The following is a 144,179-nucleotide window of genomic DNA, read 5'->3' on the forward strand; positions in this document are numbered from 1 at the left end:
CACGGCTATCGGGGCTCCATCTCCCCCCATTCAAAGAGGGCATGAAGTTTCACAGACAGTGAGAATGATGATCAAAATGATCCACAGAGAGACAGGAGTGAGTGGAGCTCCGGCGCCAGTACAGCAACCGAGACCCCCACGCATTATGGCAGCCCCCTACAATACAGCGACTGAGACCCCAACGCGTTATGGCAGCCCCCCTACAGTACAGCAACCGAGACCCCCACGCATTATGGCAGCCCCCTACAGTTAGCCCCCCTACAGTTGGCCCACTTTATCCTCCAAATATTATAACTTTATTCTCCAAATATTAAGACTTTATCCTCCAAATATTACAACTTTTTTCTCAAAATATTACAACTTTATTCTCCCAATATTATGACTTTATTCTCAAAATATTATGACATTTTTCTCAAAATATTACAACTTTATCCTCCAAATATTGATTCTTTTTCTTGAAATATTACACTTTTATTCTCAAAATATTATGACTTGTTTTCTCGAAATATTACAACTTTATCCTCCAAATATTGTCTTTATTCTCCAAATATTACGACTTTATTCTCAAAATATTACAACTTTATCCTCCAAATATTACGACTTTATTCTCGAAATATTATGACTTTTTTCTCGAAATATTACAACTTTATCCTCCAAATATTATGACTTAATTCTCAAAATATTATGACTTTTTCTCCAAATATTATGACTTTATCCTCCAAATATTATGACTTTATATTCTAAATATTATGACTTTTTTCTCAAAAATATTATGACTATATCCTCCAAATATTATGACTTTATCCTCCAAATATTATGACTTTATTCTCGAAATATTATGACTTTATTCTCAAAATATTACGAATATATTCTTGAAATAGTATGACTTTTTCTCTAATTTTATTTCTATGAACAGTGGCCCTAAAATGCTGTCGTAGAACCCTGTGCTTGTGGGTCGGTATGTCCAACAGGTCAAAACCAGCTCAAAACGAAGTGCGCGCTGTGCCCTGATTGGTTTTCTTGCTTCGCGCTGCTTTTGTTTTGACTTTGAAACATGTTACATTTTTATACACACATAAACCCAAAGGAACGACAGATTTCTCATAATGTAGTGGAGTAAAAAGTGAGATATATGACTTTGAAATGTAGTGGAGTGAAAGTAAAAAGTCACCCAAAATGGAAAAAGTACAGATAGATGAAAAAACTACTTAAGTACAGTAACGAATTACATTTACTTTGTTACTGTCGACCACGGTTAGGTGCATCCCTAAAGACATTCCCATTTGTTGTCCTTAAATAGTCACTGAGCATTTCTGCTGCTTGTGGTGTCCACTGATTCACTCGCCTGGTGACCTTTCTGATGATCTTCAGTCTCTGGTGGTATCGTGGGATGAGAAAGATCATATAATAATCAGACTGTCCTAAAGGAGATGCTCTAGAGACAGCGCTGTAGCACTGGTTTGAAATTTTGTCTCCTCTGGTAGAAATACAGCAGGTGAAATAAGTATTGAACAAGTAAATATAGAAATATATTGAATAAGTAAATATATTTCTAAAGGTGCTATTGACATGAAATTTTCACCAGATGTCGGTAACAACCCATCCAATCCACACATGCAAAGAAATCAAACCATAGATGTCCATAAATTATGCGTAATAATGAGAAATGACACAGGGAAAAAGTATTGAACACGCTTACTGAAAATGTTTTAATACTTCTTACAAAAGCCTTTGTTGGTGATGAAGCTTCAAGACGCCTCCTGTATGGAGAAACTAGTCGCATGCATTGCTCAGGTGTGATTTTGGCCCATTCTTCCACACAAACACTCTTCAAATCCTCAAGGTTCTGTGGGCTCCTTCTATGAACTCTGAGCTTCAGTTCCTTCACGTAGATTTTCAATTGGATTTAGGTCAGGTGATTGGCTGGGCCATTCTAGCAGCTTTATCTTCTTTCTCTGAAACCAATTGAGAGTTTCCTTGGCTGTGTGTTTGGGATCATTGTCTTGCTGAAATTACCACCCTCGTTTCATCTTCATCATCCTGGTAGACGGCAGCAGATTTTTATCAAGAATGTCTCGGTTCATTTGTCCATTCATCCTTCCTTCAATTATATGAAGCGTGCCAGTGCCATATGCTGAAAAACAGCCCACACCATGACGTTCCCACCTCCAAACTTCACTGTTGGGATGGTGTTTTTGGGGTGATATGCAGTGCCTTTTGACCTCCAAACATGGTGTGTATTATGGCATCCAAAGAGTTAAATTTTGGTCTCATCTGCCCAGACTATATTCTCCCAGGATTTCACAGGCTTGTCTAAATGTTGTTGAGCAAACTTTAAACACGCTTCAACATGCTTTTTCTTCAGCAATGGAGTCATGCGTGGTGAGCGTGCATACAGGCCATGGTGGTTAAGTGCATTACTTATTGTTTTCTTTGAAACAATTGTACCTGCTGATTCCAGGTCTTTCTGTAGCTCTCCACAAGTGGTCCTTGGCTCTTGGACAACTCTTCTGATAATTTTTTTCACTCTTCTGTCTGAAATCTTGCAGGGAGCACCTGGTCGTGGCCAGTTTATGGTGAAATGATGTTCTTTCCACTTCTAGATTATGGCCCTAACAGTGCTCACTGGAACCTTCAATAGTGTAGAAATTCTTCTGTAACCAATGCCATCAGTATGTTTCGCAACAATAAGATTGCGAAGGTCTTGAGAGAGCTCACTGGTTCTACCCATCATGAGATGTTTCTTGTGTGGCACCTTTTTATAGGCCGTCAGTTGAACCAGCTGATATTAATTTGCACTAAGTGGCAGGATTGCTTTCTAATTACATATAGATTTCAGCTGGTGTCATGACTTTCCATGTCTTTTTGCACCTCTCTTTCTTCATGTGTTCAATACTTTTTCCCTGTGTCATTTTTCATTATTACATATAATTTATGGACATCTGTGGTTTGATTTCTTTGCATGTGTGGATTGGATGGGTTGTTACCGACATCCGGTGAGAATTTCATGTCAATAGCACCTTTAGAAATATATTTACTTAGAAAATTGGCGACGTGTTCAATACTTATTTCACCCACTGTATGAATCTGCTTCTTATATCTTGGTGGTGATTCAATTGAGACTAATATGATTAAATTCTCCAAAAATAAAAACAGATGTGTAAAAGGATTAGAATTCTCCATTTGCATTATGTGTGTGGCCAGATGCTGGGTTGCAAGGAGGGCACTGGCTTGTGATGAAATACAGGCAAAATGACTAACGAAAAATCTCTCGGTAAATAAAGAGACCTACACTTTATGGTATGGGCTTCTAATTCAGCAGAACATATACATGAAAGCTCTTTTGTGTCGGTGCACCACCCATTAAAATAAAAACACAATTCACCACCTGTCTGTGTAAGGGAAGCGAACCGGTGTTTGGGCAGCCTCAGGGGAACCAAAACCCCAGCTCTCTTTCTGTGTTTCCTTGTCCTAATCTGCTGCTCATTATGGCTGTTTGGTCATTCTTGGTTACATTTACATTTACAGCATTTAGCAGACCTTCTTATCCAGAGCGACTTACAAAAATTGCCTTGTCTATCCAGAGAAAGTATCTTTGCTAGTCACAAATAGGTTAGAGAGAAAGACAGTCCTGAGCTCAGATACTGCTAAAAACAAAAGCCCATGTTGATACCCAGAGAAAAGAGACAGAGTTAAACACAGAGCAATACAATACATTTCAATAAGTGCAGTACAGTACATTTCAATCAGTTACATAACTCAGTGCTCACTTAAGTGCTATACAAAGAGACGGTCTTCAGTCTGTGTTTGAAGACCACGAGAGACTCTGCTGTTCGGTCAGCCAGTGGGAGTTTGTTCCATCACCTGGACTCCAGGACAGAGAAAAGTCTTGATGGTTGTCTTCCATGTGTCTTGAAGGATGGCGGGTCAAGCCGAGCTGTATTCGAAGCTTGAAGAGCTCGAGGTACAGTTGGAGTTTTTACCTTTGCCATCAGTGTGGGAGGGGCTGGTCCATTTTTGGCTATGTAGGCATCAGGGCTTTAAATCTGATGCAGCTATAGGAAGCCAGTGAACGGAGCGCAGCAGTGGAGTGACATGGCTGAACTTAGGGAGACTGAAGACGAGCCGAGCTGCTGCATTCTGGATGAGTTGCAGGGGCTTGATGGCCACATAGGAAGATCAGCCAAGAGCGAGTTGCAGGAGTCAAGCCTTGAGGTGACAAGAGACTGCATTAGCACCTGGGTGGCCTCTCGAGTGAGGAAGGGTGGGATCCTCCGGATGTTGTACATGACCGAGTCAGGTTCATGATATGAGCTGAGAACGATAACTGACCATCCAGAATCTCACCAAGACTTCTTGCCTCTAATGATGAAACAATCAGAGAGTTCTCAAATGAGATGGCAAGATCGTGATGAGGACCTGCAGTTGCAGGGATGAATAGCAGCTCAGTCTTGCTAGGATTGAGCTTTGTGAGCTGCCATCAATGAAGAGACATCAGTCAGACATACTGAGATACGACTGGAATCCTGGGTATCAGAAGGTGAGAAAGAAAGCATTAGTTGAGTGTCATCAGCATAGCAGTGATAAGAGAAGCCATGAGAGAATATTACATCACCAAGAGAACGAGTGTAAAGAGAAAAGAGAAGAGGACCCAGCACCGAGCCTTGTGGGACACCAGTGGAGAGCCTGCATGGAGAGGATGTGGACCCTCTCCATGTTACCTGATAAGAGCGACCATCCAGATAGGACTTTGATGCAGAGCCAGTGATTCCAAGGTTGGTGAGGACGTCCAGAAGGACTGTATGGTTGACCATGTCAAAAACTGCTGAGAGGTCAAGAAGAATCAGGACAGATGACAGTTTGGCTGATCTGGCTGACTGGAGCTTCTCAGTCACTGCTATAAGGGCAGTTTCTGTTGAGTGCGCTGGTTTGAAGCCAGACTGGTTGGGATCCTGGAGCTGGTTCTGTGTGAGAAAGAGAGACAGCTGATTACAGACTGCAGGGTCAAGAATTTTTGAAAGTAAAGAAAGGAGTGATACCGGTCTGTAGTTGTTGACATCAGAGCTGTCAAGCATGGGCTTCTTCAGGATGGGAACCACTCTTGCAGTCTTGAAAGTTAATGGAGCTTCACCTGATGACAAGGAGTTGTTTATGAGAAAAGTGATGAAGGGCAGTAGATCCATGGAGATTAGAGGTTCCATGGAGATTAGAGGCTATATGGAGATTGAGGATCCACGGAGATTGGAGGTTAGTCCTCATAACAAAGTCCTCTGATGAAACAAACATGGTAGGTGTCATGACTCCCTCCAGCCCTGACACCTCAATGGACTCCATCTCCCAGAATCCTCTGGGAGATCATGTGACTCATGACCTTCCATCCTGCACCAATCACCGTTCAGCTTCCCCTGAATACTAATCTGTTGCACCTGTTCTTGTCTTTGTTTGCCTAGTTAGAGTAGTATATAGCCTGGGCTTTTAGTTTAAATCATTGTGAGGTATTGCATCTTTTGAGAGCTACTGAGTGTTCACTTTGGTTATTGTTTTTCTGGATGCTGACTACCTTTCTGTGTTTTGGACTTTGCCCTTTGGACTCTGTTTGCCTGGTAATGTTTGTTTGCTTGTATTTTCTGTCTTTTTTGGATTTGACCTATGCCTGTTTTTCGACTATGATTTTGGATCACGATTTTACTAGTAAAGCCTTTTTCTCTTTTTTCATCCGTGAGCGTCTGAATCATTCTGGCACATTACAGAATACCTCACCTATAATGCAGACAGCGGATCTGGAGGCTTTTCAGAAAGCGTTTGCTGAACAGGGTCACCTACTTTGTCGTCATCAGCAGGTTCTGGCAGGTGTGACTCATTCACTTGAGTCTCTGGCTCAACAACAGTCAGAACAACAGGCTCAACTGGTTCAGCTCGTGTAAAGGAATTGACCAGCCAACTCCAGACTCGTAGCACCACTGAAGTAAGTTCCGCTGCTTCATCTCCTCCCCTGCAAGCTACTGGTTCCCTGTTTCCTGTAAGCAAGCCAGACAAGTTTGATGGCAATCCAGATAAGTGTCGTGGCTTTCTATTACAATGCGACATTTTCTTTGCTAATTCCCCTGCTTGTTCCGATCAAGCCAAAATCTCGTTTCTGGTTTCCCGTTTATCGGAGAGGGCTTTAGAATGGACCACTGCCAGCTGGCATCAGATCCACGCTCTTTCATATGACCAGTTTTTAAAGAAATTTCGTACAGTTTTTGATCACCCGTATGAAGGTAAAATCAGTGGTGAACTTTTAATCAAGTTACGTCAAGGCAATCGGTCTGTATCGGACTATGCTCTCGAATTCCGCACATTGGCAGCCAGCAGTGGTTGGAATGAGGCAGCGCTACTGGTGACGTACCGCCAAGGGCTTAATCCTGAAATTGTCACTGAACTGGCTTGTCGAGACAATAACCTGACCCTAGACCAACTAGTAACTCTGTCTATCCGTCTCGATCATCTTATTAATAAACAAGGAAAACCTAAAACTGACCATTTGAAGAAAACTACTTCTCGTAGTCATTCACCACTGGTTCCTGCTGTACACCAAGGAGTAGAGGAACCCACGCAGTGTGATTCATCACGTCTGTCTCTGGACGAAAGACTCCGATGATTAAGAGAGGGCCTATGTTTGTACTGCGGTTGTGCCGGTCATCTCATTCAGAACCGTAGGACCAGACCACCCAAAAAATCAGCGCCGACCCCTGGACAAAACTCCACGTTAACGTGGTGAGTGTTCCCACAAAAGGGTTGGTTTCAAAATCATTCTTATTACCAGTGGTTATTTGCTGTCATTGGGTCTCTCTTGTTGTCTCAGCCCTTATAGATTCCGGTGCAGAGCGGAGTTTCATCCATGCTCACCTGATGGACCAACTACAGATTCCGGTGGAGACCCTGAGAGTTCCATTATGTGTGGCAGCTTTGGATGAAGCCCCGGTTGGAATCGGAACCATTTCATCCATGACCGAACCAGTACAACTAGAAACTAGCGCCATACACAAGGAACTTCTTTCCTTTCCTTTCCTTTTCTTTCTGGTTTTGGAATCCTCTGAATTTGAACTCATATTGGGTCTACCCTGGCTAGAAAAACACAACCCCAATATCTCTTGATCAGAACATGAAATACTAAAATGGTCCGAATACTGTCACCAAACCTGTATTAGCACCCCTATAGTAACTGTTAGATCTACTTCCTTTGAAAGCCCTGATGCCGAAACTTTCACTGACATTCCTCCCGAATATGCAGACCTCAAGGATGTGTTCAGTAAAAATAATGCCACTCAATTGCCACCTCATCGCCCCTATGATTGTGCCATAGACTTGATAGATAATCCTGTCCTTCCCAAATTTAGAATCTACCCCCTAAACTTTATCCTGTAGCATTCTATTCTCACAAAAGAATGGAGACACTGGTTAGAGGGAGTTAATCATCCTTTTGTCATACTAACCGATCATAGAAACCTAGAGTATCTTCGTAACGCTAAAAGGCTGAATGCTCGACAAGCTCGCTGGTCTCTTCTTTTCCAGGTTCCAATTTAACATCAACTGGAAGGTTGTGAGTTCAAATCCCACAACTGACTCTGTAAACCTGGTTGTGCCCTTAGGTGAGGCACTTGACCCTCCACTGCCCCAGCTGGTGCTGTTCTGCTGTTGATGCTGTGCTGCTCCCAGATTGGTTAGGCAGTAAAATGACAAATTTCCCTAGTAGGACCAATAAAGTAAATAACAAGTGTACATCTGTATTTTAGTCTCATTAAAAGCTTCTGTGTAACAGCAAACAGCATATCAGATTGTTTACTGTCTAGATATGTTCAATACTGTGCCTCCATTTCCATAACAACACAGTAGTGCCCACCAGTGGCGCGCAGAGAGAGCTGGTGCTGTGGAATGTGGTGAGAAAAAGTGCAATTCGACACGCGTTATTACACAATGATATCCATCATCCTCGTCTGCCCAATTATCTAGAACACCTTGTGACTTTTGGTTACACAACACCTCCGACAAACTATAAAAGTAACGAACCGGCACAATTTCCATCAATTTCTTCACTCAGAAGCTTTCGTTTTGAAAGAGTGCTGGGCTTGATTGAAATTTCGCAGAAGATTGGCTCGAGATTCAAAGGTAGTGTTTCAAACCTTCCTTCTAATCTCTACTGTATTTTTGAAATGATCTGATATCAACATCAAACAGCGACATTTACTCTGGCAAAAGACTCAAAGGGTTAAACTGTTCTGTATGTTTACACTGTGCATGTAGAATCTCTGATATGTTAAAAATCTATCACTGATCTATTTTGACTGAAATTTCTATGCAGTCTCTGTCGGCATGGCGATCCGGTACTCCTTGCTCCTTTGGGTCATGTGTCTCCTCGCTGTTCACCAAGCAGGTGAGAAAACGTAACCATTTAACTCATATTACAATCACATATTTACTAATGAAAAACAGTGTGTAAAATAGTTTGTGATTCTGAAAGCTCATAGGAATGAGAAACTGTCAACTCCAGCACTCAGATTAGGAGACTGATCTGCGTTGAAAATTATATTTTAGATCAAAAGATGATTGTGAGGATAAAGTGGTAATTCAGCTTTTTTTTATCATGAAATAATGCTGGAACAGTGCGTTTTTGTATCTTAGTCCCCTTTTTAAACTGAGCACAAGTGGATGATTCTACTGAACTGGTTCAAAGTCAGAATTTAAAACACAAACTGATTTTGGACTTTAGACTGAAATCCTTTTGTCTGAGTGACTCTAAACCTTAATTGCGGTTATTATACGAAAACTACTGATTGATCATTTCATTTCATCTCTACCAAAACAATCATAACTCTACCAAACTGTAACAAATGTTTCAGTAGTGTCTGTTTCAGTAGTGACTGTTTCAGTGACAATTTTAGCTCATTTTGAGCTCAGAAACTCAGCAGTCCATGACCAGCAAACACAGCTTTGAACAGCTGTTCACACAGAAAATCCTCTTTTATCAAAACACTAAAAAATTGCAGAAAACGTGACAATTCTTAATGTTACACACTGATTTTATTATAACAGCATAGCAGTTATAATGATATCATAGGATCAGTAGATTATAATGTTACACTCTGCAAACTAAATGAACACACAAAGTCTCAGTCATGTATTTTGTATTCACTACATTTTCAGTACGGGGTTATAAGTATTTAAATAGTGAGTGGGTCCTCATGAGAAATTGCCCCATCAGTTGGTAAGTTGTCACACCATGTGGGGTAAGAAGTCACACCAGATTTTGCAACACATAAATACAATCAGTTGTTTTTTTGTTATTCTTGGATACTTTAAATTTAAAATTAATTGCCACTTCAGAAAAAAAGACGGATTAATTACTGAAATTTATTAATCGTTAATCACGGGTCAGACCTGGTAGACCTCATTAAAACAGTCCCAACCACAACAACTGGAAAATCATTTCAAAGAATCTTTCATTTAAAACATTTTAAGCATTTAAACAAAACTAGAATGCGACCTGTCTTTTATTCCAGTAGGTTCTAGGTTATCTGACCTCAGAGTCGTCATCATTCTGACAGTTCTGGCACATATAAATTTCCTAGCATCATATGTGATAACTTGCCCCAAAATTACTGGGACACCCAAACTGCCCGGTTGGCTTATATTTGCCATATTGTAAAGTTTAGTGCAGGGCATCAGCAAAAGTATTCTCTCCTTTGCTAAGTACAAGTGAGGAATGGTGAAGATTTTAATTAGATAAAAATGTACAGTTCCAATTTTTGAATTTAGGATATAAAAAACAGGAAATGTGCGCTCATGTCAGCATTTCTCAGACAGGATATAACATCAGACCAAGTAGATGCACAAAACTAGTACTGCACTTTAAAGCAGCAGCATCCTCTCGGAAATATTAAGTGTGACTCACCCATGTGACAAGGAGCCCAGTCTCCTGCTCACCATGTGGCCATGAAGGACCAAGAAGCAGTCTTTCCTCCTGCTCTAAAATGCAGGGTGTGGCTAAAATAGGGCTCCTCCCACAGGCTAAAACTTATCGGCTGTTTCAAATAATGTAACACACATTGCTTGCATACTGATTCTGCCCAAGAAGTACTATGCAGTGTGACCACAGGTTTGACCACACAACAAATCCAAAGCTTTATTTGTGGCTTTGGAGATGGATAGAAAACAAAACCCTCTACTGTTATTTTAAAACTCATCAACATGCCTTATATATCCGCATGTGTGGCTAAAGACCTGACCTGAAACAGCTGACAAGTGGCCAGCAACAGCTAATAAGCAATAATTTGAGGGCTAAAGAAAATATAGTGGGTTTTGAGATCAGTATAATTGGCTCCATGCCTGATGTTGGTCATCTATTCAGGCTCCTTTTCTGTAGTACGCAGATTGTGTTGTAAACTACTATGAAGAGCAGTATCAGTACATGGTGGTGCAATTTAGCAGTAGAACACAGAGGGAGTGTGTAATCGCGAAATAACATCACGGCTGTGATTTGGTCGCCGTAGATCATCACAGCCGTGATGTTATTGGCGATAACACACTCCTCGAGTGTTCTATTGCTTTTATACAACAGTTAAATAAATACAGTAATAAATTAATAAACTGGGCCGTGAACGCGGCGTTTAATATGTTTTAATGTTCGCAGTTCCTTCACCAAATTATAGTTCCTTAACGAGCAGCTTGTTGATACGTCAGAGTAACGAGCTCCGCCCACTCGCTGCACAGCCAGCAGTTCGTTCTCCAGCTCCACACAGACCAACTGACCGTTTGGGGAATTTAGTGTCGTCTCATCTTCAGAGTTGACCAAATCGGCTGTCGGTCAAATGTGATCTTAAAAGTGTCCATTTTCTGTTTGTAAGTAAGAAGTAAAAACATTCAAAATGGCTTGAGCGTCTCCTACAGCTGTCAAAGTCGTTGCTTAGCAACGGCGTCTCAGCGGAGTGATACAGTGTTTGTGAAAAAAAACGTGATGTTATGGTGAAATAACAGCACAGTTAGACCGCCTCTCAACCAATGAGCTTGCGTGGCCGGAACTACCTGTTGTATAATATGCAGCATTTAGTATGGTGGTATGCCATTTTGAATAGTGTTTTCGTTGTGACATGAAAACATGGGACAGCATTTTTGAATAAAGTTATTTAACCATTAAATGTGTGATGAATCTAAATTTTTCAACTTCACTTTAAAGGAAACTAAAAAGATCAAGTGCCAAACTGTAATATAGGCACAAGTGGCAATCATCACATCAGAGACTCAAAGATATTGTAAAATTGTACAGTTTGCTGTTTTTGGCCAAATTTGCCATCTTTTTAGATTTTCAAACTTACACAACCTGTTCTTGATGCAGTTGCTGAGGAAAAAAAACATGCTGTTCTCAGTGACACTGATTGGAAACCTTATGGATCTCGCGAGTTCAAATTCTTTGGCATTAAAACTACATGGGACGAGGCTGAGGTATGTTTATTCAATACCGTGTACAGGCTAGACCACCATGTTTTTGTGCAAAATATCCTTGATGTGGACCATTCCACATTACAAGTCTTGATCATTAAACCAGTTTGAGTTAATTTTATGTATTATTGTATGTTTTTAAATGTGTATAATGTTTTAGTTGTAAGAATATAAAGTTATAAAGTTGCTCATTCAGTTCATTGTCCAGTGTGAAATACTGAATAGCAAGTTTTGGAGTAGAAACTCCAACATTCTAAAGTAGACGTCCAAACAGGTTGGATTAAAGTAAATGTCCATCTTGGTTAAACGTGTGTCTCTCTATCAATTCTCCCTGTAGAAAACCTGCGTGCGGAACAACGCACATCTGGCTTCGGTGCATGATGAGAGCGAAGACGATTTCATTAAGCGTCTGATTCACGCTCACGCTAGTCAGGATGTTCCTACGTGGCTCGGAGGCTACAATAGTAAGACTGTAAGTTAGTCAGTGTTCTTCACGTTCACGCTCCTTTCTCGGGGACATGGATCCTCATTTCAGATTGTTGTTCTTCAGGCTCGTGATCGCTGGTACTGGACTGATGGCTCTCATTTTGACTACGCTGACTGGGCCCCAGGTGAGCCGAATGGCTCCGGACGCTGTCTGCAGACCAACTTCCAGGGTAATGAGAAGAGTTCTTCTCTAAATTTTCTCAAAGGTTTCCACATGCTCTGCTGGCAGCTACAAGCTCATTTCACTATGAAATCTTTCTGGCACAGTCGTCTTATTATATTTATGATTTACATTTGTATTTATTATAGCATTATGTTTAAATTGCCACATTTTCAGCACTATGCTGTTATAATCATTGGAATATTGTGTTTTGTCATTATGAGTTTATATTTCACTATTCTTACAGGAGCCTGGGATGATCTGGTTTGCTCTTATAACCGTCATTTTGTCTGTGCTCGAAAGGCCAAAACCGGTGAGTTTTGTTTTTTCTGCGTTGTGTAGCTGGTCATAGAAAGCTGTTGATGTTGTTTTATTATAAAAGAGTACCTGACAGTCTGGTTTTTGTCAGCCACTGTGCATTTTGTAATCTATAAATATTGATCCCGACCTTTGCGTATGGTGTTTGTGTAGTGAAGTGACACAAGCTTGTATGAAATGACTCAAATGAATTAAAGTGATAGTTAATGTCCTCAGCTCTTCATACATTCCACTGAAACAGTTTTAGTTCAGAAGATTTTCTACAGATTTTTCTTCAGATTAGTCAGATAGTAAGAAGTATATCAAATGTACTGTGTTGTACTTGTTCAATATATGATTTGTGTTGAGACAGAGTGTAAGTTTTGTTTATGGTGTACAGATTAGATTTATCTTTCTGACCCCACCCCACCGGGAGGACCATAGAGACTTTATTGGTGGTGATCCATAATAAGATCAATCCCTATAAAGAGAAACACATACTGATTAACACAAAACAACAAATATATCAGAGAGGAAAAAGGACGAAACCAGAAGAAAGAAACAAAGAAAGGATGAAAGAAAGAAAAAAGGCAATAAAGGATGATAATATTGTGGAAGGTGTGTGAGAGGAAATTAATGGGAAAGACAGATAAACGTTATTTATAATGGCAGCTGGTGGAGGAGGTGCTGATGTAAGAGGCTAGTGAGAGTCCAGAGTTCAGCTCTGTAGTCATGTTTTGATAAAGGTAGAGAGATTTTCTACATTTGACTAGTCGGTTCGTGAGTTTTTCCAGTAATGTTTTACCTTAATTTCCATTTCGTAAGAATCTTCTTGGCAGTGGTGAGCTCTATGAAAAGTGTAAAAATTGGGTTTTCTTATTTGTGGATTTGTTTTGTGAATTGTATTTATGTAATTAGTTACTGGTTTGCTCAGTGAGGTTATGAACCATCTTATCCTTTATTTCCTTACTTTTCATTTCTGTATCTTTACTGTGTCTTTTAGTGTAGGGTATCATTTTGCCTCTCTGTTTTCTACTGTTGGTGAAGATTTAAGAGAATCATTCATGTCCAGCAAGAGCCCTTACAATGTATCTGTTAAATTCCGTATCTCTTAATAGGAACACTTTAAAGTGTCACCTGCTGGCTGATTAATGTGGATGATTTACAACCCTATTTCCCAAAAGGTTGGGACACTGTGCAAAATGTAAATAAAAAAAGAATCTTTGTGTCAAACATTTAAACCCTATATTTAAATAAAACGTGTATAAAAACAAACATATCAAATGTTAAAAATTAGAAATTTTATTGTTTTTGAAAAATATATGCCTATTTTCAATTTGATGGCAACAACATGTTTCAAAAAAGATGGAAGAGGGTCAACAAAAGACCTCAAAGTTGTGTAATGTTTTTAAAACCACCTGGTGGAATCCAGAGAAATCTCTGTATGCAAGGGACACGGCTGAAAACCAGTATTGGCTGGCTGTGACCTTGGGGCCCTCAGGCTCAGGCAGCACTTAATTAGAAACACACATGATTCTGTAGTGTCCCAAGTTTTTTGAAACATGATGCTTGGAATCAAATTCAAAATAGGCATATATTTTTCAAAAAATATATGCCCATTTTGAAAAAACAATACGGGTTCTCAGTGACAATATTTGACATGTTGTCTTTGTACTATTTCCTATCAAACATAGGGTTTACATGATTTGCACATCATTGCATTCTGTTTTTGTTTACATTTTGCGCAGTGTCCCAACATTTTCGGAAACGGGAAGTGTGGTCAGTGATAGATAGGGTAATGCTATATATTTAAGATGTTTGCTAAAACTGAATTCCTTATTAAGAGGAAGTCTGTGTGTGAATATGAGCAGTGAACTGCTGAGTAAACAGAATTCTTTGGAAGTTGGGCGTTTAAGACATCAACCACCGCCTGCCCAACATCGGACATGACTAGGAGGTGTAAGGAGGTGTAAAAAGGGACAGGTCATCAGTGTTTGGGTCATAGATGTTGGCATAGATGCAGATGTAAAGATTTATTATAATAAACTGTCCCTCAGGGTGTCATTTGGTGGCATTAAGTGTGAAGGAAATGTTTTTGTTTATTAGGACAGATATTCCTCTTTATTTGGGCAATTCTTAATGTTCCACACTGATTTTCTGACTTTGGGACACATTTACTTCAAAACAATGGGATCTAACTGCTCACCATGTGGCCATGAGGGACAGGGATGTAGCCTCACTTCCTGCTCTAACATGCAAGAGAGTGGCTAAAATAATGCTTTACATTTTTATTTAAAAAATAAATTCATGAGAACTTCACTTTAAATGAAATAAAAACAACAACAACAAAAAAAAATAAAAATACAAAAATAAAAATGTAAGTATTATTTGCAGAAGTGTAAATTTAAGGGTTTGGGACAGACTCCTCCCAAAATAAAGTATCCTATAAATGATGGTTTAGTATATATTTAGCTGTAACTGTGGCAGACGGAACCAGATGCTCACAGCAGAGGCTTGAGTTCAAAACGTTAATATCAAAGGGGCAAAACAAACTCAGTCGGTAAACACAAGCAGAAGGTCAAAAACCAGAGAATCAGAACAGCACAAAAGGGCAACACTAGAATCATAAACAGGAAACAGGTCACACACAGAGCAGAAAACAAGACAGCGGAAGCGCTCAGTATGCGCATGAGTGACGATACTTCACGAAGAAACTAGACTAAAGCCCAGACTTATACACTAAACTAACAAACATATGAAATGAGGAAAAGGTGAGCATAATTAGAAGTCTGGCGAATTGGACCAGGGTTAAGTGGATTTCTGAGAGTCCTGTGTCATGTGCTGCAGCGAGGGGTTCTGGGAAACATAGTCCTGTGCAGCAGGGTTGGCTGTAGGCTCAGCTAGTGCAGAGGAAGGTACAAAGATCAAAGGTTTCACACCTTATACTGTGTAATCAGATCCTAAAGCATAAGACAGAATAACCCAGTGGTGGAATAATGTTGATCAGTCAACAGTCCAGCAGCAAGTTTCTGACCACCTCTGTGACCACAGCTTGGAAAATCCTTTAAAGCACTAGACAGAGCTTCTTTAGGAATAAAACCTGTCAATATGTTGGCCTGGTGTGTAATAGAAGGACCATTAAACAGAACAGTGGAAAGAATTTATAAGAAGTGTTTTAGAATCCAAAGGAAATTCCTCTGTAGTACCAAGTATACAGGCTTGTGGGATGCAAAGCTCAGTGAAATATTTTCTTACGTTCTCTTAGAAACCTTGATCAGAAGTGTTTAATCTCTTTACAGCTCCAACAACAGTGTATATGAGGGTTTCTTTACATTTCGTAACATTACAGTTCATCCTGTGTTTAACAATGGCTGTAATATTAATCAATGCAGAATCTTATTACAGGCTATTATATACACAGCATGCAGGTTCAAGTGCCCGTGGTCTAATCACACGGTTAGTTGATTCACACTTAATTGCTCTGATTTCCTCTGCCTGGAGTGCAGGAAGGCTCTTGGTTCAGAACTACGTTCAGTTTTGCATATCCTCCATCTTTTGTTTTGTATAGAAAATTAAACTACAAATTAATTTAAAAATATATAAAAAAGTAAAATAAGTAAAATAAAAAGGGTGGATATAAATGGTAAAAAAATGGCAGTGTTTATATTTACAGATGCAGTTTAATAATAAATAAACTGCAAATGAATGTAAATGTCTTTAATATCCCTTGAGTATGTTTTGGAAAGGTGCAGGTAGACACTCTATTCCTGTGTTGTTGGTGCCTGGATGGCAGTGTGCAGTGTTCAGTTCTCTGGGGCAGAAGCTGTTCTTAAGTCTGTTTGTCCGTGATGTGATGGACCTGCAGCGTCTGCCTGAGGCTAACATGTCAAACAGATGATGACCAAGATGAGATGGGTCTTTCGGGATGCTAGCTATCCTGCTGCGGCAGCGCGTCCTGAAGACCTCCTCCAAGGGGGGCAGCGAGCAGCTGGTGATTTTGTGGACTGTGCTGACGACTCTCTGAAGGGCTCTACTGTCTGCTGCTGAGCTGCTGGTGTAATATGAGGAGATGCCATATGTAAGCACACTTTCGAGGGAGCAGCTGTTCTAAGACACCAGAAGCTTCTCTTCTGAGGATTCTTAGAAAGGAGAGTCGCTGCTGTGCCTTTTTAACTGATGCCGTTGTGTTGGTGGTCCAGGAGAGGTCTTTAGCAATGTGTGCCCAGGAACCTGAATTCATGTACTCTTTCCACACAGTCCCCACTGATGTATATCAAAAAAATGTGTTGAGTAAAATGTAGTCAAGATCCGTCTCTGACCACCTCCGATTTTTTGAGTGACCTGATTGTAATGTGCTCACAACGCATGCTGGGGAAAGCTTTTGATTGCAATCCCAGTGAGGTGTAAACAGGTCAGTTTAACACTCAGATTTGATCTAATGGATTTTTTGTCTTGTTCTAGGTGATTCAAAGGCCTGATCTGAACTGAACTGCTCCTTCCCTTTTGCGTGTGCCAGAAAGCTCATAGAATGATCAACCCTTCAGCCTTGAGAGGCTCAGATATTAAAGATAGAAGAATGTTATTGTGATCATGTGTTTTCAGTTTCTATTTAATCTAAAAACCAAGATCCAATTACTTTACAGCATTGAAATATGTGTGTGTGTGTGTGCGCGCAAGGGGATGTGATTGATATCAAATAAATTCAGCACTGCATAATTCCTGCTTTTTGATTGACTCATCAACCTTCTGTATTATTAATCTTCTTACTTTTGATTTGGTCACTACATTTCAGGGTCCACACACTGTACAGTAGAATGTAGTCCTTTTTTTTTTTTTCTTGAACGCTCTGATACTCAATTTGATTTTTATTGCATGGCTAAATTATGAGCTTTTATCTAAAATACCCACAGCAGCCTGAAATATTTGAGGAATTTACAGTGACTAAATGTTTAGGCAATGTGTAATCATCTAGTATGCTCTCCTTCTGCTGCCTTACTTTATCATCATTATATATTTATTCATCAGATACAGAGTGATACACAGGTTCATTCATAAAAAAAATACATCAAACGCAATGTTCCTACAGCTCTATAAAGGCAACATGACATGACGTTGAGTGCAATTACACATTTGGGGAGACCAGACACTCTCCAAATCCCCAAATCTCATATACTGTATTTTTAGGAGTAACCAGAGTAATTCAGGGTGGTTTTGTGTGAAACGTTCTGTTCTAGATAAACTTCCAGAGTCAGAACTGTTCACAGTGGTGTTGATAGGAACCAGATATCTAGACAATGTAATGTCTCTAAAAGCTCTCACACAAAAAGCTATAATATGAAATGGTTACAAATACATTGCCTGTTGCCTGAGACACTGTTTTAAGAACTTTATTTTTGACTGAGGCAAAGTTTTGTCCTATAAGGTATTTGTAAAACATTCACACAGCGGGGCTGTAACAGGACAGAGCGGTTCAGACGTGTGTGAATTGTAAAAACAAAAGAGACTTTACTTGAATCAGGGATTTCCAAAGTCGTGGTCAAAAAACAGGCCAAGGTCAGTTCCAACACAGTCCAATACCAGAAGAACACAGTCATAACCAAACCAAGGGGAGAAAGCGAAAGGCAGAGTCGAATCAAATAGGCAAAAGATCAATACACGAGAAGAACAGACCAGAGTGCACAATGAAACACCCGGTAGCTCTGTAAACAGTGGCAATACCTCACGAAGCATACCCAGCTGTCACTGTGTCTCATGATGTCTTGACAGTATTAGACAAGATGGCTTGAGACATTTTCTTATGTCAAGACATCTCAAGAACGTCTTAAGACGCATGAGTGAAGACAATGTTTTGTCTTGAGACATGAAAGTTAAAGTCTTAAGACAAAGAGGTAATATTTTGTGTGTCTTGAAGATGGGGCATGACTTAAGACATCACTTTCTTTGTCTTAAGACACAGAGATGTTTAAGCAGTAGAACACAGAGGGAGTGTAATCGCGAAATAACATCACGGCTGTGATTTGGTCGCCGTAGATCATCACAGCCGTGATGTTATTGGCGATAACACACTCCTCGAGTGTTCTATTGCTTTAATACAACAGTTAAATAAATACAGTAATAAATTAATAAACTGGGCCGTGAACGCGGCGTTTAATATGTTTTAATGTTCGCAGTTCCTTCACCAAATTATAGTTCCTTAACGAGCAGCTTGTTGATACGTCAGAGTAACGAGCTCCGCCCACTCGCTGCACAGCCGGCAGTTCGTTCTCCAGCTCCTCACACTAAATTCCCAAACTGTCATCACCACTGAGCAGCTTTTTTGTTTTTTATCGTGGCAGTTTTATGGCTTTTCTTCTGTCACAGCTGCCGACTGAGAAGCTGCTCAGTGGTGACGACAGTTTGGGAATTTAGTGTCGTCTCATCTTCAGAGTCTGACCAAATCAGCTGTCGGTCAAATGTGATCTTAAAAGTGTCCATTTTCTGTTTGTGGCAAAGTAAGAAGTAAAAACGTTCAGATGGCTTGAGCGTCTCCTACAGCTGGCAAAGTTGTTGCTTAGCAGTGATACAGTGTTTGTGAAAAACCCGTGATGTTATGGTGAAATAACAATAATGTAGAATATAACAAGAATATAACAAACACGTCCTAAATAACCAGACTGCTGGAATATTGTGGTTTTTGTGTGATGTTACCAAAAAAGCATTCACTAAGGTTTTACCTGCTGTACTTTCGTAATCTTTTTTTTTTTGTATGTTTTGTTTTTTGATTATTGCAGAAATGTGTTTACAGTAGCAAAAGAAAAAAAATAAATTCTTAAACCATTTACCTTACCTTAAAATGTTTAAACTCGTTTCCTTATATCATTGAAGTTCACGGTAGAATAACTTTTCATTTATCTCCATTGGTAAATGTTACAATCACAGTCAGCCACAGCCTTTTGCTCATTTGCAGAAAACATGCCATGATTAACACGTTGATCTATTTTCAAATGTACAATTGTAACCAGAGACAACAAGCTAGGAACCAAGATAAAACAACTTTGAACTAATAGGAAGTAAATGTACTTAACAGCTAACCTGGGTACTTTAGAGATCTCATACCACCAAAACTTAATGCAGAAAAAGCCCTTGGTTCCCTCTCTTCAACATCTACACTTCTATTTATTTTCTTAAGTAGATCAGGGCTGCCCAAAGTTAGACAATTAGGACTTTTAATTTGGCCCAACAGAAAGAGAACAAACTTTTTTATATACTGTGTATAACTTTCAAAATTATTATCTCCAGGTATTTGGAAAACACAAACAAAAATAAACAAGTGTATCTGAGTAGTGATATATAGACCTACATTGTTTCACCATGTAAAATTACATAATAGATTTTTGTTTAAATGTCCAACTTTATACTTTGACTTTATTATATTAAGACAGACTCTTCAGTGATGCTTTGTAAAATAATCCTGTACAGCTGTCTCATGTATTTCAAGAGTTTGCACTTTTCTTCTCTGCCCTCATAGCAAGAAGATAGTGGACCTCTGTCGGCCTGCTGATGGCAGAGCGGGTGGTCCACTGGCATTTTGCTCTGCATTTTCTGGGCAGCCCACTGATGGTTAAGCAGAGTAATAGGCAAAACTACAAACAACATTTTCTATAAAATCATTTTATATCAGGCCTAGTCATTATTTTTCTCTCTCAGTTGTTTGTAATATTTGTCTATGATTTTATTTTCTAAAATAAAAGTCTCTGTGCATTGAAAATCTGTTTAAGGAGATTAAAATCTAGGTACAGCTTGTATAGAGGACAGTAATCTGGGTGGTCCGAGGGGGGACCAGCAGTGGCGAACAATCAGTGGGGTGCCAACCTTTTCAAACCAGCGGACCGATATATACTCACTATCTGGGTGTGTCTAGATTAAACAAACAAACAAACAAAACAGCACAATTCATTCAGTACAGCAGAGAGGCGCGAACCAGAAAAATAAAGATCCGTAGTCCACTGTAGTCCTGAGTCATTCTGTAGTCGTCTGAGCTCCATTTCTCTATGGCCAGAATGAATAGGGTTTTCGAAAAATTGCCTCTATCGCCCCCTGTGTTAAATAAAAATGTTCAGAACCCGATACGTTTTGTTCTGTGTACATTTTTCTCTCAAATACCACTGGATCCTCCGAATTACGAGGTCGTTAAAGAGCTATAATACTAATATTGCTACGTGCTAAAGCTACTGCGCATCAGTTTGATGTCACTAAGCTACACTAAACTAAGGCGGGCTGTGGCGCTGCTCTGACGAGCTGTACTACCTTATTGAAATCTTCTACAGTAGCGCAGAATTACAGATATACCTGTAAATAAAACCTCTGGGTGGGATATTTTGATAAAGGCTAAAACTCCTAAAATATTACCCGTGTTTAAACTATGAGGCTGAATTCAGCTTCTTTTTTTGCAGCTTCTTGTTTGAATGTTCCCGTTCCACCTTAAATGGCGCAGCAGCTGTGACTATACAAACATTAGCAAACGAGACAAAATCCTGACCTGTCACTTCTGTGAAACAGCAAAAATAAGTTAATGTTAATAAACCTCCTGATTTTGTTCTGTACAGAATGACGACACGACTACAGTGGACTATGGGAGAACAAACAAATGACTGGCGGGACTTTCAGACCAATTAGAGCGCGGGACTCCGCCTCGTGGGCGCTCGGTTTTGCCGCTGTTCTCCTCTTTTCTCCCTTTCAAAGCAAAACCGTTACAGCCGTTTACAGTAAGTGAACTGAACTCACTCACGACGTTAACGCGGACAGCGAGTGTTAAATCTCGTCCAGACAGTCTCTTACATTCCTTACGAAGACAGCGCCGTGTTCTGCACATGCCCAATATTATTATCCTCGGAGAGGAGTGCATTAAGATTCTATGGCTGCGAAGAGGGGTATGCTCCTGTCTCGAGACCGTAGCGGCTGCGGTGACTGTAAGGGGAATGGCGCTCCCTACAGCACAAGCGTCTGCTTTAAGAAAACCAATCATTTCGCTCCTGCTCCATTCTCGCTTCCATTTCTCTCCAATCGGCTCACAGCGCCCTCTCCATTTCTCACCAATGAAACCTTCTCTTCGGTTTACCGTCCATTTCTCACCAATGAAATGCTTCTGCGCCTCTCCATTTCTTGCCAATCAAATCGCAGCTCTCCCCGTTGCCATAGAAACGGCTAACGGCTCCGCGCTCGAAGCTCGTTCCATTTCTAACCAATGAAATGCTCTCCGCGGGCCGCCGTGCGTTGCTGACCAATAAAAATCTCCGACGCCTCTCCTTTTCTTGCCAGTCGCGTCGCGCCAGCGGTCGTTGCCATAGCACCGCTGTCTAGGCGTCACAAGTTAAAGTCGAAGCGGGTTTTTTTGCTTGGAAGAGCTGCCTGTACATGGATGTCACCGCGAAGTAACGGCGTAACTCGGCTGTCTTCGCTCTTGACAAGATATGTTAACTACTTTTCAAAATGTTTGTGTTGCTTATGCTTCTAACTAACTTAGCTAGCTATGGTAATATTACAGATTACTATATTTAGCCAAGAACAGTCTCTGAATATGTTCTTGCTAGTTAGCGTAAGAGTTTGAGTGCGTTTGTAAGCGTAGCAACAATAAAATGATTTAACGGCAGGTAACTCCACTCTGCCTGTGACTATGAAATGTTTTTATTAACGTTGCATCTTTGATAATACTACAGATCACTGTATTTAGCCACGAACGGTCTCTGATCATGTGCTTGCTAGCGTATCTGAGTGCGTTTATAAGTGTAGCGATCATAATTAATGGCAGATAACAGTTTTTTCAAGCAAATTATTAACGTTGCATCTTTGGTTTCGAAGATGCCATCTAAAAAAAAGCATCATGCCATGGGAGACGAAGAGTGGGTTGCCAGACTGAAGAAGTTTGCTGATACAGGCGTTTGGCCCTCTGAGGCAGGGAACAGGCCAGCCCCGAGGCAGAAAAGGTGGCATGACTTCTATCAAAAGGCAAGCATTTGGTTTTATTTTGCTTTATTCGTGCCAATTAATACCAATTACATAAGTATTATTACTTAAACAATTTAGGCATTGAACAATTCTTGTGAATCAATGTGTTCTTTGAAGGAGAATTCCACCGATTTTCAAAAAAATCTCTATAATTTAGTGACTGAGGTGCAAACAAAGTCATTCAGAGTGGTTTAATATGGAAAGGTTGATTGTAGAGATTTCTTTACAGTAGTTAGATAGATATACAGATAGATACTTTATTGATCCCCAAGGAAATTTAGCAGCCAGTATCAGTCACACAACACAGGACAGTAATAATAATAAGGGTGAAACAATGTAAAAAGAAAAATAAATACAAAAACCCCATTTACAGGCATATATACAAATAGAAATGTACAAAAATCTGCAACAAAATCTATAACCTGAGATGAAAAAGGCAGTGCAATAACAACATAATGACAATACTGAATAAATATGTGCATATAGTAGTACTGAAATAAAGTGTCTAGGTGTGGAGTGTCTAGATGTGCAAGATGTGTGGTAGGGGTTACAGAAAGTGCAATATGTTCAGTAAGGTGTCCACATGTGCAGATGGATAGAATAACACCTATGCTTTGGTATGAGATAAACCTATGATTTAGCATGATATTCAGATTCAGTCCTTATCTATCCTCTTCCTTCTTCTCTCTTCTCTTCTTCTTCTGGCCCCACTGGGAAGAGTTGAAGAGTCTAAAGTGGTGGTAATAGGAACCAGGGGTCACGCACAAATATAGTCATCACTATCCAAAACCACCAGTGAACCTACATGTGTCTTCTGAGTTTTCATATGTATAGTTGATAATGGTAAAACAGTGGTCAGTCAGAAAAGTTTTATTTGGGAACTATTTTGCCTTACAGTGCCCTCCGTTATGAATGGATTAAAAATAAAAATTACTTTTTAGGTCAACACCTTATGTCATAACTACTGTAAATCAATGTCTCAGACAGTGCATTTATAACCATCTGATGTAAGCTTTCTGTGAGGGAGCTTCTAGAGGAATGACATTTTCAGATATCTGGTTCCAATCACTACAATTCTGACTGTAAATTTCTCTAGAATGGAGCATTTTACATTAAAACCCCTCTGAATGACTTTGTTTACATCTTAACCATTTGATTACATTCTAAAGAATTCCTCTGCAAGAGTGAGCTATGGTTGCATAAAGGTTAAAATTATTCCATGAGCTCTGCCATGGCTTTTAGCCTGTCACACAGTACAGAATTAACGTGCGGTTATACACCAACTTCATTAACTACGCCTCCTTGTTCATTTACTCTTTGTTCATTTCATCTGGTCCACTTATCATATCAGAGCACTTTGCATTTCTACAATTACTGACTGTGGTCCATCTGTTTCACTGCATACTTTATTAGCCCTCTTTCACCCTGTTCTCCAAAGGTCAGAACCCCCACAGTGGTGGTCCTAACTCACAATAAAGTGGTCGTTCAGTATGTATGTGTACTGAATGTTGCCTCACAAAGCCCCAACTTCTCTTAGCCAATAAGATTTTGAGCCAGAGTTTTTCGTTTTCTAATAATTTATTTTATTGCTAAATTACAGCACATAAACATTTTTGGTAGATACAGTACTGTCCTGTTTTGAAATTTACTGTTTATTTTAGTGCTGCATTACAGGCTATACACATTTTCTGAATTTCTTGCAGATAGAGAAGTGCCCAGCTCTGCTCAAGAGACAGATGTCACTTTTTGGGGGTCTGCAGAGCTGTGTGTGTGGGTTCCACTCTGCTAAGGTGTGGAATGAGTAAATATAACAAGCAGATAGGCGGACAAACTTATATATTTAGGTAATTTGTAGTGGTTGGGCATGCTTTATTTTTTTGTTTATTTCTTCAGCCCACCAGTGAACCAACATCAATTGCTACCCCTGTTGCTGTACCAGGCACATCGAGTAAAGCTGGTGTTTCTTCCACCCCCTCTACTCCCAGCTGCCCAGCACCATTGCGACAGACATTAAACATTGGAATGGTGAGTGTAGTATTCTAAACTCACTTCTTTCCCTTAGTGAGGAAAAGGGCTGGAGAACGCTTAAGGTACTTTGGATTTTGTTACTATACCATACTATTATACTTCTTTGGAAGATTTGTACTGGAAGTATTATTGAAGAATATTCCTTACTCAAAATCGTTTTTTACTGCATGCGTTTTCATTTAGAGCTTCAAAACACTTGTTACACATTACAAAAGCCAGAGACTCCAAAGTTATTTTCTCTTGTTTTATTTTTCTCTTCCCATTCAGTCAAATTTCTGTGCACTCTAACAGTGTTTTTATTACAACACCCAATCAAATCCCTATCAGTGTAAAATAAAACATCCAGGGCAATTTATATGATTAAATATACGTACTCTTTGACATTTACTTCCATGTTTAATTGAATAGAATTTTGATACAATACTGCTTGAGTATAGTGTTTCTTGTGTTTCTAGTGTGGCACTTTTTCCTCCCTTGCTAAGGAGCTGCTCTAATTTTTTCTTTGTCTTCCTCTAGTTTACAGCACTCCGTTTTGGCGGAAAACATGCTGCTGCTGCAAAGCCAACCCTTAATTTGGCAAGGAGGCCTCCTGCTCAGGTATGATGAATTGGATGTAAATGCTTGTTATATCATATCATTTGACCTATCAGTCTCTTTTACTATGGATGGCTGTTATTGAATGACACAGAATTTTTGTTCTCTAGCATCACTCCACCATCACTACCACAGAAAGCCCACCTGGTTTCACCAGCCCCGTCACTGCCAGGACCACCTCTGCCACACCCCAGCCATTGTCCAGTCCTGCAAAGACATACGTCCAAACCACATCCCCTTTTTCCATGCTTCCCTCTTCAGCTTCCCCTGTGAAGATGAAGAGTTCTTCCTTCTTGATGCCACATCCACCAGTTTTTCTTCAGTGTTCAAATTAGGATGTGATATATGTTTCATTCTCTTATTATACAAGAGTTAGTTCCGGCCACACAAGCTGATCGGTTGAGAAGCGTTCTAACTGTGCTGATATTTTGCCATTACAGCACAGATTTTTCACAAACACTGTATCACTCCGCCGAGACACCGTTAAGCAACGACTTTGACAGTTGTAGGAGATGCTCAAGCCATTTGAACATTTTTACTTCTTGCTTTGCTTTGCCCACTGTTACGTTGCCCACAAACAGAAAATTGATACTTTGAAGATTACATACATCAGACTACAGCCAATTTTGTCAGACTCTGAAGATGAGACTACACTAAATACACAATTTAAACAGCTGGAGAACGAACTGCCGGCTGAGCAGTGAGTGAGCGGAGTTCATTACTGTGACGAAGCAACAAGCTGCTCGTTAAGGAACTATAATTTGGTGAAGGAACTGCGAACATTAAAACATATTAAACGCCGCGTTCACGGCCCAGTTTATTAATTTATTACTGTATTTATTTGACTGTTGTATAACAGCAATAGAACACTCGAGATTGTGATGTTATTTCCCGATAACACACTTGTGTTCTATTGCTTAGATACATTTTTAATCTGTATTTTGTTTGTGTGTTTGTGTGAATCAGAGTGAATCTGTTACCACTGGTTGTGCATCAGATGACTGAGCCAGCGTGGAACCCACTGTGACCAATTCCCCCTCAGTCATGCCTGCTGACCCAACTGTCCCTCCAGCTTCTTCTCAGTCTCTTGCCCTGTCTTCTTTTGGCTGTAATGATTTCTGGTTGCCAGTGGAGATGAAGAGAACCATCCAAGACCAGAAATGGATATTCTGCAATAGTGGTTGATCTTATGTCACAGGTATGCATGTGATATACAGGTCATCCGCATGATGAAAGAGAGGACATTAGGGAACAGCTCCCATTGTCTCTTAAAGCAGCTCAAGGAAAATCATAGTGAGGAGTGGTTGATTCGCCTGGCCAGATGTTTTGGGGAGTGTAAACCATTTGTGGAGCATCCCAGCCTCTTTCCTTTTTCCAGGAGCCCCAACAGCCTGTTGCATTCCCAACAAACAAATGGCTTCTTACAGTCTACGGGAATGACATAATGAGTCGAGTCGACCACATTAAGGCCTCCATTACTCACCATTACTTGGCTTACTTTCAAAGCCACTCAGAATGGTTTGGTGTGAAATGCTCCATTCTAGAGAAACTTGCTCAGAATTGTTCACATTGGTATCAATGTCTGAATCATTTAATGCCTGTAAAAGGTACATCATAGAGAGTTGTTGTTTACAGTGGTGGTGATAGGAACCAGACGTATGAAATGTTTTTTCTTCTAAAAGCTACCTTACAGAACGTAATATAAAATGGTTACCTGAAACCTGAGACAAAAAAATCCAGGGAATAAATAGTCTAACAAAATTACTAGTTGTTTTTATATAGAGCACTGTATATTCAGTTGTACAGGTTTGTGTTGTATAGTGTTGCATTGTGTATTTTGTTTATATTGTGTATTTTTCAGACAAAATTATAATTTTCTCTCAGCCTAATTTTCTCATTTGCCAAGGCTGTTTTATTCTTTATTCATTTATTTATTACATTAAGAATTTATTGTAAATATTACATTGTTACATTAAGAAAACCTTGTAGGAGTAACAGGAACAGCTCTTTCCTGTTTCAGGTCCTACCTCTCTGATCGCTATCAGTTTGTTAATATAAATGGTGAATCATCTGTTCTCACAAAAGTAAAGTATGGTGTTCCACAAGGCTCTGTTTTAGGACCTGTATTATTCACTTTATATATGCTACCACTGGGCACCATTATCAGTAAACACAGCATAAACTTCCACTGCTATGCCGATAACACTCAGTTATATTTAGCAAGTGAACCGGATGATAAAGTTAAACTTAGCAAGATTGAGGACTGTATAAAAGACATAAAGGACTGGATGTCGAGTAACTTTCTCCTTCTAAACTCAGATAAAACAGAGGTTCTGCTTCTTGGTCCAAAAGCTGCCAGAAACAAACTGTCTGATTTTACACTTAAACTTAACAATTTCTCAGTTGCATCAAGCTCATCTGTAAAAAGCCTTGGTGTCATTATAGACCCTGATCTGTCCTTCGACACACATATAACTAATATTACTAGAACAGCCTTCCTGCATCTCCGCAATATTGCTAAATTGAGAAATGCATTCTCTCTACAGGATGCAGAAAACTTAGATCACAAGGTGCTGCTCATTATTAGTACCTAGAATTAATAAAGTTACGTCAGGGGGGAGAGCTTTCTCATACAAAGCCCCCCAGCTTTGGAATAGTCTTCCTGTTAATGTTCGGGACTCAGACACAGCCTCAGTGTTTAAGTCTAGGCTAAAAACTTACTTGTATAGTCGAGCCTTTGGTAGTTTTGATTAGTTTTAGTTTGATTAGTTTTCCCTGTAAGTTCTATACCTGCCAGAGTCTCTGCTGCTCTGCTAACACTGTAATCTGTGATCAGTCACCCATTACAGAACTGACACCCATTACAGAACTGACACCCATTACAGAACTGACTCTCAGTTCTGTCAGTCACTCATTACAGAACTGACTCTCTGTGTGTGTTTTCCTTTCTTTCCTTTGCCGAGTTGAACAGCTGTCCATCCTGTGCGTCTGATGCTGCTGCCTCTTCTGCCGTGATCAGGTGCCACTGCTCGCTGTGCAAACCTCACCCTCACAACCTGATCCCACTGATGCTGCTGCTGCTGCATGAACTATATAAATAAACTTTACTTACTTACTTTCATTAAGAATTCTGATTCATACAGATTTGTAAAATACCTCTGTTCTTAGAATGTCAGTAAAGTTAGATATATTGTTTAGAGGAATACTGTTAGAAGAACACAAGTTTGGCTCCTGACTTCTTGCTGCTGTCCAGCCATCACAGATTTGTTCAATTCCATCAGTGGTAACTGTAAATACTGAGCTAAATATTGAGAAATTATTTACAGTTACCATCCAATATTAGTTAAATTTCATTAAATGAGGACATGAGCTGCTGGTGGAATGGAACAAATCTATACTGTGACTGGAGTGCAGCGAGAAATCAGGAGCCAAACTGGTGTTTTTCTAACTGTATCCTTCTAAACAATATTTTTCAGAAAAATCTTGTAATATTGTACCATATTTATGGTTACTTTTATTTATTCTCATGTTATATATTGTTTTACTGGTAAAAACATCACTTTTTGATATACTGTAAGTAATATGTGTGTTGGCAAATAAATTCTTTTAAATTGCAGTTCACTCTTATTAAGGTCTCTTATTTGTTGACTCGTTTTGACAAAACTGATGTACCTGTTTAAGTATAAAACATATAAAACGTACATTAACCGTGAATAATTGATAATAATGATTAGTTAAGCATTTGTTAAACATCTAATTTAAAAACCGCAGTGCTGTATATTTGAAGCCAGCCTGGAATCGAACCCGCGACCGTTGGATCTACGCCGATCTTCCCCAAACGCCGTACGTCGTTATAAAACCCGAAACTTTTCTTTGCGGCAGCTTTCGCTCGTTTGTTTCGCTCGTTATGTATCTGATGCATAAAAAATAAAAACAATACCAATTAAAATAATATCAATAAATAAATAATATAAACAATACAAATAATAAAAAACACAAAACAAAAATGAGTTAGGGGTTTTAGTGATTTAATCTACACTAAATTTTAATACTGTTTTTGCATTTTTCCTTTTTTTCTTTTAAGAGATGCAGAAAAGGGAAGCTTATGAAAACCTTGGAAACTTTGCTTTGTGCATAAACCTTTCATCCAACAACATGAGTCCTTATAAAGTTATAAATATTCAAATTATATAATTTTTTCTCCAAAATAACCCTGCATATAAAATCATAAAAAGGTCACATGAAGCACTTCCAGTGGTCGCTAAAATAGTAAATAAAAGTGCTGTTTTCACAGCCTATTTGATGGTCTCATTGTGGAACACAGGAAAAAAGATTTTATCCTCAGCAGAAGTGTTAGCGTGAAAAAGTTGTATGCAGTGAGACTCTACAGGCAGCAGGTGGCAGCAATGCACAGCGTTAGGGCTTCAGCGGGACACACTTCCTTTTAATATATAAAACAAAGGCTAATATCTCGATAGCAATACTGATATGTAATTAATAAATTAATGTCATTTATTAATTATATATTAATTTATTAATTGATTACATATCAGTATTGCTATGTGATTAATTAATAAATTAATATGTAATTTATAATATAATGGCTAATATCTCATTAAAAGTGTTCTTATAATATATAATACAAAGGTTAATATCTCATTAACAATGCTTATATGATTATATGTACCACAGAGGCTAATATCTCAATAACTATGCTGATATGATATATGATATATGTAATAAAGAGATTAATATTTCCATAACAATATTAATGTAATACAGAACATATAGTACAGAATCTATTGTTTAAATTGCAATGCTGATATATAATATATAATACAAAGGCTAAATGTGAACCTGAAACCTTACATTTGCTTTTCCATTAGCATAAAAACTTCCAGATAAACTGAGAGGACAGAAGCAAAAGTAGCTCCTTTTTCACATATTTAGCATCAGCATCTGAAAATATTCAGTTCACTGCAAAATGAAAACACTTAGTGTTGATATTTTTATGGGAGATTTGTTTTTTAACAAAGTAGAGGTCTGCACTCCTGCAGGACCCACCACAATATCTTGCAGCACAGGACTAATTTTCTGGAGTAACCACAGCGGGTATCTTGCCCCCTGCAGGCACTCATAAAGAAAATCACACAAATTAATGAGAAGCCTAAATAAATTACAACAATCAGTGAATCATATATGTAGACAATATAAAATGATAACAGTAAATTGGTTAAAATAAAGTCATTCTGAAGAGCTATTTTATGCTGGGGGCTGGTGGTCAGTGTGAGGGTGAAACTTGTGACTGGTGGTGACCTTCCCCCTACAAGTTCAATGATTTGTATGAGTCTTTCTGCCCTGGTGTTTAGTAAAGAGCACTTCTTTTTCAAAACTTTTTTCTACAGTAAATTGACTATGTACTAAATATCATCAAATAACTTCATATAGAGTCAGATTAGTGTCATCTAGATCTCATTAATTTTTATACAGCAAGAAAGCAGTTACATTTTCAGTTACATCTAGCAACATTGTGTCTATTTTGTATACACTAAGTGTAATATGGTATCCATATCTGTCTTTGTACTTCCTAGTGATATTTAGTGGCAAAAAAATTAATACCCTCAACTGCGTGTCAGCTGACTCTCAACTTTATATATCCTTACTGTACAGTGTCTATGCTGACACTCAAATGAGGGTATACTTTTACATGCAAAAGTATTAAACTTAAATACACAACTAGATTACATGTCATTTTATGCAACCATACTGTCAACTACATTATAAGTGTAACTTATAGGTACTAGTTATAAATAAACTTCTACTTCTAACGCAAGAATATATATATATATATATATATATATATATATATATACATATATATGTATATATATATATATATATATATATGTAATACTAGTCCACTTTTTAGTCTATTAAAGTATACTTAAGTAAATATACTATATAAGTATACACAACTAGTTTACATCCAAGTTTTATTTTGTACTGCAACTATACATTCCACGACTTCAGGCTTTTTAAAGTCAAAAGTTATGTGATGAAAGTCAAGTCGACATCGACTAATCACTGATGATGTCATGAATAAAACAACAGGAGAAGAGAGTGCATTGCAACAACCGACTTTGGTTACTTTATTTTCTTTTATTGTTTTTTTTTTAAATATTTTTTTATAGATTTTTTAAATAGTTTTTTTTATATTTTTTTTATAGATTTTATAGTTTTTGGTAACTCACCAGCTGTCTTCTGTTAGGCATCCATGTTAATGTCATAATCACGTGATCAGTAACTAGTTGACATCAAGTTTAAAACACCATCGCCGAGCAGTAATATACACTAGTCTTTACAACCACTTCTGTGAACTACATACTTTTATTCAACTTTTTAGTTGTGAAAGTACACTTTATGAGGTAGAATTACAAGTCCAGGCCACAAGTAATGTATATAAGAAAACAATTACAAATATAGGCCAAAGATACTTAAACTTTTCTGCATACTTGTCAATACAAAAAAAAAAGCTTACTTAAGTTTAATTTTTGTTAGTACATCGCTAATAAGTACATAATAAGTAAACTGAAAGCATATTCACTTATTTTTACACATCCAGGTTTCCTTCGTCAGGATTGACATATGAAGCTAAAGAGCCAAGTTTCTCATAAAGCAGCTTCTCTGAGTTTTGGTACCAACGATTAGTATTTCAGTTTTTTTTTTTTTATTTAAGGTTTTTTTTTTCAGTTTTTTCTTGATTTAGTAGTTTTGTGACATCCACTGAGAAATATCTAACACACAGCTTGTCAGCCTGTCAACAGAGTCTTCATTATCACAGGGAATGGAAATGTATAATTGCGTGTCATCAGCACAGCTATGAAAACTGATATTATGTTTCCTTTTTTTGATGAATGATTTCCTAGTGAAACCATGAACTGTGTATTAACAAAGTATGATTGAAACCATTCTAAAGCTGTGATTGAGAGGCCTACTCAGAATTCAATACGGTGGATTATATTCTTGTGATCAACTGTATCAAAAGCTGCACTAAGATCTGATAAGACCAGAATGGAAGGATTTTTTTCATCATCGCAGACCCTGAGGTCATTCTGAGGACAACACAAACCAATGATATCTCAGTATTGTGGTTTGAACAGAAACCTGATTGAAATTTCTCAAATAATTTGTTTGATATTAGATACTGATTTAATTGTTTAAAAACAGCATGAGTACAGAAGGATGCATACTGCTCTTTTTTAGTAGAAGCTTCACCAGGACAGTGTCTGGAAAAGCATCTGTTGACAGAGAACAGTTTAAAATAGTTAAAACATCATTACGAACAGAATAAAAAACATCTTAAGGAGAGGAGTAGGAACAGGGTCAAGATCACATATGGAAACCTTAATCTGTTTGTAACAGTTGTAGCGCCTGATAATTGATAACAAAGAAAGATGTCATCAATGATGTTGGTGGCTTATCTGGAACTTGTTTCAGTTGGCTGAGCTATGCTCTGTCTTATTAATGCTATTTTATTTTGCAAATTAATTGTGAACTCTTCACAAATTTCAGAAGATGAGGCGCACTAGCAGGAAAATTGGGGCTAATTAGTCTATGGCGGATAAAAAGGCTTTGGTATTATCTTCATGTCTATTAATTACACTAGAGAGATATGACTGTCTGGATATTTTCATAGCATTATTATAGACTGAGATCTGATCTTTGAGAATATCATAATGTACCTGCAGTTTAGTTTTCCTCCGTAAGCATCTGATTTACCACACTTTCTCTTAAGCTGGCGTATTTCTGCATTCATCCATGGATTTTTAGGAGTTTTTCTTCCATTTGACTGGAGCGAGAATGTCAAGAATTTCCTTTAATTTAGCATTTCGAACAGAGACCAGATCATTACAAGAGGAAGTCAAAGCTGTTTGATGAACTTATAAATGTTTTTAAACTTCTCGACAGTTTCTGAGTCAATGTCTTTTTTAAACAATCTTTAGTCACTTTCTTCCTTACTTCTATATTGACTTGAAAGAATATACAGAAATGACTTAATATAAAAATATCAAAAATTAGTGACACATTTTGTTTAAACTTTTTGTAAGAACTAGATCCAGGATGTGAGTTAGCTTGTGGATAGAGCTGCTCACGTGCTACTTTAAATCATGTCTTAGTTCTGCAGTTTTTGCCAAAAAAAATTAGTATTTTGCCTGGGTGGTCTTTATATTGCAAATAGTAACACAAGTGTCATTAAAAGGTTGATTGCAACAAACTCAAAATATGTAAATTTACCAAGAGTGGTATTTTTGCATTTAAGTCACTATTGTAAATGCATGCCCTTAGCTTGCTCCGTCTTACTGTATACATGAATCTGTATTTTTCAGAAAGTTTCAAGTAGAGTTGCTGTGCCATTTTCATTAAGCCATGTTTTTGTTAGAAACATAAAATCAAGCTTATGCTCTTTAATAAGACCTCAAATCAGAAGTGTTATGTTATTTACTGACCGTACACTGAGTAAAGCAAAGTTTAATTTACTGCTCAGTGGTCTTTACTGGTCTTTTGTAGGGATTTCCTAACAATTGAAGTTGCACGAAAATACTCCTTCAGAAGCAAACCAAAGCTTTTTGGTGAGGTATGCATTGATGCTACTAATACTGATCCACAAACTTAAAGTCTTTCCTTTCAAAATGCTTTATTTTCCAGCTAAATGTATGAGGTGAAGTAAAGTATGCTGTAACTAGTCTAGCAATGGTGTCGGATTAGCCTTTGTCTGTTTCTTGATTCTCTTAAAGATTTTAGATTGATTGCCCCTTCAGCACAACCTGAAGCCATATGTGTGATCTAATATAATTTTTTTGGTGTTCAGTATAGTAGAATCATTTTATCATAGCAGCGCTTGCCAGTAACAGTGAAATATGGCAAAACCGAGTGAAACATGTCAGTAACTGAGTGAAATATGCCAGTAACGGAGAAAAATGAAAAATTGCATGAATCCTTTCTGGTCAAATCTGATAGTGGCCGAGTGAAATATGGCAGTAAGTTAACCCAGTTAAATCTGCCAGCAATTCAGTTTCTATATACAGATGAGCAGACACTCTTCTTGAAATTCAAAACGTTCAAAACATTGTCAAAGTGGACAAAAAAGAACCTGGACATTCCAAAAAACTTTTGAGCATTTAGGGTCTTCTTTGCAAATGTAAGATGCGATTTTAACATTTCTTTTGGTTAGCAATGTTTTCTGCCTTGGTTTTCTTCCATGACGTCCACTTTGACAAAGGCAGTAGTATTCCAGGATACCTCAGGAGCAACACCCCAGCAACAACCTAACAACCACTTAGCAATGCATAGCAACAAGCTGAAATACCATGGCGGGCACCTACCAACACCCAAGCAACTACCTGGAACACCATGTGTGCGACTTGAGACCATCCTAAGATACTGTAATAAACCACCTACCAACAAACTGCAATACTATAGCAACCACCCAGAGTACCAGCTTTTATTGGGCAGAAGGCAGGAAACACCCTGGACAGACCACCAGTTGGGTGAGAATGTTCAAACTCCACGAGGAAAGGATCCCGGTCGTCCGGATGGGGAATCAAAACTTGGGAGGCCACAGTGCTACCTACTGTACCACTGTACCCACTTTCCTATTCTATAATTCTAAAATCTTTAACGTGTAGTCTTACACAAGCATTTAGGCTGGGGTTAGATGCTAGTGGGTGGAGTGGCAAGCCTTAAGAACATCAACTCGTTTGAGACATAACAATAGCAAGTAAACTTGCAAATAACATTTTGTAAAAACTGCATTAAAAAATAATAATAATATAAAGAGGCATTAATTTAAAAAATCCTAGATATGCCCTTCTTTTCATCTGCCTCCTTTAATCTCCCTTTTACTCTCCACACCAGTGTTACCACACATGCAGTGTTTACTTACTCTGTGTGTGTGTGTGTGTGTGTGTGTGGTCGCCACAATGTCCTCCTCTAATTGAGGCCAGATACATTTATTTACCCGTTCCAGTCCTAAAACAGAGCAAATGATCAGACTGAAGGCATGCAGTGAGGAGGCTGTGTGTGTGCTGTACTGCATGACCCACATTTGGACATCTTTTAATGTAATAATTTTACTGAGTTTGTTTTCTGCTTCGTCTCGTGTGGTTGTCTATCTACAAAAGCAGCCAAACTGAGATATGGTGATCCAAGCTGTGACTCAAAGAGTTCATAAAGTTGGGAAAAAAGTATATTCAGAATCGATTAGAATATTCAGCAGGAGATAATTACATTGGTTGAAATGATTAAGCCCAGTACTAGGCCTGTTGTTATCTGTGTTTCTTTTAGGTTCAGAACTGGACTTCTACCACGCTTTCACTTTTGCTCTGAACAGATTTTAGCGACACAATCTCAAAATGACAAACAGTTAGCTTTGGAAGTCATTGACTTCTTTGTAATGACAATATAGCTCAGTCCTCACTAACCACTGCTGTGCTTTCATACTGTGGAGGCCATTTATGTAATAATGCATGCAGATAGCCTGCTTTTAGTTTCTATTCCACAGGCCTTGCATTATACATCTCAATCTAAACTTAAAAATAGTTACACTAAACTAGAAGAGCAAAGTTTGTGAATGCTTTAAGTTGACTTGATAAAGCTATTCCTATGGAATCCCAGGTGGTTGCTAAGGTGCTGCTAGGCAATTGCTGTGGCATCTCAGGTAGTGGCTAAGATGTTGCTAGGTCTTTGCAATAGTATCCCAGGTCATTAAGGTGCTGCTTGGACATCACTATGGTATCCCAGGTGATTGCTAAGCTGTCGCTAGGCTGTTGCTATGATATCCCAGGTGGTTGCTAAAGTTTTCATAGGCCGTTGCTAGGGTCTCCCAGGTGGTTGCTAAGTTATTGCTAGGCTGTTGCTGTAATCCTGAGGTGTTGCTAGAGCATTGCTATAGTGTCACATGTGGTTGCTAAGGTATTGCTAGGCCATTGCTATGCTATGCCAGGTGGTTGCTAAGGAGTTGCTAGGTAGTTACTATGTTATCGCAGGTGGTTGCTAATATGTGAGTATGTATGTGTGCCAGTATGTGTGTTAGTCTTCATAATAATATCTATGATGGGAGAGGTGTCCTTTGTGACATCATTTGTGGTAGATAAATTTAGACAGTCTCACCACTGTTCCATTCACTTAATATGGGAAAAAAGAAAATTGTAAGTGCAATTAGTCCCAAAAGCACAAGCTCCCTATTCCTGCTTATTTTTTAGTCAAGTCAAGAGACTTTATTGTCCTTTCAGCTATATAAGTACACAGTGAAACGAAACAGCATTCCTCCATGGTACAACACAGGAACACAAGTGCAAAACAATACAGTATACACAGTGCAGACTGCAACATGAGAGACTTACAATAAATATGATACAGGGCACAGACAGTACACATGTGCAAAGCAGGATGTAACATACTATGACAGATAGCCTAGCATATATGAGCATAGCAGTCACTGAGGTAGCAACCAGAACAGCAATGGAACACAGCATTTGGTTGATACAGTATTCAAGCAGTCGATATTGTTGAAGAAATAAAATATGCAAAAATGCAAGTAGTCAGATATGAATTGTATAAAGTGAAGTATTTCAGTATGTAATGCAATAATTATATTTAAATACAGTTTCACAGACATAATCTGGAATTTCTGAGTGGGATGGGGTCTTATTGTAGTGTATATGTGTGTGCGAGTGTCCATCAGTTCAGTCCGTAGGAGTTGAGGAATCTGATGGCTTGTGTTGCACAGTCTGGCTGTGAGAGCCTGAATGCTGCAGTACCTTCTTCTGGATGGCAGCAGAAAGAACAGTGAAGGATGTGTGGTGTCGTCTATAATGCTGGTGGCTTTTTGGAAGCAACATGTGGTGTAAGAGTCCATGATGGAAGGAAGAGAGACCCTGATGATCTTTTCAGCTGTCTATTTGCCGAAGGGTCTATGATCTTTTAAAGTTTCATGGTTCTAGATTGAAACCGCCACTTAGGAAAACAGTACAAAAAGTATAATAATTATAAGAATGAATAAGAATAAAATCTTACAAGAATAAGGACTTGTTTTATTCATACATCTGAAGGCCACTGAACACTGAATGCACAGCGTTATGCAGTGTTGCGTAGTGTCACGTAGCAGAGCGCTGCTATTAAATGCTGGCAGGGAGAGCCGATAAACGCCAGGTTCAAGTTCATTTTTACACTCTATTTAATTCAACTGAATGAAATAAACCGTTCAGCATCACTTCTCACACTTGGCAGCAGTTTACTAACTTACCTCTCCACAGACTGGCTGAAAGATACGAGACTACTAACATTAGCTGAGGTAACTTCCCATTAGCATCGGTCTGTTTATCTTAAAGACTGGCGTCTTTTTTTTGTGTAAACCTTAAGCCGCATATCATCTACTGTGGCTTTCTGTGCTCCTAATATGGCTTTATTTAATGTAGTAATGGCAAAATGCTACATGGTGTGCTCTGACACTGAGAAATGAACTGAATAGTGCTTGTAGTCAGAGTGTCAGCCTTTAGTACAGTTTAACTACTACTGCATAAACAAGAACGAGAGAGAGAGAGAGAGAGAGAGAGAGAGAGAGAGAGAGAGAGAGAGACAGATAGAGAGAAATTGAGAATGAGAGAGACAGAGATGATTTCCAGATTGTATAAAGAGCACAGGCCCAGTAAATATGGTTAATTGTATTGTCAGTTTGCCTCTCTCTAATTCCACATATAGAGCTCTATACTGCCCCCTCTGTGTCAAGAGGCCTGTGTTACACTCCTCACAGGTCAGCTTGTGCTGGAGGCATTTTGGGATGGTACATGCTGGTCACTCTTAAAGGCCACAGCGAGAGGCCAAGGGTATCCAGGTGAGGTCATCAGTCCAGCTGAAGTGGAGCTTAGTTTTTACTTTTCAGTTTTGAAACATAACAAAACAACAACCTCATACACTATCCAATCTGGGAATAATCTCTCTTTCTATCTCTCTGTCCTTTTTTGTCCGTCTCTCTCTTTTTCTTGGTCTCTCACTCGCTCGCTACCTCTCTCTGAATCTGTTTTTCTCCTTAATGCCGTTTTTGTCGTTACGTCTCTGTTCACAGTGATTGACACAGGATGTGAGTCATGCTTGGACCCTCTCTCTCCTTCAGTGACACACACATTCACACATACAGACACATACACATGGGAATTAGAGAGGGTGAGGTCATTCTGAGTGGTGATGAGATTTTGGCCAGGGAGATGTGCTATAGGAGAGAGCAGGCCCATGCATGGATATTTGAGGGACAGGGGCTCGACGGAAAACGGCAACCTGAATGTGAATTAAACTTAATTTGCAGCTTGTTGCAGACACTCTTATTAAGACCGACAGTGTAATCATGTGTTTAGGCACAGCCAAAAATACTAGCTTTACAAATTTGAACCCAAATCTCCAGCGTACCAGGCTCTGAAGAATTTACACACATCTTTTAGCATAAGACTAGACAAAGATATGCTTATCGCTGTAGCAATTTAGTTCACCCTGTTGATCATTCATAGTCTAGAAACTGTAACTCATATTTTCTGAAAAAATGGATGTAGTGGATGTGTGTGAAATAGATATTAAGTCTGACGTAAAGGTGGCGTCTTATGGATCCATACACGTATTTCACTTCTGGGTTCTCTCTCCATCATGCAGGGTTGGATTTTTGCAGCTTTCCAGCTGGTTTAAAAGTACAGTGCAGGTGGATTTTGGATAGTTGCAGAGTGTGTTTTTGCTGGGTCCACTTTCTAAATGTACCGTGGCTGTGGAAAAAGATTCAAAAAAACAAAGCATCTTATTAATGTATATTGTTCCTCTGTGTCAAATAGCTGGAACTCAAGGACACAGTCATGTAGAGTAAGAGTAGAAGCAAAAGAGCGCAGCTGACCACTCTAAACCCGAAGGAGGACAACTTGCATGTAATATCACAAAAAAGATCTCTGTAAGACAACACTGACAACTATTATTTAAAGAACGCAGAAATATTTTTACTTTATAATGATAAAAATGAAAGCAGTGCAAAGTGATCACATTATCCATTTTAAATAATTAATCATTTACATGTATTTATCCATAATTCCTTTACTTTTCTTTCCCCTAAATTAAACATCATGACATATTTTTTTTTCTTTGCCAATAGCCTATGAGTAAAAATAATAATGTCCCATATTCATTATATGTAGTAAGTGGTTGCACACAAATAAAGTACATTACATCAGCAAAATTGCATATATATATATATATAGTTCGGGCCAGGCGAGCTGATTGGTTGAGAAGCGTTCTAACTGTGCTGTTATTTCACCGGAACATCACAGGTTTTTCACAAACACTATCACTCCGCTGAGACGCCGTTGCTAAGCAACGACTTTGACAGAGATATATATATATATATATATATATATATATATATATATATATATATATATAAAATGTCCAAAATAGTAACTTTACAGAAGAAGACAACAAAATTATCCTTAAAAAAAAATTAATGGAACGATTTTTTTCCAGGTAATTTTGGCCCATTTCTGTTAGTCCATTTATCATAAAATCTGAACACACTTCAAATGGGGATACATGGTTTATGTGCGACAGCGACAAAATGTAAGCACTTATATGATAATAATGTATTTTCTAAATCTAACTCTAATTTTAACAGGAACCAAAACAAAATAGTTTTGCTCTTAAAGTTTTAAAAATGAAACATGGAGCTTGATAACCCATTTTATTGACTGTGTAGATTAACTGTTTTTTCAGCTCTCCTGGGAGCCTTGAAAAGAAAAAGCAGGCAGTGGACAGCAGGCACAGTTCGGTCAGGTTTATTTATTTGGCAGAGAGTGAAGGTGATATGGCTGGTGATTATTGTGGTAGTGGACTATAGCACACACTCACACACAAGCGCACACACAAACACACACACACACACACACACACACACACACACACACACACAAACGGCTCTGGAGCCAGTGTGTAAGCTGGGAGAACTTCTTTAGTTGGCTCAACCAGAGCTACCTCTGCAATAGTAGTCCTGTTATAGTCCACTTCACACTAGCTGAAACCTGCTAATAGACACCAACAGCTCTTTGTATGTTACCCAGCCTCCCCTAGCAAAACCACACCAGCTCCAGTAGTGCTTTAGTTGTGTCCGGAGGGATGAACTGACCCAGGACCAGAAAAAAATGGGAAAGTCTTTGTTGCTGGTTGGAATCTGTAAAAAAAAATCAATTCCAGCCACAGCAGAAAAGGCCGCTGCTGAGAGGTACAGCTTTTCTGAACACAGTATTCTAGTCAATCGGGGGGCCAAAGAAGAGCTCTTTTCTCTGAGATAGTGGTTCCAAAGTTTCAGCACCGTTATATGCTAAAGAGCATCAGTTCTCAAACCAACGCTAAGCTCAAACTGAGATGTTCCTCTTCATCTTAACGCAATCAATCATCATCATCATCATCATCATCATTATGTACAATATATACACACATATTTACAATTCATTTTAGCATTCAGAGGACAGTCAGTCCTGGAAAATAAAACATCAAGGCAAAAAAAAGAACTCGAATAGAAAAGAAAAACAACACAAGAAGCTTTGGCACAGCATATTTCTCCCACATTAGAACACAAAAAGGTCTAAGAGGGCACTGTCCGATTAAGGAGAAAACAGGTTTTGGGGTAGGGGGTCGTCCCGGGGGGGAACTTCATCCTTTATTCATTCATGGCTCACAGTAAGGCCACACTGGAGAAGCTCTCACTCACTCTCTTCTGTCATTTTCTCATTTGGGCCTCAGAGCAGGCAAATGAGGCTCTTGCCTTCCTCAATCTCCTCCTGCACTTTGTCACTGGAGGTGGCGATCTCAGCCTGCGCGGAGAAGACGGCGCAGATGAAGGTGAGGACGGTGCCTCCCAGTGCTGTGTAGAAGGCCCAGCCCATGGAGCACAGCCCCAGCTTATAGGGAGAGGCGTCCGGGCCGCAGTACAGCTGCACCTTATCCGAACCCCAACCAGCAGGGTACAGCATCAGCCCCAGGATCAGAAACAGACCTGCAGACAGAGACATAAATATTAAATTACCAATAATAACATTACAGGATACTCTACATGCCCTACACACACGTAATGCAGCGTCCAGATAGAGTTCCTACAGAGCAGTAGGAGTAGAGAGATTACAGCAGTTAAAGTTTAGTGTCTATAAAAAGACTAAAGTGAGATGAACAAAGGTGTAGACTTTATTTAAAACACAGAAAGTTTTCATTTAGATGAATAATTTCCAGTCAGACATAAAAAAGCAACATTTAGCAATGTCACAGACCCGGCCAATCAGAAGTCAGAAGAGCAAAAATCACAACAGACCAACAGCATCACTCAGTATCGCATGAATATCGCAGAATTGAGCCACCAGCAATTCACACTGCTAATGCTGTACTGCTGTGTTCCGTAATGATCCTCATGTAACCGAAACGGACATTAGCTGCCCTAACAAACCGAACGCTGACCTAATGTGTCTCCTGACAGCAATGAGCGCTGACCACCCCCCTCGCGCCCTGCAGCCAACTGACCCTGAGAGCAACCATCCCGTAACAACAGGAAGAGGTACCCAGAGGGGCTTTCCCCCTCAATGACCATTCGCATCACTTCCTGCGTCTCAAAGGATGCACAGGGGGCCACTTCCTGTGGAGCAACGGTCCACTTCAACAGTTTACTGACCCTTCAGACTCACACGCACACACGTTCCAGCACACCCAAACACACACGGTACACGCCTGCAGTCTGAGGAGCTACAGAGGAACGTTTATGGAGGTAACGCTCTGGAAGTACTGCCCCGTCGTTACTTTTTCACTTTGTTGTTTAACTCACTCTTAAGGTATTATTTTTTATTAATTTTTTGTTTTTACTTAGTTCATATTTCACTTTCTATCTACAGCTACAACTGGCCTATGCTTTTTGTTTTTTTTATTTAGTTATATTGAAAATGAAGTTTTCTCCTCAATGTATTTTTACATAACATTACATTACATATTCTCTACAGTGAACGCACTTCTGCACATTTTAATACACAATTGCTGTTAATTTACTCATTTTAACATATTGGAAAATAAAACAACAAACAAACAAAGAGTGCCATAACTTTTGCACAGGCCACATTTTGTTTTATTTGTTAATTTATTTATTTGTTATTTGTTAGTATGTTAAATTAATTGTGTATAAATGTGCAGAAGAAGACATGGTGTGACAAGTTTGGTGTGGAGGAACTCCAGTGGCCTTCACAGAGCCCTGACCTCAACATCACTGAGCACCTTTGGGATGAACTAGAACAGAGATTGTGAGCCAGACCCTCTCATCCAACATCAGTGTCTGACCTCACGAATGCTCTTTAGACTGAAAGGGCACAGACTGGAAAGCTTTCCAGAAGAGTGAAGGCTGTTAGAGCCGCAAAGGGGGCGACTCCATATTAATGACCATGGGTTTGGAATTGGACCTCAACAAGCTCATATAGGTGTGACCGTCAGGTGTCTACATACTTTTGGCCATATAGTGTATTTTGGTTTATATTTACTTATATTTATTCATAATTACACTAAAGTGCTATTGGATCCAAAGAGTTTATATTCATATGCTAGTGTAAATCTATCTCTCCAGATTCTCTCTCTCTATCTCACTCACACACTTCTTTTCTAGAAGTTTCATCCTGCTAACAGTTTTTTTTCAGCCTCCTGCACCCCATCAGTCCAATGAAAACACTGACTGAGAGTCACTTTACAATTCATCACCATCTCTCTCTCTCTCTCTCTCTCTCTCTCTCTCTCTCTCTCTCTCTCTCTCTCACACACACACACAGCTGTGCTGCAGTGAATCATTGATGAAATCACAGCTCGGGTGAATCAGGCCGAGGTTTATTTGGACACACCCGACTTTCAGAGCCAAACTCCAGCTGTGAGTCACCACGGCCCTGTACGTCCAGTCAGAGGTCAGCTGTGTGGGCGCTGAGGGACATCGCCATACGCCACCAATCTCAGAGCAACACTGGTTTTCCTTCTGGTTAAAGGAATAGCTTGACAAAAAAACCCAGCGTCCACATTATCCTGAACGCTGCACTGAAGTCTGCTTCATTTGTTTTGTCGTCCTGAAGGCAGAATTCTGTCTGTCTGTTGTTTATAAAGAACACTGAGTCATTAACTGTCAGAAAGCACATAATCAAGTCTGTCATAGATGACTTATCAACGACACAAGTGTGTGATGATTCAGGCATATATTTAGCACCATGCTAACGGATGGGGTATATGCTTAGGGAACATGGCACTAAATATGAAAAATATCTGTATGACACAAAAAGTGATTGTTAGTCAGGTTCTTATTTACTTTACTGCTGGATACAATGCACATACATGGAACGTTAGAAAGGCCAGTTGTATGATGATGGGAAAAACAAACTAATGACAGACTGGCAGAGATACGGACAATGAAGGCAGCTTGCTAGGGCTATGCTGGCTAGGTTAGCTTTCGTCTGGTTGTTAGCTTTTAGGCACTAAGTTGCTCAGACTGGAAAAGACTTTTGGTGTAAACAAGGCTTTAATAATATTGGGAAAAGCTTGATGTTTGGTCCAATATCATCCGTTTAAACCAAAAAGAGAGAAATTTGGAATAATACATCTGTCGTTTAATGAACGTTGGAACATTATTCATAGGACATGTTTTGTATATGTATACTGCGAGAATAAGTGATATTAATCAAATTAGAGAGAAAACACAGATTTAGGTTCCCTGGGGCTATAGCCTCTTTCTGCAGCGGTCATGGTGGAACGGAAATTGATGATTTTATTTTAATTAATATAATCAAATAGAATTGCTAGCAAGCAATGAGGGCAAAGGGGGAGGGGTTAGAACCCCCTGCTGTGAAAACAATTCACACCTCCCCAAAAATGGTGACCATTCTGAACAGCGCAACTGCAGCTTTCTATATATCAAATAATCATGTACCACTACCACAATAAAAACAGCATTTAAACTCAATAAAGACACTGGCAAACACATATGTTGAAAATTCGGTTTGCTTTTGGTTTTGTTAATCACACATTTCCATCAAAATTCCATCAAAATGCACTGTTTAAATGCGGGCCCTCAAAATCTGGCGGAAATGGCATTTTATGGCTGCTGTGACAGGCAGTTGACTAAACTAGCCTCGTAGCTCCAGTGCTAAACTTAAAACAAGTTCAGTAAAGAGTCTCAAATCATTCTACACCATGGCCAGATTAATATTTCTTTCCATCCAAAGTTTCTCTGGTAATACACTATCCAAGGTCAACATAAGGACGTGTAGGATTTTCCAGTACTTGTAAAAGTGGTCTGAGGGCTGTGAAAGACATTTAGTTACATAAGAGGTGATGTGCTGTAAATCAGGGACACTGAATCTGACCAACAGAAATAATAAGGTTCTAGCATCCTACATTTGTGGATTTAGCCCTGCCGGTCCTTTGTGTGTGTGTGTGTGTGTGTGTGTGTGTGCTACATGTTTCAGAACAGGGACAAAGCTTTCCATTACTGGATTGCACATCTGGTGTTATCAGAAACTGGGGTAAAGAAAAATAAGGAACACACACACACACCTTGGAAAACACACTCTCCGAACCAACATCAACACTAACACCCTGCTGGATGATTGGACACTGCTGTGAGTTTTGGACTGTATCTCTTCCTTTATAGTCAGTGAAGTGAACAGCATCACAGGACTTTTCTAAGGCTGCCTTACAGAAACCCTCCAAATCCATCAGAGACCCCCTAGATCCATCAGAGACCCCCCTAGATCTATTAGAGACCGCCCAATTCATCAGAGACTATCCCAGATCCGTCACAAATTGCCCCAGATCTGTCAGAGACCCCCCAGAACCATCATAGACCTCCTACAACCGGTATAGAGCCCCTGATCCATGAGAGAGCGCCTGTTAGAATGACTGTGAGGATCAAATGAACATTATAGAGCTTTTTAAATGAAACAGTAGAAGCCATATCGCCCCCTACACTTTCTGTAGTGTATTACAGTCTGTCAGAGTGACTGTGTGGATCATATGAACATTATAGAGCTTTTTAAATGAAACAGTAGAAGCCATATCGCCCCCTACACTTCCTGTAGTGTATTACAGTCTGTCAGAGTGACTGTGTGGATCATATGAACATTATAGAGCTTTTTAAATGAAACAGTAGAAGCCATATCGCCCCCTACACTTCCTGTAGTGTATTACAGTCTGTCAGAGTGACTGTGTGGATCATATAATGAAACAGTAGAAGCCATATCGCCCCCTACACTTCCTGTAGTGTATTACAGTCTGTCAGAGTGACTGTGTGGATCATATAATGAAACAGTAGAAGCCATATCGCCCCCTACACTTCCTGTAGTGTATTACAGTCTGTCAGAATGACTGTGTGGATCATCATACAGCATGTTTTGAATATAAACCCATGCTGACATGTATTCACAATCAACGATATACATTTTGCAGTGACTTGCAGTGGTAATGACATCATTCAGTAGAGCTGGGCTTAAAGGGCGAGTTAAAGCAGACCGGTCACAATCCACACTCAGGGGTTAATAAGAAACACTGACACTGTGGCAGCTGTTGTAGGTTACATGATCTCACACAGACACAGCTACTGTTTGTTAACAGGCTGCAGAATGGTTTTGATTAACTGAAGAGTGGCACAGGCGGTGTTCTCTATTGTGGTTTCTGTGTAGTTTTTCATAAACCAGAACAGATAGAGAGAGAGAGAGAGAGAGAGAGAGAGAGAGAGAGACAAGGAGGTAAGCATGAAGAAAACAAAGGCACGAGAGAAAGAAACTAAAGCAAAGATGAACAGGACAAGAGTTAAAAGGTAGGAAGCTCTGCCTGTTTAGGACTGTGTGGGCATTTCAGACCACATGGTGACTGACAGCAGCGTAGCCACGAAAACAAACAACTCAGCAAACACAGATCATTGAGTCACAGAAGTCAGGGTTGAATCCGTGTGAGAGATCGGATTAAAATGACTTTCAATTACAAGCTGCAGGTTTTAATGAGTATTTGTTATTAGTAGTTGTATTACTATTTGACCCACACATTTTCAAACTCTGTTAGCATTAGCTAAATTACAGTACTACTGCTAGGTGGCTGTCACAGGTGATAAATCATTTAAACAACATTACTGCCCTGGGACTCCACAAAAAGGTGATGGCGTGACTACATGATTAATAACAGGAAGTGGTATTAAATTGAAATTTAAAATGCTAGATTCTAAAAAACACTTAAATGACAGCTAGTAAGGTCATATTAACAGATGAAAAAGTAGTGTATTCATGCAAGATGCTGGAGTTATCAGCTAAAATGGATCTAAGATATAAATTCTTAGCCTTAGATTATTATTCAGTAACTAGCAGAGGTGGACGAAGTACACAAATCATGTACCTGAGTTAAAGCAGAGATACCCAAGGTAAAATATTACTCCAGTAAAAGTAGAAGTTCCTCCCTTTAGACCTCCACTTGAGTAAAAGTACAAAAGTATTTGCCCTCAAATGTACTTAAGTATCGAAAGTAAAAATACTAAAAGATTAATCATGACTTTAATGTCCTATTATCATTTTTATAACAAGACTCGCTTCATTAACTCATTTTAGGTGAAAATACTCCAGTGTCTCTCTTGGTAAACCAGTCTTTTAATAGAAGGTCATTAATTAGTGATGCTGATGTTTATTAAAATTATCATAACACAAAACACTGAAGGCAAACAGTTTCCATCAGGTAGAACTGAGTGGCTCTGAAATCACTTTTTACAAACAAGCAAAGTTTCAGTTTAAGATTTATTTACAAGTTTAAGTTTAATAAAAACTTTAAACTCAGATTCTCAAATGAGTTTCCTTTACTAAACTGCATCTGTAGGTCTCTGTTCATAAACATAAACTAGACTAAACTAATTTACTATAAAATCAAATCGTGTTTGTATAAATTCAGAATAAAGACCCGTCAGTCTCAACTGCATATGAGTACATATTTCTATATTGTGGTCTGTTTACACAAAGTTAGGTTAGTCCATCATTTATGTTGAATAGACTCTCCCAAAATTTTACACTGCTGCACTGATGTTGAACCGTGTGCTGCACTGGGTTGGTATGACCAACAGGTCAAAACAAGCTCAAAACAAAGTGACCGCTGTGCCCTGATTGGTGTTCTTACTTTGCGCTTTTTTGGTTTTGAGATGTTATGTTTTTATACACACATAAACCAAAAGGAGCGACAGATTTCTCATAATGTGGTGGAGTAAAAAGTGAGATATTTGACTTTGAAATGTAGTGGAGTGAAAGTAAAAAGTCCCCAAATGGAAAAACTTCAGTGAAGTACAGAAACACTAAAAAACTACTTAAGTACAAAAACCAATTACATTTACTTTGTTACTGTCCACCACTGGTAACTATATAATATTCACTTAGTACTACAAATTATTCAGTATCCACTATGAATTACTCAGCATCTTCTATTAATTATTCAGTATTGACTATAAATTATTCGGTATCTACTACAAATTGTTCAGTATATATTACGAAGTACTCCATATCGACTGTGAATTATACAGTAACTACTATAAATTATTCAGTCATCACAAAGAATGATTCAGTAAGTCCTATGAGTTTTTCAGTAACTGACAGAAAATATTCAATATCAACAAAAAATAATTCCATATATATTATTAATGATCTGTCAATTATTCAGTATCTACTGAGTAACTATATTTATATCCACACACAAATGCTGTAGGAGTGTAAGGGGTTAAACTTCCCTCCCCCTCCTGACGGCCCTCAGTGGTCTGAGTTTGGTGGAACATTGTGGAGAAAAAGAGGGAAAAGCCATTCAGCCAAAATGAGCTCACCTCCTCATGTGACCGCCTCCCCCACAGCCTCTCTCGCTCACACACACACACGCACACACACGCGCACACGCACACATGCACACACGCACACACGCACGCACACACATACACACACACACACACACACACACGCGCACACACGCACACGCACACACGCACGCACACACATACACACGCACACGCACACACGCGCACACACACACGCACACACGCACGCACACACATACACACACACACACACACACGCACACACACGCACACACGCACACACACGCGCACACGCACACATGCACACACACGCGCACACGCACACATGCACACACGCACACACGCACGCACACACATACACACACACACACACACGCGCACACGCACACACGCACACACGCACGCACACACATACACACACACACACACACACGCACGCACACACGCGCACACACACACGCACGCACACGCACACACGCGCACACACACATATACACATATACACATATACATACACACACACACACACACTGAAGAGCCCATGTGGAGTCGATACAAGAGTGGAAATATTTTCATGGGGATTACGTTGCCTTAGAGACAGCCATGCGTTTGACCCCGGCCAGACTGCTGTGACCTCTATGAGGTCATCGGTCTTTAGTGAGTGGGGGTCTAGAGGGTACTGATACACGCACACAGTCACCCTGATGGTGGGCACTTAATTGATCTGGTAAATGTTTAAACAGTAACAAAGTTACAGCCTCTTCTTTTCTGTCTTCTCCCAGCATCCCTCGCTCCTCCTTTCACTCACACTCACCCTGAACTCCTTCCCCACCAGACTCTCTATCTAGCATCCTGCATGCACTATCTGTCCAAACCAGCGTTTCTTCTGAAATGAAGGGTATTAATAGAGAGTCTGTCTCCCTCTTTTGTTGCAGCAACAGCCTCTACTCTTCTGGGAAGGGTCTAGATGTTGAACATTGCTGTGAGGATTTGATTGAGCATTAGTGAGGTCAGGTACTGATGTTGGATGGTCAGTTGTGGGTCACTCCAGCTCATCCCAAAGGTATTGGAAGGAGCTCCATTACTCCAGAGAACACAGTTCCACTGATCCACACCATGTCGTTTTCTGTTAAATATGCGTTTCCTTTTTTCTAACACTGAAAAATATAACTTGTACTTTATGGCTGTTTTGGCCAGACATAAATTAAATGAAAGGACGGCCTCTGACTTTTCCACAGTACTGTAGATCACCCAAGACATGTTTGGTGTCTGGAGTTTGCTTCTTTTTTTAAGATTTTTTTTCTTTTTTCTCCCCAATTTAGTCAAATCCAGTTCCACCCACTAGTCAAGACTCAATCGCACAATACCACCAGCTCTAGGAGAGTGAAGGCAAACACAGGCTTCCTCAGAGTGCTGTGAAACATTTTTCAAACGTGCGGGGAGAAGAACGCTAACCACCAGGTCTGTTACATCAGCTAACAGACCCCTGCGCTGGCTAGCATTGTGCTGAGTGATGGAGGGAGACAGGGGGCCATCCTGCCCACCTGAAGAGAGAGAGGAAAAGTGTGCTTTTTGCAGTCCCAGCTCTCCCCTGTAGCATCGCCGGGGATCGAACTTGCAATCTCCTAATGATAGGGCTTGGACAGTCCAGAAGTTTGCTGTTTTAGTTTTGCTCTGGAGCTACAAGGTTATTGTAGCTAACATGTAATGACAGCTAGTACCCCACCAATTAGCACTGTGCTAAGTGCATGCCTAAAGCATCACACACTTCACTAAAACCAAATGACCATTTCTGAAAGTGTCATACAGTGTCAGAAACCTCTTTACTCAAAACTCAACAAGGTTTGAGGCAAGTATGTCACGGATCAGTAAAGCTTGCTAATTTGCAAGGCAGAAGCTTCCACTGCTCCAGCAGAAGAAGAAGCACACTTTAGACACCAAACCTCTCTGTGACAGACTGATTGCAAAACTGTGTAAACAAACTATCGCTTTAACCAAAGTTGTGTAATTGTGCCTCACCTGCGATGGCCTGCAGTAGTCCACACACATTGAAGATACTCTTCTTCATGATGCTCTGAAAACACATGGTGAAGACAGAGATGAAGGCGACGGCGCACAGCAGGAGGATTCCTGCGGCCAGGAAGATGGAGGCGGCCTGCCAGAAGCCGCTGGCGATCTCGCCAAAGTGCACGGCGTACGGGCCGCACAGCACGCCACGCCGCAGCTGAGGCAGCCGGATGCAGCGTCCATACAGGCCCAGCGTGGGGCGGTAAGCCTCCCCCGCTGCCGACGCCCCGTGTGAGGAGATGACTGCGTCGGGGGTCCGCGGGAATCCCACCAGCCAATCGGTGCTCATGAAGGCGATCAGCTCACTGAAGGCTGCCACAATGCTGAGAAGAGTCCAGAGCATGGAACGGCACGTCACGATCACGTGACACATGCTGAGAGAGAGGGAAGGAGGCAGCACGGAGGAGGTCAGAAAAAAGAGAAACAAAATAAAGTTTATTATATATACACATCTGGACTGGCTAATCAACACTTAAATCAGGTGTGCTGGTGGTGGATTTGAACAAATCAGTGTGAAGGCTGGTGGTGTAGCAGTGAAGTCTGGAACAAAACACTGTTTTTCTAACCAACTGATAAAACAGCCTTTTACTGAACTGCACTATTGCTACAGTCTTTAATTTGACAAAGATGAAGCTTAAACACAAAAAGGCATCTTCTCCTGCACCCACTTCAGTTACCAGAAGAAAAACTATTTTTATCTGTAGTAGTATGTCTGTAAATACATCTGCTCATGCTTCTGGACCCATCAGCACTGATGTTCCTGGATGCATCAGCACACGCATTTACAAAGACAATGTTTTTTCATCTCTGCTCCTTTGTTGTGTTGATGCGATAGTGTGTGTCTCAGTGTGACGGTGTGATTGTGAGATTAGACTGATGCCGTGTAAGTGATGATCTTACTTGTTCAGTGAAATCAATTCTGATTATGGAGAGGAGAGTGAACCAGCCACCAATTCCCTCTGTGTCTCTCTCTTTCTCTTCTCTCTATGGTTCTTGTTGTTCACTCACACACTCTCTAGCTTTCCGCTGTCTTCTCTCTCTCTCTCTCTCTCTCTCTCTCTCTGTCTCTCCTCCTCTTCTTCTGTTTTCTACATCCTACTGAAGGAGTGGCACCATGGTGCCTGCTGGTCCTGCATAGAGAGACAGAGAGAGAAAAAGAGAGCGAGAGAGAGAGTAAAAGAGAGAGAGAGTTCAGCTCTTGTTTGGAGACCCATTTACAGAATAAAAGTGGAAACAGTGATTCTTGTGATTTCTATGAAACAGTAGGGTAAAAAATGAAAGAGAAACGATGCATCAGCTCTTCCCTCTAAACACACAGTGTCTTTGTAAGTGTGTGTTAGAGGTACTGGACTGGACATTGGAGGAAAAAAAAAACAAATAAGATTTTTATCTGGAACAAATCTCCTCTGACATATCACAGAACTGCTAACTCAACATAAAGCAGGAGTGTCCAATCTGTCTAACAGGGCCCCAGATTGGGCCATACATGGGTAGAGGACATGATAACACTATCCATTAATAATAATAATAATAATAATAATAATAATAATAATAATAATGTCTTTATTTATAGAGCACCCTTTATGCCAGTGGCAGCTCAAAGTGTTATTCTTCTGGACTTATTTTGAAAAAAGTTTAACTGAATAAAGATATGAATGAGCCGTCTAATTTTTTGCCATTCTCCTGTTCGTTGCCATATTTTGTCCTTCATAATGCACCATGTTTTCAATGGGAGACTGACCTGGACTGCACCCGCATTCTCAGGTTATACAGACGTGTGTAACACACATCGAAAATGACGGTGTCTAAAAGGCAGCATACATTCCTCCAAAATGTGTTCAGTGTTGATGGAGCTTTTACAGATGTGCAGGTTACCCACTAATACCCCCCCAGCCCCCCCCCCACACACACCACGACAGAAGCTGGATTTTGAACTTTACACTGATAACAATCTGAATGGTACTTTTCTTCTTTGGCTCAGAAAACACGAAACAGTCTGAAAGGTTGACTCGTCAGACCATAACACACGTTCCCACTGAGTATCTGTCCATTTCAGATGAGATTGAGCCCAGAGAATCTTGTAATCTTGTAACAATAGAAGAACCTTTTCGGTGCTATATGGAACCATATACATCACATTCTCCACCATTTCAACATGCAGAAAACCATTTAAGCAAGCAACTTTTTTGGAACACTTTACAGCCATCAATTTCAAAATGAGAAAAATATATATAAAAAAAACACTTGAGTTTTCATCATTAAATATCTTTGTGTTGTTTTCATTTAACTGCAGTCACTGCTTTCTGTTTTTATTTGCTCTTCACAAACTGGCTCAACTTTTTTGGGACTGAGGTTTTTTTAATCTGCTAGAACTTTAAAAGTCATGTAGTGTATCTTGTTGTTTACCCTGTTGAACTGAGTGACATCTGGATCACATATTTAAGAACCTCATTTTACACACTGGACAGAGAGCATGAGGCTTTAATTTACCTCCATCCTATACTGACCACAGGTCAGTCTGCAGCTGATAACAGTGTTTATCTCTGCTAGGCTCACATCTCATGCTGCCTTTAAAACTCTGTAATCTCTTTAACCCAGAGGCCCTCGTTTAAACACAGTTTTTGAGTTCTCTGTATCACCTCTATGGCGTTTATGATTTGCTAAGTGTGTAAAAAAATTAGCATTATTGTCTTATTTAACATCATCACGGCTTAATTTGCTTTGAGTTTGTTAATTTCACCATTTTTAATCATGAAAAGTCACAGATCTGTCACAGCTGAGCTACAGAGAGTGGAGTAAAGGTCTGAGGAGCTTTTTGCTGGTCGATGCTGGTTTTCCTAGCAGGGATGTCCTCTGTAGCACTGTGCTTTCTCATATCATTCCTGTTCTTGTTGTACTTTCAGCTTCACTCACCAGAAACTGCATGTTGTCCCAGAACGCCTCAGAGACATTTAATGGGACATAAAATGATAACAAGTAAGTTGCAGTGCAGTAAACAAAGCTTCGCCAGACTCAAAACGTTTGGTGTGCTGTTTGAAAGCTTGATGAATAAATCTGCAGGATACCAGACGATGCAAGTGGTGCTGTCGTTAGAAATATCAGGTTTTATTCTGCACTTTGGATGAGCTGCTTCGGGATTTTGCTGAGCTTGTGACAGTTTTGGACCCAAAACTTGTTGGTTGGGGTCGGGTCGGACTCAGACAGAGGACTCTCAGGCTTTATTCAGGGCCCGATTAAAGCTCTTGGATAGAGTGAAGTTGAGAGGCTGGTCCTCCCTATACCCCCCCACCAACTTCAGGGGTTATCTGCAGGTCGGTGAGTATCAGGGATCTGAACCGCTCTTGGAATGTGAATCCAGCAAAGCAGACAGAGACCAGAATGTAATTAAAGGAACACACACACACACACACACACACACACACTCACACACACACACACACACAGATGACGCATACAGTCTCAGCTGTAGATTACAGGATTGTTATGCAGGTGGGTGGAAATCTGATCTGTGCGTGTGCTGTTTTGTTTGCACACGTGTGTGTGTGTGTGTGTGTGTGTGTGTGAGTGTGTGTGTGTGTGTGTGTGTGAGTGTGTGTGTGTGTGTGTGTGTAGCTCCTGCTGTTGTTCCGGAGTGTTCTCAGGGGTTTTTGAGGGGAATCTGGAGTGTACAGAGCTCACAGGGTCATCATTGCCGTCTCCAGGACGTGTCTACGTTTACAGGCGTATACAAAGGTTTGAACACACTATGGTCAAATTACACAAGTAAAGGGAAGGTAACACAACAAGGAACAAACTTCAATATGACAGTTTTCAGGAAACTGTAGTGCACAATTTCTGTTTATTTGCTGAATTTCACATATTAGACTATAAGGTGCTGTTACTGCTCTATAAATGTCTTAATGGTGCAGTGGCATTAAAATTTGCAGAAGTAAAATAAATAAATAAAATATGGTCAAATCTAATGGTAAAATTGAATTATCTGTCCAAAGCTGATTCTCACACATCCCCTGTGTAAACAGCTCTTCCAGTCACACTTGTGCATTCAGTGTGTTCTGTACCAAAACATTTGAATGAAGTTGAAAATTTCATAATTGAATTGTTTCCTTGAGCAATAAAACACGAGAGGACATAAATAACATCAGCTGTGATTCAGTCGCAGGCACGAGGCAAACACTGCAAGCATCTCTAAAAACATGATGTCAAATTTTCTGTTGCTTTTATACAACAGTTCAGCAAAATAAAACAAAAAGTAACATAGAAACTCAGAAACAGGTCACTGTGTCATGTTTCTGGTTTCAGTCTGACTGAAAAGCTCAGGATCAGCAACAGATTTGGAATTAGACCTGCTGTCCACACTGTTCTTCAGAATCTGACCAACAAGGCTGCAGGTCAAAAATGACCTCATAGGACAGTGGGCACCAACACCCCCCACCACCCCCCACCCCCCCCGGAGATCTGCTGTCCTGCAGACCAGGGTAGGTGACCAATGTGACAGAAGTTCTCTAATGTGTCTATTTTCTGCGACTGCATGTGCTAAAGTAGGAAATTTCTAGCGGTTCACTGCAGCGTAACGCCAGTCTTTACTTAGCAAGTAGTGCTCTGAGTAATGATACAGTTACTGCAGAAAAAATAACCAATCGGACTGTGTCTCAGTGTCTCAACCAATCAGACTGTGCTGTCAGAACTAACTACCGTATAATAATGAACCAATAGCAGAACAAATAGCCGTGAGGTCAGATACACTCCTGTGAGCGTCACTAAGGGGAACGGCTCCCTGTAGTGGTGGAAAAGTGGGCTGAGTCCCCAACACAACACAAACAATACAAATGGGAAAAATAATATGTAAACAAAAAAGAGAAAGAAATAGAGGAAATCCTGATTACACAAATGTGGACAATAGTAAATCTCACACACACACACGCACACACACACACACACACACACACACACTATGTGAGAAAAGCCATTTTAATGTGCTTGTCTTGTGAGGACCACATGTCCTCACAATGATAGAACAACAGGACAGTTTTGTGTCCCCACTTGAGCATGTGATGTAGGTTTTATTAAAAACTGAAAGAGCAGAAAGCTCTGCCCTTTGGATACTGATCGCATTAACAGACAGTACAGTCTTTAGCTTCCCTTCAACATTACTACTACTCTAGATCACACACACACACACACACACACACACACACACAGGACAGTTTCAGGACAAATTCCATGCACAGTGTTGGCTCACCAGTGCTGGGACTGGGAACAGGACTTACAGTGCTGTGCAAAATCAGAGACCACCTTCATTTATTTCATTCTGTCTCTTGCTCGCTGGAGTCACATGAACATTTTTACTATTAAATTTACTATTATTATTATTATTATTACTTTATTTTTTGCATTTGATCTGTGTTTCAATCTGATTTTTCCAATCCCCAATTTCTGTATGGGCTCAGCTACATTATAAACGAGGGTTCTGTAAATTAAGTACAAGTTAATAATTTTTCAGTGTCAGGAAAAATACAGAAAACATGCATTTAATAGAAAATTACAATTACAAAAAACTCCTCAGCAGCTAACTCTACTCTCAGCTGTGTGAGTCAGTGAGTCACTCTCTCCCTTTATTCCAGCTTCCATTCTTTTCAGGAGACTCACTTTCAGCTCCTCAAAGAATCTGCAGACACACCTCCAAAGTTCAGTCTTAGAAGCTGGTTGATCATTTTCTGAAGTAATCAAACACATTCAGTGGTGTTGAGGTCTGGACTCTGGGGTGGTCAGTCCATTGTCCAGCTTCTTTGTTTGATGTGTCCGTCTCCTTTTCTCAGTGAGGTTCTTCTTGATCAGCTACACATCCTTTCAGACCCACAGCGCTGAGTCGTCTTCTCACAGTGGAAGGATGGACAGAAATGTTGTTTTCAGATCTGAAGCAGCTTGATTTCTCCTCTCTCAAAGATGAGAGCTTTAAGTGCTGTTTATCTGATGGGGCAGTTTTGGGGTCGACCAGCTCTTCCAGGTGGTTGTTAAGAGTTTCATTTTCTCTGTAGTATTTAAACAGTTTTTCAATTCCTGTCTTTTTTTGCTTATTTTCCTTCAACTTTTGTCTGTTATTTTAAACATAATTCTCTCAGAAACATCTAAAAAATGTAAAACTTGTACCTAAAGGCCATTTTGCCATGAAGTTAAATAAATGAAGGGGTCTCACCTTTGCTCAGGTCTCTATGTACATGACAGCTGTTCCTCACAAAAGGTCAACACAATGACAAGATGGCCCTAACGACCTCTTACTGAATAATACACTGATTAGTCCTCAATCATTTGATCACTTAAATATTAAAAAAACATAAAACATTAGAAGTAAATATTACACACGGCGAGAAGCGACACAGCGTCCACAGATCTGTACACATGTGACATGTTAGAATTCCACACTACAATAGGAATGAATGGACTCTCAAACTGGGTATTAGTGTTAAATAATAAGCCAAATAAGCCAAAACATGCAATGACTGTGGATTACTGGCCACAGCGTCTGGGGTCTAAAGTTTGTCTCTTTAGTTTCAGTGCTGGACCTTCAAGGCTAATGTAGCTAAAAAGTAATGGAAGCTTATACTCCACCAATTAGCGTGGTGCTAACTTCATGTCTAAACTATCATACACTCACCTCAAGCCATGCAGAGATGTTCAGGAATCTTAAATAGACTTATTCATGTGCTTTCTGACACTGTATGAAACACTGGTATATATAAACATTGAATTCAGTTTTTTGTCCTTGTTTATAGGAAAGACAGTATATCAATAAAGTGTTAGAAACCACATATCATCAAGGTTGAGCCAAAACCTCTTACCTCCAAGACGGAAAAGCATTCTTAAATTTTGATGTATGTTAATTTAACCAATTTTATTCCATGTAATTTAAACCACTTCAATCAAGCAGGAGTAAAACAACAGCACTAATTCACTGTATCTGCACAAAATAACTCCTCAGAGATGACAGTTGGAGGAACTCATTAACCCACACAGCTCCTCCGACCAGGAAACACTAACAATAGGGTCACCACAGATACGCTGGAGGAATGCGGGGAGACACAAAGCCAGGCAAGCAACGGAAATACACAGAGGGGAAAGAGAGACACACACATCATCCACAGGGGAATACTGAGGGTCAGAATCACCACAGTTACACACTGTGGGCTGAAACAGAGGACACGACGCTGCGCATGGAGAGGTCAGAGAGAGTCCAGCAGGCGTCTGCGTTTAGAAATGAAATACAACAGCAGTGAACAGCCAGGAAGAGACTTCTGCTAAACACAGAGCCTAAAATACTTTATTAGTGCAGAAATGCTACACTGCGCAACAGTGTTCACGTTTAGAGAACCACCGACTTTGACAGGAACGGGCCGTTTGACTGACATGCAAAACAAATGACCACAGAAAGTTCAACATGACCAACATGTGCGCAATGAAAACAAAGCCATGTGGTTTATTAGCCACCCAGGATCTCGTTTACTTACTAAAAAAAGCTTCAAACTAATGCCTTGAATAAATTCTTCCGTGCAATAAATACACACTTTAAAATGATGGTTCTTCAGGAGTTCTTTAGTAAAGAAAATGGTTCTATATAGAATCATGAATTCTCAAAGAATCATTTGCAAGCTCTTGGCATCATGAAAGTATTCTTCTGAGGAAAAATGTGCTGTAGACGGTTCTATACAGCACCAAAAAGGGTTCTGCTATTGCTACAAGCTTGACATCATCACTAGAAAAGAACCGTTCTACATTCTCAATCAATCTGAAGAATCATTCCGTTCACAATGCAAAGAACCCTTTAATCATGCAAGGGGTTCTGTGAGTGTTCATGGTTCTACATAAAACCATTTTCTTTTACTAAAGAACTCTTGAAGAACCCTCTTTTTAAGTTGACTGAAATTGTGCAAAGATTACAATTTCTTATTCCAAGCATTTAACCTGTAAACTGTCAGTACAGGCAGTGAGAGAGCTGTGGTGACTTTATCCAAAGATTGTGTGCAGCTACAGCAGTGCAGCGTTTTAGCGTGGAGTTCACATCAGACAGTGTGTGTAACTTTGAGTCTGACTCTAACTGAAACAGACCCTTCTTCAATGCTTATCTTACACCTCAAAACTCAACGTCTTTTTTACCAATTTTTACTAATTCCCAGAACTCTCATTTACTTTTTACTGTAGTATTGACGACTATTCGACTAATAACTTTTAAAGGTTGTGAAACCCCTACTGCACATATGTGTGTGTTTGCTTTTTTCTCATAAAACCTGCTGGTTTTTGGTGTAAAAAGCATTCTTCCTGGTGGAGAGCAGCCCCCTATCTGCCCCCATCCCCCCTCAGATTACACCTCCTCAGATAAGCGTTAGTCTGGTAATGTGAACTCACACAGACAAACACCTACATTACTATCTTTATGGGTCTGTTTCACTGAACTTTTTATGACCGTGTGGAAAGTCCAGTGTTTTACAATGTTACATGGTACAGTAATGTGATAACCTGTAATAAATTAATGTAACACATTACAGTTTAGGTTCTTATAACATATTGTAGTTACTAACAATACAAATTATGTGTCTGTAGGAGAAGAATATCAATTATGCACAGTGCATTTAAAACAAATTTCCTCTATATAGATTATCTGTGCCTGTTCTTGTTTGTAATTTGCTTTTGCTTGTGACAGCTGACTGCTCAACTTTAATGATGAATGTGAGCAGCACAAATTATGTAAACTCAGTGAACTAATCATGCTAATGTGAAACTGATGGATAAAGATTCCCGTCCTGAAAGAGAACCTTACCTAAACAGACCAAAACAGACTCGATTTACATTCAGGAACAGCTTTATAAGCTGATTTTATTTCAGATACTTTTGTTTTGTTTTTGTTTCTGAGTCGTTTTAAGTTTGCAGGACTGCTTTTAATCACCACAACTGTCTTTGCTGTCATAAGGGTAGGTATAGTAACAGGCCTTTTAAATGATGTGTACTGTGATATTTCTTTCTGAATACAGCACTGAAAGTGCTGCTGCTGTTTTCTCTTGTACATTCTAGTTGGTACAGAAGTGTGTTGGTTTTAGAAAGCAACGAGCGGTGAGAAGTGATGAATCCCATTGCAGTTTCAGAGAAGGCATTATTAATTTTCTGTATTTTATGTTTTCTACTGAAAGCTGCATTTTGTGTGATAAAGCATTTTACCTCATGGAGAAAATGAAAAATGTGATTTCACACTAACTACAGTTTATCCAGCACAGCTGTGTTCAGTCCCTGAGTAAAGCAACCAGGAGATCCTGGCATGTTCCAGAGCGCAGTGATCAGCCCTGAAGCCAGACAGAGCTGAATCACTAAACGCCAAACAGTCATCTGTCACAGAAACAGTGAAACAGAATGGAGAAGAGGAGAAGAGGATGAGGACTGAGTCACGGCAACTCCAGCTCAGCATGGGAAGATCCACACTTTCCCCTCTGACGCTGCCGCTCACCAACTAACGCATTACATCAACGCTTACTAACTCAGACAACAGCCCAGCTGCTCTGGAGGATTCAGACTGCAGAGATTCACCAACTGTTTCCAGCCCCACCACCTCCCACTCTGCACACTGCAGTCCTGAGCTTACCAACCCCTTCAGCACTAAACAGAACCACAAGCTCCCCACATCGGGATCCAGATGTGGCAGTTGCCTCACTCAGTAATGGACAAAGAGCGCCCAAATCCACAGCTCGAGCGGGTTCCAGATACCACAAACAGTAATACAATCACAACCAAGCCTCACAACCTCCACCAACTACCAACTCCACCATCTCAACAATAGAATGAGTCACTTTTTTCCCCATAAGTATTCGCCTATAAGATCCCTAACTGCAGATCTGGAGCTCCAGACTACCACAAGGATCTTTCTACAGAGAAGGAGCTCAGCTGGATGAAGCTGCTAAGTCACTCAGAGCAGGTAAATAAGAGCAGGTGAATAAGAGCAGAAGAAAGATGTCTGACCGTTTGTGAAACTGATTTTGTTTCCATGTCCCGAACGCTGGGCTCCTTCCTCTCCACAGCTCCTCACTGAATGAGTCTATCCTGCAGCCTGGAGGAGCTTCCCCATCCCCCCAACCCCCGGCTCCACCTCCAAACCCTCAGAGCGGTCAGGGGCACCCCCAAGCCCCTCCCACCTGGCGGGAGTTCCACCCCTCTGGCAGGAGCCCATCTCTCAGCTCTGAATCTAGGTTACAATAACACAGACTTGGAAAGCCTCCCTGCTCTCTCTCTCTCTCTCTCTCTCTCTCTCTGTGTCACTACTTCTCTAACTCTCTGAGTTAAAAATAATCACAATAATAATAATAATAATAATCATCATCATCATCATCATCATTTAACTTGTATCACACTTTTATGACCGTAGTAACTGCACCACTGTAAAAAAAAGACAAAGTAATAATTAAATATCTAAAATTAGATTAATAAAATACTAAAGGCCATTGTATAAACACAAAACAACAAAAAAACAGTAACAATTTCTCCATGACCATGAGCTAAAAGCTAAAATATAACGAATAAAAGAAAGTAGAAAACACAATCAGACATGTTATTTTATGAAAACAATAAAAATTAACATGACATGAAGAGACGTGGAAAACAAACTCTTCCCTGTCCTGAAGCTCAGGTGGTGGAACAAACTCCCCCTGGCTGTCTGAACCACTTTGTGAAGCATTTTAATACTAATGTAGCACTTAATGAAATTTCTTATTTCTGTATTGAGTACATTTCCTTCTAGCTATCAGCACTGACGTCAATGATCCTGTCAGTCTCTCAGCTTTCCAGACTAGTTGAAGTAAATTCTCTGAGCAGAAAACGAAAGTCACTGTCTATAAGAATGTCTGCTAAATGCCATAAATGTAAAAGTTACACCTTTAGGTGGCAGAAGTGAGTAATGTTTGTATATTGGACCGCTGTTTCTTTCTGAACACCTGCAGTTGAAGCTAGCATTACTACCAAGCAAACTACCAAACTTAAAAAAGCTAATTTTTCACACTTCCAGGTGAGGATAAAGTCACCACTACACCCACCAGAATGTAAACTAGTATTACTGGGCCACTTTCACCAACCATTCTTAAGAAGAAATTTCTTCTTAAACCCACTTACGCAGTTTTGACGAAGATTCTGACTCACCAGTGTTTTCTTATTTGGGATTAGTTCTGAGGAAAGAACAAAGACTTTTCTTAGGACCTTTCTCAAGAACACGTTTAACAAACTTAGGATGATATTGGAGAATAAGGCCCAGTGTAACTTTAGCCACCTCGGTCGCTAACATTAGCATGTATGTTAGCATTGTGCTAATTATAAACGGACCATTCCTCTTTCATCTGCCTATGTTTTTCTTATTCACCTGGTGGACATTAAGTTGTCCATCACAGCCATACATACTCACGAGCTGTTGACCCTTGTGTGTATGCGTGCTGGTGCAGGGGAGAGTTTAGAGACAACGACATGCACTGTTGACCTCCTAATCCAGCCGCTCAACACCACACAGAGCTCTCGCTGACCCCTGGTCAGTCTGAAAGGCTTTGAGACAGAGCTCTGATAGCATTTGACAGGTCTAAGGACGGAGACACGGCCCAGGCGCCACTTCAAAGAGGCAGGAGAGAAGAGGCCTCTGACCTGAGCGTAGCAACAGCAGAACAACAAACCGTAAACATGACCACAGCCCAGCGTTCCTCAGCGCCGCTAAGCGCGGAGACGACATCTTTCATCCTCTCTGACAGACGGGCTGAAAATCAGCACAGAAGGGAGAAAGAGGATAGAGTGGGAAAAAAATGAGGGGTAGGAGAACCCTGGACACGGCCCCCGTAGGACCCTCCGCTAACAGATCAGAGATAAAAGCACAGAAAAGATTAGAATAACCTCCTTTAAACGGAATGTCCAAACTGAGAGAAGGGACTGTAGAGGGCAGAACTGTCCAGAACCCCCATTTCACTGACTTCACTTTTTAAAAATTTCAGGCGGTTACCTTCCCAGGTCCTCCATGGTGGCAGCTCTTTTCCTACATTTTATCTGACTTACTTCTGACTCATGGCTCATTGAATCAAGTGTAGAAATTGTGTGAAAAGTGCAGATTATAAACGGTCAATCCAGACCACATTTACCTTTGTAAGTAGAAGATGAAATATTTTACTATCATTTGAATTTGACAAAAGTTACTGTTGTGTTTTCAGTCTTATTTTGCAGAAAGAAACACTAAAAGTATTTAAACAAGGAAAATAATGTCAACAGTCTTCTAAAACAACCATGAAAACAGTGATAAAATGTGATGGAAAAGCTGCACTGGGACGAAAGCTAAGACAGCATTTAGGGCTGGGAGTCGATCCCAAAAAGAGCCGAGTCTCCAGTTCCAGGCGTTTGGGAAGCAGAGCTTTGGACTCAATTCCACAAAGTGACATCTGGGTTTTCACAGTGTGAGATATTCTGCTGTCAGTGTCAACAGAGCCCACCTGAAAAACACACTCTCTCTAAATTACCATTTAGATATGCAAATTGGATGTTATCTAATTAAATATGCACATACATTTACATATATTTAAAACACTGTGAAGACACACTATAAAGAAAGGGTGTATGCAGATCTGTTTGTTGAAATCACATTGTTTCATTGTTTAATTAAGAAAGCACTGCAATTACAAAATGTTTCTCAGGTCATTTTGTTTAATATAATTAGCATAAATCCAGCATGAATGATATATGAGGAAGTCCCTCATCATATTCTTCATAATACGATCAGGAACAAACATGTAGAATTTTATGAATGCAGATATTCTAGAGGTTGAAACGTTCTGAACGTAAAGACGAACTTATTTTGAGAAAAACTCTTTTTTTCCATATTAAATTCCACAGGAAACAACCTTTGTGACACATGATGTGGTTGTGTCTTGTGGGCGGAGCTACGTCTTAATTAAAGTTCTTAACCTCTGAAAAACACAGATAGGTTTCAGTGTTTCAGCTACAGTGTTCTCATAGCCTGAGACCGCCTCAGTCAGACCCTTACTCTGTCCTGCCTTTCTTTTGCGTGTGTTTTTGTGTATGTTTTCTTTTGTATTTGCTTTTTTACAGACTTTGTGAAAAGCACCAGGCAAACATCTGAGAATTAGAGAGGGAAGGAATGCAAAATAGCACTCATGACTTTCAATTTTCTGTTTGTTTCTTTTAAAACAAAACACGTTTGGCCATCAGCGGATGCACTTTTCACTACCCCTGCATGGACAAATCATTTTTAAAGGAAATTGAATCTTAGATTTCTTTAGCTTGACTCCAAACTACTGCAGGAGAACCAGCAAACCGCGCTCAGATCAGTGTTAAAATGGCACCTTCAACCATTTCTAGCGTCATCTCACACCTCCTCGGCCCCCCACCACAGGGGGCCCACCGTCTAAACACAAAGCCTTCAGAGGAAATCCATTTACGGACCCCGCTGTAAGAGTTAACCCATTATAGGCCTTAATAATAGCTTGAGGAGGATTAGCGAGAGACATGAGGGCTCTGGAAGCCATTTGTTATCTAAAACAACGTGGATTTACAGTCCAGCTCCTCAGTGGAGGAGCAGATCTACAGTCCAGCTCCACAGTGGAGGAGCAGATCTACAGTCCAGCTCCACAGTGGAGGAGCAGATCTACAATCCAGCTCCAAAGTGGAGGAGCAGATCTACAGTCCAGCTCCACAGTGGAGGAGCAGATCTACAATCGAGCTCCAAAGTGGAGGAGCAGATCTACAGTCCAGCTCCACAGTGGAGGAGCAGATCTACAGTCCAGCTCCACAGTGGAGGAGCAGATCTACAGTCCAGCTCCACAGTGGAGGAGCAGATCTACAATCCAGCTCCAAAGTGGAGGAGCAGATCTACAGTCCAGCTCCACAGTGGAGGAGCAGATCTACAATCCAGCTCAACCAGTAAATATTACAAATAACAGTACAAACAAAAATAAAAATGTGAAATTAGTGACCCCTTAAAATCTCAGGATTATTAAATACTAAGGCATATTATTTAGTAATTACAGTGAATACATTTAAGGGTTAAAAATGTTAGCAGACTGCAAAAACCCATTTTCAGATAATCATTTTGAGATTATCGTGATAAACTCAAAATGAGAAATTTCAGATATATTGACTAGAGTTTTTTTATTTTACTCATTTTACGCAGTGTAGATGTTTGCACCACTCAGGAACCCAGAGCCCCCACTGATTTAATAATGTGCACTTAGGGGGTCCCAATCCTGTCTTTCAGCCCAGAACCACTAAACCCACTCCTGCACATCACTTTCCAACAACAGTCATCAAAAACTGTCTGTCTATCTGTCTATTTGTTTATTTTTAGGATCCTCATTTGCTGCTATCATGATAGTCACTATTCATCCTGGGGTCCAGTAGACATACTATACATTACAAAACAGTGCAATGACAATCAACGAAACAAGTCATACAAAAAAAACAAGAAAGAAACTGAGAAAAAACAAAACACATCCCTGCCCACCATGAAACTCCACCATAATATTATTGCAACTGTCAAGGACTGACCGACCTAACTGATCTTTATATTTATTAAATAGTGTCTTTTTATTAATTTTTAAACATTATACACATCACTGAGAATATCGCTGCTGTCGTTTTTCAGTTTTTGTCATAATGTGAAAACGCCTGTTGTCCTTTACATTGTGTGTATATATTATGATGAATGGACCAACAGAAAAGGCCCAAAATGATGTGGGAAATTGTCTGGTTCCACTGACTTACATTAAAAGTAAAGTATTTTTTTTTTCTTTCTCCTGTAAAGTTACTATTTTGGAGATTTTGTTCTGACAGCAGTGATACGAGCTTTCGTTCAGTCTGACTTGACTCAGATTTAGTGGTTCACTGTCGCTTCTTAAATGAAAGAAAAGAATACAACACAGAGGAGCTCATCTTTGCACTCTTCTGCATCTTCATAACTTTGTAATACAGCCGTTTGACTTCTGCTCACTTATTCCCAGCCAAATGAGGCCATATGGGGTTCAAACAGAGACAAAGGCCATCTGGATCCCAAGGTCATTCTCAGCACTTTGAATCAACACACTGAAAGGCCAAAGATGTTGTGAATGCACAAGAAAGGAAGCTGCTTTAAGAGCAATAAATCAGAGCTGTGTGTTATAATGCTCTGGGGTCAAACGATGTCATCTTATTTCAGAGATTTAAAGGGGGGGCTGTCCGAGGATCCCCCACACAGTGATACTGACCCATAAATCCAAAAACAGTCCAATTCAAAGGCTTAGACTGAAGTTCAGACTGATTCAGGCAGAACGCAGCAGATCTCAGACTTTCAGTGACTTTATCATCTGTTACTGCAGTGAGTGATGCAGAAGCAGAGAAGAGTTACTGCACTGACTGTGCGCTTTTATGTAAGAGGGCTGAGGCGCTACTGGAAGGTTAGCAGCGCAGACCCTCTACCAGCCCCCTTTCCTTCCTCACTGGAAGCGACTCTGCTGATGAAATTAGCCACCACGCCACTTTAGCACACAGCTAATAAGCGCTAAGGTCTGCAGGAGTGTTCAGAACCTGACCAGCACACTAGCCTCACACTCTACATTCAACCTCTGTGCGTGTGTATGTGTGTATGTGTGTGTGTGTGGAAGGCTGGCTTTCATGTCAGGAAACGGAGGAATGCAGTACGGGAAACACAAGGTCCTTCTGAATCAGGGAAAAGCTCTTACTGGGCTTTTTTTACTGGTTTAAAATAATAATAAGCAGTTATCTCAGTTTTTCCTCTACTTGAACAACATGTTATTCTATCATAACTCATTAGGACTCAGTTTTCAGTATTCACCTGCTCATTAAAAAAAACTATTAACCTCTACAGATTACTCAGTTTCTACTATAAATTATTCTGTCTCTACAGTGAACTATTCAGTAACTACTATAAATTATTTAATATCTACTATGAATTATTCAGTTTCCACTATGAATTACTCAGAATCTACTATGAATTACATTAATTATTCAGTATATATTATGAATTATTCTCTCTTCTAGGAATCTTGTAAATTCTGTATATTTTTATACATTTTTTAAAATATTGTCGTTGTCGCTTTTTGTTATGTTTTAACGTCCTTTACATTGTGTGATAGACTGAGTGTTACCATGTTTTCTATTACTGTGTAAAATAAGTTCTGCTGCCTTTATTGCTGGATTCACTGCGACTGTTTCTCAGCAAGTATGAGTGCAATTCAGAGCCAGATTCACATCACAGTGGAAACACTTACCACTAGGCCTCATTCTCCAATATACAAATGTGTTCTTAAGTGTGTTCTTGAGAAAGATCCTAAGAAAAAGTCTCCGTCAGATTCATGACGTGTTCTTAAAACGAAGAACTGTTCTCTCCTTTGTTCTCGAGTGTGTGTAGATTCTGTTCTTACCTAAGAACAAATCATAAATAAGAAAACAGTGCTGAATGTCAACATTGGTCTTCGTCCAAGAAGACCAATGGGTTTAAGAAGAAATTTATTCTTAAGAATGGTTGGAGAATGAGGCTCATTGATTTCATCAGTGGAACAAACAGCCACTAAACCTATTTATGTGCAACATTATGAGCTTTGTGAGATCATGTTCTTCAGAGTCTGGTGCTAAGCTGCTCTCAGACCAGTTGTACTTTTTTAGCATTTCGCTAATACGAGAGCAGACGTTACTTGTCAGTCCCTTCAGTTGTCTGGAAACATCTGTCCATTTCATCTTCTGCTTGTAAATGCCTCTGCTGTTCTGCATTTAGGAGCCCAGATCCAGAACTCATTAGACACGGGTTTGTGTTGAAGGTCTTTTCTGCGTCCTCACACACACACAGACACAGAGACAGACACACACACACACATTTATATATATCAAAAATGAATTACCAGGTCTGACGAGTGTATGTGTCTATTATATATATATATATATATAGACACATATACTCATGAGACCTGGTAATTCATTTTTGCCCTCTGTGGGGGACATGAGTCCCCAAAACATATTTCAAAAACCATATAAGCTACAGTGCTACACTTGAACCGGGTGTGCCATGTAGAGACATCCTGGCCTTTCCAATGATGTATCATATGATTGGGTGTGTCATTCACAACAGGAGTTCTGCCTTTTCAAAGTTGCTGCCATCTCAGCAACCACATTTTATGGGTGCTAAAGAAATAGTTGAAAAATATACATTTATGATGTTTTTAAAGCCTATAGTAGATATGTTTTAGGTAGAAAAATGTTTTAGCTATTTTTCAGAACAGTTTTTTTTATTGATATGCATAAAAGTTTAATCACCTAACAGCATACTTTTTTTGATGTCCTCTGTGGTGGACACTGTAACTAACTTAATCTGTTTTTACATGAAATTCATAGTATCACAGGTGACAGGAAACTGACTGAGGCAGAGAAAATTAAAGCATGATCACAGTTAGAAGAAACAACATGTAGTCTTGCCAGTTAAATACATTACTGTGATATTACCGGATCTATTTTTCTATCTGTGTGGAGGCATTTAAAAAAAATAAAAAAATAATATATATATATATATATATATATATATATACACACTGGGTTGTGCTAAGTCGTGTGTAGTTAGTTGGTTAGTTGTATTTAGTTAATTGAGATATCCTAGCGTACAGAAAATGATCCGTAGCTGTTATCCTTTTCTAAGAGCGCCGTGGTTTATATGGTGTTCGCACAGCAGCTGGTACAACGTAGTGGGTGACACAGGAGACTCAGGCAAGCAGAGCAGAAGTGTCCCTGGGCAAGACTCCTATGATTAAACTGGTTGCTGCTCTGGAGCGTCCAAACACAAAAACGTTGAACTGGGAAGGCGTAAACACTTCGCAGCTACTAATGTGGACGTGGGGCTCTGTATCAGAGTGTCTCTCCTGTGTGTCGTGTTTGTAACTATTACTGTTTTATTCATTTTATTATATTAATATTACTGTCAATCTGTAAAAACTATTTTTACCGTCAGACAGTGGGACCAATACACACTGCAGATTCATACCGGATTACAAGCACAAATCTTGTCAGTAATCACTGGAATTACAGCACCTCCCTAATTAAAATGAATCCAGCTGTAGAGGGACTTTAGAGACCAGCTCCCTCAGACAGCAGTGTGTGGACAGCAATGACAGATCACTCATTTCTGCTCACGGGTGGTCAGGCAGCTTTTCCTCTGAAAGTATATTCGGACACAGAGCTGCTCCTGCTTTTCTGAAACCATCACCGCTGTCAGCAGAGCTGCGCTTCAGAGACACGGAAACACTGCTGCAGCAAAACCACATCAGTGCTGGACATGGAGGTCACCTGGACAGTCTGGGAAACCCTGTCTGCTCCGACATACTCAGTCTTTCAAAACCAATGTGTTGCAGATTATTGTAAATAAAATAACTGTAACTTAATACTCCTCAACTTCACACGCTTCAAATAATTAGTGATTAGCATTGATAAAGCAGTAGAACACCAAGAATAAGGTTGTAATAAAATTAATATCTGAATACAATGTACAGAAAAAGTACATTCAGAATGAAGTTATAATAAAAAAGTCTAGGATTAGGCTTTGTATATCAGAAGTGGTGACCAACTCCTGAGGCAGATAAGCTGGCAAAAAAAGGAATGGAAATGAATAATTCCAGTATATTATTCATCATTTAATAACTTATTGTTGTTCCCAAAGCGGTATATACAATTGTATATACTATATATTATTGTTAATGTTGTATAAAAGTGATGAAAATGATTAATGTTGATACTGTAAAAAGATATGTTGTTTTAAATGCCCTAAATTTTTGGGTTCACTCAATATTAAACTGCTTAAAAGTTAACAGAACAACAATCGGCTACAGTCAGTCAGTCAGGCTGAGGTTTTTAAAATAAAACATTAAATATTTTTTACAGTGAAATGATTCCACCCTTTTAAATGGTAGTGTAGACTCATCACAGACTGAGTGTGTGTGTGTGTGTGTGTGCGCATGTTTGTAGGGGGGTGTTGGCTGAGGGGGGGGGGTGTTCCTTCCCCACATGAGCAGCATTCCAGGCTTTTCAGTTTGCGCTGATTTAAGAGCACTTCCACTGACAATCCCACACAGAAACCCAACACCGCTTTCACACACAGCTCCTATTATCTAGAACCATCAGATCCTCTTTAACCCCCACCAAACTGCCCACGAGCCCCAGGGGGTAAAAGACTCACCCAGACCAACCCCCTGGGGAAAAACCTTGACACAAAGCAGGACATTAAACAGTTTATTTGGTAAAATCTGACTGATTTTTGTATTATACATATATATATATATATATATATATATATATATATATATATATATATATATATATACGGGGATTCAAAAAGATTCATCCAATTTCAAAGCACCATATTTTTACACCCCTGAGGTGCCGAGGAACCAATCACAATCCAATTGAAAGAGGGGGTCATAGAGTGTCTGACTGTCAGTGGAAGATGGCTCCCTTCAGTCTGTGAGGAGATGAGACCCCTGAGCAGAAAGTGTTCTGCGTTCTCCACTTCAATAAGAGTGAATCCGTCATAACTGTGCAGTGTGATTTTCGTGGGCAGTGAAGCTCCAACAGCTCAGAGCGTTCGGCGTTGGTTCCACAACACTGGATGATCTCCGAAATCGCACTGAAAGAGCCGTGAGTGCAGCGACACCCGACATGCTCAATCCAGTATGGAATGAGTTTGACTATGGCGTTGATGTTGTCTGTACAGCTGGAGGAGGTTCAGACTGAGACCTTGTACAATTACATAATAAACTTTATGCTCATTTAAACCATTTACAGTTTACTGCATTGATCTGTAATGATTTACAGGTGAAATAAATCATTTAGAAATCGGATGAATCTTTCTGAATCACTCTGTATAGATATATACACACACATGCACAATTCTTATTGAATAAGTCATATTCACAGAGTTTTGAGTGAGGGGTCTAAAGCACAACCCACGTTACAAAATACGTTGCGTTAAACTACACATTTCCACCAGAGACGATCCCAAATCTTACAAAGCACAGCTTTAATACAACCCCAATCCCAAAAAAGCTGGGACTCTAGAACATAGAACACATATCAGATGTTGAAAGTGAGACATTTTACCATTTCATGAAAAATATTTGTAACTATATTATATAATATAGTTTCGGTTGTACTGGGGGGAGTTTCTGTTCTACCAGGAGGAGTTTTGGTTGTATTACGAGGCGTTTATGTTGTACTGGGAGGAGCTTCGGTTGTACAGGGAGGAGTTTATGTTGTACTGGGTTCTCAGTCCATCTGTTTTAAATGTGTCTTGGGTGCATTTACACTTTTTAAAATGCATTTTTATGTGGTTTGGTCTCATCCAGATATAATCCTGATGCTCAAGGCACACAAAGTGACCATGTCTTAGTCACATGCATCGTTGCTGTTTGAGTCCAAGGTCGAGGGAAAATGTCCATCTCGCTGTGCGAGCAGACCGCTCATCAACTGGTCAGTATTGGAGTGCCCAGGGCCATGTGGATGTGTGTGATAATGGAGGTCACAACGACATGTGTACCATCCTTACAAAGTTCTTTAGCTGGCCCATGCAGACACATTTTGGGGGGACATACATGTGTGGAGTTAGCCGTGTGTTCAGAGTAGGTCAATGATAACAGGATGTGGGGGGCTCTATTTCGGTTCTGCTCTGTTTTGTTTGCTTTTAGAAGCTTTCCTCTCTGAAACAGAGGCAGGTGGACATCAGCAATACCACACTGCATCCTCTCTCCACACACACACACACACACACACACACACACACACACACACATTTATCACTGAAACAGCGGGTCCTCACAAACAGCTCGCAAACACGGCACCAGCGGATGCAGGGCATTGGCCTTGCTAGGGGGACAATAGAACAAAGCGGGGGCAGCAGTGCATGCTGGTTTTTAGATCAGGCTATAAGTGCTTTGTGTTTCCTCACAAGTGTGCGCACTGCTCTGAGCAAAATACCATAACACTAAAGCAACGGTTCTGCAAAAGATCTAATTTCTCTTGTTTTGATCCCTAAATGTAGTTGGTCAGCCTAGACATGTCTGTTCTCTGAGGTTTCCTTCTTTTGTTTAATGCTAGAGGCTAATGTAGCTGAGAAATAATGGAAATTTATACCCTACTGCTTAGGATTATCCTAACTGCATGTTTAAATCATCCCATACTTGCCTCAAACCACACTGAGTTGTTTAAAGTGCCCATAAACTCATAAACTGAACCAATAACTATGTTACAAATATGTGTACGTGGAATTATTATGTTCAGGAAACTACTAAAAATGGCATAGGAGCATCAACACTCAATAAAAATACAAAGCTTCATGCGGCATCAGAGCCCCATCAGTCAGCTTAGCCTTCTCATTAAGCTAACATCAGCCTCTGGTGCTAACAAGCATGTGCAAGCATGTAACAAGCACAGGTTCACTCACTCAGATTTGAGTCTTTATCCTCTAAACTTGCCTCAGAGCAGCTTCAGTGAGCCCAAATTGATGGTGGTTTAGCCTTTTCCCTAAGCTAACATTCGCCTCAGATGCTAGTAAGGAAATGAATTAAAGTAGCCTAAGCTAACAGCTCCACACACAAAGATACAGGGTCACTAGCCCAGATGTGAGTCTTTATCCTCCAAATCTGCATCAGTGAAGCTTCATTGACCTGGAAGTGAACCTGCGTGGTTGTGTGTACAGATGTTCAGGCCTTCTCACTAAGCTAATGCTAGCTTCCAGTGCTGATGTATAGCAGTGCTTCCAGCAGCTGTTGTCAACGCTTGGGGCTCATGGCTCTTGTTGTAAGCCTCTCATTTGTGTGTTTTAGTAATCTGCTATGAAGAGCTCACAAATCACTTTTTCGAATAAACTTAGAAGAAGAATTCTGTGCTACATTAACACATATGATACAAATATCAGTGTATATATAACCTTATAAAACATTTTTGTGTACAGCGGGTCTTGAAGTAAAATAGTGAAAAAATGAAAAAGTTAAATAGTCTCGCTTTTGTGTTTTCTGAAGCCCCTTTCACATCAACACTTTTACATGGAACTATAATGGTAATTAAGTGTGAACACGAGCTGGAGGACGAGTTCAATCCTTGGAAAGTTCCCAGGAAAACACACATGTGAACAGAAGCAGATGGGTCATTCTACAGAAACGTCCATTTTTGCGTTCCTAGCATTTACAAATACATTACCCTTGAAAAACATGTCAGGGTTACAATTTTTAAATATTTTAAAATAAAAGAATACATTATTTTAACAATTACACCTTCTTGAGCCTCAATTTAGCAATACTGGTTTTTAAATCAATCATACAGAATTCCAAGCACCACAGAAGAGCTCGTCCCCACAGTCATGTGTAAAGGATGAGGCCATATTTTGAAGAAAAAAACATTTTTTCTACAATTTTAACTGCAATAATCTAAGCGTGACTATGAAATATATTAAATTAAAATTAAAAAATAAATTACAAAAAGAAAACAAATACCAAATAAATATTATAAAATATATAATGAAAGTTGTGGTCCCCAGGAGTCGTGTCACTGGTGTTACTGCATAACCAAAAATCTCTTATTTTGTAATAAAAGTCACACTGATGACATCACTCGACTTCCTTCTACCTGTTTTCTGAGGATCTATGAAGAAAAGCTCATGGTGAGTCCACTGTGTCTTTCAGTTAGCAGAGATTTTCTCATTTAGCTCATGATTTCATATGAAGCTTTTAGCTGAAGTCACTGGTGTGACCGACTTTATTCTGAGGTAGTGGTGAAAAAATAGAATACAAATGGATTAAATTCCATATTTTAGTGGATATTCCACGATTGACAACATGTGGTTTGATGCTCTGTAGCAGTTATTTTGTAAAATGTATTTTTTATTAAAAGCGTCACTGGTGTTACTGGTCTCTGGTGTTACTGTCTCTGGTGTTACTTTTCTTTTGTGTAACACCAGAGATGATCAGTAATACCAGTGACTCCTAGACAGATAAAAAAGTGGGTGTTTCTGTAGAATGACCCAGATACAAGACAGTCCCATCTTGATCACAGTGGAAACACACTTTAGTTTTAGTTTGGCACACAGCTGCACAGCTGCCACTGCACAATAGCAACACAGTATGGCCAGCATGCATTTGAGCAAAAACATGTGTGCAATTTTTCTGACCAATATTGCAAATATTATTATTTTCTGTAAATTAAGGTCCAGGTCTTTTTTGTGGTCAAGAAAAACGCAGAACATCACAAGCCAGACTGCCAGTTAGTGGATTCTGTTATGATGTAAACAGAACACGAGTGATTGCGTTTTAATGGTCTAACTCACCTACAGGCAGCTCACAGGCTCATTGTTATGAGGTTAAATTTCTTTACTTACTATTTGGACAAGATTGTTGATGGAATAAAAATTGTGATCTGAAATCTTGACTGACCTTACAGCGCTATTATGCATAACATACTGATGGACACTACTGAACTAAGCATCTCACTGGCAATTCATTCTGAGAATCTGGTGATGGACATTCATTCAGAGTGCAGAAGGAGCTTATTTTCATTCTGTTTATTCAGAGTAACGATAAAATGAATCTGGAGTTGGAATTAACGCAGTGAGATAAACTGCAGCAATGTTTCTGCGCCGTCTATAAAGGGCTGCAAGTGTGAATGACGCCAAGCTCAAACATCAGCAGTGCTGGTAATGTAGCAGGTTTTAAGTGTGAAAATGCTACAACACTGTGAACAAAAGTCCATCACTTGGCTAAACGCAGTGCCAGCCATCTTGAAACCCCCTCTGAAGTGTCAGTTCCTGCCTCCTGTTTGTGTGTCTCTCTCACCTTTAAGACCACCTGAGCTGCATTTAACAAAGAAGTTACGGCAAGTCCTCTCCAAAGGTTAGATCACTTTACTTATGAACAATCGACGTTTGTCAGGCGTGTTGTTTATCATATCTTCCCTGCTAACTCGACTTATATGTAGCATGTAATGGACTATAACAAAAATGGGGGTCATTCGGTCACAAAACAACAGAAATGTGAAGCAGGGGGGCTGAGGGGGCTGCAGCACCCCCAGATTTCAGGACTGCTTAACTGCAACTACTTTTTACTTTAAGTTTTGCAACTGAACTCATGAGACCTATGCGTGTTTATTTTAGGGTGGCTTTTATAATTTTTTACTTTATGTTGTATTTAAATATTTTCAAAATCTGTAGTGGTTTTGCACTGTTAAACTTAATTACGCCACCAGCAGATGGCCCCTCAGAGGGCACGTCACTAAAACACAAGCAATACTAGAGGCCTAATATAAACTTTAAAATGTATCTAACGTAATAATGTCCCACATTATATCAACAACCTGCAGAGAGCAGGGTGAGCAGGGCAGGTATCAGCGGTTTGATGTGTCAGTTCTATTTGATGTAGATAATAATAAGCAGTTTTTGCATGATGTCACAGCATACATCACATATACACTGCTTAAGATCCATTCCGTCACCTTCACACAGCAGGCGATGTTACAAACATAATGACAAATTATATCTTGGAAAGGAGTTTTTGAACAAAAGAAAGGTAAAGTTATGAAAGTTATGAAATCCCAGGTGGTTACTAAAGTGTTGCTAGGTAACTTTTGTGGTATCCCAGGTGGTTGCTAAGGTGTTGCTATGTTATCCCAGATGGTTGTTAAGATGTTGCTAGGCCTTTGCTATGGAATCCCAGGTGGTTGCTAATGTGCGTGTATAACTGTACCATATGTGACAGTATGTATGTGTTCCTGTATGTAATATCTGAGAGAGGTGACATCATTTGTGGTAGTTCGGTTTGAATTTTCAATTCGTTAGTAAGATTCGGAACATTCTGCCATTCATTTCCTTGGAGAAAACAGCTACAAGTGATTGATATCAAAAGCACAAGCACACTATTCCCATATATGCTCAAAGAACCTGCAAAGTTTGTAGTTCTAGCTGGAAAACTAAGATCCATGAAAACCTTACAAAAAGAAAACAGTAACAAAACAAAGGACAATAACATTTACTTTATCAAGACCACTTAACTAGTACAAATACAGATCAATAACAGAAACTAGGTGTTTCTCTCGTACAGCTCCATGTTGCAGGACTGTCCATGTCCTCTAATTTGGCACCACATACTCCACCCAGCACTCTTACGTCAGCCACAGCTGGGGGTTTGTGGGTATTTGGAGCCCAGGCCTGCCCACAGTCCAGCTGTGCAACCACATTTAGACCCTGAGGACCGTTTCCCAGATTCTAACACTTCACCCAAAACCACCCACAGCCACGTAAGAGCAGGTGTGGACAGGTCAGCACAGTCCTTTTTGCATGACGCTAACAGCCCTGACCAAGACTTCATTCATCACAGAGGCCATTAACTAGGTTTCTGTGGGGAAAAGTTCCTTTAAATATTACTTTAAGCTCAGGCCTGCATTTAAAACAGTCTTTTAATGGGGGATTTCTGCTGATGGTGCAACAAATGTGAACCTTTAAACCCTACAAGCTTCACATCGTACATAGGTTTTTTATCTTCAAAATGTCAGCTTTGCTGAAGAGAACGACACACTCAGAGAATAAAAGATACAAACAAACATTGTCTGAAGCTTGAATAAAATGCATTTCTCATGCAGATCTAGCTGTGAGTGGTACTGGTTCCTCCAAAATGAGTTTTGTGATCATGCTGTACACACAGTGCAAACCATGCGAACGTTATCCCATTTACCTGACTGGCTGATGACTCCTCATACCTTAAGAACAGTTTTAACCAGCATATCGGATGAACCAGGTATACAGGCTGAAATTCATTCTTAGTTATGACCTTCATCATGACCGTTACACCAGATCGCCACAAATAACATGACATACAAACAGTGGAAACCATGCTGACGTTAGACTGTTTAGCAGGGTTGCTGAGTCAGGGATGTTTCAGTCACGTTTAAAATTTAAAAGAAAGGCAGCGGACCCTTGATCAACCCCACTGTCTGGTCTGTTGCATCTGAAGTAGTTCATGAGTGGATGTAAAGGAATGACCAAACGTTTTGGGTTAGCCTCAGTCTAACATGGACAACAAAACCACTGTCACCGTTCTGCTTCCTCCGCTAATGTACCACCTGAGAAGCTGTCTAACTCAGCCGGCCGCATCATGGTTGTGGCCTTGCGTACAGAACAAGCCGTGGAGCGGCTGGTACTGACGGTGAACTGACCATCAGATGGCAAATGAGATGTGCATGTCAGAAATGACTTGAGAAATTCAACAAAGCTGAAGTTGGCATCTAAATTATTCCTTAAATGATTCAGCAGTTTCATTCAGACACATGTTCAGCAGAATGTTTATAATAGTAATATTGCCCAATACTATGCAGATTCTACTGTGTTGTGAAGCCTTTCAGTGTTGTTAGGTACTGCCTCTATCCTGACCCACATCACACAGCGTCCACTCACCTGTCCAGGTGAGCACTCCGGGGGAGATGGGTGCTACAGTCACTTCCTGTGGGCGTCACTCAGGAGTGCCCTCTTTCACTCTCTCTCTCTCACCCTCTAAATCAGTGTCTGCAAGGAAATGGGAGAAACTGAGTTCAGTCATAAAACCCCCAGGTTACCAGCCAGCTAATCAGCTAATCAGTGAGGACTCCCAACACAATTTCAGTTCACTCTCTTCCAACAGCAGCCTGTCGCACCAGTGATGTTCAGGCTAACATAAACCAAACAAATCTATTGACTTAAAAAAAAAAAGACTTTTGACTTTATTCTTGATGATGATTCATTGATTGCACGCCATAAATAAACTTTTCTGTTAATCAAAGAATCGCTGAAATGGACAGTTTGAAAGAATCAGACGAGTAAACCGAATCAAACTTGTGTAGACTGATGGAGGGAGTGGAAGGAGGAGGAGAGAGAGTGGCACCTGGACGGCCAGCCAGTTCTCTGAAACAGTAGCTGTGAGGTGGGCAGGAGCCAAGTTTTACTGAGAAACGACTGGCCATTCTCCTTACAATGACCACGCTGTGCAGCTAATAAAAATAAAACTGCAACCGCTGCAATCAGTGTGTAACAGAAGTATAGATCCTTCACAAAGAGCCATTGTGTTCATCTCTCCTGCACTTCCTCAGCCCTCACTGACCCATTACCCCCCCACCCCCCCATGAATATTCTTCACACTCACTTAACTGTCCTACTACACTGTGGCCTCAAACACAATTGGCTCTTAAGTGTCCGGCATCGATAGTTCAATAACCGCACTGACCTCAAATCAACATTTAGAAATAACACATAACCTCAGCTTAGAGATAGAGAGAGGGTTTTTACTGTTACCTTTCAATGATATAAGATAAAACAGGTTTTATAACCATAAAACAGCATTTTTCAGTCTCACTTTATTTGGACAGTCCACTATAGTCCATATAGATTCTCTACAGATGTTTAAATTATTAACAAACTATCTGTTGAAACTCAGTTCTAAACAGTGGTGGGGTTAGGATTTGGACCAGGGTTAGGGCTAGGACCAGAGTGAGGGTTGGGTTTTGGTTTTGGGTTGAGGTTAAGGTTAGGGTTAGGATTAGAGCAGGTTTAGAGTTAAAGAACATTCTGGTCAATTTAGTAGATATTTAGTTGAATGTAACCTGAAAGTAAATTAAGTATCTATAAAGCATCTAAAGTGGACTATCCAAATAAAGTGTTATCAATTTTCTAACAGGTAACAGGTAATGAGTAATTGATTATGGGTAGAGATTAACAAGTAAATGGGTAATGGGTAGTGGGTAATGGGTAAATGATAACGTGAAACAGGTAATGAATAGTGAGTAATAGGTAATGAATAACAGGAAACAGGTAATGGGTAATGAATAAAAGGTAGTGGGTAATAAGTAACTGGTAACATGTAATGGGTAACGTTTAACAGGTAATGGTTAAAGGTAGGGGTGTGGGAAAAAAACGATTTTTAGATGTATCGCGCTGCAGATGTGGACAATCTGAATCGATTCATAAATGTCAAAAATCGATTTTCTAAATATTTAATTTATAACGTAATGTTGGCGAAACGCAAAAGGCGGAACTTGGAAGTGGGGAAGTGCAGCGCCCGGACAGTCTGTGGCGGCACATAACAAAAACACTACTGGATGAGTGAGAAATCCGACCGGCTCCCTCTGCATTAAAGCCAGGTTAGATCAGGAGTCACAACACAAATGATATGAAGAGCCATTTTGCCTTTCAACAAAAATCAGACCAGCTTGGGAGCCACAACATTTAATGTCCAGTATGTCTCAGTGTGTGATGATGTCCTAGTATAAGTTAGGTTTAAAAATATAAACGAGATCGCAGACTTACCCTGTTCTGCTTTAAGCTTCAGCTACAGCCGCTTTCCTCCAATTTCCGCCAGAACACTTTTTTTCAGAAGTAGATCAGTTTCTCGTAAAATGTCTTTGAACGTTCAACTGTTTTCCGAGGCTGAAGTCGCTTCTCGTTCTCCAGCTTCTTGTTCAAATTTTCCCGTTCCACCTTAAATTCTGACTGAGGCACCGAATGTAAATGCGGCACCATTTAAGGTGGAACAAGAAAATTTGAAAGAGAAGCGACTTCATCTTCGCAACTTTTGTGTTTGATAGTCTCTTGTTGCAGATTTAACGTTCCAGGAAACCAACTGCGCTGCTTATAAATGCGAATAACGCATCGCTGCTGTGTGACCTGCAGTCTGCACGCCGGTTCTCAGTCGTTGCAAAACAGGGCTTTCTTGCTATGTTTCACACGACCCGTCTCAAAGATACTTCACTGACACAGCAAAGCCCCCTCCCGTCTCTACAACGAGACCAAAACCGAAGTTATAAAATCACTATAGAAGACGGGTAGGACGGCTGTAAAGTGCTGCGTGGACATCCATCACCACTGGATCTTATGTCACCCTAACAGCGCATTTTATCACAGATGAGTGGCGGCAGCGTCTCGTGCTCCAAACAAGGGCAGTGAATGAGAGTCTTCTAGTTCATTTGCCACATCACTTCCATTTGATTTATTAATAAGAGATTTTGGAAGTAAATGCATTGTGGATTATTACAAATACTTTGCTTTAAAAGTACCAAGTTTTGACACAGTGAGAAAATAGAAATCCTGTATATAAAAAAAAGATGCATCGATAATCGTTTTAGAATCGCATCGCAGCCTCTGAATCATAATGGAATCGAATCGTGAGGTGCCTAGAGATTCCCACCCTTAGTTAAAGGGTAATGGGCAACAACTAATGAGTAATGGGTAATGGAAAACAAGTAGTAGGTCAAGGGTAATGGATAATAAGTAATGGGTTATGGTCAGTGGGTAACAGGTAATGGGTAATGGGTTATAGTTAGTACGTAAAGGGTAACTTGTAATAGGTAATGGGTAATGGTTAGTGAATAGGTAATAGATAATGTGTAATAGATAATGGGTTATGGGTAGTGGGTAGTAGGTAATGGGTAATGTGTAATAGGTAATGGGTAAAAGTTAGTGGGTAATAGTTGATGGGAAATGGGTAATTGGTAGGGGTAATGGGCATGGTCTTTGGCTTTGTTCCCAAAGTAGCACTGTCACTAATATTGGTACAAATACAGTATTATGCAAAAGTCAGAGAGCACACTTTCATTTATTTCATTTCCTGTCAAAATGGCCTTTAAGGCAAGGCAGGTTTATTTATCACTGTGATCGTTCAAAGTGCTTTACAAATAAAACAAATACAAGCTATTCTTTTTTCTGCATCAGGTAAAAAGAGTAAAACATCCACTGAATGGAAAATTACACAGATGCCTCAACAACTAAATATCTAAATCTAAAATCTGTATTTCTTTGAGGATATTTCAGGGATATTTTTCCACACTTCCAAAGTTGCATTATAATCCCAAACACATTCCACACCTCACATCCTGACAGGTAGACAGTCTTCCTGAAGGATTGGTAGGTGGAGTTTACATACAATGATTGATTAACAGGTGAGGAGCTTCCTGTGCAGTGCCTGACCTTTGAGCCTGGAGCTGAAAAGTGGCACGAAGGTGTAATGATGTGTTACTTGACCCAGCTGTTAGTATTGAGACTAACTCTGCTTGACAAAAGGCTCCAGCCAATCATATCAGAGCCTGGCCGATCTTGGATGTGACTGTGAATAGCAGTTAAAACCATAAAGTCATAAAACAAATCAGAAAGAGAGAGAGAGAGAGAGAGAGAGAGATCACGTAACCACTGTGTTATCTACCATAGTTACCACACCCAGTTACAGTAATGGTGGTGAATAATGAGGAGGCGGAGCTGAACGTGTGTCTGTTTATTAGAAGGAGTAACGTTAGCGCGCTCGGCTAAAGCGTTTGGGAAATGGAGACTGAAACTGGGGAGCGGCGACGCTCTGATAAACAGCAGGGGGCGCTCTCACAGTATTCACTACTTACAGTTTATCACTCTTTAGTTCTGTTTGACCTTCTTTACATCAGTAACAGCAGCTTAACTCACATTTTAACATTATTTGATGACGTGTTTACATTTCAGCTGTGTTTATGGTCAGTTGCTAGGAAACAGACATGACAGCTGATTGTTGACTTTGATCGAGTAAGTTAAGATTTCCAAACTGGAGATAAGATGCTGTAAGATAAGATAAAATTCCTAAATAAAGATTAGAATTGATTCTGTAGTACGAATTGGTGAAAAATCTTATTTTGACCTGTCAGATCTTAAATTAGGTCTGAAATACATTCTCAGAACTGTAAGCTCTGTTGGTCCATGTTTGGGTCGCTTGTTTTTGAATGTGCAGTGGATAAACTTCTTTATAAAGCCAATGCTTCTTAAAGTGTGGCCGCTGCATTGTCATGATTATATGACAAAAATTAACCACACAACTGTGTGAAGTTTTTGACCTTTTTAATCAATATTTTGGGTAAATAATTCAGGATTAGGCTGAAGTCCTGCTGTATCAGTGCTGAGCTTCCTGTGTTCTCCACACATTGTTTTGCTGTTGTGACGTCATGCTGATCTGTCCTATACTGTGATGATACATTTTTGGCCGTACTGTCAACTTACTGTCCTGTTCACTGTTATAAAGTTATGAAAACAGATTTAATCACTTCCACATGGACAAACACTAACACACAGCCACAGCAGCCTTGACCAGACCTGACCTCACAGACAGAGATTCTTTCATTCTGACCAGATAATGTAGGGTCCTGTCTCTCTCTCTCTCTCTCTCACACACACACTCACACACACACACACGCACACGCACACACACACACACACACACACACACACTCACACACACACACACACACTCACACACACACACACACACAAACACGCTGGATGCAGTCTTGTCCAGACAGTCTGCTCATTTCATAAACACACACCATTTCCAACCACACACACACAAAATGCAGACACACACATACACAGATGTGGAGAACAGCCCAGCAGTAGAGAGTAGAGGTGTGTGTGTGTGTGTGTGTGTGTGTGTTCACCGCTGCAGTGTCTGAATCTGTTTATCAGTGCTTTAAAGCAGCTCTTCATAGGGAGCCATTTTCAATGTTGTATTATTTTAAAGTATTTTTTATTTATATTTTTTTGAAGTTTACTATAAAAATAGCTTTGCATTTTTTCATTATCAAATATTTATACTGTCTGGAAGTTCATGCACTTTATTTTTTATAACGTTCCGATGTTTCCTGTTAGTATTTCATGAAACATTGTGTTCAGTCTTAAGCCCTGTTGGAGCTGGGTTAGTTTAATGTGGGGAGCTGCTGGAAACTGAGTGATTACTGAGATCTGTGATTTCAATCCAGTATGAATCTGCAGTGTGTAGTTTTTACAGTCTGACAGCAATAATTCCAGAGTGAACTAACTTCTGTAATCAGCTGAACTTGGGATCCTCAGTAACAGCAGACCTGTTTGAATCTACATCACAGTGATATAATAACAAAACCAGCTAATAACTAACAGCACCTTAATTTATGTTTTTTTTTTTTTGCTGTGACCTGAAGTCGAGGCTAACAGTGAAACGGAGCTTGATTTGACTCAGTTCCCTCATCATCAAGTTCAAGACTTCTGAAATCCACATCAGTTCAGTGTTCGTTCACTCCGTACTGTGTCATTACGCTCCATCATTTGATAACAGGCATTACCCTCACATTGAAACGAGATGTATCGTCTCCTCCCTTGTCCACTGTCAGGTTTGAGGTTTTTTTGGGGCCATATTTATCACTTAGCCATACCGCAACATGTTAGTAGGAAGTGTGGCACCCGTCGCATAATACTAATGTAAACGTCCACGCCGTGATGTTGGATCAAGGCTATTTGGTGTAATTTGGGGGGAATTACACAGATTCTTTATCCTTTACAAACTGGCCAGTCAAATCATGCACAAATAACATTGGGCACCTCCTCTGCTAAAACTAATCCAGCTCCACTAGAGCTTTACTGTATGTTTGTGTAGGTTTTGTGTTCCTGTAAACTGTCACACTCTAAACGTCAAATTTGGGGCAGTCTCAGGCTGGAAGTTAGGGAACCAGCCTTGTAAGCGGAAGGTCGCCGGCTCAATCACCTGACGGACAGTACGTGACTGAAGTGCCCTTGAGCAAGGCACCTTACCCCCTACTGCCCCCCGCCCTGGATAGGACTGCCCACTGCTCCGGACATGTGTGCATTCAAAAGTGTGTATGTGGTGCTTCACTGCACAGATGGGTCAAAATGCAGAGGTGAAATTTCCCATTGTGGGACTAATAAGGATCAAACTACTTTAACTAACTTAACTTATGCCAAATTAATATTGGCCCCACATAGAGGTTATCAGTCTTTTTGTCTAGCAATACATGTTATTGGTGTCAGCCCAGAAAAACACACATCAGTTGACCCCCAATAAAGCTGATATACCAAAAACTAACAAACTACTAATTACACAGCGACCTGTCCAGGGTGTTTCCTGCCTTCCGCCCAATGACTGCTGGGATAGACTCCAGCTCCCCCCCACAACCCAGAAGGATAAGCGGCTTTGAAAATGTGTGTGTGTGTGTGCGTAATTACACAGCACTGACCAAATAACATTGCTGCACTATTAATTACCACAGTACTTAGCAAATAGCTCATTACCAAACTACTGTTCATCGTTACCAATGATACATTATCAAACTGCTAGTGAGCATAATAGTTACCACAGAACTAATTAGATAATTACTAATTAGCATTGTAGATACTAAATACCTCATTACCCAAATAGTAATTACCATAGTATTTACCAAATAACTAATGCTGTCATGTTTCATATTAGTGAACAATACATGTTAAAGATTCACTGTGTGAGTGTGATTAACTGGAATCTGTGTGAAACACACAAGGCTGTAATATCCAGTGCAGTTACAGCTCTGTTAGTAACAGCTGAAACAGTGATGATCCTCCCTGAACATCAGAGTTGAGACAAAACAAATGCCCTGCTGCCCCGGGGTGGGGCGGTCGGGATGGGGGGCAGTCATGGAGAGTGGACCAAGAATGCTAAAAGGTCTTTCAGGGACCCCATGGGGATGCAGGCTATTTACAAAAAAAAGAGTGTGAGTTGACCAAAACGCAAACATACACAAACACACACACAATCCTTTACAGTGTGCAGATTACCCAAAAGTCTCAGTTTTGTTCCAGTTCAGCGTAGTGAGGAGGAGCAGGCCTTTTGGGCAGTCCAAAAGGAACACATGATGTCACCATGAGATCACAGTGAGGTCACAGGTTAATTGACACATCTTACACAGCCCACCAATCAGACCACCATGAACATAAACAGGTTGGTACTGCTGGTAGATGTAGCGCGAAGGAGTCATAACATACAGAGTCAGACAGAGAGAGACATAAAGAGAGAGAGAGAGCAAAGATAGTGGTCCTATAATAGAACCTTGTGGAACTCCAAAGGAAATGCTGAAATGTTCCCAACACTACAAGAAACAAACTGATTGTGAAATATGATTTAAAGCATTCTAAAGCTTCACCTGAGGTACCTGCCCAGTCTTCAAGACAACGGACCAGGATCTTGTGATGAACTGTATGAACTGTGATGCTGAAGGACCAGAACGGATGGTTTATGTGAATCAACCCTAAACCTGAGGTTATCCACAAGACAAATGCTGTCTCTGAAAACATAACTGGAATTTATCAAGTAAACTAATAGGGAAAAAAAAAAGAATTTCATAGTTTAAAATAATCACAAAGATTTATGGAATTTTTGAAAGGTCTAAAAAGACTTTCTGTGTTATATATTTATATTTTTGTACTATTTCTATTGTCCCATTCATCATGAAGTGTCACACAGTATAAAGAGAGTTATACAGTAAACACTGAAAATGTTCTGATCTGACAGCAAATAAAACCAGTTAAACTGAACTGGAGAGAAAAAAGACAAATAACGAGATTTATAAGAGAGAAAAAGAGGAAGAAAAGAGACGCCATGTCTCCAGCTGTGACTCTCTGGTCTCCACCCTCATGCTCTGTGTGTTCCTCTGCCCGCTCCTCTCAGAGCCCTCCCTCTGCTCAGGCTGGACAGGCCGAGGCTCTGACCACTCCACCAGCAGAACATCAAAGCCTGTGAGGGAACCCTCATATTTACACACCGCTTCCAGAAGCTTCCATTCAGGACTAAGACAGCCACAGCTTCCCCTACTCTCGGCCTCAAAAGCTCCGCCCACGCATGCAAAGAGTCTGATGTCTACATGCTCATTTCACATGACTGCCATCTTGAAACCCAAAGTGAGGCCGCTGTAGGAAAATTCCGGAATCAGACTGGACAGCAAGAGCACAGAAAAAGCTCAAAAAAAATACATTTCTAGTTTGTTATTAAGTTACAAGTATTAAGGATGTGGTTAATGTCAGTTAACCTTTCAAGGTGGCTGTATTTAAATTAGTTAATACTGAAAGATTAGATTAAGAGACCCTTATTAGTCCCACAATGGGGAAATTTCACCTCTGCATTTAACCCATCCGTGCAGTGAAACACTACATACACACTAGTAAAGACACACACTAGGGGGCAGTGAGCACACTTGCCCGAAGCAGTGGGCAGCCCTATCCCCAGCGCCCGGGGAGCAGTTGGGGGTTAGGTGTCTTGCTCAGGGGCACCTCAGTCACGTACTGTCGGCTTCTGGTCGCAAGGCTGGTTCCCTAACCTCCAGCCCACGACTGCCCCCACTATTTTTTAAAATATACAAGGACATATAAATGTTACTGGCCAATAATTCAGTAAGATCTACTAGATCTGCCCTTGTCAAATATAAGTTGCTATTATTGTGAAACGGAAGTGTGTAGGTGCAACAACAGCTTAACCACGAAGCAACCCCACTGAATACCTTTTGGATGAACTGGAACGTTAACTGCGAGCCAGATCCTCTCGTCCAACATCAGTGCCTGACCTCACAAATGCTCTTTTGACTGAATGGACACAAATTCCCACAGACACTCTCCAACATGTTGTGGAAAGCTTCCCAGAAGAGTGGAGACTGTTACAGCCAGAAAGGGGGGCAACTCCATATTAATGCCCATGGTTTTGGAATGGGGTATCCAACAAGCTCATACAGGTGTGATGATCAGGGGTCCACATACTTTTGGCCATATAGTGCATTATACTCTGCTAGAGCAGAAGTGCCTAAATTTGAGTGTCAAGGACGTGACTAAGAAGGCAGAAACGACTTTATCACTAACCAAAACTATAAGCTCCTCCAGCTGACGTTAGCTAGTTCCTGACACTAACATGTTGGCACATCCTCTGAGGAGAAAAGACCTTGTGTAAAAGACAGAGTCCTCATCAGTAATCCTCATGGCTCATTAGCTCATCTGAAGAGGCAGCCTCTGTTAAAATCTGCCTGCACTGAATAATACAGTAGTCGATCCAGTTGCTCTAGCCTGATTTTGCAATTTTACTTCTTTCCTCAGCCCATTTTTATACACCGTTTACTCCAAAATAGGGCAAAAGCTCTATATGAGTAGTCCAGCAAGTCACTTTTTGCAACCACTAACAGAATTTTCCTACCTCAGCCTAGCTGTGGATTTCAACATGGTGGTCGCATGAAATGAGTGTATTGTACACAAAGCCAATGATGACTATCAGGACTTTGTCAGTTCTGTTCTGACTGGTTATTCACAGAGGGCTGTGTGCACCTCTGTGAGCCGGGTTTTATGCATTGGACATAAAACAAACTTTTGTTTATGATGCTAAACACTAGCAAGACATCATCTAAAGAGATAAAGATAATCTGTGTGCAAAGTGGTTCAGAGCAGTTCAGAGTGGTTTGGTGTGAAACGCTCTGTTCTAGATAAACTTACAGAACTGTTCACAGTGGTGGTGATAGGAACCAGACGTCCACCTCTAAAAGCTCCCTCACAGAAAGTTCCTACATGAAATGGTTATGAATTCACTGCCTGATGACTGAGACACTGTTTTATGAAAGTTTAGAGAACTTAAACTCCATTTATGGTGGAGGGATACATGCAGGGCGCTGTGAGGCAAAATAGTCCCCAAAGAAAACTTATTATTTCAGATTTTCCACTATTTTCCATCATCAACATTCCATATAAACTCAGAAGACTCGTGTAGGTTCACTGGTGGTTCTGTAGTCATGGCGACCCCTGGTTCCTATCACCACCACTGTAAAGAAATCTGAACCATTTCACACCAAACCTCTCTGAACCACTCTGATAACATCTCACACACTGAGTTATGCAGGATTTTTTAAAGATTGGTGGAATTCTCCTTCCTTTAACAATAATGAATAATAATAAGAAGAAGAATAAAACAATCATTAGTTCAATCTTTCATTCAGTCATTAAAGTGAGCTTTTTATTGTTACAGTTTATTCGAATATTCAATGTAATTTAATATAATGTTTGAAAATGAGAATATTCTATACTGTCAGCCTTAATCAAATGACAGAAATGAATGTTTTTTTCTGCAGATCTTAAAGCATTAATTGAACAGATTAAACTAAATAACTGTAGGTGGCTCTAATTTTCACTTGTATGTTCTCTGTTACTGATGGACTGGAAGAAGCAGCGCAAACATTCAGAGGTTTTTTTGAGCTAATGAGGATTGTAGCACAGTGCTCACTGTACCCTTCTCAAATACCTCCAAATGACATCAGCATTCCAGCTCAGAACACACACACACACACACACACACACACACACACACACACACACACACACACACACACATTACTCTCAGCTCTGTAAAGTCTCTGTTCACCCCTTTAAGGCTCACTAACTACACTAACAACTACAGACCCGTCATTAAAAACATAAAACCTGCTGTGTTTATCTGTGCAAGTGTGTGTGTGTGTGTGTGTGTGTGTGTGTGTGTGTGTGTGTGTCCACAGGCCGCACACCATGCATGCCATCATAAGTAAAACCAACACGCCTCCAGACCAACTATGATGGAGATGACTCATTAGCTGGCTTGACAGAACTAACTGTTTATTATTATTTATAATTTTTTATTACTATTATTTACCTTTATCATTACTCAGTTTTTTTAGGTCGCAGTCTCAGTGACTAAACGTTGATGTCCCCCTCAGTGGCGCTCCCTGTCTAATGTTGCTGAATGTTATTTTTTTGGATTTTTTCCTGATGCATTTTTGGCAAAGACGACTCGGCTTGTCCTGAATGCACCTTTTATAGCCACGCATAATTACATCATCTGTTTAAGATGTGTTTTTTTTTACATTTCACAGTGTTCCTGGTCTTAAACTGCTCCTGTTCCAACTTTATTTGGAAGGTGCTGCAGGCATAAATTTCAAAATAAGCGAAATTGTAACTTTAAACTACTTTACTTTTAATGCAAGTCAATGGAACCAGACATTTTTTCAAGTCATTTTGGGCTGACTCTTTTTGTCAGCAGAAATATGTTGTCTTTGTGCTTTTTCATCCAAATCCAGGTCAACATAGATTTATACATCACTGCTTATTGTTATTATGTGTATTTTATCTATTATCCCAACTTTGGAATTTGGTTTGTATAAAAGAAGTGAGAATGTCACTCTAGGCCTTACGGAAGTTCTAGATACGTGGCTGACTGCAGGCCTTAGTCTCAGCAGGTTTCAGTCAGCTGTTAGAAAAAGAAAATAGCCAGAAAAAGTTATACATACAAGGTTAAATATATGTTCATGGCTTTGACAAGCTTCAACTGTCAGTGTTTAATCTAGAATGGACAAAAAAGTTCATACGCACCAGTGTTTGCTTAGCACTAACATACTATTAGACATCCCATAGATGCACTAGTAGAAATTAGCATTATTGTAGAGGTTACCCACAAAAACACTCTAATAGTCCATAAAGACCATTTCAATTAACGACTTCGCCCACCAGATGAGGTTTCCTTTCCTGAGGTTTGCTCAATGCAAAAATGTTATTTTTGACCGTGGTGCTGTTCTAACATACTCTGATTTTAATAACACTAATCAGTTGGGCTGGAATGTAAATGATTGCTTTCTGAATGAAGCTAATGTAGCTAACAAGTAACAGAAGCTTGTACCCCACCAATTCACACTGGGTCACAGGGAGCCTATCCCAGTACTCATTGGGAAGGCAGGAAGCACCTTGGATGGGTTGCCAGTCCACAGGGCAGACACACAGGTTCTCACATGCACCTAGAGGCAGTTTGGCGTGTCCAATTGGCCTGACTCCTTGTCTTTGGGCTGTGGGTTGGGGGCATGCAGGAAGGACCCTTGTCGCCTATCCAGGGAATCAAACCCTGGCCCTTCTTACTATGAGGCGATAGCGCTACCCACTGTGCCCCCTACCCCACATACCCACCATATATGGGTGTTACAGTATAGCAGAATACATTCAGGCTTTTTCTCTAGTGCATAAACAATGAGACAAGGGCACTAATACACCATCTACATGGTACACTAGATTAGCATGCTGCTAACTGCATGCCTAAACTGTCACACTCAAAAATGTTAGTCAGTTGGTTCCGTTTGTCAGTTTCTTATTCAAACTTTCCGTTCCACCTTAACCCCATGAAAGAGCCTGGCACAGGCCAAAAAACCCAACACTGTTCCTTTAAATCTGGCGCCAGGTTACACTACATGCACAGTGTTGGCTGCAGAAACATCATTTTATCAAGTTCAGCAGGCAGAACCAGAGCTGTCACTGTATAAAAGATCAGGGCACATTTATTACAGTTTTGTTTAATCAGAGCAACGACAAACCGCGACTGACGTCTGACTTATTTTCCTATTCATGTGTTTTCATGTTCAAGATGGTAGTTTGTGACCCAAATTGAATAAAAACTCATAATTCTCAGCTTTCTTTGATCATATTCTTTAGTATGTCGCTGCTGACGGAGCAAAACCTTGTATGTCCAAAATGGTAACTTTACAGGAGAACGACAACACATACTTTGCTTTTAATGTAAGTCAATGGAACCAGATGATTTTCCAAGTCATTCTGGGCCGTTTCTTTTGGCTCATTCATCATGAAATTCACACACAATGTAAAGGACAATAGACATTTTCAATTAGGTCAAAACTGAAAAACAAGAACGGAGATACGAGGTTTTGTTCCGACAGCAGCGAAATGCAAAAGAAATGCAACAACAGCCCTGAGAAATCACTGAGAGCAGAAACTTTTCTGCATCCGATTTAAGGAGTTAAACGTGCAGCAGTTCCATTCTGGCACCTGAAAACGGGAGAGAAAATTTGAATAAGAAGCTTGCAAGCAGGAAGTCGTCCTCAGCTTTGGGTCTCAGACTGTGTGGAGCTGTTCAGTATCTCCAATAAACTTGCTTATGTGGTTTCCGACACTGTAAGGCTCACTGTTATCTGTGAAGATGGGCTGGTACATCAGCACAGCTGAAAACAGCAGCCGTCGTCTTCAAGCCTGAATTTTGTTCACGCTTTTGTCTGCTTTTGTAGATAAACACCCCACAAGCTCCAAGGCCGTCAAAGCGTTGCATGCTCACCCCCCTTTCAGCAGACTGTCAACGGTTTCCTAGCTGCCTTTGACCTCGCCGTCAATCAGCTCCTTCCTGCCTGGCGTTTCAGAGGGCTGAGAGTGTGTGTGAGAGCCAGAGGGCTTGGGGGGGCTTCCTCTGAGAGATATGGAGCTCTGCAGATAGAGCAGCTTCATACAGGATGGGAAACTCCTGCCAGCCTCTTTAACCTCTCACAGGCTCACATGCTGCTGTTTGTGGGGATCTGGTTGCCAGATTTCAGCCATGACAGAAACACACAGGCCGGGTGTGGAGGAGGTGGAGGAGGAGGAGCGGTGTGATGCTAATGGAATGCATTCAGAATCACATTCAACAGAGATTTTGATGTTTGGTCCACAAAACCAACAAGACTGTACATGATGGACCTCAAACTGGACAGCTGACAGCCCTATGTGTCTCACCGGGCCAGACGTGATCTCATACATGTATCTGGGGACGTAGACTTATTAGGGTGGGAACAAACTGAGTGTGAAATTTCTAAACCAATCCCACACCGTCTGAAGGTGTCCCTGGTGGTTGCTGTGCAGTTGCTATGGAATCCCAGGTGGTTGCTAAGCTGCTGCTTAGCTGTTGCCATGATATACCAGGTGGTTGCTAAGGTGTTGATAGGCGTTATTGTGTTCCAGCACATGTATAACGAGATCACGTCCGACCTCGCAAGACAACCCGGGGACCAAACACCCCGCAGCAACAGCAAACTGCATCTTTTGTTTCAAAAAGTAAAAGAAACCAAAGATTTGCTCTTGATTTCTAACATTAAAGTGATCTAAATTTGGGCTCCCGAGTGGCGCAACCATCTAAGCATTGGCCCCCACCTCATCAAGGGGTCACGAGTTTGATCCCCGATGATGCTACAGCTGCCTGGGACCAGGAATCTAAAAGAGCACAACTGTCCTCGACATATAGGGTAAATAGTAAATAGGTCTGCAGCAGTCATGAAACATTAGCTGACGACTAATTAGCCTAAAAATAATTCGAATTAATAATAAGAATTTAATTTTCTGTTTTGGTTCAGAGAGTAAAGTGGCCGCCCTGCTGCATTCCATGCTGGTCTGGTGCTGGCCTGGTGCTGGCCTGGTGCTGGTCTAGCTGGGCACCCAGCAACAGTCATGCTGGTTGACCACTATACCAGTTTTGAAAACACAACACATGCAGGTTTTTCTGGTCAATGCTAGTTTTTCTAGCAGGGCAATACTTAGCAGCTCCCACCTGATGTAAGACACAGCTCAAGCTCAAATAAACAAACATGTCTGCCCTCTAAACATGTTGATTAGAACTTCTGTTGTTTTCTTAAAACTATATTGTATCTCATTAAATGTGTTTCCTGCTTTCTTTTATTTACATGCATTTGCACAACTTAACTTATGAACACACAGACGAGCCCATTCACATTCTGTTTGCTGCAACGTAAACATTCAAATGTGGAAGCTAAGAAGAGTGTAAAATATCTGCTTTCGGCTCATTGTGATCAACAAACTAGGGGACTTTTTTTTACTGTTCTGTCGCTTTAAAACAGACATTGTGATATGAATGATGCCTGTAAGGCAGCAGAAAGAAGGAGACAGAACAGAAGCTGGGGGTTTCTAGAGCTCCTGTGGTTCTCCTCTACTGCTTTACTCCTCTACTGCTCTCCGTGTTTGGAGTGTAATTACTAAATTAGCAGTTAGCACAGCAACATTCACGATGGTCATACAGAAGTTCATGGAAACTACATGGGCACTCAGTTAACCAGTGCAGGGGTCAGTTTGTGAACTCTGTAATCACTACTCACGTGTTCGTTGTTCTGCAACCCAGAAAAACAGGGAGAAAATAAACAGATGAGGAAGCTGAGGAAGTTCACACTGACTGCATGTGCAGACGAGGAGGTGAGAGTGATGGACGAGCGTGAAACGGAGAGAAGGCTGGAAAGGTGAACGAGGGCTTCAGGGGGAAACCAGAGGAGAGGAAGAGCGAGACGGGAAGCAAAAGTGTGTCAGCGTTGTTTTTATCGCCCTGTCTGAAAGTGTGTCAGCTCAGCCGTCAGGAAGAACAGCAGCAGAACAGAAGAGGAACGCCTGAGGAACGTCAACAGAATCTTTAGTGTAAACAAACTCTGGCCATGAATCTGCGCGTCTCAACACTCGCCTGTGAACCCAAACAGACCCGATTTTTTGGGACGGAAATGAATTCAGCACTTTTACAGAGCACAGGCCAGGAAAATACAGCAGCAGTTCAGCAAAATCCAAAATTGAGACGATCAGCTAAGACACACATGAAAAAAACAATTTCTGCAGCAAGTTTGGGCAAAACGTAAAGCCCAAAGTTTTTCTGCCCTATCCCAAAAGTAGCCGAGCAGTCAGTAGTAAGAGTCCTTTAGCTACAAATAGTAATTCATAGTTAATATATATTTTTATATAATAAAACTAAATAATCACGATATGAAGACATTTTTACATACATGATATATTTACTGCAAGTACACCAGTATGTGCTTATAAGTATATAAGTACACTTATATGTTCCTATATGTAAGCAGACCTACATGTGTTTCTAAGTAGGTACACCTGTATGTGCTTATAAGTATGTAAAGACAACTATATGTTCTTATAAGTATGTAAGTACACCTATATTTGTTTAAGGTATATAAGTAAACCTCTATGTGCTTATACGTATATAAGTACATCTGTGTGTGGGGTAGGGGTTTCCAATAAACTGGCCACTCAGGTGTTCAGAGCTGCTGCTGTGTCTGATGTCAGCAGTGTGTGCTGAGCTGTTCTGGCTGAGTGACAGTGTGAAGTGAAACACAAGCTTACACACTTACACGCAGACACACACACACACACACACACACACACACACACACACACACCACACACACACACACAGTCGCGCTTTAATGACACTCAGACGAACCCAGCGCTCCCTGGTGAGATCATATCGCTCTATAGGTTTTATCGCTCTGTAGAAACAACTACACTGAGCCCAACAACTGAATCTGCTGACCGTGTGAGGGTCCACACACACACACACAACCAACCCCAACAGGAAGCACTAAGGCCACCTGCGACCGACTCATGATCACCTTCCATCAGCTCACCGTCGCCTCTCATCTCCTGTAAAAATCTGCACTCAAACACGGTGACGGAAAATTTATATCACATATAATTAACGTTCCTGGTGGTTTTGGTTTGCATAACAGCATCCGTTTATTAAAAATAAACATTTTAGAGGCGCAAGTAAAGCTACTGTTGTAGGTGAACAGCGGTTTATCCTTCATTGTATAATAGGAACCATTTTTCACAACCAAAGTAAACCTGACATATTTTTATTGTGCAAAACAGTAAAAGTCAAACTGAGCAATATTTAGATAATGTCAGCAACGCTTTCTGGCAAAAACAGGGCTGGTGCGAAACGCTGAGTCACGGCTGAACTTCTACAAACTCATCCACTCATTCTCACCCTCACTCCCTCAATCCCTCACTCCTTCCCTCATTCATTCACTCACTCTTTCACTCATTCACTCTTTCATTCATTCCCTCTTTCATTCACTCACTCACTGACAAACTCATCCATTCACTCACATCCTCACTCACTCACTCGCCTCTTCACTTATTCACTCTCACATTTACTCCCGCCCTCCCTCCCTCACTCACTCCCTCTTTCATTTGTTCACTCATTCACTCACTAACAAACTCATCCACTCAAACACATCCTCACTCCCTCACTCCCTTCTTTGCTTATTCACTCCCACATTCACTCACGCCCTCATTCACTCCCTCACTCATTCATTCTGTGATCTACTCCCTCACTCATTCCGTGATCCACTCACTCCCTCACTCCCTGATCCACTCCCTCATTAAGTCACACACTCATTTACACACTCACTCCCTTACTCACTCCCTCTTTCATTCGTTCATTCATTCACTCACTAACAAACTCATGCACTCTCTCACATCCTCACTCCCTCACTCACTTCTTTGCTTATTTACTCCCTCCTTCCCTCCCTCAGCTGTAGTTGATATTAGAGCTCTGTAGGTGACTCATCACAGTCAGCCCAGACAATCGCCAGCTTATCAGCCCATACACGCCCAGCTGCTTCCACATGATGATGATGATGATGATGAAGGTGGTGATGACGATGGTGATGGTGGTCTAACAATTGAAAGTGTAACAGGCTGCCGTGGTAACAGTAAAAGCCAATAAAAAGAAAGCCTGAGTCACTGCTGAGCTGCTGTGTGGAAGCAACATGGATTTTCCGTTAGTGACCACAACACAGCGAGGCCAGCATGACCGCTGGATCAGAACCAGGGAACAACTAACCACCTTCAGCACAACCAGCAGCAACCAGGTAGAGACACCAGCGACATCCCTCACACACCTCCATACTACACCTCCACACTACACACGTCCATACTACACACCTCCACACTACACACCTCCACACTACACACATACAAACTACACACCTCCACACTACACACATACAAACTACACACCTCCATACTACACACCTCCACACTACACACCTCCACACTACACACCTCCATACTACACATACACACTACACACCTCCATACTACACATCTCCACACTACACACCTCCACACTACACACATACAAACTACACACCTCCACACTACACACCTCCACACTACACACATACAAACTACACACCTCCATACTACACACCTCCACACTACACACCTCCACACTACACACCTCCATACTACACATACACACTACACACCTCCACACTACACACCTCCATACTACACATACACACTACACACCTCCACACTACACACCTCCATACTACACACATACACACTACACATCTCCACACTACACACCTCCACACTACACACCTCCATACTACACACATACACACTACACACCTCCATACTACACACCTCCACACTACACACCTCCATACTATACACCTCCATACTACACACCTCCATACTATACACCTCCATACTATACACCTCCATACTACACACACACACACGCACACACACTACACACCTCCACACTACACACACTACACACTACAAACCTACAAACTACACATATACTACTGATTACTGCAGTGTGCAGCCTTGATGGTTCTTCAAAGGTTCTCTAGTAAAGACATTGGCTCTGCATAGAACCATGAACACACAAAGAGCCATCTGCATGCTTATATGGTGCTTTGCGTGATGAAATGGTTGTATATGTTTCCATATATTTTGAAAATGGTTCTATCTAGCACCGAAAACTCTTTTTGATGTTATAGAAAACCACAATTAACACATTTCACCACACAATGAATTACGAGTGTTCATGGTTCTATACAGAATCATTGTCTTTACTAGAGAACCCTTAAAGAACCATCTGTGTATCACACTAAACCGTATGTCCGAACAGCACACCATCATTATTAATACATTCATCAGTACAGTGCATGTAGTATGTGTACGATAGATGTAGCATGTGATTAGCACCATGCTAATTGGTGTACACCGCAGGTTAAAGTTCCACTGCTTGTTTAGCCTCATAGATTGGTGTAAAACTAAAAAAGCAAACATGTCTTGTCTGATTAAATACATTTAGGTGGGGGGGTGGGGGGGGGTGGAACCTTTAATAAAAATACTGATGATTTGATTTATGTATCACCAAACAAATCAAAAAGGAAAACAACAGTAGGAAGCAAAACCCCAGTGGAAAATAAACAGTTAAGCACCATGATCGCGCTTTGGGCCCCTCGTTTGCATACAGCTGTGGGCCGGGGGCCCTCAGGGCCTTTCTACTCCGGCCAATCGGAGGCAGCTTAACGTCTGCTGCCACGGCAACCTGGCCCGAGCGGAGGGGAGCGGAGCGTGGTTTATCTCTGGAGCTCCATTGTTCTTCTAACTGACTGCAGCTTTCCATTAAGAAAGCAAGAAGCCCTGCCAAGAAATGACTTGTATTGGACAGCGCATCTGTGCCGCGTCCAAGTCGTCGTTTCAGAGCAGCAGTTCTACATCTGAACAAAGACGCAGGGAAGCACGGAACACAGAGAACATAGAGCATTAAATCTTAACGTTAACGACAACGAAAGTGGCCACAGACTGTAAAAGAGATCTTAAACTCTTTAAACACTGCGGCTGGATTTACACTGAGAAATGTACGCGAAGCTACATTTTGAGGTGTATAATGTAAAGACTCCCGCAATTCACTTGAAACTCAGCCACAACCATCTCAACTTCATGAAACAGGTTTCATGATTAGCCAGTCCAAATACTAATAACACCATCACTTCATTTTAAATGACTGATTTCACCAGATCAGCGGCCAAGAAAACAAAACATGGTTTATTAGATGGCTGTAAAGGAGATCCTCCTGATCAACTTTATGACAACAAACAAACAAACATTTCATTAATGTTTCATAATGTTTCTGCAACCAGCTAACAGTAAAAGGCTGCTTATATGGCTGCTTGCATTAGCATTTATTCTTCGCTAAACTGCTATTCTTGTGATCTACATAGATTATTCATTCATTATTCGATGCCCCTGATTTTATACACATTTATTTAAATTTAAAGGCATAATGTACACAGAACTGAACAGAGACTACTATACAGTGCAAAGTAAAAAATAAAGGATACACATATGAAAATAAAATGTAGAAAGCAATTATAACTGGGAAAATTTTACAGATGCAAAAGTAAAGGTAAATAACACGTTACAGATGCTTTTAAATAGGATGAACCTATGATATATTAAAACTATTTTGGCGAACTAGTCGATTAATTGAATGTGTCGCACTCTAGTTGCATGAAAGTTTCACCTGCTTTAGTCCCTCATTTATAACTACAAAAAGCACACATTAGAGTCAAATCAGACAATAAATTACAAGCAATTAGCATGACATTTAACAGGTTTAGCACACTGGTTGACTGGTTGGCCCAGACTTCAATTTTACTGTATTATTTATATTAATAACTCCTGATTTTACACTGTTTTTCATAGTTACTCAATAACAAGCCTTAAACTGTGCATGTCCATGAAGATTAAGGGGTTAACCATTAGTAGCTGTCAAAAGCACCCCTTAAGGAGTCTGCTTAGGGCTGCCGAACAGTTTTAGAAATTTCCTTTCGTCAAGAGAAAAGAGCCTGAGACTCGGGGTGGCCTTCCAGAAAGCGCTCTTCAGACAGATTAATAATGCAGGAAAACCGAAACACAGCCCTGCTGTACACCCTCCCCAGGGAGCAGCCACAGCTCTCTCAGCACAGGACAAAAAGCACCGTTAACCACTCCAGCAGAGGTTGGGGGGGTTTAGTCTGGTGGGGGGTGGGACGGGGGTGGGGTGGAGTAATACATGTCTCCCTGTCAGCTCTGCAAATGTCTTATTCTGCTGGAGGAGCCAGTGGTATTCTACAGGAACACACCCTGCTGTTTCGCAGAGAAAAGAGAGGACTGTGAACATATGGACGACGTATACAATCAGAGACCTGCATTTTCCCTCAATTCTCCATAATCCCTATATTTATCATTCACAGAAACCTGTATTTATCTGAGTATAATAACACAGACATTTATATAACAGTAAATGTATGGAGATGGCTTTGATCAGGCAGTACAGGGGGGTAACCGAGGGGGGCTGCTAATGTGAATGGGTAAGAATGTGCTTCATGTGGCACACAAGAAGGGAGAGAAGGTGGAATGCAGGGAGAGAAAGAGAGAAAGAGAGAAAGAGGGTGATAAAGGTAAGAGAGGAGGGCTGGTAGTGGAGGTTTATCCGAGCGCCGCCTAATCTAATCAGTGTGCATGAGTGGAGTACAGTAGAGCTCGGAGATACAGAGGTGGGGGACTGGCAACACTCAGCCTAACAGAGAGATAAAGAGGAAGGGGGGATAAAGGGGTTGGGGGCAGATAAGGGGAGCAGAGGGGGTAAGAAAAGGGATAGAGGTGAGAGAGAAAGAGACGGACGAGAGACCTTCACTAGGATCTACATCAAGCAGCATGAGACCATTTAAAAACAGGAACTTCGTCCACTTGGCCTTCCATCTCCCCTTTGGGGAAATTCCCATCACCAAATAAAGACCCATCAATGTGGTTTCAAACGTTTATATTTTTGTTTTAATAGTAAAGATATGCTGCAGAAAAAGCATTTAACACAGTTATGTTCAAGAAATATGTACAAATTAACATAATGTAATAAGGCTCCAAAAACTCTGAGCTGCTGCTCAGGGCTGTGTGGGTGTGTCAGAATGCAAAATGATTGACAGTGGTGTCGCCCAGGCATCGTAAACAACCCGGCTCCAGTGACAGTGTTGAGCGACAAAGTGCAAAATGGAGAACAAGCTGTCTGACGGTCATTTCAGGGATCTGGTTACATTTTCCAGTAGTAGTGGACACTATACCGACTGAAATTCTTCTTAAGGTGTTAGATTAGTCATTACTGTTACACCACTATACAGTCAAATGCAGATAAAGTGACGTACAAACAGTGCAGAACTTGCTGACTCACCTCTTGTGTAGTGAACTGCAGCCTGAGGTCAGTCAGTCCAATTTACTGTCACTGGAGCAACATCAGACTTTAATGAGTAAATGAGTTAAAAGGGAAAAGAGAGCAGAAGGGTAAGCCAGTCTCTTGGGGTTAGCCGTTAGCCTAGCATGTAGACTAGCCGTCTCTGTGTGCTCTGCCTACGGCGCTCCTCGCTCGGCCAGCTGCTTTAGCTGCGGTCTCGGCCTACAAGCTAAGAGGCTCTGCAGCTCCTCAGTTAAAACTGAGTGAACGGCTGTAATATTTACTAAACTCCAGCAGCGTCTGACTCTCGGAGATTAAAGCTCGAGTGTGAGAGAATAGATAACTACAATATTTAGTTTTTCTGAGGCTTGATTAGTAGGAAATGAAAAATTGCCACATTTTAAAAATCTAAAGAAAACCGTGAACACAATTACTACCGTTATATATCTCACACACTTCACTGCACTAAATAAAACTAAACAGATTAAATTGTCTTCTCTTTGTAAGTCAGTCAGTGTTCTTTATGTACTGACAATATTCACCCTCACTCACTCTAAGAAGACTGACCATATCACTCCTGTCCTTCAGAATCTTCACTGGTGACAGACTTGTTTTCACTGTATTATCATTGTTCCATCTGTACTTGAATGATATACCTGTACTGTCATTTTATTGTGTAGTTTCTGTTTAACGTGTTCAGGTCCTTTGATTGTAAAGCGTCACTAATCACAGCAAAGGCGCTGTACAAACCAAAGTGATAATTAATATAATCCTTTGGATTAGGTTACAGTTACATTTCCCGACAGGTAATCAGTAATCTGCGCTGGAATGCATGTTTAAAGTCTCCCTCTCACCCCTAGAGGGACGCAGAACCATGTGGTGAGCGGCAACTTAAAAACAGCTTTGAAACAGGACCTGAAATCCATCACACACACAATAACACACGTTACACACTAACGCTGATGCACACAATGATTCTAACACATGCGCAAACAGTGGCCCCAATGTCCCACACTCTCTCAGCTCCCTCCTCTCTCCGTCTCCGTCCTGCTGTAAGTGAATCCACACTCTAGCGGAGTTTGGCCCGCGGTTCAGGCCTGCGCTGCTGCTTTGAAGCCGGCAGAGGGACGGCTGGTTTTAATTCAATCAAACATGCTCCTTTCGGGAGAATCGAATGGAAAACTCCATCACGTAATGTGACCCAGTTACAGCCACTCGTGTTTCAGGAGAACCGGCCACATCCAGATCCCATCAGCTTCGTTGAAGAGGTTCTGAATTTTGAACACTCGAGAAACTGCTGGACAAAATTCATGCCTGCATTTCTCCAAAACAGCTCGAAACGCCTGCTGTAATTAGGAGGAGGAGTATATGAAGTGGGATGTAGGCGAAATGGAAAAAAATACAATATCACAACACTTAAAGACATTTTCACAATAGAATGCAATGAATTTTACTCTTCACTACATTAAATCCAGTTAAACAGGACTAATTATGCTCTCTTTGCAATGATATATGTGCAGTTGGTCAGCACTGACAATATTCAGGATATACTCTGAAAAAGCGTATTATAACATAATTTATTATAAAAAACAATTACATTTTGTCATATTGCCCAACTCCTGATATGAAGACTGCAACTCAGAGGTGGCCAGCGCTGAATTTAAACCCTTCCTCTGTAATGGAACATAGAATTAAAAACAGATTGTTTCATTTCTTAAATCGGAGTGGCATTTGAAGCTGTTGTAAAATATTCAGTGTACACAGAACTATGATGCCTTCGTAACAGCTACACTCTGTATTAGTGCACTGTTATGTTGTGGGTGTACTGTGCCACTCTGAAATGCTAACACAACACAGGAAATCCCATAGGGATGCTAACAGAAATGAGTATTACTGTTGCTGTGGTAACTAAACGAGATGTAGCTGTTTAGCTAACATTATAAAGAGGTTTCTGCGTTAAACACTGCTGTTTTATAATCGCTGTTGTCAGAAGAAAACCTTGTATCTCCAAAAAGTAATTTTACAAGAGAAGGAAAAAACCTACTTTACTTTTAATGTAAGTCAATGGAACCCGATTTTTTTCCGAGTCATTTTTGGCCGTTTTGATAGAAGGCATTTTCAAATTATATCAAAAACTGCAAAATGACAAAAATGGAGATACAATGGAGATGTCAGCAACAGCCTACTCTACAGGAACTACAGTTTACAAATTAATATAACTTAATGTGTGTGTTTTATGATATTTTATGCATTTGCTGGTTTCTAAAAGTAATCCACTTGAGGCTGTAAGTTATGGTCGCCGCTCACACAGCCACGAATTCGGTTGTTTTTAATGTTCAGTTTCTCAGCATGTCACTGCCTGCCACTCAGCATTTTGTCATTACCTCAATAAATTAAAGCTATATCAAGACCACAGAAGGTCACAGCAGGTATCATGCGGTTTAAAATGTACATGGAAAAAGGAAGCCAGTCTTTTAAATAAACAGACAAATGCTAATGTTACCTCAGCTAATGTTACTAGCCAAGTCATTTTTCACCTCGTAGTAAACTCACACCAAATGTCAAGTTGCGTAAAGTCTGATTTCATTGAATTTCTACGAGTAGACTTTAAAAATGAACCTGAACGTGAGGTTTATCTGTGACACATTCAGTAGCAGCACTTTGTTCTGCATTTCCTGCGTGACGCTACGTGGCGCTGTGTGCAGGGAGCCGCGGCCTTTACAGTGAAACCCCCACCAGCTCTGCCTCTCGTGACTTATTTCTTTGACAGATCACAGTAATTTTATCTGTACTTGAGGTTATTTCCAGTAAAATTCCACTTAGTTCTTTTTAAGAACGGTAAACAATTTAACTCAAAGACGCAGTTAGCTTTTAACTAATGTTAACTAATGTTAGCATCTTACTCTTTTCTGTTAATTTTGTCATTGCAGTCAAGCACTAATGCTCCACTCTGAGCTAATTTAGTAAAGGAAAGCTAACAACATAGGCTAATGGGTTAGCTATAGAGCTGGGCAGTATGAAAATATACATTGTTATTGTGATAAATTATGTCAGTACAATATGCTTTTCTGTACACATACACAGTACTTGAACACTGACCAACTGCATGATTCATTATAAAGAGAGCAAAATTAGTCCAGTTTTACTGGATTTAGTGCCAAGATTTTGAATAAAAATCATCGTGTTCACAGTTTTTGATAGTATTTTTTAAAAATGTTGGGTTTTTTGTCTGTTCCAACTGATTAGCTATCTGAACAAATAGATACTGTGACATGTATTGTGAAAACTGAAAAATTTAAGTATTGCATTATCATATTTTTTTATATTTTGCACACCTCTACACCTCTAGTTAGCCTTTATAGCTTATCTAGCCAAGGAAAACTAACATTCAAGGTGGGCTAATGGTTTAGCTAAGGTAGCCAGTAAAGCTACCCTGCTGAAAATAAGATATTTCATGCTGGTCTAAGCTGGTCTATGATGGTTTGTGCTGGTCTGTTTCTGGTTTAGCTGGTCACCCCAGCATGGTCATGCTGATTGACCAGCATACCAGCATCCAAACACAACATATTCTGTTTTTTTCTGACCAGCCGTGCTGGTGTAAGCTAGTTTTTCGAACAGGGAAGCAAAATCTTGAGCATGTTCTTATCACTACAGATGCAGCACTCTTAGCATTTTCAGTGTTCTGTTAAAACTGCATTTGACATCTAAACTTGCACAAGATGCCACTAATGAGGCTGATTTTCTTTCTCTTGGTTTCCTTAATGCTCCAAAAGCTCTGAACTCAAAACCAGATGTTGCCAAGGCCCAAAAGTCCAGCTATGAACTCTGACCTCTTACATTCAATTAGCATTTCTAACACCTCTGTCCGTCATCATGGCTCCTGGTTCGGGTTTCGGGTACACAGAGCTAGTGCTCACACTGGACGGCTCATATTACTTAAGTCTAATAACTGTATTATGTTGAAATCAGCAGTTTGCACTTTGTTTTTAAAGGTAACTCTCAGTTTGCCGTTTTACAGTGAACGCTGTGGGGTTGTGGTTTTGAGATATGGTTCATATTCATCATAGGCTGTTAAACAGTCACTCAGCTGATAAAAAAACTTCAGGCTGTGTGGTCTCAATGCGTAGACCCCCGAAGCTTTTTACACAGACCTTTCTAGAAATGCCCAGTTTCAGCTTTGCTGCTCTTTAAATGTCCGATTAAAAAGCCGTGATTTTTGGGCCTCCATGCATTTAGACCACACAGCCTGCAGCTTTTTCAGCCGTCACATGTGCAGGAGGAGGAAGGCTGCTCCGAATTTTCCATCCATTATTTGAGAGAGGGAAAAAAAAACAACATGAAAGAGCCTCTCTTTCCGAACTAACGGGTCTCCTACTTGGCGCCCTGTGTGAGGAGAAGAGCTAGTTTTTCTCGAGCCAAGCCTGCACTCTCCACAGCCTGTAATGAGCCGAGCACGTTTTATTCCGGCGTTTTTATGATCCGAGCAGGGAGCTGCTAGAGTCCGCCCTAAACCCTTTCGGTGCCGGAGAGTCAGCGGCTGCACCCTGCGGCCAACAGACCACTTTACTCTTTATTCTTAGCTTACAGAAGAGTTACTGAGCTAAGTGCTGGTAATATGACCTCAAACAAAGGCCTGTTACCCCTAGCGGTGTAGAGTCGCTATGCTTTCGATCACATACTTACGATTTTTTTCCAAAATATTTGTTGTTCTACTTACAAACACAAAGCTGGTATGGTGTGAAAGCTCAGAATCTGCACTTTCCAAAGAACATCTCAGCTTATCCCAGTGAGCTATGAGTCAGTAACGATTAAACAGAATGTAAGAAGAGGCCTAAACACTGGGCAGGGTTAAAGAACCAGCATCATAAAGAGAAGCAGAGGGACAGGCTACTAGGAGGAGACGTGGAAGGCAGCACAGATGACCACAGATGTGACCGTAATTGGGCCTTTGACGCCAGACTCAGGAGACACTCTGGCAGTGAAGGCGGCGACCTCATATAAACAAAGGTGATCAGGTTACGCACAGGCTTCATTCCTCTTTCATTACACAAAGAGCTTTTACACAATAAGCACAGCAGCAATAACAGAGAACAAAAGCTGAAAGGACGGAATATGTGGTCAGAAGTTCCAGGTCAACAGGGCAACTGAGTGCTGCAAATTCCTGAATCACAGACCAATCAATAAAGTATCCACTGATCTAAGGGACTGGCTTGTTTTCCTCTTCTTCTAAACTTGATGAGAACCAGTCCATCCCAGTCAGATCAAATAGAATCTTTGTTTCTGGAAAAATACTCTCACTGGCCACTTTATCTTTTGCTGATGGCGGTTGTGTTAGCCATCCTCTAGTCTTTCATCAGAAGTCAGTTTCTGGATACACTAGCATGTGTAAAAACCTCAGAAACACTGCTGTGTCCATAACTGGATAACAATGAACTGCTGTCTGTAATTGTACGCCTATATAGTGAACCTATAAGGTAGGCAGAGCTCATAAAGTGGCCAGCGAGTGGAAGCACAATGTGGGTGTTTCTAATAAAGTGGCCAGCGACTGGAAGCACAAGGTAGGTGTTTCTAATAAAGGTAGTAGAGTGGACTGAGTGAGTGTATATGCAGTCCTATAGAGAAACACCTCACCCTGGAGCGTAACAATTTTTCACACAGAAAAAAATGATACACCCATTTCCCACGGGGATCTTCCCAATCGCAACTCCTGTGGGCTCTGGTTTCAGGCGCACAGCTTTCTCTGCATACAAAGCAAAAGCTTGAGGCCACAACCCAACACGACCTTTTCTCTGTACTCGGCGAATCAGCTGTGGCCCAGCTTTCGTGTGCTCCACCTACGAGAGCTCTGATGGCCGACTGACATATTTACAGCTTGATGACAGACAGGTCCTCAACCCACTTCAAACAGCTCTTCTGAAGAGGCACTCACAGTTTCCAGCCCTTCACGGTGGTGGAAGATCCAAACTCCATAACTCAGCAATGAACAGTGCCACAGCAGAACCATCACACTGTTCAGATTCATTCACTGACTGTGAGTAAGTGAATATATGTAAATCCTCATAGGTGCCCCAAGCTGTTTACCACTTACACTGTGTGGAAGGTCAATGCCATGACCATACAAACATTACCCTGAGGAAAAGCAGAGGAACAATATGTTTGTCATATTCAAATATTGAGCAGTACTGAAGTGAGTATTAGAGAAAGCCTTCCTCCTCGGGTTTATGATGCTGGCACCATGGCGGTGAAAATATGTGGCCAAAACAGTCCAACTAATCGAAAATAATAAGATTTCAAATGACCAACCTGAATGATATGGTCATGTTTGTAATGCTGCTCCTCCTGGAATATTCTTTCACATGTTCTGGGAATGTCCCGAGATCCAAAAGTTTTGGAATGACATGAATTCTGTTTCATCTGGTTTATTTAAAATTAACGACAAATCTAATCCATGTTTATGTCTAATATTCAAATCTAATACAAAGTAAAATGGTCTTTGCTGGATTTACCGTAACTAAGAAAACAATCTTACAGGATGGGATTACACCAGGATTCACATGCAGTCGTTCTGGATATCAAACTAATGCCCGGCCCACACTACAGGACTTTAATAATCCTAACTGATGTTGGAAACATCCGAATGAAAGGCCACACACTTTCAGATTATACACACCAAAGAGAGTCCCGGAGCAATGGTTCCCATTCTCAAAACCCCGCGGGATTACTCGCAAACTAACGTGAATGTAAAATTTACATAAAACGTACCGCAAACTATAGATTTTATACCAAAGCCGGACATTTAACTGTATTCAAACAGCTCAGGCCCAGCAGGCCACTGACCTTCAGCACTGCAGCCTCTAATCTCAGCCTCACAGTCCAGACATGCCAAAATAACACTCTGCACACACGACATACACAGAGGAGCTGCTAACAGTACACGCTGAAACAGGGTTCTCCAAAGGTTCTTTAGTATAGGGAGAGGTTCTTAGACCCATTAGTTCTATTTAGAACCATATACATGCTTAAATGCATGGTGAAATAGTTCTTCAGATTGATGGAGAATGGGTTGTATATGGTTCTATATAGTACCAAAAAGGGTTCTGCTATTGTTACATGCTTGACATCGTAACAATAGAAGAAGGTTCTCTGCATGGTAAAATGATTGATTGGAGAATGTGTTATATACAGTCCTATATAGCACCTATTTGAAGAAGCATTTCACTATGTAAAGAACTATGGTTCTAAATAGAACCAAAGCACCCTTGAAGAACCGTCTTTTTTCAATCCCCTGAGTTCTAACCATGAGTTCAATGTAGATGTTCAATGTTCTGTATAAAACCATATAAATCTTTTATACATTCTCCATCAACCATTTCACCATGCAAAGAACCTTGTTTCATTGTTACAACGTCAAGCTTGAAACAATAGCAGAACCCTTTTTTGGTGCTGTACAGAACCACACACACAACACATTCTCCATCAACCTGAATAACCATTTCACCACGGAATGGTTCTATACAGAACTCATGGTTCTAAACAGAACCATCCCCCTTTACAAAAAAAAACATTTTTCCAGAGTTCTAACCATGAGTTCACTGTAGAACCTTTTCATACTTAAACGGTTCTTTGCGAAGAAACTGTTCTGTCTAGAACCATACGAAAAACATTCTCCATCATGCAAAGAACCTTCTTATATCATTATAACACCAAGCTTGTAAAAATAGCAGAACCCTTTTTGGAGCTATATAGAACCATATACAACACATTCTCCATCAAGCTGAAGAACCACTTCACCATGAGATACTTCTATACAGAACTCATGGCTCTAAATAAAAGCATTTCTTTTAGTAAAGCACACTGGAAGAACCATCTTTTTTTAAAGTGGCCAGCATATGTGAACACTTTCCACAGACAGCTGGAACCCAGAGAGAGCAAGTTAGAGAACTCTGGAATGATCCACTTCTTCTGCTCCAAGCTGGTCCTCATTATCAGAACACAGAGCAGAGCTGCGGTAAATGAACACCCTAAAGATCCTTACAGAACCTTCCTCACTGACAAAGCAAGCTGGCTTCAAATCCCACAGCTTCTTAGAAGAACTTTCCGTTCCACCTTAAATGGTGCAGCCTCAGGCCCCAGAATGGAACTACTACACCATTTAAGGTGGAACGGAAAGTTCTCATAAGAAGCCAACTTCAGCCTCTGCCAAACTTTGTGTGTGTGTATGTGTGTGTGTGTGTGTGTGTGTGTGTGTGTGTGTGTGTAGCTCTGACTCACCAACTTTCTGCCTCGCGCAGCTCCTCTATTGTGAGCAGAGCTGAAGTTTCTCAGTCTCCTGCCCCTATTCACACAAGCCCCGCCCACTGTGCTGGGAATGCTTCATAAAGCCACGCCCCCTGTGCTGGGATAGGCTGATAAAGCCCCGCCTACTATGCAGAGACTGGATATAGGGTCACACTCACAGGAAGGCCTACAGGCAAAGAACACTCCTCACTTCAAAAAGGAATATATTTTTGTATACATTTCTGTTGAAATTGTAAGAGTTTTTTTAAATGTAGGAACTTCTTTTAACCTGAAACTATCCAGTTTGCAGTAGTAAGAAATTTTTGGACTTTGTGAAAGTTCGTAATTGTAGAAATGGTTCCTCCTGTTACACTGAACTAGAAAAAGGCATGAGTTCATACTGGTGAGAGCTGAAATTGTACCCAAATATAACTCTTAGTAGGCAAATTTGAATTTTTGCATGTTAATGCGGCACTCTTGGGCTTGTTGTGGAGTGTAATTCACGTTTACACCACTGTCGTAAATACAAATCACGCTTTGAGCGCCCCCTCATGGACAGCTACACATGTGCATTTGTTGACAAGCTGAAGGATACAGAACCGGCAAAGGCAACATCAGATGTGAGAAAGGTGAGAGCCAGGGATTGATCCAGTTTGATCACTGGTGATGCTACAGCCGTCCATGGCCGAGAGTCCAAGACAGCACAGTTGTCCTCGCTCTCTCTGGGTGGGCAGGACGGCCCTCCGTCTCCCCATCACTCAGCGTGATGCTAGCTGGCGCAGGCGTATGTTAGCTGACGTAACAGATCTGGCAGTTAGTGTCACCTCCGAGTGTGTTCTACTGTCCAGTGACACTGCGTTAGTTTGATAAGATGCGGAGGAGCTTCACAGGACTCAGAGGAAGCCTGTGTTTGCCTTTACCCTCCTAGCGCTGGTGGTATCATGTAACCATGTAATCTTGGGGAAGACTAACTAGTGGATGGAACTGGATACGAATAAATTAGGGAGAAAATTGGGGGGAAAATCCCCCCAAAAAAGTGAGAGAACCATTTTGACTGACATGCAAGTTGACAATGTTGCTAAGAAGGATGGCTCGGCATCTGTCCTGCGTCCTTTTATCTCTTTTAGCTCTTGCCAATGAGTAAAAGCCAGTGCGAAATTTACTTTTGTCCAAGGTGCGAAAAACAGGGGATCCTGGGGGGTCCGGGACCCCATAATTAACCTCATGAACCTCCTAAATGTCTCAAAATCAAAATTCCGGGGGTTCCTTGAAAATAAACTACATAAATAAGTTAAAATTCTAGGTTATGAAGGACCAACTGGGTGAACGAGTCTGCTACAGCGCCACCCTGAGGCAGAGCAGTGCTGCAGCTCTGATTAGTTAACACCAAAGACAGAAGCTGACTGTGGGTGAAGTGTTTGAGTGTCTGTTTTTCCCTAATGGACAGTATAACGTCATAGCTATCATCACAGCCTAGCTATGCTGTCCGTTTGAGTGAAATAGATGCTCAAATACAGATTCAGTGAAGCTCATTGTTTATCTGACCCACCCACAATCGGCAACTCCCAGCAGCTCACACACACACACTAATGTGGACGGTCCTGGGCCCTGTGAGGCTGGTGCTCAGCCCGCTGACCCCACATTCCTATCATATTAGATGAAGCAGAAACACTGAGCCCCCCATGACCCTCACAGTCTGTATGAGATATTAATCTATTATCTGATCTGTTATTTCAGACGAGCTTCATTTGAATATGTATATCCAAACTCATCTTTCAACAACTTCATACAGTTTATTCAGAACTCTGTGAAGGGTAAGTTCACCCTATTTTAAATTTCAAATGTTTTCAGACACAGAACTGCAGTGAATGCAGGAACATGTAAAATATCTGAAAGCTTATTGAACATTAAACACAGACTGTAGTCCATCTGTTTCTCTATGTACTTTGTTACCCTGTTCGTCAGTGGTCAGGACCCCCACAGGACCCCCACACAGCAGGTATTATTTGGCACTGACGTGGTGGTGGTGTGTTAGTGTGTGTTGTGTTGGTGCGAGTGGATCAGACACAGCAGTGCTGCTGGAGTTTTTAAACACCTCAGTGTCGCTGCTGGACTGAGAATAGTCCACCAACCAAAACTATCCAGCCAACAGCATCCTGTGGGCAGCGTCCTGTGACCACTGATGAAGGACTAGAGGATGACCAACACAATCTGTGCAGCAGCAGATGAGCTATCGTCTCTGACTTTACATCTACAAGGTGGACCGACAAGGTAGGAGTGTCTAATAGAGTGGACAGTGAGTGGACACAGTGTTTAAAAACTCCAGCAGCACTGCTGTGTCTGATCCACTTGTACCAGCACAACACACACTAACAGACCACCACCACGTCAGTATTACTGCAGTGTCTGATCCGTCTTCTCCCTATTCACACTGTTCTAGAATCTTATCCCCCCTGTTCTAGGATCTTCTCTATATCCACACTGTTCTACAATCTTCTCTTCATTCTGAATGTTTTTAAATGTTCTACCCATCCACAATGTTCTATAATGCTCTCCTCATTCATAGTGATCTAGAACTTCTTTCTCTATTTACTCTGTTCTGGCGCTGATCTTCCTTTTCACTCTGGAGAGATGTTAACGCAGCCCACTGTGTGTTTGTTGGGGTTTTAGAGTCTCAGAGCAGCTCCAGACCAGCTTTCTCACAGATTTGTAAGGTTGAGCTCCTCAGATTTCACGGCGGTTGTTGGGTCGAATGGAGGATGATCCTAATCTGTTTCACAGATAGCAGGAACACACACACCCTTGTTTGGAATACCAGTCTGGAGTAAGACTTATGAGCTTACAGATAGAGTTTCCTGGAGCCGTATCCACGCAGACTCGACCCATCAGGGCGCACGCGTTCTTCTTTCATCACAGCCGTGACGGCATTCCCCTCAATCCTTCTACAACAACTTCAGAGCATGAGGAAGTCCCGATCTGGGATTTCTGCCCCGATCCCAATACGAGTCCTTTAGTATATAGAATCTGCGGATTCTGGTTCTCGATCTAGATCAGCATTCCGTTCCTGATCTGCGGTCAAAACACTGACATTATACTTTAAACTTCTTCCACACTGCAGACATGTATTATTATTAGTCCTAAAAGTGCCAATATCATAAAAAATATAAAATAAGACTTTGATAAAGTATGTAAACATTGTTGAAGTTTCAAACCACTAATTTTTACAGCAGTTAAGCCCCACCCATTCAGTCTACAGCAGTTTAGCCCCACCCATTCAACTTACTGCAGTTTAGCCCCACCCATTCAACCTACAGCAGTTTAGCCCCACCCATTAATGCTGAAGTTTGTATGGAGCGCTTCAGCACGGACTGCTTTTTGAATGAAGCACAATAAAAGACAGCCAATCAGAACAGAGCTCAGTCATAAAATGCCTGTTTGCTTCTAACAGATGAAGAGAGGATGAAAAACGATGATATATAAAGAAATTAGCAAAAGCATATAAAGCTACATAAGCATCAGTGCAAGAAAATGGACTGGAACTGGATCAGGTTTAATATAACATACACACACATGCACACGCGCACACACAGACACACACACACACACACACACACACACACACACACACACACACACTTTTCCACACCGCTTATTGTTCTGGGTTGCGGGGGGGAATTGAAGCCTATCCCAGCGGTTATTGGGTGGAAGGCAGGAAACACCCTGGACAGGTCGCCAGTCCATCGCAGGGCAGAAAGACAGACAGAAAGACAGACAGACAGACAGACATATACATTCACACACACACTCACACCTAGGGGCAACTTAGCATGTCTTAATATAACACAGTCCATTCAAACTAACCTTCACCAGTTCTGTCATCAGCCTTTAAATCAGATCTGGACCGCAGCTCTCCCCTCCCACAGACCAATTTAGGCTCATATTAGAGCAGCCCTAAAACTGATCTGGAATCAGATACACGGCTCATCCCTGACCCACAGCTGAAAAAACACAGCGTGACTGAGCCTTCCACAGCCGGGTCACCCAAAACACCCTCACCATCTCCAGCTGCCCACCTCACAACCCAGCCTGTTTATTACACCCCGTCAGAAGAGCCGGGGGAGGGGAGACTGAGGAGGGTAAATAAATACATCTTTCCCTTAGGGATCGCTAAATCGCTTAAGACTCTATGTAGTAGGGGGCGCTATACCGGCTGAATGTTTTTTAAGGTGTTAGTTTAGTTATTACTGTTATACCGGCATGCAGATAAATACAGAAAACACAACATTCAAACAGGTCAGAACACGCTGACTCCCTCACCTCTCGTGTACTGAGCTGCTGTCTGAGGTCAGTTCGTCCAGTTTATGGTCAAAGGTGACTGTATAATATATATTGATCATTTCTGTTTTTACTGTTTCACCCAATGAAAATATTTTAGATTTACTTCAGCTGTTACTAAATATGGTTCTCATTAAAAGTGAAGGAACATCCAGAATAATATGGCATCATTAATCTACTAAAAAAGGTTGCTTAAGCATCCAAAATGGTTATTTTTGAAATAATATGCATAAATACACTATTTTGTCATATATACTGAAATCTCAATTATGCTGTTTTATAAACTTTTGCCCATACCACCCACTACTAACAATATGTAAATTGGATTTTTCTTTTTAAAATGAATATAATATGGATTTAAACAACACACACAGCTTTTCTCTGCCCTTCTCGCTCATCTTTACTGAGAATGCTGATAACTCTGTACCTCCTGATTGTGGCCTCTAAACCAGAACTATGTGAGATCAGCAGTTTCTCAGTGTCCCACACAACTTCAACCAGTACAGCAACGCTTAGATAAGATGACCTTTGACCCTTCAAAGAGGAACAAATAGAAGTGTCATCTGGCTGCTGAAATTCCAGGCATGCACAGTGAGCCTTCGACACATTCCATATATCCTCTCAGTCTGCGATAAGATAACCAGCACACAGTCTGAGCACCTCTCAGAGCTCTGCAGGCATTTCCCTCATCAGTGTGTGTGTGTGTGTGTGTGTGTGTGTGTGTGTGTGTGTATATGAGTGTGTGTGTGCACCAAATGTCACCAGGATGGCTGTTCTGCAGCTTTTATTATCTGAGGTCAAAGGAACTGTATGTAATTTATTTACTGTACTAGATCATAAACTGATCATGTTGTATTAGATTAAGGTAAGATGCTAAGCTGAAATCCTGGCTGATCCGACAGCAGCGCTACAGTCAGTAGAAACTTTCATTCCGGAGCACAAAGTCTGTTTGTGTTGTGTTCTGTGGTCCCGCCCACTGCCTGTTTGCCCGCTCTGTTTCGACCCCAGGTTGCCAGATTTGAAAAAGACTGTCAGATTCTACCCGAACTAAAAAGCCATGGCGTCCCTTTAAACAGCTCCACCACCAGAGACGTAGTAAAACATGAGTAAATTTTAGTGATGCGTTTAAAAGATGGAGGCAGCTTAGAGCCTAGAAGAACTTAAAGACAGATGTCAAGTTGGCTGATTTTCTCCTGGACAGGTAAGCATTGAGCTCCAGATAAGCTCAGCAAACCTTAGCTAACTTATCACGGCTGCTAGCAGAGAGAGCATTTTAATAATTTCAACATTTGAGTTCTTGCATTTGCACTCTGTGGTCCATGTGCAGCTGGTTATCAAGTCAGATGAGGCTGAAGTGGCTTCCTGTTCACCAGCTACTAGTTTGAATTGTCCATTCCACCATAAATGGGGCAGCAGTTACATTCTGGCAACTCAGGTGAAAATTAGAAAAAAAAGCTGGCGAATAGGTTGAGGAACCAAAATGTGATTACTGCGCTATTTAAGGTGGAACAGGAAAATTCTAACAAGAAGCTGGCAAATAGAAAGCTGACTTTGTTCAAGGCAATGAGTATTTCTGGAGCAGTGGGCTTTTGTTTTCGGGATTATGGTCTTAGCTTTGGCTACCATACATAGCCAGCTGGGCATCGAACTAACACTGACATCAACACTGAGTTATAAAACTTTACATGAGCTGCTTTATAATTTGCAAACAATAAAAACATTGCAAACAAAAACATCAGCTAGTCTAACGCTGCGCTTATTTGCGTAGGGTTAGTATCCTCAACTTGACGACCCGTGTGAGCTTTGAGTCTGGGGTAACGGGGGCGGGGCCGACAAGTGTCCAATAGTTAGAATTTGGACTGCAGTGCCCATTTTAAAAAGCTTGCTGTCAGTGTTACATATTGCTCATTTAAAGGGACACTTTTACCCATCGCTACATCTGTTGTAAACATGCCTGCTGTCCTCCTACAGCGGAGCCGCTGTCGTTTCTGGAGGGAGATTTATTAGAGGAACAAGACTAATGAAATCCCCTTCTGGTGATGTATCCGGAAGGTAGGAGGAACTTTTAAAAACCGACAAACTGCTTTGGGCCTTTCTGTGCCTTTTCGGAGTTTGTAGTGTAACTGTTGGTTGGGATTGTCCACCCATGTTACCCCTCCCCTGTTTTCCACACCTTCTATGCTAGTGCTACAAAATAAAAATGTGAATTCTGTTTAGCATAAACACCCTGAGACAGCTGGCTTTTGAAACATTTTTAAGCTTTTATTTTCTGGCAGAAGTCGGACTTAGCAAGGTGAGGTTATGCTCAACTCTCATCTTCAACTGAATCAGACTGTATTAGAATCACTCTGTACTCTTTGAATCAGTGAATGATGGAGAAAGGCCTCGTCAACCGGCCTCTTTAACAAGTTTCATTTCAAAACTTTGCCAGACAGCTCGCTCCACAGAACTAAATCTGTGTGTAGCTACTGTGAGGCTGAGTTTAGTTACATCCAGCCTACGTCTGCGCCACATAATTCAGAGGAGTCAGAGCTAACAGTGATGGTCGCACTCGCTGGTAAATAAAACTCCCTCACACCTGAGGTTTTTATTTAACTTTCTCTTGTTCCATTATTTGAACTTGGGTAAATTAGAATGAAGCATATCATGTCCACTCTTTTTAATATAACGTTACTGCACTTAAAGACCTTTTATTGGGCTAAAATTTCAACTGATTAAAAAACAAATGACATTTGATTAATCGCAATTAACTACACAAAGTCATGCAATTAATCTCAATTAAAGGTTTTTAATTGCGTAACAGTCCTAATATTTACATATCAACAGTGTTTTATTTTTTCATCAATGTCTCGAAGGTATGCAGGCCTTTTTTGCTTTTCCTTTGTGTTACTGATGAGTGTTTTTTTTTTTTGTTAAGTCATGCACACATTTTAAAAGGTGTAACAAGACAATAAAATTTACCCTGTTCAAAAAACAAGTCAAAGGCATTCGGGTCAGATTATTGAGAGTCTTTCTGATGATGTCATACTTCCTCACATATTAATGTCACACGCACAGACTCATAAAGAAGGTCCGACTCAATGTTTCGGCCTCAAATGATCTCAAAATCAACATCATACTGATGAAGATGTGATGACAATAGTAGATAATTCACTCACATCCTCAGAAGGTTAGACTGAGTTCCCTTTGAATTGTCTTTCAATCATCAGATTCATCCACTCAGGGAAGAAGCACAACCCACGTTACAGAATGTTCTTCCTCATGTTGTGTGCAGTTACACATTTCCACACCCCACCAGAAAACAGAGAAAGAAAGAACTTTTGACTTGATTTCAGTAATACAAAGGACATGTCCTTACGTGTGTTACTCCTGAAAACAGGCTGCTCTCAGTCACTCAGCGGTCTGAGGAAGCTGATACACACCCAGCTAATCAGATGAAAAGAGTTAAATCAATAATTTAATTCCAGTGAAGAGCTTCGAGAGTGTTTAAGGCAGCGTCTCTCTGCGCAATCGCTGCGTATTTACACTCAGGCTACTCATCAGCGTTCTTTCCCTGTGTTTTAAATCAACAGAACCTCTAAGACAGAAACGTCCCCATTCAAATATTTAGAAGAGTTTTCAGAGTCTCTAAACAACTGCAGGACAATAGAGCTGCGTTTAACGAACAGAGTCTAACGACAACATAATCAAGGCCACATGGAGAAAACATCTTACAGCCCTTGCAGAGAGGGCCGATCTAGAACCAGTTACTGCCTTTTAGATCCAGTTCACCCTCCCAGGGCCTCGATTCAGGAAGCACATCATCTTATTATCTTTATATAATACATACAATATGCATATAGTGTACAGCACAATCTACACTCTTAAAAAAGATGGTTCTTCAAGGGTTCTTTAGTAAAGACAATGGTTCTATAAAGAATATAAACACTCAAAGAACCATTGTCTTGCTTAAAGGGTTTTTTACATGGTCAAATGTTTCTTCAGACTGATGGAGAATGTGTTGTATATTGTTCCATAGCACCAAAAAAGGGTTCTTCTATTATTATGATGTCAAGCTTGTAACAATAGAAGAACACTTTTTGGTGCTATAGATAACCATATACAGCACATTCTCCATCACTCTGAAGAACTACTTCCCCATGAAAAGAACCGTTTAAGAACCTCTGGGTCAGCGTTTCATGGCTGCTGACTAACGTTACACTGCAGTTAAAGTTGCTGCTGCAGCCGCTTTCAGAGGAACAGTTTTCATTGTCTCAGTATCTGAGAGAGTGAGTGTTAAGCAGGAGTAGATGTTCGTTCACTGGAGTCAGTGGATGTGTAAAACATCTACAGTGGTTCTACGGACCCTGACGACCCGGCGCGCCCTCTGCTGGCATGTGTGCATATTTAGCTTTTTACCAACTAGTTTATTGTTAGCGAGCTGTTTCAACATCTCCAGCTAACATGGCTAATCCAGGATTTTGGTTATGGGTATTTTTACCTCCATTGTTTTAGCACTTTGAATTTGTTAGCTGATGTTACTCTACTCTGATAGCTGAGAAGGAATTTTTCCATTTGTCCTTTGTTTAGTCTGGACTCCCACATTGTTGTGTGTTTGGTTTTCCAACAGTTCTGGACACGTCCTCGAATTTCAATCTTCACAACTGTGATTAAGATAAAGTGATTCACCTTTCTGTGGTGAGCTGCAGTGAAACAAACGCCCGTATTTCTGAGGTTAATAACTGTCTGTAAGGCCAAAGTGGAACCCAGTGTTTATGCACTTCTGTTTCTTGTTGAAAAAGGGTCTATTATGTCAATATTGTTTTGAAAAAGACATCATTTCGACATAATAAATTAAAAATTTAAGACAGTAAATAATTACAGTATTTTGATTTTCTTTTTTTAAACACGTTTGGTGGTTTGAGCTGAACTCAAGTTTTGTGCCTGAATGCATTTAGGCCTTAAGACTGCAGCCCAAATCTGATTTCTGTCATATATATGTATCCAGATTCATTTTTGGTAGTCTGGTGCTAAAAAACACATAAAATCAGATTTTTGGATCCAAACCACATTAGGAGATGGTTTGAAATGTATCTCAGGCTGGACGTTCTGGACACTAAAAGTCTTTTGTGTCACTCACAACAACGACAATGTCAAAGTGATGCAGTGCTGGGATTGAAGAAGAGCTCCAAAGATTCATGATTATGAAGAGAGTTCTGAGGAGTTTGGAGGGGAGATGATGCTCCTCCATCTCTCCTGCAGCCGCGTTTGAAATCTGCATCACCAGTGTAGCTACATAGTTACTGACGCCTACGTTGTTACCACGGCAACCCACGCAGATAGACTGGTGATGTCTGGACACACAAATTAGATCTGATCACTCGCAGATAACAGAGCAGACAGTCGACTCAAAAGATCTGATTTGAGGAACAATCCGATTCGCCTGCAGTCTGAACACAGACTAAGAGTTCATGTGATGTAAAATTCCTGTTTGTCCTGTTTGGAACTTTGTAATTTTGGGATGATGATATGTTTGCGAAACTGGGTCATGACTACAGGGGTGATTCAGACCACACAGTGTCCTGACAGCGATGCAGCCAAGGAAATGTAAACAACTCTACAGCAACGGCCTTTTCATTTTCAGCTTTTATTTTCTGGCAGAAGTTGGACTTTCCTCTGTGTGAGATATCAGATCACAGAGAAGTCCACTTTCTCTGCTGATCCAGGTTTCGATCTTCAGGCTAGGATTCAGTCTCACACAAGAAAGAGTGATGTTTATGACAGAAAGCCAATCACCTGAACATGAGCAGCTTATTTTTCAAAAAAGAAAAAAGAAATCATACATGAAAGTAAAGCGTTTTTACTGGTTGAAAAGCAGCTCTGTCTATTTGCTGGTGTATAAAGTGCCTTCTGTCATTCATGTCCAGTATAATTCATATCTATAGTATGAATTATTTCCTCAGATTTTTTTCACCTGACTGATGCTGCCAATGTCATGTGACCCAAAACGGCCTGCAGGGGTCCTTCTCCATCGGGAAGTAATTATGTAATGATAATAATAATTCTTTAAAGATTGTTATTAAATAAATTCAGTCATCTGATCTGAAATCAGCTATTAATTCAGACATTTCACTGGAAAGAGAAAAAACTATTCAAGAGGACAAGAATGAGAGGCAGTCTGGAACTGACAGATGCAACAGTGGGTGGTGGGGGGGGTGGCGGTGGATGGGGGTCTCAGCTTGAGATGAAAGAGAAGGAGTGAAAAAGAAGCAACAAGTGAGTGACAGAGAGAGGAAAACAGAAAGGCAGAGATGAAAGAGAATGAGAGAACAGATGGGAGGTGGAAGTGGTGAAGAGTGGGTGGGGCAAAGGGGAAGGGGGGTGAACAATCAAAGTTTGGAGGAAATCACATTCAATTCACACAGATTTTAATTTCAAGTTTATTCTGAAGTTTGCTTCTTTAGTTGTAGCATTGAAACTACGAGGCTAATGTAGCTAACAGGTGCTGGACATACATATACATACCTAACCTAGATGCCGCGTTGTCTGTTGTTCTCTATCTGAGGCGATACGTCTGGACGTCCGCCATGTTGGAGAGGTCAAGATCCGCTTGTGAACAAATTCACTTGTACTGAGAGACGAAGAGTCTCAGGATTGAATCAGCCACAACTTCCTTATTACTCAACCGATTTTCACCACATCTGTTTAGTTATAATCCTCAGACACAGATTAATCCAGGCTGCTCGGATCTGCTCTCGGCAGCTTTATTACTTTAATAACTGATCGTGATAATTAGCCGTCCGGACCAGCAGGAAAGTATTCAGTCTGTGCCTGACGGTAAAAACCGAGTTTAGCGCGAGAAACACAATCAGACACATCAGCAGATCATCAATGTATGAATCACTTCTAATCTTAATACACAGAAAAATAAAATAAACCCCAAAACACATGAGTGTGGATCACTGCATTCCCTCCATTATATAATCCTATCCCGCTTTCTGAGTGTGATATTCCTGAAATAGTGTAATTCTGGACAGTATCTTCTATCTGCTCTTTCTGCTTTGATCATGTTCTTTATAAGTGAGTTTGTTCATGTTTGTGGAGAAACATCACACTTATTATTATTTCAAGCTCGTTGTTATTAATGACTCTCTGTATTACTCTTTATTTTGTAATACAGGCTGTAAACATTTGGAGGACGCTTTAAAATTATTATCACTCTTAGTTCATGTCCTGCTGTAAAACCCTTAGAAACCTTTAAGTGTGTCTGTTGGTTCCTGGCAGTGGTGGACAGTAACAAAGTAAATGTAATGGGCTTTTGTACTTAAGTAGTTTTTTAGTGTTTCTGTACTTCACTGAAGTTTTTCCATTTTGGTGACTTTTTACTTTCACTCCACTACATTTCAAAGTCAAATATCTCACTTTTTACTCCACCACATTATGAGAAATCTGTCGTTCCTTTTGGTTTATGTGTGTATAAAAACATAATGTCAAAACGAAAGAAGCGTGAAGCAAGAGCACCAATCAGGGCACAGCGGTCACTTTGTTTTGAGCTTGTTTTGACCTGTTGGTCATACCGACTCAGTGCAGCACACGGTTCAACGTCAGTGCAGCAGCGTAAAATTTTGGGAGAGTTTATTCTACATAAATGATGGACTAACCTAACTTTGTGTAAACAGACCACAATATAGAAATATGTACTCATATGCAGTTGAGACTGACGTGTCTTTATTCTGAATTTATACAAACACATTTCATTTTATAGTAAATTAGTTTAGGCTAGTTTATGTTTATCAACAGAGACCTACAGATGCAGTTTAGTAAAGGAAACTCATTTGTGAATCTGAGTTTAAAGTTTTTATTAAACTTAAACTTGGAACTGAGTTCAAATAAATCTTAAACTGAAACTTTGCTTGTTTGTAAAAAGTGATTTCAGAGCCACTCAGTTCTACCTGATGGAAACTGTTTGCCTTCAGTGTTTTGTGTTTATGATAATTTTAATAGACATCAGCGTCACTAATGAATGACTCTATTAAAAGACTGGTTTACCAAGAGAGACACTGGAGTATTTTCACCTAAAATGAGTTAATGAAGCGAGTCTTGTTATAAAAATGATAATAGGACATCAGAGCCATAATTAATCTTTTAGTACTTTTACTTTCGATACTTAAGTACATTTGAAGGCAAATACTTTTGTGCTTTTACTCAAGTGGAGGTCTAAAGGGAGGAACTTCTACTTTTACTGCAGTAATATTTTACCTTGGGTATCTCTGCTTTAACTCAGGTACATGTTTGTGTACTTTGTCCACCACTGGTTCCTTGATGGTTTTGTAATGTGTTTTGGCTTTTTAATGGGTTGATAACACAATGTAAAGGATCCTAATGGTTTAACAGGTGACCACTGGCTGATTCAAAATGCATTTGATGGTTTTCTACTGGGATCTAAAGATCTACAGGATCTAATGTTCTACAGGAAACTAGGGGTCACTACTGGAAACCATTAATATATGCTGTTGTCCATAACTGAAGAGGTTGAGCTGTACTGCAGTCCATCTTTAAAGGTGACAGTATGTGCTGCAGTGTATGAACCCATCTGAGTTTGGAGCTCAGAGCGTTTACTGTATAAGACATGGCTGATATGTCCCCTACTCACCTCCACTGTCAGTCACTCGCTCCCCAAGTCAGAGGTCATATCCTGCTGTGGGTGGAGGCTTTCCGCCCTCTGTAGGCCTTTAGAAGCGTTCTGTGGTAAAAAGGAGGCTGCTGGTCACGGAGGCCACCTTCAGCTCATCCTCAGCGGCTCTGTCTGGGCGGACGTGTGCTGTGATTTCACTAACGCTGTAAGCTGGGATCAGAAATTACATTCACATTTTCTCCTTTCTTCAAAATAATCATACATCACTACAGAAAACACCATATCAGTGCAGAGTCAAGCATCCTTAAAAGGTCACATTATTACACTGCAAAAAGGAGAAAATGACTGAATACCAGTAAAATTGGACAAGTAATCTTAAAATAAGCTCCAGTCTAGAAATAAGTAGCTCTGATAAGAGTTCAAAGGTCTGAAATAAGTAGAAAAGACTCACTGCAGCTCAGTAATAAGAGAAATACACTGAATATTAGTGAAGAAATCTTTTTGCATTCTTAATTTCAGCACAGTGAAAGAATGAAGGTGAGAAGGAAGAAAATGAATCAGTAATTTTAGTGTAAATGACTGACCACTAGTGGACGAAGATTCTGCTGTTACTGAAAGAAGTCGTCTGATGTTAAACCAGGTCTAAACCCATATTTAATTTAAAACTAGTCCTTAATCTCAGAGCAGAAACTGATTTTACTGACATCACAACAAGTGAAATTTCCCTCAACGTTCATCTCCTGATAGGTGAAGCATTTAGGGTCGTTGACTTAAAATGTATTTTTATTTAAATATGGCTTCTGTGTGATTTTTAAATCAAGCAGTTCAACTTGAGTTTGTGTCTCTAAATCTTGAAACAAGTATTATTATTATTATTATTATTATTATTACTATTATTATTATCATTATTATTATTATGTCTCTAAATATTATACTTTGATCATTATATCATTGTGCTGTTGTACTTTGAGAGTTTTATAAATACAATGCATTATTGTTGTTATAATAACTAAATTTTTAAGATTTCCTGATTAATTGAGCATAAAATGCATAGTCATGATCAATTAAAAAATACCATGAATTCAAAAAGTTATTCACTAGTAAATTAACCACATTTTTCCAGATCTGAGATCTGAAATCATGGCAAACAGAATAATCTGCAGCGTATAGTACAGTAATTCTCAAGCTTTGGTGAGTAAGGATCACCAAAAAGCTACACAGGTGTATTCTGGTGGATCTCTGAGAGTCACTTTCTATAAATCCTTTTATTAATATAAGCCAAAACTCTACATCAGAGCTGCATGAGCAAAAGCACCAAGCGTAAGCTAAAAAGTATCCGGAGTACCTTTATAGCAGCGCTTAGCCATGCAGCTAAACTAGCAGCTAAACTCACTACCTTATAGAGCAGGACAGCAGTAAGAGCACCTCCTGCTGTTTGTGCTCATGATTTGAACAATATATTAGAAGTGTATTTGTTTATTTATGGTCAGTAATGTTGTGTGCTAATGTGGGTTTGGTAACTCAAGCTGACTAAGCTGGTTAAACTGGGAGACCAACTTAGTTGGTTGACCAGCATAGCGCATGTTTTGTAAGACGGTTTAGCTGGTCTACCGGCATGATTAGCTTCACCAAGCTAGTCAATATGTATGAATAGCACAATCTAGCTAGTTGATTACCATAATAAGACCAAGCTGGCTAGTCATGACCAGTGTGAATATCATGACCAAGGTGGTCAACCAGCATAGCCAAGTTGACCAAGCTGGTTGACTAGCATGACCAGCTTGATCAGGCAAGTCATGCTGGCAAACCAACATGGGGTATATTTTCATCTAGTTCAGCTGCATATCCAGCTTGTCAACCACACAGACCATCAAAGACCAGATTAGATTATTATAATTATTATTATTCCTCTTGTTCATCCTTCTCAGACTACTAAAACACTACCACACTAACAGCATTCTCCATCTATTCCTGCTGTAGTCCTGGCCGGGTCATTCAGAGGTCATTTCATTACTAAAGATACAGCAGATATACACACAGACTGTTTTATGACTTCCTTTGGAACAAACTGTCCTTTACAAAGACGCATATTTTAATGTCCAGAAAGAAGAAGTAAACAAAGTCTGTTTACACTGAACAACTGTCCACTTAAACGTAGTGATATTAAGTGAAAGCTTTTCTCACACGCACACTTTGGGAAAATTCCCACGTTTCCCACGTACCATATAAATGTATGATTTGTCTTCATACATACACTCTAAAAATGTATTAAAAATGATAAACAGTTTAGCTGCCAGTAGAAAACTGTTCAATTCTGTGAATGAAATTACTTTTACACACTTTTTATCCCCTTTTAACAGTGGCGAACCGTGACTATTAGAGCTAGGCCTCAAAAACCCACCTCTATGATAACGCCTATTCCTGCTAGCACCTCTATGGGATTCTAGTAGTCTAAGCGCTAAGCTAATGGTGATTCACAGATTAAACAAGAATATTTGAAGCTTGTAAATTACTTTTCATATTTTATTTGAACCTTGTAACAGATATATTAACATAATTTACGTCATCAGTTTCACAGTGACACATTCAGTAAAAGCCGCCAACTGAAACGCATTCGGGTAGTACTAACATTCATATTCAGTGATGTATCTAAGATGTTTTTTCTCACAAAACTGGTCATTGAAAATAAAATGTCATTGAGCAATTCCTCTGTCAGTTCCTAATTATGTTAGTAATCAGTACAGCACAGGTCACTAACAGGCGGACCGCAGTCTGAGTCCGGACCCAGACGCTGTCCTATGCAGACCTGGACCTAAAACCGATAAACTCTGGAGAATTATTTAATTTCGATGGGGTGGTCCTATTTTAATTGGCATTACGATGAGACTCGAGTGAGTGACTCACACACAGGGGAGGGACAAGGCGAGACAGCAGTCGGAGTAGAAAGTGAGTCAGAGGGAAGTTATTCCACATGTCGTGATCTAAAAAGAGAAACTGACAATAAATATTGTTGAAATATGACTGAAATGTATTTGATTTAACATTCAGTTGTCGACTACATAAGCTGCTTCAGTCTACAGTATATGGCACTGAGTCATGATGCAAGTTGGACATTATGATGTTCCGGACCTTTGCTTGAGGGAATATTCTCTACCTTGACCTTATTGAATTTTAATTAAAGACCTCTACAGTACAGTAACCAGCTGGAACAGTACTTCAGGTGAGACTGTGCTGCCATGTAATTTATCCAATGAAACCACAGAAATTATTTAAACAAGCAGCATGCCAACATGTAGCAATATTAGAACTGTAGCACCATTTTTCCATAGTTTTACTGTAAACAGATTTATGTTTAATGGATTGAAGACCATGATTATAGAAAGCGTTAAAGAATGAAGATTTAAATAAGGTTTTTAATGTTTAACCATTGTAACTTTTTGAGATATAAATCTAATTAAACACTGTAGCTGAATGTGGTTCATAAGTATCAAAGAAAAGCAAACAAAATCACATTTGAATATTGTTAATTAACAACAAATCACCCTTAAATTTATACATTATCATGGTTATTTTACAGGATGAACTTTTCTGTATTCTCACCTGTATTTTCTCTTATTTCTAAAAAAAACAGATTCCATAGAATTTACAGATTTTTTTCTTTTTTTACAGTCCACTTATGTCTAAAGCAACCCAGAGATCCAAGCATACAGGTGTGACAAAAGCTAGCTTCAATACCAGCGCTAAACGACTGAGATTCTATTTTAGAAACAGTTCAGGTAATGATAGGAAGTATAAGAGAAACAAGTAAACAAGGCAAATGTAAGAGCAGGGCAAATTGCACACAGATGGTGGAGTCAGAGTTTGGGGTAAGCAGCATGAATCCATAGACCCAGCCTGCCTTGTGTCAGCAGTCCAGGCTGGTGGAGGTGATGTAATGGGGTGGGGAGTGTTTTCTCAGCACACTTTGGGCCGTTAATACCGATCAATCATCGAATGCCACAGCCTGTTTGAGTATCACATCATGGCAACAATTTACCAACTTCTAATGGCTACTTCCAGCATGATAATGCACCATTTCACAAATGATGACTGAGAGAATTGTGATGGCCACACCTCCTAAGTTCCTCACGGCAATGAGGCACATGGCAGATGCTACGGTATATTCAAAACAGTTAGTTTTACTCAATCTTTTGTTCATAGATTCATCAAATGTATAGTTTTATGTGAAGATGTAAATAAAATATATTTGAGGTTTATTGTACTGATGTTAGCTGTTCTATCTTGCGGTCTAAAATAAATTTGTGGGTATCTTTTCACTAATCATACTTATTCTGAGGCCTTTATTTTCATGTATTTGGATTGAGAAGCTTGTCTGGTTCAAACAACGCCAAGCAACATTGACGTAATTCTGTTTTGCATCAGTTTACCAGACTTCTCATGGTCTTGAGATCCTTCTTGAAGATTTGCAAGAGGTTCTGCAAGATGAAAGGAGGTATGTATCCTGTTCCACCAATGAGGACCCGTGTGTTAAAAGTGTTTACAGTGGTCATATGACCCCTCTTTGGTCTCAGTCAACAACCACCCTGTTGTCTGAACAATTTATAGCAAAAGCTAAACAGAATAATGCCTTTTACTCTAACATCAATCTAATTCATTAAACTCCTCTCTCTATTTTCAATATTCCCTCTCTTTCACACGCTCAAACTGTTCCAGTGTCTCGACTACATGTGATTGTGAAGGAGGAAAAAGTGTGATCTGCTGTTTTTCCTCAGCGCACATCTGAGAAGGAGGCCATTCTGGTGAAGAGTCCACGTCAGCCACAGTGCAGCGAGCAGAACAGGAGAGTTTATGGTAAATCAATTAAGAGCAAATACTTTAAACAGCAGGATAAAGCTGCTCACAAATCAGAACCATGTGTGGCACGGCCTGTTTACGTCAGCGGCCAGACCGAACCTACAAGCACACTGCTCGACTCAACAGAGACTTACAACAAAAGCTCAGCTCAGAGCGCTACAGCAGGCTGTGCTGCTTTTCTGTTTCTGTACTGATAAAATAAGCTGTGTTGTTTTTACCAATAAAATAAGCCATGCTGACTTTTCTATGCCTTACTGTACCTTACTGTACCTTACTGTACCTTATCATGCTTTATTATGCCTTACTGTGCTTTACAGTGTGTTACTGTGCTTTACTGTGCCTTACTGTGCCTATCCGTGCTTTACTGTGCCTATCTGAGCTTTACTTTGCTTTACTGTGCCTTACTGTGTTGTGCTGTGCCTTACCATGCCTTACTGTGCCTTACTGTGCCTTACTGTGCTTTACTGTGCCTTACTGTGCTTTACTAAGCCTTACTGTGTTTGACTGTTCCTTAACGTGCCTTACTGTGCTTTACTGTGTCTTAATGTGCCTAACCGTGCTTTTTTATGCCTTACTGTGCTATACTGTGCTTAACTGTGCTTTATTATGCCTTTGTTGTGCTTTACTGTGCCTTACTGTTCTTTACTGTGCCTTACTGTGCTTTACTGTGTCTCACTGTGCCTTATTGTACCTTATCATGCTTTATTATGCTTTACTGTGCTTTACAGTATGTTACTGTGCCTTATTGTGCTTTACTAAGCCTTACCGTGCTTAACTGTGTCTTAATGTACTTTACTGTGTCTTACTGTGCTTTACTGTGCCTTACTATGCCTAACTGTGCTTTATTATGCCCTAATGTGCCTTACTGTGCCTTACTGCTCTTTACAGTGCCTTATTGTGTTTTACTGTGCCTTATTGTGCTTTAATGTGCCTTACTACGCCTTACTGTGCCTGACTATGCCTTAATGTGCCTTACTATGCCTAACTGTGCTTTGTTATGCCTTACTGTGCTCTACTGTGCCTTACTATGCCTAACTGTGCTTTGTTATGCCCTAATGTGTTTTACTGTGCCTTATTGTGTTTTACTGTGCCTTATTGTGCTTTAATGTGCCTTACTAAGCCTTACTGTGCTTTACTAAGCCTTACTTTGCCTTACTGTGTTTTACTGTGCTTTACTTTGCTTTACTGTGCCTTACTGTGCTTGACTGTGCCTTAACGTGCCTTACTGTGCTTTACTGTGCCTTACTGTGTTGTGCTGTGCCTTAATGCGCCTTACTGTGCTTTACTGTGTTTTACGGTGAATTACTGTGATTTACTGTGCCTTATTGTGCTTGACTGTGTCTTACTGTGCTTTACTGTGTCTTACTGTGCTTTACTGTGCTTTACTGTGCCTTACTGTGCTTGACTGTGTCTTACTGTGCTTTACTGTGCCTTACTGTGCTTTACTGTGTTTTACGGTGAATTACTGTGATTTACTGTGCCTTACTCTGCCTAACTGTGCTTTACTGTGCCTTACTGTGTTTTACTGTGCTTTACTGTGCTTTACTGTGCTTTACTGTGTCTTACTGTGCCTTACTGTAGTTTGCAGTGCTTTACTGTGCATTATTGTGCTGTCAGTGTTGAGCATGTTGTTGTTTGTACAAAACAAGCACAAAGTGGTGTGTTTAGGGTCTGGATATTGGGCTACAGACAGCTTTTCTAGATGTGGGTCTCTTTTACTGCCAAAATATTTAAAATGTAGATGAATTATGGGCTCATACAACCACGGAATGGCTGGTCAGATTACAGTCTTGTCTTTAGTGTTTCTGTAATTGTTTTCTCTGTTTATCACAGTGCTCCTGTTAATGTCTGTCATAGTGTGTCTATTAGTATGTCTGATAGTTTTGTAACACAGTTTACAAAGTTACTTATTTAATACCCAGTTTTTTCAGTCGGCCTTCACCAGAGTTTATTACAGCACAACAGTTAGCATGAACAAAATACAGGAAACTGGAACTGCCACTCCTTTTTTCATAGATAAAAACATTGGATATTTTAAACATATATTGACCAACAAACTGGAAACACCCGATTTTCATTTCAGAAATCAAACTGTCTTTATTACCCTTTATTAACGAACCTTTTTTAGGACTGTAAACATGAAGTTGTTATCTGCTTGTTAGCTAACATTAGCTAACTCTAGGTCTGAGGTTCAGTCAATTTTTGACGAGCTAACCATGTTAGAAAGTGCGGACAAGCGAAAATGAAGCTATTGACAGCTAATTATATTCTTTGTCAATGTCTAGGAAACACATAACGAGTGTGAGAGAGAAGCTGAAGGTGACTGACAGGGCTGACAGATAATAACAAGCTACCTAGTGCTAACTTGACCAAACAGTCATTTGTCATTGATTTTTTATTTCTCCTGAGAAATCATGAGCCCAGACATCCTTAGTAGAGGGTTAGCCCCCATCCATAAATTGCTAATGGCGCCCCTGCTAGCCAACATGCTAATTACACTGCACTAGCAGCACCCATGGACTTCTGGGTGCAGTGATTACAGCTGTGGAAATTACAGTCTACATGTGGAGCCGTTGTTTAGGCTACATTTGCAAACTTACTGAGCTACATTACTTATGATAAGAGAATTTGTAGAAATGTACAGAAATGTACTGTACTTGTGTTTTAAAAGTCAAAGTTGACCAAACTTTTATCTTCCAAAAAAGCAGAAATATTTCAAACTTCTAACAAACAGCAGTGAAATGTTTTTATGCTTTTTCACTGGTAACGAGAGACCTGCCCCAATCCCCTGTAGTGGACAACAGCATGCATGGACCATGACTGGAATTTCTCAGCCAGCTTTGACATCCACTCCTGACCTCGGAGCAAAACTCAGGCTGGTAGACCACCCTGCTGTCTGTGCTGCCCCCTCAGCGTGAGAGCATGCATGAAAAGAGGAATTATCTTGAGATAGAGGATGATAACAGGCAGCGAGCAGGCAAGGCCCATTTCTGACATGGTCAATAAGTCAGTGTGTCATGAAACCAGCCTACAAGCAAGCGAGGACGTTTTCATACCACCCTGCTGACTGAGAAAGGGAACAAGATAATAGATATCTGACCCTGGATGTTGATTTTGGGGGCTAGCAGACTTGCACAGCAGGATTTCTTCAACTACAACCCTGACAGGAATGAAAGAGTTGCAGGAAAACAGCAGGAGAACACTCAGCATTTCCACATCTGCAGCTTTCTCCACTGTGTTTGCTGAGCTCTGAATCTGCCATGTGGAGATGAGCTGGGAAACAGCCAGCTAGAGAGACCATACATAGCTGAACACCTCTGCTTCCAACATAAACACGATTCAGCAAAAAAATCCCCCAGTGCCCACCCGCCGTGCCCCTGGAGCTACGAGGCTAATGCAGCTAACGAGTAATGGAAGCTTATCGCATCACCAATTCGCATCAATGCCTAAATCATCACACCTGACTCAAACATGTTAGTGAAGTTGGCTTCCTATTCGCCAGCTTCTTATTCAAATTTTTGTTCCACCTTAAATGGTGCAATAAAGGGTGGATGAGCGATGAACGGTGGACAACAAGACCCCCTGCACAGTGCAATTAAAAACACACTGTAAATTCAGAAAACACTTTCACCAGCATGACTACACCAGCAAACATATCACAAACTAATACAGAAACAAACGCAACTTCAGAAAAACTGGAAAGCCAGACGCAACAGAACAGATGAGTTTCTGGAATATTCACAAAGAAGATGGAATATCTGTGACGGAAAATCACAGACAGACTGCAGAGACTCACATTCAGTCAGTTTAAGGTTAACTTGGCTGGTTATTTAGCAGCCTTAAAGAAAAATCCAGGTCTGAGCCCCCATGAGCGTCACCAAGAAAAACTCCCTAAGAGCAAGAGGAAGAAACCTTGAGAGGAACCGAGACTCAAAAGTGGAACCCATCCTCCTCTGGTCCACCCGGATAACTGCGTGTCACAGCTGCACTGCGGTCATTATCACTCATATCAGATTTGAAATGTTACAGTTGCATGCTACAGCTAATTCCTGTTACCATGCAGTGATGTTGTCTGCTCAAGTTTACTCAACCAGATTACTTTTACTGGTGAACGTTTATGCTGCAAGTTCGAACAGCTCTGTTCTCTCTGAGTGTCCTCTGTAAATGTCTCACACAGTGTTTCTGAAGTTTCACATGTTTCTGTATTTGCAGCATGTTTGTGAAATGCAGTGCTGGCGTTGTCATTTTGACGAAAGTGTTTGTTTGCAGGGCGTCTTCTCAAGAGCCCGTTTCCGACGCAGAGGTCCAGAGCTCCCCACCATCTCCCTCTGCCTATATGGCACACAAGTGGCAGAAATGAGCTTTCTTCACAAGGTGGTGGGCTACACACTACTGACGGGGTGAGGAGCTCAGTCATCCAGGAGGAGCTCAAAGTATAGCTGCTACTCCACACTGAGAGGAGCCAGTTAAGGTGGTTTGGGATGCCCCCCTGGCCGCTTCCCAGTGGAGGTTTAACAGGTACGGCCTACTGGGACAAGACACAGAGGTCGTCCCAGGACCCGCTAGAAGGATTATATCTCCAAGTTGGCCTGGGAGCGGCTCGGAATCCCCAGAATGAGCTGGAGGAAGTTGTGGGGGACAGGCTCATCCGGGATTCTATGTTTTCCCTACTGCTACCCGACCCGAGCTGGATCAAGAGGGTCAATTAGATGAAGATGAAGATGAATCTTCTCAGCCATTGTAGCAATGGGATCATGTAGGGATCATCTTAAGAAAAGCTTTGCAAGGTTTAGAAAGTCCTTTGGAATGATGCCACAGAAGAACCACTTTTGATTCCCCATAGAACATCTCAATAATTGGTTCTTTTAAGATGTGGGAGTGTAAGGGACCTTCTTTAACAACGAAAAACGTTTTTCTAGAACCAGTCAAGAGCCATTTAGAAACTTTTGTTTTTAAGAGTGTGGAGCTCCACATCATCTGCGTCCACTCATTTTGGAGGTTCCTCAAAGCCGCTGGTGGACTTAGGTCATTGAGGTCAACGACAGTTTCATGACTATCATAACTCAAGCTGAGAATGCTCATAATACGAAGCATTCAGAAACATTCTGATGGATCAGGGTCTGTAGACGAGTCGGAGATGACAGCATGTCTGCGCCGCTGCCTTCTAGGAGACGGACAGTCGTGAGTTCTAAAGGCAGCTTAATGCAGACGATAAATCAGCGGCGCATGGAGTGAGTTTATCTCCTCTCCTTCTTTCTCTCTGCTCTGAGAAACTTCCTGAACTCTCCCATCCTTCAGAAGGACAGCAGAGGCAGAATGAGCCACCCTAGCGTTCCCACTGACACAAACCCCCCGCAATCTGCTCCTCATTTAAACATGCTGGTGTTTAATTACAGTCTTTTCATGCTGTCAGTGACATCAGTGACATGAGTTTCCTCACAGCGGAGACCAGAACACTAAGGCTCTTGTTCCGCCGCTGAAGCTAACAAGCAGGGCGAAGCCGTTTTCTCCGCTGAGAAACCGCAAGTTTTAATCAAAATCAATAACACTCGAATGAGATTCTTTCTGTTTGACATAAGCACAGAATGGGATGTGGCTTTAGTGGGAAGAGAGTAATGTAGCAGCTGTAATAACCCCAGAACACATCAGGGTTATTGTCATTAATTACAACTATTACAAAGACTGTTACAAACTTGTTAAATATAATGAAAAATAAGAACATCAGCTTTCAAAACTATGACAACTAAACCAAAACTGTAGTGTCAAAACTATAATCAGAGAACGGAGAACAGCCATTAATATTGTCTACTCTGAGTCGAAAATGAATAGGTTCTTATGGAGCTTTTGCAAAATCATACTGTGCAAATGCTCAAACTTTTTTATATAGGAAAATACACTTTCAACAGCATAAATAACATAAAATACACCCACATAGCAGTAGCAGCAATGCTAACCAATCAGCTCTCAGTAGCAGCAATGCTAAACAATCAGCGCTCAGTAGCAGCAATGCTAACCAATCAGCGCTCAGTAGCAGCAATGCTAACCAATCAGCTCTCAGTAGCAGCAATGCTAAACAATCAGCGCTCAGTAGCAGCAATGCTAAACAATCAGCGCTCAGTAGCAGCAATGCTAACCAATCAGCGCTCAGTAGCAGTAACGCTAACCAATCAGCGCTCAGTAGCAGTAACGCTAACCAATCAGCTCTCAGTAGCAGTAACGCTAACCAATCAGCTCTCAGTAGCAGTAACGCTAACCAATCAGCACTCAGTAGCAGTAACGCTAAACAATCAGCTCTCAGTAGCAGTAACGCTAACCAATCAGCTCTCAGTAGCAGTAACGCTAACCAATCAGCACTCAGTAGCAGTAACGCTAACCAATCAGCTCTCAGTAGCAGTAACGCTAACCAATCAGCACTCAGTAGCAGTAATGCTAACCAATCAGCTCTCAGTAGCAGTAACGCTAACCAATCAGCTCTCAGTAGCAGTAACGCTAACCAATCAGCGCTCAGTAGCAGTAACGCTAACCAATCAGCTCTCAGTAGCAGTAACGCTAACCAATCAGCACTCAGTAGCAGTAACGCTAACCAATCAGCACTCAGTAGCAGTAATGCTAACCAATCAGCTCTCAGTAGCAGTAACGCTAACCAAGCAGTGTCAGTTACACTTATTTAGCGAGGAGATCTGCCATTATTACTGTCTCCTCTGTTTGTCAGACACTAGAGGGCGCTCCAGAGTGGAGCTTTTGGCAAAATCATAGTTTGGAAATGCTCAAACTTTTTTATATAGGAAAATACAACAGCATAAATAACATAAAATATACCCACATAGCAGTAATTTCAACCAAGTGCAGATCACAGAAGTCAGTATGGTTTAGTTACATCTGTAACCTTTATTATAATTACACACAACTGATTACATATAATAACATTCAAATAAATGCATTTTAATGATGTATTTTACAAATACATTTACAGCCATTTGAATACATTGCAAAAATTTGAGAACTACATTTGGAATATAGTTTTTTTTCATATAGGTTCACAGCAGCTGCCTGCTCAGCATCCATTAACACAGCATAAGCATGCAAGAAACCTCAATCACTCACCAGCATTCTCACTGCATTTGCACAGACAAAGCAGGCGCCAGAGAGAGAAACAGAGCGACTTAAAACTGATTTACAGATTCTATCAGAATTACAGACTAACACAGCAAAGACCTGCACACTGAACCAGACTCATTACTGCTGCTGTACACGGTAAAAACAGGCAGCCAGGGCAAAGTCTGCTGGGTTTCACTCCAAAATGATCACAAGTCTGAAAGTGTAATATGAACACACTCTAAATGTAGGTATTGTGATATAAACTGAGTCTGTTCTACAGTTTCTCGTTAGGCTGAATGAATAACCGACTCTAAATGTAGGTATTGTGATATAAACTGAGTCTGTTCTACAGTTTCTCGTTAGGCTGAATGAATAACCGACTCTAAATGTAGGTATTGTGATATAAACTGAGTCTGTTCTACAGTTTCTCGTTAGGCTGAATGAATAACCGACTCTAAATGTAGGTATTGTGATATAAACTGAGTCTGTTCTACAGTTTCTCATTAGGCTGAATGAATAACCGACTCTAAATGTAGGTATTGTGATATAAACTGAGTCTGTTCTACAGTTTCTCGTTAGGCTGAATGAATAACCGACTCTAAATGTAGGTATTGTGATATAAACTGAGTCTGTTCTACAGTTTCTCGTTAGGCTGAATGAATAACCGACTCTAAATGTAGGTATTGTGATATAAACTGAGTCTGTTCTACAGTTTCTCATTAGGCTGAATGAATAACCAACTCTAAATGTAGGTATTGTGATATAATGAGTTTCTGATTAGTCTCCTGTAGAGGTGGTGCTGCTGTGTCTTCCACACCAAGGAGGTTTATTGTTAAGTAATCTCCAGTAGACATGTTAATGTGGTTTCTGACACTGTGCGGGTGCTGGTAGGTCCTGGGGGTGCTTGAGCCCCTACCCCTTTTGCCCTCTGACTGTAGAATGTGTATAATTGTGTTCTATATGGCCACCTTCAAGATCCTTTTCATCAAGGCTCAGCTCAGCCTCACCACAGGAATACAGCGTGTGTGTGGGTTTGGGCCTACAAGCTTCATGTCTCTTGGGCGCCCCCTCTGGTGAGGAACCACTGCCTGTGGAGCGTTTACTTGACTAACTCCATCCTGTCGCAGATGCACGCGTCACCACAGCGCTGGGAGTCCTGCAGATAAAGTGCTGATAATCTTTTTAAGGTTTTACTGAAACCTACATGCAACTTTAGTTACTTGACACCAACATGAAATAACAATTGAGCTGCTTAATGTAAAGCATCCTGCAACTCACTTGAAACTCAGCCTTCATGAAGCAGGTTTGCAAGTTAATAATAATAATAATAATAATACATCAATTAAATAATTAAATTCACAGGCTTTGTAATATACTGTATATTAAATTTTACACTTAATTTACATGTATGCCCAACATCTGACTGTATGACAAACTGGCATCTATAAACACAGACAAAAGCAGTACCATCATCTTAAACCCTGAATTAAATCTGTACTTTAGTCCATCGAACTTCAGACACCAAACATGTTTTGGCTGATCACCTACAGGGGGTTCTGGGGGGGCTTTCTCTGCTCTGGTCAGTGAGAAAGATTTGTTTTTGTACTGTAAGAATCACTCTGTACCCTCATGATTATGTTGTAATGTCAGATTTTCAGATATGTTGGTATTTAACGCTGTGAAATGATATAAAGCTTTTGTTGGGGTTCTGCGACCCTGGAGCGCCGCCAATATGAGCCATTCAGGCAGGAAACAAGAACAACCCACTGTGTCTCAGCAGGGGGGGTGGGTGTCCTGCGGTCATATGGCCAGTTTTCCTCAAGTGCCCCGAGGGTTTTCTAATCACAGTCTTGCAGGTCAGCAGGTCAGGGCTATCTAACATGATTTAAAACGAGTTGTGGTCCGTGAAGCCCCCCTGTCCCTGTAAGGACCACCGAAAACAGCCGTGTTAGTGTGATGGACATGCGACCCACAACACGCTGCACATTAAAATACAAGCAGATTTAGTGTTATTACCACAACACACGGCTCCAGTGTCTCTGAGATGCAGCGCTCCATACCAGAACTTCACCACCTCCTCCTCCACTGCCACCTCCTCCTTGTCTGGAACAGGACTTTTATTATTAACCTTCTCAGACTGATGATGTCATATACAGCATCACAGTACATCACACATAAAAGAGTAAATATTTTGTTAACACTGAATGCTAGAGATGTACTTTCATTTGGCCTGGAAGAAAAGTTTTGTTCTGTTGATGAGTCAGGAACACAGCCTCTGATTGGTGAGTAAGTCAGGAACATAGTCTCTGATTGATTGGTCAATAAGTCAGGAACACAGCCTCTGATTGGTGAGTAAGTCAGGAATACAGCCTCTGATTGGTGAGTAAGTCAGGAGCACAGCATCTGATTGGTGAGTAAGTCAGGAATACAGCCTCTGATTGGTGAGTAAGTCAGGAACACAGCCTCTGATTGGTGAGTAAGTCAGGAATACAGCCTCTGATTGGTGAGTAAGTCAGGAGCACAGCATCTGATTGGTGAGTAAGTCAGGAACATAGTCTCTGATTGATTGGTCAATAAGTCAGGAACACAGCCTCTGATTGGTGAGTAAGTCAGGAATACAGCCTCTGATTGGTGAGTAAGTCAGGAACATAGTCTCTGATTGATTGGTCAATAAGTCAGGAACACAGCCTCTGATTGGAGAGTAAGTCAGGAATACAGCCTCTGATTGGTTGATGATTTAGGAACACAGTCTCTGATTGGTCAATAAGTCAGGAACACAGTCTCTGATTGGTCAATAAGTCAGAAACACAGTCTCTGATTGGTCAGTGAGTCAGAAACACAGTCTCTGATTGGTGAGTAAGTCAGGAATACAGCCTCTGATTGGTGAGTAAGTCAGGAACATAGTCTCTGATTGATTGGTCAATAAGTCAGGAACACAGCCTCTGATTGGAGAGTAAGTCAGGAATACAGCCTCTGATTGGTTGATGATTTAGGAACACAGTCTCTGATTGGTCAATAAGTCAGGAACACAGTCTCTGATTGGTCAATAAGTCAGAAACACAGTCTCTGATTGGTCAGTAAGTCAGAAACACAGCCTCTGATTGGTCAGTAAGTCAGGAACACAGTCTCTCGTTGGTTGTTGAGTCAGAAACACAGTCTGATTGGTCAGTAAGTCAGAAACAGTCTCTGATTGGTCAATAGGTCACACACACACACAAACACACTCACACACACACACACACAAACACACACACACACACACACACACACAAACACACTCACACTCACACACAAATACACATACACACACACACACTCACACCAGTGTTACGTGACGATGGACTGTAGTGGACGCTCGTTGCTGTTGGTGACAGGCTGAGTGCTGGCTTGTGGGATTGTGCATCTTATTTTAGCCTCTCAGTGTTTAGATCAGCACTTTATACACACACACACCCACAGCCCACAGCAGCAGGAGGAGTGTGTGTGTGTGTGTATGTGTGTGTGAGTGTGTGTGTGTGTGTGTGTATGTGTGTATGTGAGTGTGTGTGTGAGTGTGTGTGTGTGTGTGTGTGTGTGTGTGTGTGTGTGCGTGTCACAGAGAGACAGAATGAGATAAAATGATAGTTTGGTGAAAATTCTAAATCCCCCACCCAACCTCAAAAATAGTCAGTCAGTAAAAACGAATGCTCAGTGTCTAAACTTTGCTTCTTTAGTTTTAGCGCTGAAGCTACAAGGCTAATGTGGCTAACAGGTAATGTGAGCTTAACCAGAGCCAGTATGTGAGTCTGACCACTTCATGGTGCTATTATACCAAAAACATGACTGAAAAACACCAGAGGGCGCCAAACGTGATTCCTCAATGAATGGGAGTGTATAAAGCTGAACAGCTAAAAATGAAACCTCTTTGAATTTTGGAAAGTAGAAGCATGTATTTAATTAAACATCAAAGAAAACACACCAGCATCTTTCTGTTACTCTCGATTAGTATTACTGCTACTGAGCGCTGATTGGTTACATCACTGCTACTGAGCGCTGATTGGTTACATTACTGCTACTGAGCGCTGATTGGTTACATTACTGCTACATTTTTATCTGTAAATCTTACACAACCTTAAATTAAAAAACTTATCCCAACTCAACCCAATTTAACCCAGCCTAACCAAACCTAGCTTAACTCAACCCAACCTGACCCAGCCTAACCAAACCTAACCAAACCTAGCTTAACTCAACCCAACCTAACCCAGCCTAACCAAACCTAGCTTAACTCAACCCAACCTAACCCAGCCTAACCAAACCCAACCTTACCCAGTCTAACCAAACCCAACTTAACCCAGTCTAGCCAAACCCAACTTAACCCAGCCTAACCAAACCAAACCCACCTAACCCAACCAAGCCCAACCTAACTCAAACTGAACTCAACCCAAACTAATGCTACCAAACCCAATCCAAGCTAACCCAACCTAACCATACCTAACCCAAATCAGAATAACCTAACCCAGCCCGACCCAAACAGACCAAACTCAACTCAACCAAACTCAATTTAGTCAGTGTGTCAAACCCCCCTGGTTTTGGGGGTCACTCTCCATAGTGACGATGACACTTCAAAGGTACAAAAATGTCTGTCTTATCACTTGTTCTTCTGTAGAGTCTCTGTTCTAGTGCGGTTCTGCGCTCTTCCTCACACTAACTGAGATCTTCCTCGTCTCCTCTTCTGTAGAGTCTCTGTTCTAGTGCGGTTCTGCGCTCTTCCTCACAGTAACTGAGATCTTCCTCGTCTCCTCTTCTGTAGAGTCTCTGTTCTAGTGCGGTTCTGCGCTCTTCCTCACAGTAACTGAGATCTTCCTCGTCTCCTCTTCTGTAAAGTCTCTGTTCTAGTGCGGTTCTGCGCTCTTCCTCACAGTAACTGAGATCTTCCTCGTCTCCTCTTCTGTAGAGTCTCTGTTCTAGTGCGGTTCTGCGCTCTTCCTCACAGTAACTGAGATCTTCCTCGTCTCCTCTTCTGTCTTCAGTGTGTGAAATGAGGAACAGTCACTCTTCACTCCAAACTCTTGGGAAACTGGGCGAGTTTTCAGATTTACAGATCTGCTGCAGCTCATTGTAAAGTTTTTCAGAGGAATCCGGGCAGAGTTACAGTTTCTAGGCTATGAAGGACCAACTGGGTGAACCAGTCTGCTACAGCGCCACCCTGAGGCAGAGCAGAGCTGCAGCTCTAGTTAGTTAAGAACACCAGAGACAGAAGCTGATTGTGGGGGAAGCAGATAAACAATCAGCTTCACTGAATCTGGATTTGAGCGTCTATATTTCGTTAACTAAATGTCCCCACAACCACAAAACATTCATGTTATCATGACCGCAGGAGGACTTGGTCCCAACAAACAGCTAAATACACACATATATACATACACAGACACAGACACACACACACACACACACACACACACACACGCACACAGAGCTGCCTCCTTCTTCAATATCATTGGCTGTCCTGTCAGGCCAGAGGAGGCAGGAACACTGAGCTCAGATCTCCAAACCACTGAGCAACACAATCTGGACCTCATTTAGGTGCCTTTTCTCTCTCTCTCCCTCTGTCTCTCTCTCTTTTACAGTTCTGACTGCATAATCAGAGAGTGTTGGTGCCAGACTGACCTGCCTGCAGTCCAAAACTGTCTTGTGCTTAAAAAGTGTGTGTTATTAATCTTGAAATACAACAACAGAGGCCTGTAGAAGAAGTGTTAACACAGAAGAATAGAACAGCAGGCCTGCGGTCACTGTGTTCTTCAGAATCTGACCAAACAAGCTGCAGGTCAATTAGAAGTTACAGTCATATGTAACTGTGCTGTAAAATGAGCAGTAGTGTGTCTACAATCAGCTGTCCTGTATGTTGTCTAGCAACCAACCACACACACACACACACACACACACACACAGCACATAATCAAAATAATCAAGCTAGTCAGCCAGGCAGCTAGTTATGGGTATATAAAAAAGCTCAAACTAAACTAAAGTGTGATAAACTGTAGGTTGTGAATACTGTGAGAGCGCCCCCTGCTGTTTATCAGAGCATCGCTGCCCCCCAGTTTCAGTCTCCGTTTCCCAAACGCTTTAGCCGAGCGCGCTAACGTTACTCCTCCTAATAAACAGACACACGTTCAGCTCCGTCTCCTCATTATTCACCACCATCGCTGTAATATTTCATCATCAACATTAACACACGAAGGTGATCAGAGGGGCGGTGGAGATCAAGTCTGCAGCGTCTGAGATCTTTAAAACGCAGAGTTAGAAAAGAAAATCATCTCACAGTGAAAGCAGCGTTTTACAGTAGAAATACATGGAGCTCATTATGCTGGTAGTGAACTATGCTGCTGACTCAGCTGCCTAAAAACCATAGAAACGGACCTTAAACAGAAGTGAGGACCCTGTTGGGGTTCATCCTAAAGTAAGTTGTCACTCTCCCTAATAATACACCCTTCTTTCCCCTGTAGAGTAAGGAAGTCTGGAGAGGCCATGAGGTAGTTAGAAACTGTGTCCCAATTCAGGGGCTGCATCTTTCGAAGGACACGGTCTACGACGGATTTCCTGTTTGCGTTACAGCACTGCTGTTCCCGCCCTCACTGCTGCATCACGCAACGCCGTTCCTGTCAAGTTCTTTTAAAGTTCCGTAAAGACGGAGCCAGAAACTTTGATGTTAGTTTTATTTTTTCATTTATTAGAGCTGGAGATGCGTCTCTGTCTACTTTATGCATGTTGCAATAGTTTAGCTTCAGACCACATTGGCTTTTTTAACATTTGTATCTTTAGTTATTCAACTGTTTAAACTCAATACTTACATTTAAAGTGTCTCCTCAGCTGCTGCTCAGCTGATCGCAGACTGATCATCTTCCTTTATTAGGTGGTTTGTATTGTCTACACCAGTTACTGATTTAATGACAACTTAGACCTTAAAAAGACCTTAAACCTTAAATTTTATTGTCATATGTGGGATCCTTCATAACTAACAAGGTCCTGCTTATTTTATACTGAGGATCGCTAATTAAGCTCCTATCAGTGCCTCAGTGGACACCTAGTAACAGTTAACTGCAGCATGAAGTGAATCGTAACTATTATTTCTGTTTTTTCCTTTAAATCTTAGCACTTGGAGACACACACAGAGTTATACAGAAGAGCAGCAGACGACATTTAGACAAATTATAAAGTTTATTTTGAAGGAAAATTGCATATAAAAGTGCACAGATTGTGGACGCCAGGACAGCAAATCAACATTTAATCAAAATTCACAGCTTAGGTATAAAACGCAGATCAGAGTAAGATCAAAGCAGGCACTTTTAACTGGCGCTCTTTGGTCATCTGGATCGGTTTCCACCTCCAGGCCTGCAGTGAGAAGGTACAGCTCCCTGAGTTCAGCAGCACAGAGGAAGTTCAGCAGGCTCATCCTGTCAGGACTGCAGCCTTTTAGCCCAGCATTAAAGCGATAGTTCAGTAAAAATCTAACTACACCCCCCCCCAACTTTACCCCAAATGTGTTTGACCAGCGATTTGTTTGCCACTTGACGTTTGTGTCTTTAGTTTCAGCGCTGGAGCAACGAGGCTAATGTGGCTAACAAGTAATGTAAGTTTATTAGCATGTAAATTAGCATGGTGCTAACTGAGTGCCGTAATTCTAACACACTCAGTTATGCGTCAGGACCGCATGCAGGACTACAGGCTATGAGTCTAAGCTAGTTTTTACTGTGGGAAAAGCTAAAACACTCCAAACCCGATACGTTCGGTCCAGTTTGGTACAAAACATTTATTTATTGTTATACAGTTGTGTGCAAAAGTTTGTGCGCCCCTGCTCAAATTCCACATTTAGCTGATCTTCTGAGTGTGAATAAGTTACACATCCTTTACAGAGACTGTTATTTACTGAATTCAACATATAGGAAAAAAGCAGCCTGTGCAAACGATGTGGCACGTTATATATTTTGTTTTTTCTCAATATGTGAAACTCAACAAGCAAACAGAAATTGAGCACTAAAATTTGCATAAAAATGTCATATTTAACCTCTTATTCCATACTAAGTCTTATTATTCAGTAACTACAGGGACTTCAGTGCAAACTAGTTGAGATATTCTTAGATTATAGAAGTAATAAAACTTTGGGCCTGCCGGTGGTCCCTGGACTTTTAAGGGGTTAAGTGTGTCCGCTGTAGAGGATGTGTTTACTTATTTTCACTTAGAAACTCAACAATAATATGAAATTTGACCAGAGGTCAATCAGACTTATGTTTCCAATTATTTTTCAATGTTTACTCTCACAATCATTGTTCAGATGCTGTGGTTTGAGGTGTGAGGAGTTTTTGTTACATTTCAGTGAGTTTGAGCCTCAGACTCTCTGCCCACTGAGCTACACACACGGTCTGATGTACACTGTACGCTAAAATCACCACAGCTCTCAGAATCTCCTCTCACTGAGAATTTAAGCTGGCTCTGGTCTCTGCTCTGTCTGATGGGAAGCTCATGACTGTTGATGAAGTAGCAGGTGTGTCTTCTCACCAGTTAGCCTTTCAAAGTGAAACATCAGCCCAGTCAACATTCACAATACCATTTTAATCTACTTCCTCAACTGTGTTTGAAACAGGAAGTAGCAAGTAAACAAGATCCTCGTGTGTTTGCTGACCGCTACTCCAGATTTGTTTTCATTGCGCGTATCACGCTAAACAGACTTGTATTTCAGACACTGCCTTCAACTGTTGCCCACAGCACCGATTTGGATATTTATTAGTCGAACTAGTTGATTAGTCTATGCAACCCCTTCTACACACTTCATCACAGAGGGTGTTTACATGCACTTAATAATCCGATAACTGGAAAAACAGATTTTGTCAGTAATCCGATCAACGCGTTTATATGCTTTTGAGTAATCAGATAATGGGGAAACTCCAGGTCTACATGAGTCAGACAGTAATCAGATTTCTGCTTTACAACCAGCCAATAAACTCACAGAAGAAGACGTGCCGTAAACATAATGTAAAACTTCATACCGTGGCTTTTTTTAACAACATCACACCACTTTACCTGAAAATATGAACATACATCATCTAGAAGATGAACAAAAAAAAAACCCTAAAAAATGAAATCCTTCATTTTCTCAAGCAGGTTTATTTTCACTCCAAAAGTGTTTTGATGTGTCTCGCGGCGACGCTGCTCGCTTATGTCTGGTACCGCGGTCTGTTTTCACACATGCTCAGACTCAGAAATCCAAAAGAAATCAGAGTAAGAGTTTACAGCACTGAGAAATCTGATTACTGAGATAAAATCCAGCTTCTATATCTGATTTCTTGATCAGATTTATAGATCTTAATCTGATCTAACAAATCGGAGTGTGCTGTTTACACAACCATCTGAATCAGATGACTGCAGAAATCTGATTATGATCAGATTATTGGGTGCATGTAAATGCACTTACTCTGAGAAAGCTGTTAAATGTCAAGTTCCAGCTTCATGTTTGCTCTTTACTTGTATAAACTTATTAACCCTTTAAATGGCCAGGACCCGCCAACAGGCCCAACGCGTTATTACACACTTCTATAATCTAAGCATAGCTCAGCTCGTTTGCATTGAAGTCCCTGTAGTTACTGAATAATAAGTCTTAGTATGTAATAAGTCTGAGATTTTAACTGTTAAATGAAACTTTCACCATAATTTATCACCTTCGGGGTCAGTTTACTCCTCTACACTATCTTTCTGTTTTCAAGCTGAGAGGCACAAAGTGAAAAATGACTAAGCTAATAACGTTAGCTGAGGTTTATCTTAAAGACTGGCTGCCTTTCTCTGTGTAAATTTCAAGCCACATGATGTCCACAATGGCCTTCTGTGCTCTCAATGTGGCTTTAATTTAACGTAGTAATGGCTGTGCTGAGGCTGCGCTCTGACAGGCTGAGAAATCTAACGGTGCTCAGAGCCACAGACTTTGGGTACCTTGATTTTTGGGCACATGTGTGGTGCGGCGTGTTCAGTGTGCAGTAGAAATAAGAGATAATTTGCTAAACTAATTTATCAGCCAATCCAATCCTGTCAGATTGCCCAGATCTGACTATCTCTTTACTTTCCCTGCCTATGCCGTCAGGCCCACGGACCCCAAGCTCCTCCCAGACGCTCCGGGTCACACCCAGGATCCTCAGGTGGGAATTTTATAGGCAGCGCCTCCCGCTGGTAGTGGTCCAGGCGTCTTAGCAGAAAGTTGACCACCTCCGGGTGATGCGCTGAGACTTCATGTTTCTCCTCAGGGTCCTGCTCAATGTCAAACAGCATCACCTGTTTCAGCGGTTCAGGTGTGGCAGTGAACTCTTCCTGACCCTCACCTGGCGGAGGAAACCACAGGGGACAACCTGCCAAGAAAAAACAGCAAACGTTCCCACTGCAGTCATAATTCACTCAGTACGAGTGAAAGCATTAATGATTCATGTAAACCCTGTTTATAGGACAGGAGAGTGGACAGAGCGCCCCCTGCTGTCTGCATTCAAAAATTTGTTACAGTCACTGTGAATCAGATACTATTTAGTCCTTGATGTGACATATTTCCAAGTGAAACAGGACACTCAGGTGGGAAATAGGTGTGGAAACAGGGCATGATTTTATTCCCCGGGAGTTGACTGGAGCATGAAAAGCAAGTGTTTCAAAACAAATAGCCAAATAAAATAAATAAATAAACAGATTTTGTCTAAAAATGAAGTATTATTATTTTTACTGTGCATTTTTTGTAGTTTCTGAAATATGTTCCATTATTTTTTGCTTGACTTGAAATGCTTGATTTTGCTGTGTATTTTTTTTTACTTTTTAAGACGCAGACAAGGTGAAGCAGTGGTTAGCAGGCTAGCCTTTTAGCAAAGTCAGTGAGTAGTGATGTTAAATAATCGTGATCTTAATATTGACCAAAATAATCGTGATTATGATTTTTGCCATAATCAAGCAGCCCTTCCTCCAAGTGTGTTGTGCTCCAATGATGCTGTGTTAGCATCAGTTTGAAAAGATGCAGTGGAGCTTCTCAGGATTCCACTAATTTAGAAATTCTGTCACATTCCATATTTGGACTATATTTACAATACATATTGAAAAGGCACAATAGGAAGAGAGCTCAGTAACACTGAGATCAATAACCGATCACATTGATTTATCAGTCTACTCAGGCTTTAGCAGAGCTCAGTAACACTGAGATTAATAACTGATCACATTGATTTATCAGTCTACTCAGGCTTTAGCAGAGCTCAGTAACACTGAGATTAATAACTGATCATCACATTGATTTATCAGTCTACTCAGGCTTTAGCAGGAGTTTTAGTGTTTGTAAAGAAGCTGATTTGTTCAGTCATTCTTTAGAGTAAGTCTTTATATGTTGTGCACTGAATTGTAAACAGTTAATAAAGCACTGATGTATGGAGGAGCGGATTTGCCAAAATTATAAATAAATTAAATTAAAAATAAATTACTTAAATAAATTACGTAAATTAATATATGAAGTAGAATTGCAAAGAATAATGATGATAAATCTAAAAATAAATAAATATACAGAACAATTAATATATTAATAATTAAAATCTTATATAAATTAATGTCTGCATTTATTTATATGTCTGTTTAGTAATTTCCCCTTCTCACTAGTTTTTGTATTAATTTTTTTGTTATTTGTTTCTTTATTAACATTTTTTTGTTTTTCTATTAATTTATTTTATTAATTTATTTCCATAACTATTCATTTCTATATTTATTTATTTCTCTATTTATTTCTGTATTTCCTCGTCCTTATGGTAAAAAAGGGGCTGTCAGTCAATGATGTCACAGCGTCTTAATATTCCTATTGGTTGATCGATGTCAGACTCTGTAGATCGATTGTACATGTCTTCCTCTCTCAGCGGTAACTAAAAGAGTCGCGACTACTTCCGGTATAAGCTTTAGCAGGGTAAACTAACTTCTGCTCCATATAACCACTGCAGAGGCAAAAAAAATGAAATAAAAAGAAAATGCTGATTAAAGTGAACTGTAATCCTCCAACTCTGAGCTCCAGGAGACACATTTCCGTTCTCCTGCATTGTCACGACAAACAGTGGGAATAAAGAGTGGAAGCTCTGATTTAACTGTAAACAGAGCTAAAATGCTGAATGTGTGGTTTAGCCCTGTTTGCTGCTGCTGCAGCTGCTCACATCAACAGTCTCTGTGTCTTTGAACAACACGCCAGCGATTTCTGTAACATTTCTGTTTTCAAAGGAAAGAAGATCTTTTATATGTGGTGTGAATTTGGTAGACTAGTAGTTCTTTAAGTGCAGTTAGCTACGCTAGAAGCCATTGCTAACTGTAGCTGTATTCCCAAACATGGAAGCTAGCTTTCATTAGCTGCTGAAGAGCTGTTAAAGAACCCAAAGCCTTCATACGTAAAGTCTGCTCCTCGATTAAACTCTCCTTCAGCTGACGGTGGGCTAGCAGGCCACAGGCGCTAATTGTCTACCTGCCATTAGCAGTTTGAGGAACTCAGCTTCGTATGAGCAGCAGACTGTAAAGCTAGCCGAACAG

At 40.6% G+C, this 144,179-nt stretch overlaps 4 protein-coding genes across 5 annotated transcripts in view; 2 read left to right on the top strand and 2 right to left on the bottom strand.

Moving 5' to 3' along the window:
* The first annotated feature begins 8,032 nt into the window (after nt 1-8,032).
* On the top strand, nt 8,033-17,134 carry LOC118820393 (galactose-specific lectin nattectin-like). Its single transcript, XM_036588710.1, has 7 exons — nt 8,033-8,148; nt 8,342-8,413; nt 11,372-11,478; nt 11,813-11,947; nt 12,026-12,131; nt 12,369-12,434; nt 16,880-17,134. The coding sequence occupies exons 2-7, from the start codon at nt 8,353-8,355 to the stop codon at nt 16,894-16,896; spliced, it is 492 nt and encodes a 163-aa protein (XP_036444603.1). The 5' UTR covers nt 8,033-8,148; nt 8,342-8,352; the 3' UTR covers nt 16,897-17,134.
* Nucleotides 17,135-23,675: 6,541 nt separating this feature from the next.
* LOC118820290 (mucin-2-like) lies at nt 23,676-25,519 on the top strand. The gene is made up of 4 exons (XM_036588573.1): nt 23,676-24,192; nt 24,296-24,427; nt 24,947-25,027; nt 25,135-25,519. The coding sequence occupies exons 1-4, from the start codon at nt 24,139-24,141 to the stop codon at nt 25,357-25,359; spliced, it is 492 nt and encodes a 163-aa protein (XP_036444466.1). The 5' UTR covers nt 23,676-24,138; the 3' UTR covers nt 25,360-25,519.
* Nucleotides 25,520-39,866: 14,347 nt separating this feature from the next.
* On the bottom strand, nt 39,867-106,786 carry lhfpl2a (LHFPL tetraspan subfamily member 2a). Of its 2 annotated transcripts, XM_036588446.1 has the most exons (5): nt 106,730-106,786; nt 76,471-76,578; nt 50,901-51,130; nt 49,953-50,374; nt 39,867-41,099 (listed from the first exon to the last, which is right to left on the bottom strand). In XM_036588446.1, the coding sequence occupies exons 4-5, from the start codon at nt 50,371-50,373 to the stop codon at nt 40,843-40,845; spliced, it is 678 nt and encodes a 225-aa protein (XP_036444339.1). In that variant the 5' UTR covers nt 50,374; nt 50,901-51,130; nt 76,471-76,578; nt 106,730-106,786; the 3' UTR covers nt 39,867-40,842. The 2 variants fall into 2 exon arrangements, with proteins under 2 accessions (XP_036444339.1, XP_036444338.1); XM_036588445.1 differs by lacking the exons at nt 76,471-76,578; nt 106,730-106,786 and adding an exon at nt 59,997-60,123.
* Nucleotides 106,787-140,661: 33,875 nt separating this feature from the next.
* Nucleotides 140,662-144,179, bottom strand: part of LOC118819909 (arylsulfatase B) — a 15,860-nt gene continuing 12,342 nt past the window's right edge. The window contains exon 8 of the mRNA XM_036587913.1: nt 140,662-142,003. Coding sequence (XP_036443806.1) covers nt 141,738-142,003 — 266 coding nt within the window. The 3' untranslated portion in view covers nt 140,662-141,737. The remainder of the gene's footprint in view (nt 142,004-144,179) is intronic.

Source organism: Colossoma macropomum, unplaced genomic scaffold, assembly GCF_904425465.1.
Source record: "Colossoma macropomum unplaced genomic scaffold, Colossoma_macropomum, whole genome shotgun sequence".
Taxonomy (NCBI): domain Eukaryota; kingdom Metazoa; phylum Chordata; class Actinopteri; order Characiformes; family Serrasalmidae; genus Colossoma; species Colossoma macropomum.

Excerpts from the sequence above, each read along its gene's own strand:
- LOC118820290 (XM_036588573.1), top strand. The coding sequence starts at position 24,139 with ATGTCACTTTTTGGGGGTCTGCAGAGCTGTGTGTGTGGGTTCCACTCT. Across the intron at positions 24,193-24,295 it reads GTGGGTTCCACTCTGCTAAG|CCCACCAGTGAACCAACATC; the intron begins GTGTGGAATGAG and ends TTATTTCTTCAG. Across the intron at positions 24,428-24,946 it reads AGACATTAAACATTGGAATG|TTTACAGCACTCCGTTTTGG; the intron begins GTGAGTGTAGTA and ends GTCTTCCTCTAG.
- lhfpl2a (XM_036588446.1), bottom strand. The coding sequence starts at position 50,373 with ATGTGTCACGTGATCGTGACGTGCCGTTCCATGCTCTGGACTCTTCTC. Across the intron at positions 41,100-49,952 it reads ACTACTGCAGGCCATCGCAG|GTCTGTTTCTGATCCTGGGG; the intron begins GTGAGGCACAAT and ends CTCTGTCTGCAG.
- LOC118820393 (XM_036588710.1), top strand. The coding sequence starts at position 8,353 with ATGGCGATCCGGTACTCCTTGCTCCTTTGGGTCATGTGTCTCCTCGCT. Across the intron at positions 11,948-12,025 it reads GAGGCTACAATAGTAAGACT|GCTCGTGATCGCTGGTACTG; the intron begins GTAAGTTAGTCA and ends GTTGTTCTTCAG. Across the intron at positions 12,132-12,368 it reads TCTGCAGACCAACTTCCAGG|GAGCCTGGGATGATCTGGTT; the intron begins GTAATGAGAAGA and ends CTATTCTTACAG.